The sequence below is a fragment of the Limanda limanda genome, chromosome 6, assembly GCF_963576545.1.
Source record: "Limanda limanda chromosome 6, fLimLim1.1, whole genome shotgun sequence".
In the NCBI taxonomy this organism is placed as follows: domain Eukaryota; kingdom Metazoa; phylum Chordata; class Actinopteri; order Pleuronectiformes; family Pleuronectidae; genus Limanda; species Limanda limanda.
The window spans coordinates 2,465,450-2,609,628 of record NC_083641.1 but is presented as its reverse complement, the minus strand read 5'-3'; the positions used below and the strand labels follow the sequence as shown (position 1 = coordinate 2,609,628).

At 43.7% G+C, this 144,179-nt stretch overlaps 1 protein-coding gene across 1 annotated transcript; it reads right to left on the bottom strand.

Annotated features, from left to right (window-relative positions):
• Positions 1–71,671: 71,671 nt before the first annotated feature.
• On the bottom strand, positions 71,672–131,521 carry epha4l (eph receptor A4, like). The gene is made up of 18 exons (XM_061073383.1): positions 131,393–131,521; positions 129,816–129,883; positions 126,801–127,464; positions 103,013–103,168; positions 96,746–97,081; positions 90,225–90,349; positions 89,952–90,111; positions 88,477–88,588; positions 86,273–86,331; positions 85,725–85,838; positions 84,926–85,111; positions 81,147–81,208; positions 79,949–80,158; positions 79,622–79,771; positions 78,988–79,184; positions 76,740–76,898; positions 74,786–75,996; positions 71,672–73,118 (listed from the first exon to the last, which is right to left on the bottom strand). The coding sequence occupies exons 1-17, from the start codon at positions 131,487–131,489 to the stop codon at positions 75,882–75,884; spliced, it is 2,970 nt and encodes a 989-aa protein (XP_060929366.1). The 5' UTR covers positions 131,490–131,521; the 3' UTR covers positions 71,672–73,118; positions 74,786–75,881.
• Positions 131,522–144,179: the final 12,658 nt, after the last annotated feature.

Genomic DNA, 144,179 nt, shown 5'->3' with positions numbered 1-144,179 from the left:
TGCATGTCTCTGGCGTAAAAACGAGAGGTAAATGAAGGCATTTAATTTTACATATGATGTTTTTGTCGGCTTGTGCTTATATCAACAGATGTAACACACCTTAGCTCAAAAATCATTTCTCATTTCGCATTCATGCTAGAGCAGAGCCAGGGGTCACGACAACAATATACGACCCCTAACACCTATACAACCACAAACAACTGAACTCCTTGGCAACTGAAGAAACTTCATCAGTTGATGAAGGCTACGAAAGCTTTGTAAAAGTTAGTGGACATCTAGACTCGATCAGCTATTTCCAAGGTTGTCCTGGTTAGCTCTGTCCAAAGCTAGAGGATATTTGCTGTTTGCTTATTTTTTGGAGGTAACGATCATGGTCAAATGTAACTGTCTTTTCCATACAGTGGAAACTGAATGTTAGACGCACGTTATTATCCTGTTGAGACACCATAATATATCCAAGGAGGATTTGATTGAGCTGAAATATGTACTCTTCTGATATTTTGGTCTTGTCAGTTGCTGCCGTTACCTCTTGTCGAAAACAGTTTTGTCCTAAGCGTCATTGAATCCTGGGAAAGGGTTGACCTCTGAAGGATCCACCCGTTGGAACCTTCGCTGCTCAGGGATCGAAGGATGCACTTCACGGTGGTGATTACATGCGACTACATGAAAAACGTACTGACAGAAGTGCGCATATTGAGACAGAGTTACTCATTCTGGTGTTCCGAGATGTAGTGATGTAATGACTGCCCCCTGAGGCCAGACAGTGGCCAACACCCACTGAAACTCAACTTTGCGAGAATTGCATTCATATGATCATGAAGATGTTCGAATGTGAATGTGCAGTTCTCATCTGCTTTTACCCTGCATGCATCTTTACATCTCTCAAATTGAATACACCCCTGTTGTCACATATGAGATTTAGCTCTTAAACATGGTTGTTGTGTATATCACTACTCTTCACCACCCAGTCCTGTTCTGGTTTAGCTTGGACGTGACGAGAGGTAACTCAAAACAGCTTTATCTTTGGCGTGGCAGGGACAGAGTCTGTGAAATGTGGCCGTGGTTTTGGACCCACAGGAAGGCTGAATAGATGAGAACCAAAACCAGACGAGCTTTGGAGAGAAACTGAGGGGAAAATGAGGAGGGTAGTGGATTCGGCTCTGTGAGGGGCAGCGCATTTTGAAAAACATCAGCTCTGTTTTGCTTTTGCTGCATTAAGTCCCCGCTGTTTTGGCACAGCACACACAGACTCACACAGACACACATGCTGCAACTTACTCTCGCTGTTGTCTCCGCACTGCGTATGGTTTGCATTGGTTCTGCTGCTGGCTTTTGTAAACAGCGCTAAATGGTTGTGCATGTCTGAGTCCTGCAAGTTCTCAGACTTCTGAATGAAAGACTACCTCTATGTCCCTCTCACTCTCTTTATCCCTCTCCCTCTGTGTCTCTCTGCCGCCCTTTGACCTGCTTTACCATATGGGCTGTCACAAGCGTGTGCTCTTGTCACGTGTGTTTAGGTAACTCTGTGACATGTGATCCCTGCAGGCTAAGGGTTATACACATTTAATGTCATCCACTACTGTTGACTGTAACTTGGTTGAGGACACAGTGTGTGTGTGTGTGTGTCCAATAAGTTTTTACTTCCTCCAGGTCTGGCTAGTGGCTTAGGCGACATAGGTTGGTGCAGAATGTTGAGGGAGTGAATTCTATTAATCGGGATTACATTATCAACTAAAACAGCTATTTAATTACTGAAATAAACTAAATAAAACAAGGGGCTTGTTTGTGAGCCCCACTGCTATGGGGAAGAAACTGTTCAGGTGGTGCGAGGTTTTAGTCTTGATTGCCCGGAATCTTTTGCTGGATGGGAGTCTCTGGAATAGGTGGTGATGGGAAGGATCAGCAATGATCTTGCGTGCTCTCTTGCTGGTCCTGGAGTGGAACAGGTCTAGGAGAGCCAGCAGGTCGCAACCGATGACCTTCTAAATATTGGCCCATTCTCCTCCAAAGAACAGGAGAGCTGGGCTTCTTACTGAAGTTGTACCTGTTGTGGAAACGCTGGCGAAGCCAACGCTGTGTTGTGTGTTTCCACAAGACCACCCAAAGGTGCACACAGTGCTGGGAATTACATTGTCTTCTCCAGAAGCTGCGTCTGGATGTCTGCAGTTTTTCCATCATCACCTTAGGCTGTTGACCAGTGGCCTCAAGCGCAAATATTCAACTTGAATAAGTGAAGTGAATTTTGGGTATAATGAGCTAAATTCGGAAAAAGTACATATATCAGTGAATTGTATCTGATGTTTTCTGTATTAATATGGCAGCTGAATTAATGTGTATGTTGCATTTTACATCTGTAGCTATATACTTTTGGGTCATTTAATAAACGGCTGTACATCATATTCTATAAGATCACATGTTTGTAATGTCGCTGACCTGTGAGAACCACATACAGTATGTCTTCAAAGTCAACTGTCCTCTTTTCAGCTTTGTGACAAAGTATTTTCCATTTGATCCAACAGCGGTTGTAAATAGTTTATTTAGCTTAAGACGTCGGAAAATTCTCTCTACCCATAAAGAACCACTTAATGCTTGAGTTTATCATAAATATCATCAAATCCTAATCCCGCCTAGGGAAACAAAATGGCTAGAGCCTGCTGCCTCGCTCATTTCCTGTTTCATGTCCCTGCTCTGAATCCATAACTTTTTGGAATTCTGTAACAGAAGCAGAAGGTTTTCTCTACAAAATCTCAGACTGAGACATGGATAATAATAATGCCAACTGAAAACATTGTTAGAGAAACAGTGTGTATGCTTATAGGAATGTAGTCTTTGTACTTCATCATAGTGTAGTCAAGAACATATAAAAATGAACTTTCAGTTTGACCAAAACCAAAACACAGAGAGAGTAGTCACCTGAAAATGTGTTGTAGCTCTTTGAGCAGATTATAGTGGCCCGTGGGAAAGAAGAATTCTTCACCTCATGATGTAGGTCTAATGTCATCATTTAGTGTCAGTGCCAGAATGAATGTATTGAAGCAAATAGTTAGGGTGCAGAGGTTTAGATGCTAAATGGCTAAATAGCACATTTACAATTCAGAAGACTGGAGTTTGTCACAGATCTAAGATATTCAGGGGTTTTTAAAATCGTAAGCATTTGGTGATTTACTTAGTGAGAATGCAAAAATAGGTTGTAGTCTATTTGTCTAAAAAAAACAAATAAACGATAAGTGTTGTTTTGCACTGGCTGCCATGATGTAATTAAAGGTTGACTGTAGCTGTGGCTCATTGCTTTACAAACTAACTGAAATACAAGTATTAAGAGATCAGTATCACACACAAAGCCAGCATTTTAAAAAGGGGTAATTCCAGGTGCTACAAATTCACCAAATCTCTCTGCTTACTTCTGGTTGGACTCAGTGATGTTGTAATAAATGTCTTTGTTGGTATATGCAGGGTTTTCAAACCCACTAAAAAAGGTAACTGACTCCTTTTCTGTTGCCAGTAGAGGAGGTTGTCTTTGGTGAGTCATGTTCAACATCACAAATGTACTGGAAATGCATTGAAGACCTCTTTGTTTTACCAGTGGTGCATCTTGCATGCTACCAATAAATTATATATGTGTGATATAATCACAATAAGTACATAGGCGTTCATTGCTATTGACACGCTGATGCCCACAAGTCCAATGTGCATCATACAATTGTGCAGGAAAAGAAGCAGCGCCAGCGTCTAGACTACCAAAATAAAGAAGAAGAAATCACATGTTTCCCCGGGTGAGATGGTTCCATTACTAGCGAAAAACCAGTATCCACTGCAGTGGTTTATGACTGAGTTATGCTGTTACTAACTGGTGCAGGCATAACGCTGAAGACCAACGACAAATTAAGTATCTGCACCATGACAATGAACAATATGGATGTGAGAAAAACAATTTAATGTCTTGTAAATAAGAGACAGAGATTATTGAAATTGTATGTTTGTGTCTTAAACAAACACTAAGCACTTCCAGACTGACCTTTAATACTCAGTGTGTGGTACAAGTTGGGCGGGGTGTCGGCTAGGGAACTTAAGATGGGGTCATTTTTTGGATCCTTTGTTTTTTTGGAATCCCTGTAATTTAGCAATTTCCTTTATTTGTTTTGATTAATGTGTCTGTCACCCATGTTTTCGTCATTGGGACAGTAAAGACAGATGTGAATGGAAGATGGTTGTGCGGGAGACAAATCAAACACAAACACACACATTCACACAGAAAAAGGGAAAACATCTCCAAAACACTGATAATCTGTTCCAAGTAAATTGACACTGCTGGTCCTGATGCTGATTATTCAGTGACCTGAACTGAAATGAATCGAATTAAAGTGAAGTTTTAAAAGGTACACAGACTCACAGATACACAAACATACACATCTTGTCCACATTAAGACAGTAACCCTAGCCACATCTTCCTCTCTTCCTCTGAGGTCAGCAGAGAGAAAGTGTGTGGTTTGTGTGTGTGTGCGTGTGTCTGTGGTGATGTGTCCCCCTTGGTGTCTCCTTTCTCCTGGAGATTATGTTTCAGCCATCACTGAGGCTTGCTAATTAATGTCACAGCCTGCTAGCCATGTCAGCGCCAATTTACTACACACACACACACACACAGACACACACACCTTTTTTGTACCTACGCACTCACGGACACACACTTCCTCTCCTCACCTGTCACAATTAATGTCATACATTTGCTTCTGACATTGGGGTTTTTCTGTTTTCCCTCTCCGACGTCACTCTATCCGCACAGTTTGCTTCCACTCCTCCAACTTCTCACTATCTTTCTTCCTGCAGTCTCTCCACCCCTGTCCTTTTTCACCTCGCTGTCGCTGCCAATTTTCCACCTCTTTCTTTCTTTCTTTCCCCCCTTCTCCCTTTGCACCTTCATCTCCCTTAACACATATTTCCTTATATGTTGCTGGTAATAAAGCACTGTGTTCCTGTTCTCTTCGACAGCACATCTGCTTTCTTACATTTGAGATCATCCATTAATTTGTCAAGATATGAAAGCTCGATACAGTAGTGTAAATTAAAATGCATGCAGTAGTATACGAATGTCCATAAAAACAAACTATATATTTTTTTAAATGGATTATGTTGAAAAAAATCTAGAAATAATTTTAAATGAATGCACAAGGAGATTCCGAGGGTTTATCATATCTGTTGAAAAAAAGAAACAATTCTAAAAACCTAAAATCTTGTGTTAAAGTATGTTACTTGCCTAAATGTGAACCGTTGGATATTATTATTTCAGCTAATTAAATATCTCTAAACACGACTTTGAAATGTTAAACATTCATATTCATATGTGAGATTTAATTGAAATATCAGGTGGTGTTTTATTGATATAATTACTTTGATAAACATCTTCTTTTGTATTAAAGGAATAATATTAGGCATATTATATTCATTAAAAGTTCATCAAAAATATGATTGGAAATTCATTCATTAATAAAATCAACTTCACAACATTTGCATAATGTGACACGACTTGACTTGGATGAAAACTAGTTAGCTCACACAGTCCTCTATAATGGCCCCCCCGCCCCCACCCCTGGATGCCCTCTGTGCAGTTTTCCAGTCCAGTCGTGTTTCCATGTGACCTCGTGTTTAACCACATCACTCCCTCCTGCGGGCGATCAATAAGTACTCATTTGTCCAGCCAGTCAGAAAAACTCACTCAAACTCAGGTTATGTGTAGGCTGTGTCTCTGTGTGGTCATGTCATGGTGTGTTTGTGTGCGTGAGCGTGTGTGCGTGTATGTGCGTGAATGTTTGCCTCCTATCATTAACCCTAATGATTGACAATGTCCTCCCATTTCCACCTTCCTCCGTCCTCCTCTTCCTTCCCTTATTGACCCTTCTGTCAGAGGCCTGTCACAGCGACTTCCTCATGTCATCAATAGCAGGACTTTATCTCGATGGACAGTCACCCCCCCTCTCATGTACCTTATGTCTTATCTGGGATACTGTATCTGTCAGGGGGGGTAAATTGACAGTGTGTCTGTCTGAGTGAATTCTTGTATTTCTCTCTTTAAAAGGGCAACACGTCCTCAGAGGGGGAGAAAGGTGAGGACAGAACACTTTGCTGCTCACTCTTCCAGCTCAGATTTCAGGCAGTTCAGGGTTTTGGTTTCAGAGAATAGTTTTCCCAACAAACACACACATAATCACAGATGAAAACACTGCTTCAATTTCTATGCTAACACGTAACATATTATCACATTGAAGTGACAGAGCCGAAAACCCCTCTGACAACAGCAAATGAGGAAGAGGACGTTAACAAGGAGCAACACAGTCCTTGTTGGGAGGAGGCTCCGGTGGATGGACACCGAAACATCAGACACCAACACAGTTTGTTTCCAAGTGCAAACTGTTTTTTTCTTTCAAATTTAACGTTATCTACTTAGGATTGTCGCAGTGAAGACAAAGGTCCTTCAAACCTTAAGAATCTTACAATGTGTTTTCTTACAAACTCATAATTCTAACCAATGTATTTCCCTAAACCTAACTGTACAATAATATTTTCATTTTGTGTAGTTTATACAACTCGTTACATGTAAGCATAGAAACTGAAGCAGTGTTTTCAGCTGTGATTATGTGTGTGTTTGTTGGGAAAACTATTCTCTGAAACCTCAGGATTTCAGGTCTTGTCAGACTTCAGAAGGTCTTTGATTTTACTACTAGTTATATAATGACCATTTGTAACATGATTTATCATTTTGTCTATTTTTCCTCTTTATATTTCATGTATCCAACACAACTAAAAACCAAATCCACACCATTGTATTGTTTTAAACATCAGGCGTCATTGATCATCATGCCTCCTGATATGGATCTTCCACAGGTTCTGATGTGTTTTCAGTTAGCGGTTTGTTTGAAATAAATACTGCTAGTTTCAGCTAAAACCAGACCAAGAGAATCTGCAGAAACCTACAGACACTCAGGTTTCTCCTCTGAGTTTCTGATTATGAAACCTGAGGAAAATATCAGAGATTAAAAGGCCTCTTGGTGTCGGCCATATGTTGACAACTTGTGACACGCAGTGCACAACGGCACATCAAAAACAAGAGGCTACAGGGCGAAATGCAGTGAGTTCCTCACATGCACAATATTCCCCAAAGTGTAAATGTGTGTGCCTGATGTTGACAGTGTATGATTTTGGGGTTCTTTCCGACAGCAGTTCTAAATCTCGGTGTTTGACACGAGCTCTGAGACTTTATACCTCCCTTTCCTCCCCTCCTCCCCTCGTGTCTCTTTTATCTGGGGCTTGGATTCTTACTTCACTGAAAAGAGAACAAGAAAAGGGACCATGGTGGAGAAAAGAGAGGAAGAAAAAAGAGAGAAGAATGTATGAAAGGTGAAGAGGTAGTGCGAGGAAAAGGGAGAGCGAAGAAGAGACGGAGGGAGGGAAAGTGAGAAGTGGAGAAAGGGGAGAGTGACAGATGGGCCCAAAGAAGAGAGGGCTGCTGGGTTCAGCACTGCGGCAGAGCCGAGCATATGACAGCTTTACAGTGGGCTCTGTGTGTGTCTGTGTGCGTGTGTGCGTGTGTGTGTCCTGGCTCTCCTTTACAAGTGAGTTTGCATGTGTCGGGCTGCGCTTGTGCATAACTGTTTGCGTCCTGGCTCAACCTCCAGAGTGTATATTGGTGTGTGTGTCTGTGTGTGTGTGTGCGTACACTCATGCACATGCCCATGTCCGTGTCTTGGCATGGTGCCAGTGTTTACCTAGGGCACTTTGTGTGTGTTGAACGTAGCCAGAGGGACGGTTCCCCCACCTGTTATTCTCCCATTCTTCTGTCTTTCCCCACCACTTCCTGTCATCCATCTCTATATTGACTCAACCAGTGATAAATCAGAGCGGCTGCTTGTGAGCGGGTCTCATGTTTGTTTTAGTCACGGCACATGTTGGCTTAGCGCTCAGCGAGGATTTCTCTCACATCTTAAATGCATTGAAATCTGTTTACACGTGTTGCTGCTCTCATTTACCCATCACAGCTTGTTTTGTTTTTTTCCACCTCTCTCAGGATGTGAAGGGTTCCAGAAATAGGCCATGCTTTGACAAACATTACACTTTAAGATGCAGTGCGTGCCGATATGGCTGACATCCTTGCCGCTATGTTTCTTCTTTATGCCTCTTGCTCTTTTTTGCATCATATGAAACCTCCCCTGTTCTGCCGCTCCCTTGCTCCCAGCAGGTAGTCGTTCCAGCTCCCTCTCATCCTCCTCCTCCTGCCAGTCGTAATTTCTGCACTTCCTGTTTCTCTGCCGTTGGCTGTGATGTCTGCAGCCGAGGTGAGAGGTCACGAGGACCAGGTGTGCTGGAGCTGGCGTCGACTGGTCCCGGCTGCGTCTCTACCTTTGTTTCTCCGGCTGTTAATCTGGCACGGTGCGAGCACATTTTGTTCTATTGTTCTCCACATGAGTTAGTCGTTTTGTTAAAGTGCTTTTTCTGGCTGCCACAGTTTTAGGAAATGAAGAAGGTTGTGTTGGCTGTTTTGCGGTGTTTTGTGGCTCATTGTTGGCACTTAGAGCTATGAAGCAAAGATGTAATTTGTTTAGATCAGTTTCAAGCCATTCATGAGCACAGCTTTCAGGTTATGAAATATCTCGGTTGTTGTTAGTTTTTCTCCATATTAACTAATGTTAATGGATGGATAACTTCCATTCTCTTCATTTCCTTTTAGAAATTCTAAGTTATTAAAGGTTCAGTAGTTTGTCTGTATTCCCGCAGGTCTGCAAGTATAAATCTTGTTAAGTCATCAATAATAATGTGGAATAGGAAACTATCAGGCCTGGAGTTTCAAATGATAAATAAGTTTGTTTCTACATCTGTCTTTCCATGTGCCGCGTGCGTGTGTGTGTTGGAGGAGGGGAGGGGATCCCGAGGGTCTGGGTCTTTGGCAGCACATCAAATTCAATAAACCCAAATTAGTCTTTGTAAAATGTCAGCATGTGTTGGACACATATCCATGAGTCAAAAGTCACTCAAATTGCATTTACTTAAATTGAATCCACTAATTTCCCTTTTGTGAAATACTGAAATCATCAGCCCTTATTTATTAATTAAATGACTTGATTTATTTCCCATGTCTACTTTCTTCTCAGTTAATTTTCAATAGTCAACATATGTTTTTCTAATAACTCTGTGTCAAACATTATGAAGTGTAAAACAATCAGTTTTTATGGTAATCTGCCATTTGTAGGTCTTTATATTTCAGGATGTGCCTGTTTTAGAACAACTGGTATATGTCAGAATCGCAGTGACGCAGCAAATTTTACGACCGTACGTTGAGATGTAACATCCCATCCTTTGTGCACGTATCTCCACCCTTAGCTACAGTCTACAAAACTCTGTTTGTACCTGAACCTCTCCACATAAAACATGTGTAACAGAGCTATGGGCTCGATGGTTTATAATGTTGTAAGGTCAGCCAGCGAGGGGAGACAGAGGCCAGGGGGGGAACTCATGTGACAGGGTTCACCTAAATATGAAAGAAGGGAGATCATGACTGTCACACACCACTGATCATGAGTCAGGGGTGACCATTACTTTAGAAAGCATGCAGCACACAGTAGGAGTCTGCCTGTGTGCAGGACACACACATTCACAAACGCACACACCCTTCGCTTGCAACCTTGTTTCCACAGAAATATCCTGAACATGCCGAATCAATCCATTGCTGATTTGGCTATGAAATAGGACCAGAGGGTTTAGGGCCTCTGCCTTCTCTTTAAACTGCTGAGGTGGATCACAGGTGAATATGATGAGAGGCCAAGCACCAGGGTCCAGTAAAAGCCAGCTAGGGATTTAACAGGGGCTGTGGGAACGTTGGGGAAATGTTGGATCAGTGACAAAAGAAAAAGTTGATTTAACGTAGCATGTGAGCCGGGGAATGTGTTGTGGATGTATGGAAGGTTTTACAGGGTTTAGGGTCAGGGACTGGGGTGGAGGACGATCGGGGAGGAGACAGAAACAAAAACAGAACCAGAGACGCATGAACCCGAACACAAAGATGAGGGAAATCAAAAGAAAGTAACCGACAGAGACTGTGAAACATTTGCAACTGGGAAGACAGCGTGTGCTAAAATGTGGCCTGTGACACACCATTTGTCACGAGTCACAAATCACAGAGGGGGGGAGCAACGGCGAAGACCACAACGTGATCTCTTTTCTCCTCCACTCATTCCGGGCTGTCATTCCTGCTTCTCTATCCTGTGTGTTTAGTATGTTCTGTGTGTCAGCAGATGTGCAGGACATTATATCCCCAGAGATCACATGAGTGTGGTGTGTTTGTGCTGTCGCAGATGTGGAAGCTTTTATTTCCCATGATAAATATGTTGTGGCATGTTTGCCTCATGTGTGTGTATTTCTGTACCTAGGACGGTGTCCCAGAGCACGTGCTGAACAGTATGTAAATGCCAGGCCATGCTGAGCCTGAGGGCAAACAGGCCACATAGGGGAGAGGAGAGTTTAGAAATGGCTTTTCCGCACGCTATTTCAGAACACACTCCCCTCCGCTGCTTCTGTCTAGGCTGACTCTCTAGGTACACACACCCACACACACTGACACACACACACACACACAAGGCATTTACTCTGCTCCCACTCCCCCTTCACACATGATGTGACAGGCATTTGACATTTTCATGTGACACATTTTCAATTGGGCCCTATAGACCATCTTTTAAAGAGTTAACCCCAGTGGATCCAAACTGATTTTTTTTGTGATTTATTATAACAATTAAGTCACCTACTTAACACAGTTAAAGGGGTCAACACTGGTGCTATTATATATTTTTCTTATTTTACACACCGATTGATCTTGCTAACAAATAGTGTGTGTGTGTGTGCAGCTAAAGCCTGTTAATATATTATTATTGTCATTGTTGTCGCACACAGTCACACAATTATATTAGGGTCGGTTCTGGTTGACTACATTTTGGACCAGGTGCAATTATTAGAGTCTATGTGGATGAAGTATAGCTAGAGTTTAACCCCCTGCACATCAGGGCTCTCTTTTTTAATCCTTAATATTTGTATACATTGAGTTTGTGAAGACTTGCAGATGAAAATAGTCTCCATTAATTTTTAGTTTGTCCTATAATTTGAGTGTAACATTTGCTAAACGTTACAGTATTCAAATGTTTTTAACCTCCTCAGTCCCAACAGTCCCCTTATAAAAACACATTTTAAATCACTCAATACAGATTCTATTTTGAATCTGAACCGAATGGCACACATTCATTAATATCAGCCCCCTAAACATGACTGATTTCAATCATCAATACCCATTAACTCTTCTCTGAGAAATCAACAACTATGTTGAAGAAAAACCTCTCATGTTGAAGAAAGTGAATAAGTTCCTTGATTCCTTGTTTTTGCAAGAAACTATGGCAATAGATTTAAACAAAAAAGTAAACTATTTATTGTCTTTGAGAGTTGCTGAACCATAACATCCCATTCCTCTCTCTGTATCAGCATCACTCTGTAATTCTACAATCTTCAACACCTCTGTTCCACTTAACCTGTCTCAATTAATCCAGGAAGTCCCACTGAGATAAAGGATCTGCTCCATCTCGCCAACCAATTGTCACTCTCCTGATGAATCCACTCTCCTGGTTGGCTAGATTGCAATCAGTGGGGGTTGATTGAAAGGCAAGGACACAAAAGGACGAAGACAAAATCACTTAGGCAGCCTATTAGGCCTGGAATGGGCTGCCCATCTGCAACAATACAGTAGGCACTGATAATCGGCTGCTGATAAGGGAGAGGAGAAAAAGTTTTCAGGCCTCAGGGGTGCTGTCGAGGGATGTGTGTGTGTGTGTGTGTGTGTGTGTGTGTGTGTGTGTGTGTGTGTGTGTGTGTGTGTGTGTGTGTGTGTGTGTGTGTGTGTGTGTGTGTGTGTGTGTGTGTGTGTGTACAGGAGTGTGGTGCTATGCCGCTGATAGCAGGCATCTGTTTGGAAACAAATGAAGGCCATAAAATCTTGAATCTCTGCAACAGAGCACTTCGATATTTCACTTGGAAGACCATCTATCTGAACTGCTGTGCTCCACTTTGAAGTTCAAGAACTACTTTTTTTTATATATTTTAATTGCTTGAATTCAATGAACTTGATCAAATGCAGTTAAAGGAGACCTATTATGCCCATTTTACCACAAGTTGATATGGTTCCTTGGGGTCTTAATGAAATGTCTGTAACATTTTTTGGTCAAAATACCACAAGGATCATTTAAAACAGCAGCCTTTTTACCCTGTCTAAAACAGCCCTCTTCAGATTGACCTGTTTTGAGTCCCCCCGCCCCCCCCTCTCCTCGCCCCGCCCCCCTCTCACCACCCCGCCCCCCCTGTCAATCACACACACACACACATCCACTTTCACGTCTTAAATCTCTCCTTAGCATATTTAAGGTTGTTAAAATAATTTTAAGTCACTGTCCTACACATATATTTCTGTATTTGTTTGTTGTGTTTCTTCATTGAAGCTACAATTTTAAAACTACAACACCTTCTGATAAGGATGTACATTTATTTAAATACATGCATTAGATATGTGTGTATACAGTATTTAATTGTATGTGTATATTTATTCATACAGGGCATATATACACAGACACACGCACACACACAGATAGACACAGACACACACGCACACACACAGACACACACACACACAGGCAAAGGGATGTGGGGGCTAGCTTTGGAAGCTAACACTGCTGCAACTTTTGCGGCAAAATGCACTTAAAACCCCGGGTATGAGTCTATTATAAAGCGAGCGACGGAGGCGGCAACGAGCTGCTGTTGACCGGCACCGGTTCGTGCAGCTCGGGCTGCGTGGAGCAAATCTGTAAGAGCCACAAAACTTATAAGGCTCAGCTCTCCCCCCCTCCTCCTCCTCCGCTTCGCCACCCGGGCGCTGAGCGAGCCCCCGGCACCGGTACAATGCAACCGGAGACCGGGGGGGGGTCCTTGAACACGTTCCGGTGCTAGTTTCTAACAAAGACAGACACACACAGAAGCTACGAGTCGGGTTAGCCTCCGAGTGCATTGTTTTCTATGTAAACGTGCTGCATGCTCGGGACGCCACACACACACACACACACACACAAGCTAGACTCCGAGAGCATTGCTCCTCCACTCCGGACCCTGGGATCTCTCCCCCTACCTCCCAGTGCGATGCTTCCCGGGTGGGGGGCCACATGCAATACTGCTGTAAATACGTTCACAAGCAACCATTCCAGAAAGTGCTGGAGCTCTAAACACAAACTAGCAGCTAGCTACCGTTAGCTCCCTGCTGATACACGTAAAGCATCTAAGTGGCCACAGCGGCAGAGACACGGTCCCCAACACCGGGACGTCCCCGGACTAGCGTTAGCTCCCGACAAACAGCTGTTTCTATTTATTCATGCTGCTTCTACCGGGGCAAAACACACACACAGAAGCCAGCGTTAGCTGCTGCTGCTACCCGTGGCTCCGCGTTCACGGAGCCGGGGCTCCGCGATCGCGGAAGAGGCAGCCTGCTCCGCGATCACGGAGCATCAGCCGGAGCCCGAGTTGAGGAGGGAGCTGTGGCAGGTAACTCACCCCAACCGCAGGCTCTGTTTCCTCCGCCTCTCACCCAGCTCCCTGGCTGGTTAGCTCTGTCTTCTGAAGCTGGAGTCACATGATCAGCTTTGTGAGGATTTGTGCAGCCCAGCCCTGAGCATCTCAGTGGTCGAATTCGTTTCATGCTGCTAGTTTGCTTATCCAAGTGTTTCTAAGGCTCGCAAGAATGCAATGGCAGCTGGCCGAACACCATGGAATAAAGTGGGTGGTTCTTAAATCTGTGGTGGTTCCATCTATTGGTGGGATAGATCTATGGGGGAGTGGGTTTTGGGCGTTAGTGACGTACATCACACCAATAATCCCATTGGACGCACTCTCGCACATAGCTTCTGACATAGAGGAAACACAACAAATCGCGGGGGTTGTTTTTTTCCAGAGTTTTTGGGACGGTAGACATGCCAGATACCCAAAATAACGTGTAGAAGCACTACAAAAGTGGCATTTTCATAATAGGTGCCCTTTAAGAAAATTGGTTGCTTATTTTGTCTTAGTCCAATTTAGCTCCTGAAATTAACTATTTAAAAGTGAAACAAAAACAAAAAAAGATATTTGGCATGAACACCCTTCGCCTTTAGAGCATCACCACTTCTCCTGTGTACCCTTCAGAACATAGAGGCAGTGTCAGTTAGGTTTTATCCATCTTGGAGACCTCACCACAGCTCCTCTGAGGATTGATTCTGTCTCACGTCCTCTGTTTCTTCATGTAAACACAGAGTGACTCATGAGGTTGAGATTAGGACTCAACCATCTGTTGTGTGACTCCTTATTCCTCATCTCACTGAAGATGGGTCTTTATGACTGGTTGTATGGTTGGGAATGATGTCAAACTGCTGAATGAATCTGGTACAAGGAAATGCCTCCTTTATTGAAGTGTGTGAACAATGAACGGAGGTGTTTCATTGGTACCAAATAGAATCTCAGTACGGAATGCGCCTTAAATCTTTGCACAGTTCTGGCAACAACATTTTTGAAATACCCAGTTTCAAATAGTCCCAACCTCTGCTAAAATAAACCTGATCTTACACTATCTACTGGACTTTTCTCTTCTGAATATTGTCCACCTCAGCCGGTGAATGTTGTTCACTGAAATTATATTAATAATTACTCCTGCAGTTTCGGACCAGGGCATACTGAGTCCAATTAAATTATTTCAATATGTCAGATTCCTATTCAAACAACATTTGGCTAAGTAAGTAATTGTTTCAATTGAAAGTCCAATAAAGATTCAGGAGTGACACTAAATTTACACGAGACGATTTCACGATTAGATAAAGAGTTACCTTATGGCCAGCTCAGCTTTCTCTTTTCCATAAATCTTCAGTTTGTGTGTGTGTGTGTGTCTGTGTGTGTGTGTGTGTGTGTGCCCTAACTCTCCCCAACTCTAATTGCAGTCTTGGCCCTGGCTTCATAATCACTCTGGCACTTGGATTACCATAATACACTTCCCACCACCAGATTCTCATACAGTACAATACAGTTTAGCCAAAATCTCAGTGGGTTTAAAGCTCGGAAGGTCTAAGTAGAAACCCTATAGAGGATTATGGTGCAGCCCAGAGGTCCCTATATTTCAGAATAGAGGCCAGGAATATACTGCACCACTAACACCCATCTAATCCCACTCTGTACCAGTATACTGTATGTGAGCACATCACAGGTGCTGGTTTGTGAGACTGTGTGTGTGTTTGTGTGTGTGTGTGTGTGTGTGTGTATGTGTGTGTGTGAGAGGAAGAGGACAGATTCAGTGGCTTGAAAATCTCTTGGTTTGTGTACGCATCAACAGTCAGGTGGGGGTCAACTGGGTCTGTTAACAGATGGATTGACGCAAGGATCAAAGGGTCAATCTGTGTGTGTGTGTGTGGTGTGTGTGTGTGTGCGTGTGTGCGTGTGCGCGTGTGCGCGTGTGTGTGTGTGTGTGTGTGTCGGTGTGTGTGTGTGAATTGAGGAGGGGGATGTCCTTGGCCATTAACAAATGTTTTGCATCTGACTTCTGGGTGAATTCCCAATTCCAGCAAGTTTTGAAGCACTGCACCATACTATATTCAGTTTCATGAAGTTGATTCAATTTTAAACGCCCCACATACAAGTTTATCTAATTTCAACACAATTTACATCACAGTTGATGTAACAGGGTGACAGTCGGAGGTGAGGATGCATCTTTTTCATTACCAAAGATACAGCAGTGCATGCGTGGCGTTCACCGACATTGATTTGTGGATATGCCTTTTGTGAGAGGTTAAATCCACCGCCTTCTAATGATGCTTTCATGTAGCCTGTCTCTTCATCTCCGTCCCTGTCTCGGCCTCCACTCCTCTGTGCTTTAATAAAGAGATGGAGCAATATGCATCAGACATCAAACAACATCAAAGCCCACATGCTGTTTACCTGCGATGCTCCATCTCCTTCATGTCCTCACTCACCTTTTTAGTGTTTTTTGCACACGCATTACCCGTCTGCAGACGCTGTTTGATGTGGAACAACGACAAACAGCGTGTCTGTGAGCATCTAGAGACTAAAGCATTGTCCCTGTCTCATGGACAACTCAACTCACGAGTCACCATTACAAGTGGCTTTTCAAAACTTGCATTGCACCTTCATAACTATAACCTATATGACTCTTGTCTAGCTGATCCACCTTGTCCTGTTCTTAAGGATGACTTCATATTTTACCATAACTGTTATTAGAGACAGAGGCTTTTAGCAAAGGTTTTTATCGTGGGGTCAGTCAATACCTAATAATGTCTGATGCTGTTTGATCTTACCTTAAACTGGTCAGCTGGCTCCAAGTGTGTGTGTGTGTGTGTGTTTCTGTTGGGGGGGGGGGCAGGTGGGCTTTTGAATTCATGATTTATCTCTGTACACACTGCCAGTTTTATTTCTGGAAATTCAGAATTTTAACGTAGTGCACAGCGATATACTTATTATATTATACTCAAATCGTGTGCCTCAGCAAGAATTAAATATTGCCCCCGACACTACCCTTTTGAAATACTTATATTTTAAGTTACACAAAAGTCTGGTTGTATAGTCCTACTTGTCAAGGTATGTTACATTTACATTCATATCTATCCAAGTGATGTTGTGTTTGTTTTATTGTGTACTCTGAGCGTCTCGCCTCTCGGAGGTGGAATAATGTTCTTCCCACTTCACTACAGCCCTGAATCTCACATCGTTACAGTTAGTTTTTCGCCTTGTGTTTCATGACGTCAGGAGACAAACAAGAAAAACATCAAGCTCTTCTTCCTTTTCTGTATTAGCATAAACAACTGCTTATTTAGAAAAGTTGTTTCCATCTCCCATTGAGTGGATCAACTCTTTTTTGCAAAGTTTTGGTGGATTTTACTATATCGTCAACTTTTTCTGATGCGATAGCTGCAAAAAAATATGAATGCATGTACATAAAAACATTGATGAACATAAAGCTACAGTTTCACCAAAAACTCCACAGACTGAACTGGTGAATTTCAAGCTTTCATGTTCGATACCTTGACAGTTGGAGCCATTTTTATGTTCTATGTGGAGACTACCTTTGTGCAACATAATCATTAGGTTCCTTTCTTTGTCTTGTTGTTATATAATCATTATATTTTATATTGGACTATTAATGACTGAATGTGGCTGGCACTTGATGCTTTACAAAGCTACTCACCATAGACAGCGGACATGACAGCTGTTTAATCAGAACTGCGAGTTAAGCGAAGCATAACAGAACCATTGTGGTATGAATATAGATTGTAGTCATAGAGAGCATAATGTTTTTACATTACCTCAGTTTTCTGGCATTCAGGAACTTTCCCCCAGGAACTAGGAACCTTTTCGTGAACTCTGTGCTTCTGTGTTTGCTGCTCGAGGGGCAGCAGGTGAGTGGAAAGTAAAGGAACCTTTGGGATGGGGCTTGCAGCAGTGAACATACCTGATTGGTTGAGTACTTCTGTCTTTTATTTTTGCTGCTCAATCTCTGCAATAGCCTGTTCAATCTATTTCTATTGCTCTTTTCTTTTCCAGCATTGACTCAATAATCACTTCTGCAAATCCCATCTCCTCTACTGCTGTTATAAGGTTGCCCAATTCATATAGCAACATTTTTGCTGAGTAGTTTTTTTGCATTAACGCCACCTGTTGCACTGGAGTGGAACAGCTTGTGGTAGCCATTCGTTTTTCATACATCAGCAGCCTTATTTGCTGAGTTTTTCTTTGGACCACGGTGGGAACGCAGACAAACAACGATCTGCAGGAAACTTTTACTTCCTTGAAAAAAGTTTCTGGGACTTAAACTTCCAGGTACTTCTGCACAGAATGCTGCTTAAGTGAGGACAGGGGTTAGTCCGAGGTCACTGAGTTAATAGAAATGTACGGACGTGGATGTCTCGGGCCTACTGCTGACTGAGTTTTGATGTGCGTGTGTGGGATCAAAGAGTGTCAAGGGAGTTCTCAGGAGTTTGGCATTGACAAAAGCGTGTGTGTGCATGTGAGACTGTGATGAAGTATGGTGTCCTGTCCTCCTCCAAGGGCCTGTAACTCAGGGTTTTCATCAATCACTCCCTCTCCGTCCTCCCTTCGCTGTCCTCGCACTCCTTTAATAATTCTCTCTCACCCTGCTCCTACCATATTCCTCAATCAAACTCGCTGTCTGTTTTGTGTGTGTGTGTGTGTGTGTGTATGAGTTGTCTCTCTCCTCCAGTTTGCCCTCCAACACTGGCATCATTATAAACTTTGCCATGTTTCCGTTTGCCCTCCCTTGTCCCAATCAGACCTTTATCTCCTCCTGTGTATTTTCTTTTCTCTCTCTTTGTCTTCCCTCCCGTCTCTCCCATCACATTCCTCCTCCTCACCCTGTGCTTAAGCACCAGGTGAGTCGCACTGTGGCTTTAGAGGGAGTACAGTGGACTGTCAAAGTGCCCCCCCCCCCCCCCCCCACCTCCATAGTAGTGATTTATGAGTGCTTTTACAGCAGGTATGTTAGCCTAACAGCCACCTATCAAGAAGAAAACCCCTCCTCCCAGCAGCCTGTCTCCTTAAGGACTTTTTACAGAACCCGACTGTCCACTCCAATGACTTCTCTTAAAGAAAAGTCCAAACAACAGCTTGTAATACACCCCCCACACGTGTATACCTCCACCTTGTACCAAATATCTTTCAAATTCATTTATGTGACTGGTTCAGGTCACTTGGGCTTTTCTCATGTTGTCCTGTTTGAAACCTTTTGGTCACGCATGTTTTTAAAGTTCTTATTTTTGTTCACTAGGGAGCTGGCTTTGCCATCTTATGCACATATGCTGGGTGATGTATGAGTAATAGCTAGAAACAGGCGCCTGTTTTCTTATGTACAGAGGAGAGGATGGCCGCCTGTTCTTTGTTATGTCTCTGCAAAGCTGAGGCAGTCAAACATAAATCCTGACGTCGGCGTGCACAGATGCCATTTTGTGTTTGTTTTTCTTTGCCTTTCTACCTCAGTTTGAACCATGCACAAACACAATTCCTGCCCACTACACTTAGCAAAACACAAATTAGTTTCCTCCGAACCCCAAGCGTGAGTTAACTACTGACCATTAGCAAGAAAAGTTGTCCTGCTGGGTTCCCCTGCTCGACGGGAACAAAACGGCAGCAGGCGAGATTGGAAGAACTTCAGTGTAACGTTAGAAGCGACATCAGGGTTAGAACCGCTTTTAATCTGCAACCATGAGTGAAGTAGAATAAGGAAAAGATGAGTCGTTTTGAAGGATGTTGTTCAGAGCCAAATAGATGTAAGGATAAGGAGCTATCCTCCAGAGGGGGGCTCGCTTGCTTTGACGCATCGCAGGCTCTTGAAGCACCAACAAACATGTGCTTCATCGTGTATTTGGGTGTATGTTGATATAAGTCCAGCAACATGTACAGACTCCCAAACAGGTGGAGTGAGATGGAGCTGGCCCTTCTCATTTTAAATGCAAAGAATGAATATAAACTTTCAAAACTGGCCAATTTGCTAGTTGCAAGTGCAAACGTATGTTATGTCTGGGTGCACATGTGCGTTCCAAGGATGAATTCTTCCCATGTTTTTTTAGACATACATTGCAAGCCTTCATGTATTCATTTCCACATGCTGCCCATATTGGTTTCTGATAACTGTTTATATCCATTGAGTTGTAGCTGGTGTCCCATTTCAGTGCAAACTGGCAGAGCAAAAGAGCAAGGGTAACAGAAGATGTCACATCTGTTCGTAAACTATTATGTTTGCCTGTGTCCAACATATTTCTAATGTTGTACGAGCCTTTGAAACTGAGCTAATCTACTTGGCGTTCTTCCATCGTTGAAAAAAGGAAAGAAAATAATAAAAAGCACCAAAACAAAGGCCTGAGTGCTCTAACTTTCTTCGCTGTTTCTCCATGCTCATAAAAATACATCTGGGTCCAAAAGTAACAAAGTGCCTGCACTGGATTTTGGATCAGTTTTATTTTCAATTAATCAGATCACAGTTTTGAAGACAGAAAATAGTGAAAAATCTCACCTTTTCTAGTCCAAGCCCAACGGTCTACAATACAGAAATAGAATTCACAAAGATGTGACTAAAAAGACACATTTATATTGTTATGGGTCATTACACCGACAAAGAATCAGCTCAAATCATTACAGCTTTTCAGTCAATAGTCTTTATATATATAAATATATATAATTCCCCACTCATCCCATGTGGGTGGTGTTGTGTTTCCTCCTTCATGCACAGGGGCCTTAGTTATAAAACAGTGTGTAGGATTCATACTAAAAGTGTATGTGCGCAGAAAAGATAAAAAATGTTTACGCAAAATGATTTCCGATTTATAAAACCTAAACACGCAAACCAGAAGACAATATTCATCGATAAAAGAAAAAAATACACTGAGTGGTAATGTGTTGCTGCTGCAGTTAATGCAGTGAGTGAGAGTAAGTAGGGCAGAGACGACACTGACAGACATAAATAAGTGGTCAGATTTAAAGGTGAAGGGCAAATAACAACTGTTTCTTATCTTCAGAATGAGAGAGGACTTGTTTTATCACCTGAACATATTTTGATCAAAAACTGCTGGATTATTAAATTCAGAGACAACGGCAATAACCCGAATCTATGAAATTTAACAGAATAATAGAATAATAGAATAATTTCTTAAAAGAGGCGTAACACAGAAAGGTAAATATTATACAGTGTTAATCATATCAAACACATACCTGTCTGCGTAATAACCCAGAGTGGCACTTTAAACAAAACTCTTAAAACTCATCATCATCATGAGACAGGAAATCTTCATGGTCACTAAACATTAATTTCCCCCTCATCCTTATATCGGAGTCCTCCTCTGTCAGTGTCAGTGCATCCATCACGCAGCATTACGCACGAGTGTCACCGCAGCCTCTATGTTAACAGCATCGAACCGATTAATACACACATAAGTGGGATCCTCCAACCTGGTACTTCATTTGGAAAACGTAGTTTAAAGATGAATACAGTTTTCGTTTTTTAAGTGCTCTCCAGTGTGCTCAACAACACAGAAATGTTCACTGCAGCTACACACACACACATACACACACACAAACACTAGACTACAGTCGTACTCATGATATTGGCACAGTATATAATTAAAAACTATTAATCACTCAGGCCGGAACAGGAATTTTTATGCCATTGTACCGTAGTTTTCTTGAAGTTGTTTTATATCTTTTACAATTGAAAGTGCTTATGGAACAGTTATGTTGCGCAAGCACAAATAACGCTGTTGGTTTTATTGTTTATAAATAAATAAATAAATAAATAATCTGGCTTCAAGTGTGTCTGCATCGCCATTTTTCCTTCTCTTTGTCAGTAAGGATGGGTTAACATGCGTACCTTCTCTCGTCGTTTTTTTTAAAAATCTCAACGTTAGCGTGAAAAGTGGCGCACACACAAAATGTGGTTCGAAAGATGCTTAAAGGTCCAGTGTGTAAGATTTAGGTAAAAAGGATCTTTTGGCAACAATTTTAAATATAATGATTCTAGTGTGTTTTCTTTAGCCTGGAATGGGCCCTTTATATTTAAATATTTTATATTTACCTTGGAACGGGTCCTGCCTACGGAGGCCTAAATGTTTTTTAAAGTAGGACAAACATCTTTTGAGTTTTTACTACAAATGAAGGCTACCACAGGTTCTGTCTAATGTTTGGAAGAGCAGGTTGAGGTGAGGGGTGTTCAGCTGCAACATGCAACTTCACCACTAAATTCTAAACACTGAGCCTTTAAACCACAGTTATAAATGAGGCAAAAAGGAAAATAGAGTTCCGCTGCAGACACTTTAAACACAAAGTCACAACCCTAAATGAGGTCAAGACAAAGAAAGGAAAAAAGGAGAGTAACTATTGTGTCAGACAAGTCAATAGAGGAAATGGGACAAATTGACCTGCATCATGCATGAGCAGACCGCAGTGTGTGAGCATCTGTGACCCCACATGTGTGGTCAGTAACTGAGTGGCGTGTATCATAGTTGGAATCTTTCTCTCCCACTTCACAGGGTCACCCGAGATGCTCTTGTCCCCGCCCCCTCGCCCGGAGGCATCAGGTGCACGGGGTCATTCATTACCTGCCAGTCACCGCATCAATAGCTGCCAATCACTCCGCTCCGCACCTTCCTCTCCGCTCTCTGCCTTTTAACAGGCCCCCTTTTGTTTCAGCCTTTTGTCTTCTCTGATTACTGTTGTTTTTCAATTTCATGGCTATTTCTCCCCCGTAATCAATTTGCACAACATGCCCATTACTTATTATTGTTTGCCTCAGTTGCAATTGTCTCTGAATTCAATAACCATTTTTGTTCTTTTCGGGCTGGTAATTGAGGCAGCGGAGTGTGTGAGTGTGTTTCTCTCAGAGTCCCGTCAATTCTGTCGGTCTCTCTCTCATTCCCTCTTTGCAGTGTGTGTGTGCGAGTGTGTGTGTGTGTGTGTGTGTGTGTGTGTGTGTGTGTGTGTGTGTGTGTGTGTGTGTGTGTGTGTGTGTGTGTGTGTGTGTGTGTGTGTGTGTGTGTGTGTGTGTGTGTGTGTGTGCGTGTGTGTGTTCTGTGTGGCCAGAGCGATGAAACTGTGCACAGTCTGATCATGGTAGCCAACAGAACACCACATTAATTACGATTGGTAAATACATGACAAACAGCATTTACACACACACACACGTAGAAATATGCAGTACAATCACACACCGATGGAAACACACACAAGGACACACTGTCTCTACCTCCCTCTCCGGCATTTTAATTAAAGGGCAGAACTCCCAAATGTCGAGGAAAAGGACACACACACACACACACACACACACACAGGCAGCCCACAGTATTTACCGTGCGATGAATTACATTTTCATGCTGAAAACACAACACTAATAAATCACACTTTTCAGTTTTAATGCAGGATCCGGTGACAAAATATGACAAAGTTTTATGCAGGGTTTTCATTTCCTAATGGTCTGGGCCTCACCTCTCTCATTCCTTCCTTTTTTTCTCCCTTGTCATGTTCCATCACTGTCCTCATCTATCCTGGGCTGCTTTCCTTGCCTGCACCTCCTGAATTCCCTGCCAATATTACTTGTTCTACCTCTTTCTTTCTTTCTTTCTTCCTTTCTTTCTTTCTGCACCCCCACACTTCTCTTTCTCCCCTCGTTGGGAATAGGAGGTAATTTCGAGCGATGTAGGTTAATGACAGCGGAGACTGGAGTCGGCCGCAGTGGCCTGGTGTCTGGGAGCATGCTTGAAATCCAGACTAGGACATCTGACATCGTCTTCCTCCAGCTGTATGCACTGATGAGCTGTGAGCAACTCCAACCTCTCATTATGCTGTTTTAAGTCAGACGAACCTGGAACACATCCCTCTGAGTGCCGGAGTTTCGTAGCGACTCGGAAAATGCCATGGCTAATGAAGTGGGATGACGGCTGTGTGAGTTCACATACCTCCTCACAACAAAACAGGGCACAACATGCCGTCCAGCTTAAAATATATGCATTCTTTTTCTATAGGTGAATCCTACCATAACATTCTCACCAGTGCTGGTCTAGACAGCCCGGTCCATCTGTCAGTACAGTATACAAACAGGCATTAATCAGACAGCTCTTGACCATAACGGACCCTCTCTCATCCAGCCAAAATACCCTTCAGTTCTCACACAGTTGTTTGTCAATGTCCAGTCCGCTCTGCAGCGACGACACAAAACCCTCCTTTGTCTAATTGTCTCTTTAAGACGCCCCGGCGATTAAGAACCTCTCTGGTGGCGGCGGAGGAGGCAGTGGCTAAAGCATCTCCCGCTGAGCTGTGACAGGCCAGTGTTTACCAAAACTCCCCCCAGCCCCAAATCCTTGCTTTCTTTCCCTGTGATTCTCCCACACAAAGGGAGGCTGCTCGGAGCGAGGGGGAAGCCCTCAGGCAAACAGAGGCCCAGGCAGGAGGACAGTGCGCCATTGATGGCCAGCATACTGACAGAGATGCTGAAAGACACCTCCAATGGACAAGAAGAAAAAAAGAGGGGGAGAAAGGAAGTTGGGGCAAAAAAGATCAGCTGCCTGGGCATCCATTCACTGGAACCTGAGGCAGAGTCCCTGCAGTTACTATTCTGATGCCCCACAACTTCTGAACACATTTCCTTACAAACATATCTGAAGATGGGTGAGGCCACACAGGGCTGTGTTTGTATCGACTTGCTACTATTGTACATTGGTAACACAGGTACTGGCTCGACGTTCCCAACGTTCGAACAGGAAGTTAACAGTAGAGGTAGAACCAGTGTGTTATTTTTGCTGAACGCAGCCTTATCAGGACAGAGAGCAGCCATGTGTTAAAAAAGCACAAAGGCTGCATTGGCTGAGTTGTTTTTTTTTGTGATCAAATTTTTATTGGGATTTGAAGGACAACAATCATCATCATTCAACAGCACATAAATAAAGTAATTACCGTATACAAACATAAGCATACCCATGTACTCACACACACAGATACACAGATACACGCCGGATAATAATAAAATGAAAACATAAAAATAAAATAAAAGGATATAACTGAAGATAAATATATAGCAAAAATTAAGTAAAATACATAAAATGTCATAAATGCAAAAGGAAAAAAGTGCCATTGAAGTGTAACCTAGTTAGATCTATGAAATGGTTAGATGCCGTCCACAATTTGCAGTAAACAGTAAAACATAAACAGGGAACATAAACCAAAGAAAACAGGACCAGAGGGGAGTTTTTTTTTAAAAATGCATCAGTGAGATGATATCTACAACACAATAAAGGGAACAGATCGTAAGGCCAATACACTTCTCAATACAATGAGACAGGATTTTAGTGTCGGGCTCAGGTTAAAAACTGCAAAATTCAACTTCCCACATGAGATAATTGTCAACATGTTTGATAAATCAATATAAATGAAACACTAATGCACATGCGAAGGGACACTAGGACTGTAAATGTTAGAACGTCTGTCTACATGAGCACTTTGGCTCAGTTTTAATCCTTGTCCATGCCCACACAGGTGAAAATGTTTATCACATTACGACTCATGTACACAAGGCATGCACACACATACATGCATTCACAGGAATTGTTTGGATTGCTGTCTCCGAAAGACCAAATCAGCAGACGGTTGTGTCAACATCATCGTTTCCTTGTTCTCCGTTTCTTTCCGTTCAGACTCAAATGCAGTGCCGCAGTTTTCAAACTAAAATGGGGCCAGCAGCGTTTCCAATCTTCTCCATTTTAGTAGCTCTTACACTATAGAGTAGACGTATCCGTAGCAGAGTTGATGCATTTTCAAAGAAAATGTTACTACTCTGGATGATGCCTGATGTAAACAATAGACAATAACTTTACAAAGTAATCTAGCATGAACGCAAGGATCTTGTAATTTATCGGCCACCATAGCAGCATTCTGGGTGATCTAACAAGAGCGTTGCAGCAAACATTATAGCCAAGTTTTTTTTAACTAAAATGACCCTGTGTTTGTCTGTCAGAGCCTTCTTCAGCAGCAGGTGACACTGATATAAATACATGAGCTTGAGGTCAGACACTGATATGGGTGGATAGTTAAGAGACGTCGCTCCCAAAGCTGCTGCCTAAGTTTTCTACTCTTAACATGTGGAGCAAAGACTCATGACAACTCGCTTCCTCGTTCCATGTTTACCCAATCAGATGTGCTCATGTTCACGTCTCAGAGAAGGAGATCTGCAGGTTTTCTTCCATATAGCAAACTTAAACAGTACTGACCCGAAACATGTGCAACACATGTACTGAGGAATTTAAGGCCACAGTCAGTCAAGTTCAATTGTGTGATAATATTGAATGCCTGATTTTATACCATCGGGTTTGTAACCAGTATTCTCCTTTGCTTTGCATTGTAATGCATAACTGTAGCGAGTCCCACACCAGTGTAAGTCCATTCTGATCAGCGTGGACTGAAGGCAGAGGCGTAATCTATAGTGAATATCTGACCACAGTCTCCTCCACTGTGATAGCGTTCACAGGGTGCATATCAGATAACTCACTGGTTTCACCGGAGGCAAATGTGAGGCTTATTATCTGTTCAGCAATTAGCAGGCAATCTGCTCATTATCAAGCCAATTATGCTTCACTAATAGCATGCTTAATCAATCCCATTTTATCAATTATTACTGTTTAAGGAGGTGAGTGCCAGATAATGACGGAGTTATCAGAAGGAGTTGGAGAGATAAGAACAAAGTTGTTTAGACTGTGAGTATAGTGTGTGTCCTGCGACAGGATGCCTGAGTGTATGTGGGGTGCATTGAAGCGCTTGGCTGTGTGCTAATGATACTTGAATACTGAATTTGTGTCTGTGTGTGTGTGTGTGTGTGCGCCTGCATGCCCGTGTGAAGTTGAGTGTGCAGAGATGAATGGGCGCCTGTGAAGCGGCAGGAGTGTGTGAGGTGGTGTGTGTTGTGCTTGTGGCGGCAGCAGCTGCTCTGAGTGCAACATTGTCCTCTGGAGATAAGAGGACGGGGGCCGCGGTCACAACTGTAAGACTTATCAAAAGGGACCACGCACCATTACACAGCTATTCTGACAGCCTAAAACCCACCATTACACACACTCACACAGAGACTCACACACACACACCTAGACTCACACACAACGCATGTGGATGCATGCTTGAGTAGATCTCCTTGGGCCTACACAAAGACAAATTCTACACGCATACACAGCACATATGGCTGCATAGATGAACAGAAATGCTCACAAACAGACACATCTACATAAACGTACACACACAAAAAGTTTCACAAAACACACAATTGGTATTTGCAGCCAAACTGTTCTCCGTTCTCCCCTCCTCCCCCCCCCCCCACACACACACAGAGTTTCCTCACCATTGCCCCTGTGGATGCCCATGGGCTTGAAGGGGTCACAGAGGACGGTGTATCGTTTTCAGAGGGGACCCACTGGCCCGTGCAGCTCATGCAACACAGGGCAGGTGTGTGTGTGAGTGTGTGTGTGTGTGACATTCTGAGGGGGGCGTGGTGGGGTTGGGGGGGCATTAATTACCTGTGTGCTTCTCCTGCTGTGGGAGGCACAAAGGTCGCCCCCGCCGAGGGGCTAATTATTAGGAAAAGGGCTTTTTAATTTACTGCTGTCTGCTACCATTCCAGAGAGGAAGAGAACCATGTCATTCAGTGCTACTGCATGTGCATGAAAATGTGTGTGTGGGTGTATGTATGTGTGTGTGTGTGTGTGTGTGTGTGTGTGTGTGTGTTTGTGTGTGTGTGTGTGTGTGTGTGTCTGTGTGTCAGCACTAAAATGACACACACAGCCTGCACAGGTGGGCCTCGATCTGACCCGTGACCTCTGAGGACACACACAGTTTATCTGGAGCCGTATTGTTTCCCGTGTTGCCCACAGCTGTCAATCACCTGAGGAGCATTAGAGGTGGTTTGAATAACAGAAGCTGCTGTCAGGTCCGATGATGTAATATTAGAGAGGAAGACAAACAATGACCTTGTTTCACATTGTGTGTCTTTTCAACATTAGACTTATTAGTGTTCGGCAGTATTACTTTTTTTTTCAATAGCAATTTATAATAACCTGATTATTATTTTCTTTAAATCAGATAAAATAATGTACAGCTACTAACTGCAGTAACACTATATACTTATACTTGTTGTTCGTTGTTAGCTGCCTTGTTTTTGAGCTGGATTTTTTGTGGACTGGGGTGTGTGAGCCCTTGGACTTTAAACTGTAAAGTAATTACTCTTTTAAGTAGTCTATTACTACATGAGTAATGTTTTCAATTTGTATCTTTTGAATCTAGCCAAACACTATTTTAGACATGAACATACATTATTTATATAAATATAACATCACTTGAGGTATATGAGTTCCCACAGATCTCTCTGGAGCCATACGAAGCTCAGCCTATGGCCTAAATCTTTTTACACACATGCAGGAGTCTCCATGAGTCACAGTTGATATTATTACTTTTATTTCTGAGTTTTGTTGAATGTTCAGGAAGCCATGAATAACAAGTAAGAATTTGGTTTGGTTTTCCTTTCTGGGGTTTCATAGACCAGATGCACCTTGAGCTACAATGAATGTGTCTGAAGCTCTTTACTGATCTGAAACTGCCATGTTTGTGCGTAATTCAAAATATCTAAAAATAACACCACAATGATATGAACAAACCAATTAACATGTTTGAATGCACTAAGAATGCACTTATTCATATTTAATGAAATTGAAAATGAAATATGATCAAAATGTGCAGGTTTAAATAAAAAGGTGTATTGTTTTATATGGGCATACAAACCAAAACAACTGAAGAGCGAGGAATGCTGGTCACCATTAGCAACAGAGTGTAAAATAATGATTAAAAGATAGAAACAGAAATAACCAATGTTAAGTTAAACCCTCAAACAGATAGTGGTATTTTGCTCCTACATACATTTTTTTCCCTTAACCACTTGTAGAAGTTACTTCTTCTTCAAATGATCATTGTTTTTCGTTTCTTTTGCTTATTAGAATTAAAATAATCCTTCCTTCCATGGAAGAAAATAAATCTGATCATAATGATGACAGAGGATGAGGAATCGAGCTTAGTCATTCAGCCAGATAGTCGAAGTCACAACTCATTCTTTATTCATTAAACTAATGGAAATACAGATTATTGAATGATCGAGAAAGTGCTGATATTACCGCAACGTGAAACTAAGTCCATTATCATCCAACCTTATGCTGTGCTGTGACACACACACACACACACTTGTGTCTGTGAACCCGCCCCGTCCCTCCCCAGGTTTTCGCCGGTCTTTTAACACGCACCACCACAGCTGCACCTGCACAGCATGGTGTCGGGCTCTCTGTGTATTTTTCAATCAACGCTGGCTCTGTGAGCTTCTCCTCTATTTGAGATATTCTGTCAGGTCGCTCCCACCCAGCTCTGCCTTCCTGCAGTCTGTCAGATCCTGCTCCGTCTGTCTCGCTGCTCAATCTGCAAATGAGTGAACTCAACCACTCACCCGCACTCCGAGCCTTCAATGCACCCCTGGCCCGAAAGCCAGCAGGGGGTCCCAGTTTCCTGACACACAATGATCTCTCAATTTGAGGGGAAGTAATCCATTTAGCTTGTGCACGCGGCTTCCATTTTGGTGCCTTTATCACAATATGCACCGCCCCCCCCCCCGCCGCCTGTCTGCCGTTGTCGCAGTGTCTCTTGATTTTGCATCCGAGGGTTTAAGAGGCGTCATGGCTGAACTGATCGGTGCACGGCTGGTTTAGTCTTTTCAGTCAAGATTGAGAATAAATCTGGTAAATTTCTGGCTTGGGATTTTTGTAATGTGCATAATCTCCTATATCATGCTCAAATGAAGGATTTCTGCAGCAGGACAGAACCCATTTTTACATTTTATCATATATTACTTATACAGTCTACCTCTTATTATAAATTTATTACAAATATCCTCTTTTTAAACAGCCACAAAGTGATCCAATCTGCAAAACATGACATGTCCTTCTGATGCTTCATCCACACTGATATCTTTTCATGTTTATTTTCACATTATTTAAAAATAACAGCAATCTCATTCCAAGCCTTTTGCTCCAAATCAGAGATTTTGATATTTCTGGACAAACACATCCCATGATTCATGTATACTGGGTGTATAATTTTCAAATAAAGAATTCAACTGCACATCAGCTTTGAGCAGAAACAACAAGTTCAACAACACTGATTACCCATGTTGCATTCACCACTGATAGTCGTCTGCTGTCTTCTGGAAATAGTTGGAGTTATACAAGCTTCAGGAAACGACTGACGGCCATTCAGTGAGTTATCATGGTTGCCTGCGTCATTGTTTCCAGAAGGTTCTGTTTCCGTCCTTCCATGTTTTTACAGTAAAACACGAACAGCATTGTCTCAAAAGGTTATTTTAGGGACTTAGGAAACTGCTGCTTTTGATCTCTAACAAATGCAATGACACAGAGATCACACTTACCGCCAGCTCATAAAACGTCTTTCATTTTTTCCAAAGTGACTGGTGACTGCAGTGTTTTCCTGGGATCAAATAATCTCCTGGTGCACAGCAAGTGATGACTTTTGTTTGGACAAAAACAGAGAAACTGACAGATATGTAAGGCCAGTGGTATTACACCACGTCAGAACCAAAGATGAATGTATGAAAGAAAATGTGACCTAATCAAACAATATTCATATTTTCACTTAGAACATGAAAGCAAATTTACACATCCAAACCGTGCCAAGTATAATCAAATTAGTCATCATCATCATCATCACCTATACTACAAATCAACAATTGTAGTACAGATGACATTTGCCAGTCACTACATAATTTTTGACTTAGGATTCAGTATATAGAGTATGTTCACTATGCATACAGCTTATATCCATGGTGGAACATGATTGAATACCAGGTTGTACTTTTTATAAGTAAGTATTTCAGGGAGTACTTCTGTGCTGGGAGTAGTAGAAGAAATGTTTTTTTAATGTCAGGGAAGAGAGCAACAGAAAAATCTTCTCAGAAATGAGAGCGACTGGTCGGCCCCGGCCTCTGCAGCGAAACTAACCAGCTCAAGGTGTCAAGCTAAGAGGTCACGACTCATACACGCATACAAAAAGACATACACACACACAATCCGAACATGGGACTCTGTTGCCATGGGAACAACCTGCCAAATCCTGGGAGTGAGACGTATTTAAATGGAAATCTATCTGCTCTACCCTCTTGGCACAAATCCAGATTCATTACAAACACCCCAGTTAGTCGCCTCACCCCCTTCTCTCTTGTCCCGGTGCATTTGACCATGGCTGGTCGCACTGCAAAGACTCCACAGCCCAGAGGTTTTTAAGCAGATTATCGAACCCGCGGTGAAAACAGTGGGTCGGTGTGTGTGTGTGAAAACCAATAAACACAGAGACAAAAAGCCAACAAAGACATTTAGGGAAAGTGAGCAAGAATGGGAGGAGGCTTGGAGATGATTTAATTCAAATTGGCATGTGCCTGCTTTAATATGGATTTACAAAAAGATATTGAGATGTTTGGATGCAGCAGCTGAGAGTGGCCGCTGGTTCAAGGGGAAAAAAGTTGAAGATTGAGCTGTGATACGTGGCATGGCCAAATTGCCATTGAAGTTTTTCCTCTCCGTTTTCTTCTATATAAGCCAGAAAGTGATGACATGTTCAATCCGGGCCAAAGCCACCTGGTAAGCATACCATCATTAGTATAAGGAAAATAACTGATAGAATAAGAGGCAAATGGAGCGGCATTGCTGTTCCTGTCCACCACTGGGGACGGCTTGGTGAGTGAAGAAACAAAGTTTAACGTTGTACTTGGTACATTTCTTCCTCACTGGTAGGCAAACAGCTGTTTATGCTAATGTTGGCTCTGTAGCAAAACCTCCTTTAAAGTGATTTCAAACTAAGTTATGGAAAGCAAAATCAACAGTCTTCGTTCTGTGCAGAAATTAATGCTAAAGTTCACCCGAAGGTAACATGAAGCTTTAGCTATTGGAATAAGCATATCTTTCTATGTTAGTGCCAAATTCTTGCTTTGTGTTACTGGCACTCCACTGCAGCTCAATAAACAAACAATATCTGTGGAAGCACTGAGAGTGTAACTTTGTAAGACACTTACTGGATTCACCTCAGCTGCACTAAGGACTTGTAACACTAAATGAGGACTGTGGATTTTAATTCCTCTATCACTTGTATTGAAATCCCTTTCTTTTTGCAGCTGGTATGAACAGTAGGAACCCTTGTAGCTACCAATACACCTTTTAGTGCACATTGTTCTGAGTCAGTATTATTTTAAGGTAGACCTGAAAACATGTGCATCCTTTCATTATCTATACCACTTGTACTTTGAGGGTCGAGCAGGAGCTGGTGCCAATCCCAGCTGATATTTGCCAAGAGGCGGGTACACCCTGAACAGGTCGGCATCTAATAACTACACCAACATACAGGGACAAACAACAATTCACTCTCACAATCACACCTACAGTCAATTTAGAGTCTCTTATCAATCTAACCCCAATCCACAAGTCTTCAGACAGTAGGGGGGAGCTGGAGTACTGGAGAAAACCCACACAGACACAGGGAAAACTGCAAAATCTACAAGGAGAGACCCAAACTGGTGACAACACCACACCATGCAAAACCAAAACATGTGCACTTCTTTAATAACAGAAAAATCTGCTCAACAAGTTGAAGAGTGGCCTCACTCCTCCTCAACCTGCTCTCTCAAGGAAGCCTGGACACTACAGAGATGATACAACAGCGTTAATGGGTTTGACCTGAGAAACATCACGTTGGTTGAGGAATCTGCTACTTTTGCCCCCAAAATTCACATGTTGAGATCAAAAGACATTGTAGTCACTTAAACCATGATACTTACTAACACCAGTCCAGAGAACAAACCAACAGTGTTCCCAACAAAACTCAGAGAGGTGTGTTTCTGCTATGTTGTCACAGTTTGGTGTGTGTATTCATCATGATACAGGAAGTTACTGCATGCTCTTTAACATGCTCAGATGTAGCAGTGTTAGCCTTGGGTAGACACTGACAGCTCGGCCCATTAACGCTAGCATTGGCTAAGTTCCTCAGGGGGTTTGAAATGTGGAGGATGATTCTTCTTCTTCTGCAGGGTCTGCCGCCCGCAGCCTTGCTCTTTAGTGTTTACCTATATATTTTACTCTGACAGAAGCAACAAATGAATCACCAAGTGCTCTCATGGTGCAAATGTGCTCGATGTGACTAATGATAGTTCTGAGGTTAATTTGTACACCTCCAAATTGCCTCGCCTTTATAATGAGGGTGTGTGTGTGTGCTTGCTTGCTTGTGTGTGTTGTCACGACCCGGCTCATGGTCGGACAAATAAAAGGAACTGCGCAGGTAAAAGTAACAAAAGGATAATTTATTTCCCTAACACAAGGGAACAAAATGACGGCAAAGCAAACCAAGAGAACACAATAGAAAACGAGGGGCTGCGGCGGAGCGGCACACCGCTCTCCCTCCGGAGCCAGGCGATGTCAGGAAGAGACTGAGGCAGGAGGAAGGACCAGCTTAACACAGGTTTGGGAATTGGCCACGCCCACCAGCTCATCACCTACAGGTTGACAAAGCAGAGGCCACCATACACGCATACACAGGCAGGAGGCCGTCACACCCCCCTCCCTGAAAAACGGGGCCCAACCCCGAACTCGACAATGGCTCCCTCATTATTAAACCAAAACCAATTTTTTTTTTTTTTTTTTACTTTGCACATATATAGGCTACACATTCTACCTACCATAAAGTTTATTTTCTTCACAAATATATACATTTTACTTACTTTGAAGTTTTACTTTTTTTTTTTTTTTTTTACACGTATAGAGTTTACGATGTTTAAGGCACACACATCCGAGGACAGGAACACCAGCTGCTGTTGAGAACCACACAGCTCACTACGCGCATCTTCCACACCCCCACCTCAGCAACCTGGTACCAGTGGGAAGCAATTTAAGAGGGAAGGATGACAGAAGAGGGAACAGGAGCGCAACAGGACAACATCATAACAGCAATAAAGTCTTAGCTCAAACCTCAATCCTGAGGAACGCGAGACAGTGCGTCGGCTACGACGTTTTCAGCACCCTTTATGTGTCTAATATCAAGCCAATGTGACTGTAGAAATAACGACCAACGTATCAGACGCTGGTTAGGACATTGCAGCGAGTTCAAAAACAAAAGTGGGTTGTGGTCAGTGTACACCACTACGGGTACCGCTCCAGAGCCCAAGTAAACTTCAAAGTTTCTCAGAGCCCAAACTAAGGCCAGTGCCTCCTTTTCAATCGTTGAATAGTTCAATTGATATGAGTTAAAATTCTTGGAAAAGAAACAAACTGGTTTTTCCAAACCCAACTCATCGGCTTGCAACAAAACGCCACCTACTCCGATGTGACTAGCGTCGACTTGAAGCGCAAAAGGTCGGTCAAACCTCGGAGCGGCCAGGACCGGTGCTTCACACAGCAGAGACTTTATCCTCTCAAACGCCTGCTGACAGAGAGGAGACCACACAAATGGGACACGCATTTTAAGTAGATCAGTTAATGGTGCAACGACTTCTGAGAAATTACGGCAAAACCCCCTGTAATACCCCACCAAACCCAGGAACCTCATCAGTTCCTTCTTAGTAGTGGGCGGAGGATAGAACTGGACAGCTCTTATTTTCTCTGCAACGGGACGGACTTTACCCTGACCCACAACCCGGCCCAGGTACGTCACCGTGGCCCGTGCAAATTCGCACTTGGCGAGGTTGATGGTCAGGCGCGCCTCAGCCAAGCGCAGGAACAACGCACGGACACGCTCCACATGAGACGGCCACGAGTCTGAAACCACCACCACGTCGTCCAAATACACAGTGCACCCCTCTAAGTCCCCCAAGACTCTGGTCATGAGCCTCTGGAACGTGGCAGGAGCGTTTCTTAAACCAAAAGGCATAACATTATACGAGAAGAGACCATTTGGTGTAATAAATGCAGACAGGTCACGTGCACGCTCGGACAGCGGAACCTGCCAATATCCTTTCAACAGGTCAAATTTACTCACAAATGCGGCGTGGCCCACTTGGTCAACGCAATCCTCCATACGAGGCAGCGGGAAAGAATCTGGTTTCGTTACAGCATTTAGCTTGCGAAAATCAGTGCAGAACCTGAATGTTTTGTCTGGCTTCGGCACTATAATGCAGGGAGATGCCCAACTGGAAAAGGAGGGAACAGCAATACAATTATCCAACATATACTTCACTTCCGCATCAAGGGACACACGTTTTTCAGGACTAACGCGGTAAAACCTTTGGCGAATTGGGAGTGCATCACCTACATCTATATCATGTTCAATTACATTTGTTTGAGTAGGAGTGTCACCAAACAGAGATGGGAAGGAACTTATCACTTCAACTAGGTCGGCTTGTTGTGACTCAGACAGATGGCCCAACAGAAGATGTAATTTGTTCAAGGACTCAGAGTTTTTTAAACGACCTTGCTGCACCCCAGCATCAGCGTCGGGCAGACCATCCTCCACCCCGGCAGGCACCGACTGTGGAGGGTAAACCACAGACACTCTACTCACAGAACACACAGGCCGCACAGGCACAGAGGAGGCGGAGACAGCTTCACCTGGAGGGACACGTTCATAGTAAGGTTTCAATAAGTTGACATGACACATCTGGACACTCCGTCTACGATCAGGCGTAGCAATGATGTAGTTATGTTCAGACGTTTTTTTCTTTATTTCATAAGGACCTCCATACTTCGCCTGAAATGGAGAAGTAATGATGGGAAGTAACGCCAAGACCCGGTCCCCCTCACTGAACACACGCTTCTCAGCCCTCCGGTCATACAGTGTCTTCATCTTACTCTGTGCAGTACCCAAGTTTTTCTTTGCCAATACCCCTGCAGCATACAACCTATGACGGAACCCATTTACATAATCAAGTACGTTTTCTGGTGGAGCAGCATCCTTCCATTGCTCGCACAAAAGATCCAGAGGGCCGCGCACAGTGTGCCCAAACACCAAATCGTTGGGACTGAACCCTGTGCTCTCTTGGGACACCTCCCTCGCCGCTAACAGTAACCAGGGCAACCCCTCCTCCCAGTCTCCGTCCAGTTTCACACAATATGTACGTAACAACGACTTCAGAGACTGGTGAAAACGCTCCAGGGCCCCCTGACTCTGAGCGTGATATGCCGATGCTTTATTGTGTTTAACCCCCAACTGTTTCAAAACTTGTGAAAACAGGTGAGAGGTGAAGTTTGATCCGCGGTCAGTTTGAATCACCTTCGGGATACCGAATATAGCAATGAACTGTGTCAGGGCGCGCACCACAGAACGCGCTGTGATAGTGCGTAAAGGATACGCTGCCGGATAACGGGTGGTTTGACACATGACCGTAAGCAAATAAACAGCACCCGACTTGGAACGTGGCAACGGACCCACACAGTCTATAATAAGGTGTTCAAATGGCTGACCCACAGCCGGAATCGGAAACAGAGGAGCTGGTTTAATCACCTGATTTGGCTTCCCCGCAAGTTGACAGGTATGACAGGTTTTCACATACTCAGACACATCCCTCTTTAATTTAGGCCAAAAAAAATGTTTCAGCACTCGGTTGTATGTTTTTCTCACCCCCGAGTGACCCGAGTCATCATGGGCCCGGCGAAGCACCGTCTCCCGGAGCTTCGAAGGCAGGACAATCTGGAGGACGGGATCCCCTACAAAATCATCCCCGTGAGGCACCCATTTTCTCATGAGCAATCCCTTCAACAGAAAGTAACAGTGAGAGTCGTTCTTTACCTCCGACGCAGGCAACACCATGTCAAACAGTCCCTTCAGGGACGCGTCGGCTCGCTGTTCACTCTCCAACTCTTCCTGCGTAACTGAAAGGGAAACATCAGACAGGGAGAAACACCACCCATCTACTGCCTCACCATCACCCACGCCACACTCAGGCGGCTCTGGTGGAGAATGTTGGGACATAGACCGCGTCACCGCACACGCTGTGAACACTTCGGGGAAACTTATTTCATCCTCATCAGGCTGCTTCCTCACCAGGGGAACTGAGGAAACCACTGGAGACGGGGCCACATCACCCCACACACGCTCACCTGCAGCACCGTTACCCAGGATCAGAGTGACCCCCTCAACAGGCAGCGCCGGCCTCACACCCACAGCTATCTCGCCCTGGAAGAGATCAGAGTGTAATGTGATTTTGTGCAGAGGGACTTGCAAAACATTAATTTCCATACCTACAACAGGCACCCAACAACCTGTGTGAGTCTCAGCGGAAAAGGGCAGCACAGAAGCCTGAATGAAGGAATCAAAGGCCGCTGTGTCGCGCAGTATTTTAACTGGCACCTTCAACCTGCCCCCCACCAGAGAAACATGGCCACCAGAAATGAACGGCAGAAAAGACTCCAACCCCACAGACACGGATTCACCCCGAGCTGGCACACCCACCTCACTCACCGCTGGTGCGCGAGGCAACGAGACAGCGCAGCAAGCACCTTTTGGCTGCGCCATGGGACCCCCCTGGGGAACCCTGGGTTTAAGTGCGTAACAATCAGCTCTGAAATGACCTCTTTTATGACAATAACTGCAGGTTTTCTCAAAACCCCTCGAGTTACGTTCCCTGGCGTCGGATTTACCTGAACGACCAACATAACTCCCCAGAGCTGCCTCAGCACGCTCTGCAAACGGTCCACCACGGCTGCCACTATGCGCGCGCCACTCACCAAAAGAGCGTTTATGCGTCAACACATAGTCATCTGCCACTGAAGCAGCTTCAGACACACGTCTTACCTTGAGATCGTTAATGTGTTGTGCAATGTTTTCAGGTATGGAATTTTTGAACTGCTCCAACACAATTAACTCGGACAAATCCTCAAACGTCTCCACTTTTAACGCGGCACACCAACGCGCAAAATGACCCGTCAGGTCACGAGCAAACTCGAGGTGCGTCTGCTTCTCCACTCTCTTCCATGAACGAAAGCGCTGACGATAAGCCTCCGGCACGAGCTCGTACACTTTCAATACGGCAGACTTTACACACTCATAATCTTGGCCATCAGCCACCGACAGAGCAGAATACGCCTCCTGCGCACGGCCAGTCAGTGCGCACTGGAGCATCACCGTGCGGGCTGACTCAGGCCACTTCCGTGACTCAGCCACACGTTCAAACAAAGAAAAAAACGACTCTGGATGCCGCTCATTAAACTTCGGAAGTAACCGCAGATTGCCAAGCACATCAAAACACTCACCTCCGCCCCCGGGACGAACGGAGGAACTCTCCTGCGCTCCCGAGGCGGCTCCACCCGAAAATCCAGCCCTCAGCAACTCCAGCCGAGACTGCTCTACCGACAGCTTCGCTTGCTCCGTCTGGTAGCGGAGTTTTTCCACTGCAATCTGCTTCTCTATTTCAACTGACTTCAACGTCTTAGCATGCTCCAACTGCAACAACAGTAACTCTTTCTGCTGCTCAAACGTGAGGTCACTCGCGCTCGCAGCCAGCGGAGCCAAACTCTCCACCCTGGCCTGGGGAGGACGCGCAGCACCCGACAATATACCCAACTCGCATAATGCAGCAAACAAAACATTCTGAATTGTCGCGTCTTTCACTCTTCTATCTGGGATATCGATACGATAATGCTCCGCTATTTTAAACAATTGTTCCCGCGTGCACTTATCCAGCAACTCCTCCGACGGAGCCTGAACAAAAAACGCCACATCCGCCATACTCTACACACAGTAATACAAAACTCCAGGACACTTACTTTTGCTGCTACTTACCAGGTAACTCCCAAACAAGGAGCTACGAAAAAACACAAGCCGAGACACCCCAACCCCTAACTACCTACCACAATATTTACTAAACCTCACGTAGTCTTCGTCGGCTTGCCGAGCTCGAAGTGACACCAACCGCAGGAAATTACATCTGACCGAGACTGGCCAGCTGCAACAACCCAAAGCCAGCGCACTCCCTCCTCAGGGTTACCGACCAAAACAAAAAAGGCAAAATAATAAAGTGGCGAGATCTGCTCACCCGGCGGCTAACTGATCAGGATGCCCGGACAAAACAATTATCTTCAAGCAGCAACAAAAGCCAAGTGACCCAGAGAAACAACACAACCATGGTCCAAAATCTACTTACGCAGTTCACAGCTAAACCGTGGCGTACAAACCACACACACAAGCCCTCGCGACTTCCGGGTTCCCACGCCACTCAATAGTAACGCCGCCAAAACGGTTCCATTCACAAACTCCCGTGAGTTCATTCACAACTCTGGCTTACTAGCGCACACGGACAACGAGACGAGCCCCCACATTTGTCACGACCCGGCTCATGGTCGGACAAATAAAAGGAACTGCGCAGGTAAAAGTAACAAAAGGATAATTTATTTCCCTAACACAAGGGACCAAAATGACGGCAAAGCAAACCAAGAGAACACAATAGAAAACGAGGGGCTGCGGCGGAGCGGCACACCGCTCTCCCTCCGGAGCCAGGCGATGTCAGGAAGAGACTGAGGCAGGAGGAAGGACCAGCTTAACACAGGTTTGGGAATTGGCCACGCCCACCAGCTCATCACCTGCAGGTTGACAAAGCAGAGGCCACCATACACGCATACACAGGCAGGAGGCCGTCACAGTGTATACATGGTACGTGTGAACTCCCCTGGGCAAAGACAGTGCGGATCCTGGAGAGGTATTAATGATTCACTTAGCTACTAGTTACTGCTGCTTTAGCCCATATAAATAGATACTCTTACCCCGTTTAACATTTTGATACGCACTTACAGGAAAACACATTAGCCCCCATACCCCTGTAGCTTATTGGCTATAAAGAACTAAACATGAGGCATATTTTAGCTTAATGACTCATCAGAGTAAATGGCCATATGTAAATTTCACTTGTAGGTTACATTACATTACATATTATTAATGTCAGTTTTTTTTTTGAAGGGGTTATTAGACATCATATTCTTAACCAAGGTGCAGTCAGAAGAGATGTGTCTTTAGTCTGCAGCGGGTGTTGTGTAGAATTTCTGCTGTCCTGATGTCAATGGAGAGCAGAGCAGCAAGCCGATTGGCAGATGCAGAGCAGAGTGTCACTCCCAGGCTCTTGCGGTCTGGACGGGGGCTACCACAGCGTTGTTGATGGTGATAGTAAGGTCAGGGGTGGGAGAGCCTTTCCCTGAAGGCAAAAGTAGTCATTTAATATATTTTACAACAAACATTACAAAGAATGTAAGTAAAAATCTGTTAATGACAGAGGAAGAAAATAGTGAAGATATGCAATTAATAACATTAAAAGACTGGTTCATTAGCTCTTCAGTTATATTTGTGAGAGCTACAGGATGAAGTCATTAAATATCTGTGTCATTTAGATATAATGAACTTTCATTGTGAGCTTAACAGGTTCTTGGGCCTTGTGGCAGTTATCACAATCTCATCACGCTGAAGTGAAGTTGTGAAGTTGGAGGCTTCAGCAGAAATGTTGCTAATTCAATTTAAATAACGTCATACTTTGCCGAACTAAATTGTGGTTCCGTGGTCACGTGGCTCGTGCTCCCTGCAGTTGAAGTTAAGCAGAGCTTAACTTTTCATGTGGCATTGGAGGCTCCAGTCAATCAAATCTTGTTTAAACAAATACTCAAGTGCAGGCACTCGCCAATCACAACACATTAATGCAACTGCAGGTGCTGCACCAAGCGTTGGGCATGCCCAATGTCAAGCATTGATGCAACACATACGTGTTAGTACTGTGTTATTTACTGTTGAACAGGACTTACTGTTTCCTTTTGGTCTTGTTGTTAGGCATCTAAACATTAACCGATATAGCAGCACTCTTTTCATGTTACTCACTGGAGTATATCTCCCAAAGTACTAATTCTTTCAAAACTGAATTCCTATGTACTGTTTTTATATGTATATGTATGAATTTATGTATTTTTGTGCATGAATGGGTATTGAAAACCGCAGAATTAGATCATGAACCATCTCTCCTTGAAAGCAACCACAGTGGGTAGTCGTAGAGGACGAGCAGTAGATTTATAGCAGCTACCCGGCACCCTGTGTGACACACCGCTGAGCTCATTATGTAGGCAAACCCACATTAATTACGCAAAAATCTACATACCAGTTAAAGGAAACTTTAACTTGCATGACCTCATTATACATCACGTTTCCAGGAGTGCTCGACTGGATGCAGTCAGCTGAATGACATTATATGTGCTGTCTGTGTCAGTGTAAAAATCATCATTATGTCATTTGATCTTGAATGCCACAGTGGGATGGTGTTGAAAGTCTGTGGGCGCTTTATTGCAGGCCACTGACATAGTGCCACATACTGTCTGAAAAAGTCATGCTGAGTGCATCTGTGTGTCCTGGCAGCAACAGAGAGACAAGTAAACCTCTAAGACACTTATTTTCTTAGAAAAAGATGCAGCACTGGAGAAATTATTCTTTATGAATGATTTGATTTTCCCCATGAACAATTCCGAACCAGATTGCTGAAAGTAACCAGAAAGAAATGAAGTGGTCTTGCGGTTGTCTCAGAAACATTTCCCACAGCTTTGTTGTCTTTCCAGACGTTTTCCCCCCAAAATGATTTTCCCCATTATAATGCACCCGTGGGTTCTGCAGTGGATTCGGTGCATAAGATGTTCTCATGTGTCCCGTGCCAAACGCTTGCTCTCCGCTGAGCATGTTAACGACCACCCCAGATGGGCTGCATCACTTCCTCTGAGAGCAGCCTGCGAGCGCTCAAAGTCAGAGAGAGAGAGGTGGAGACAGACAGAAAAAGAGAGAGAGACCAGAGCTTGCCAGGACTGTTTTCCATTTTTCAACACAAAGCTGCAGGTTCTAGTGAGCTCATAGAAGCCCAACACTACAACCGGCAGTAAAAACACTTTTTAAATTGATGTCAGAAGATGTAGGTTTCCAGAAAACAATAATAGCAACAGACACCTACAAGACAGTTGTAACAATTTTAAAATTACACTTACATACTGTTCATGTCCTTGGTAATGAAATGGCTCTTTGAAGGAAGTCTGATCTATTTTCTCAGCTCAGAGGAACAGCTCATAATTCTATTTTTTCGAGTTACTAGGTCTAAGTGTGAAATAATCCCTAAGATAATGTTACCTTTCTGCATGTGTGCACTAGGTTTCAAAGCACTAAATGCATTGCTCGACCTAATGTCAATGACCTGCACTGTAATAATTACACAGAGTGATGTTGTATCGACAACATCAATGAGATGAGAGAAGTCCTCTTCTCTCTCTTGCCTTTCTCAGCCACGGAAATCTTATGTTCTTACTGTTCAGGTGAAAGGGAGAGGATCTTTTACCCTTTCACAAGAAAACAAGAGGATAAAGTAGCTTGGTCCGAACCGACACGATTGCCTCCCCCCCAACACACACATACACGCACACACAAAACACTGCGTCACCGATTCATGTTCGTTGGTGTTAGTATGGACGTGGATTACAAGAGATACAGAGCCAAAATGCTAGCAGAGATTGTTTTACTTAAAAAATTCAGTTTTCACATTAATCACTTTTAGAAATATGGCGTGTTCAAACGTCCTGGTGGTCTGTGAATTTGAATTAGCAATAAGCAGTGTTGCTATTTTGTGGCTCTTTGTATTTGAGTTTTACCCCCACCTTCAGTATGAAGTCAAAAAGACTATCTCCTCCTCCACTGACCAGCTCTCCAAGGCTGGGTTCATGTGGGACAGGGCCCCTGCTCTCTGTCAGCTGTGAACTGAGCTGTAATAAAGTAGAATTATTGTTTAACTGTCATTTTGACAAGAGAACTACAACGTCAAAAAGTTTGCTGGGAAAGTATCCAAACACAGGTGCACACACACACAAACACACACACACGCACACACGCAGAACCCTAGACAATAAAAGTGAACAGTGCAGAACATTAGCTCTCTCTAAACTGCTCATCACCTCCACCTCCAGCTCCAACTCCAGAATCCTCCACTGTTCCCACCTCAGAGGCCCAGAGGGAAACACCCTACACAGGTCATTCTTACCCAGGAAACTCCCGGGCCTGAGTCTCTCCAAGCCTGTGGTGCCTCCAACCTGTACTTTTTTTTCTGATTTCCAAGCCAGCATGAAGTTGACTAAATGTCAAGGGGGAGGAGGGCCAACCTCCAACTCCCTGCTCCTCTCTCCTGTCCTAGAAAGTTTCTGGATGGATATCAGACCCCCATTCTACTCCCTCTTCTTCATCCTCCCTTTCTCTACCTCCCACATTTTAACTCATATTTGGGAAATCCCTGCATCTCTCACTCAGAGCCTTTACAGTCTCTCTGTGGAACAGGCTCTCCCCTGTTAGCGCTGTGGTTGGTGTGTTTGTGGTGCATTTTGTTGAAATCACTGTGTGCAAGATGGAGAATAGATTGGATCCGTTTGACGTTTGAATGTGTTTATATTTGTGTGTTCTTTTTCCTGATGGCTTTCCAGAAGGTCGGAAGGAGATGTGGTTTCATGTTTAGTTTGGATCCCCTCTGACAGTGATTTGCTCGGCCTCTGCTTTGTCTCACAGTGGTGTAACATAATGGGATGTGAGCCACAAGGTCAGTTTGTTAGTGTGTTTCTTTTGACATTATGCATGTTCCTTTTTGAGTTTTTGTGCTTTTTTTTTTACTCCTATACTTTTATGCATTTTTGTACATGCTTACTTTCTAAAATTTGCCTCCTTAAACACACACACACACACACACACACGTGTGTTTGTTTTTGTGTTAGTGCACTCGTGTTTGTGTATGGTTGGCTGAGGTTGTTGAGAAACCCAGTGTTTGGCAGGGGAGCCATTGTGGCCACTGCTCTGTTTACACAAGTTTCTGGCTTGGTCTTTGCGTACAGCATGCAGTTCTACTCTGTCCTTCCAAACAGCAGCATGCACACACAAACATGCACGTAAACACACACCCCACCCGTCTGTTGCTTACATTTTCCACATCATTCCCTGCTGTAAGTATCTCCCGTAAAACCTGCGTCAAACGCCAGTCAGATAAGGGGGAAGAATTTAGGATTAATCAATCTCATCCAAAAACACTCATGCTCCACCCAGCTGCAGGCCTGAGTCAGCAAATGAGTCACTTCGTTGTCTGTTTGGTTCCACACAAGCTTCCCTGACAGACTAAAAAGCAGGAAAACAATTTAACATCTGCTGCATAATAAATATCTGCATGGTACTTCACTGATTAGGTCAAGTTTGACTTTCTTTGGAATCAGTGTGACTCTACAGAGTAACTTTGAATCAGCGGCGAAGGTGTAGGTTGTGTTTCAGGTGTGTGAGTGAGTAGGTTTGGTAATAAAAATAAAATTGTGAATTGTCTCTTTTCTGATTAAAAGCTTTATATAAATCTAATAAATAAAACATTAGCCTACTATTTAACTGGTTATTATGCTTTCAACAAAAATAGTGTCTGTAGTGTAATGGCATGTAAATGGCACTAATCTTTCTTTGTAACCTTAATGTGGAGAAAAAAAATTTATTAGATTTTTTGAGTTTTGGATTGGTTTGAGATCTTTTGATATGGTATAATAAAAAAATGTACCCAAACACTCTTAACCCCCTATTCCTGTTTTTGGAGGTATTTTGATAACATATAGTGATTTATTTCTTTATGTAATAATTTAGAATTACCATCTGTTTATCTATCTATCAAATATGCATAGTGATGTATTTTCAAGCTGATTTAGTGTCTGTCGATTTGGGAAGGTTGTCAAAAGCCACAACATGTTCCACGAATCAGCAGTCACTCGGGCTCCGTGAAGCTCGCGGAACAAATCCCAATGTGCACAATAACAAGTGAAATCAACCCAGATGTTGTTCATTGTTCGCGTAACAAGAAGACAGTGTTACAGATTTGTTAGTGAGTATGTCAATCTTCAACAAGATTGATCATGAGATGATGGATCTTAAACTGTAATATTGCATGTGTCTGACACTTGAGGTTTTCTTCCTGACAACGTTTCCCTCTCTCTAACCTCCATGAAAACAATGTGAAACTACTTAAATTGGATTTTTCCTTCTTTGCCAAAACACAGATTGCTGTTTGTGTCTTTCCCTCGACTAATATTTACATTCTGTAAAAGTGCCAGTAAACACCTGGCCCTGGTTGTTGTGTTTCCCCAACAAGCCGTCACTGAGATGTTTTACTAACTAAGCCGCCTGTCACCAGCTTTCACAGGATTCACACGACAAACCTTATTTCTAATCACATGACACCAAACACATCACTGTTCTCTCCAACAGCTGATTTAGTTAATGTGATTTGGATGCATCTTAAGTCTATTTACATGTGGAGTCCAAAAAAAACAAAGTAAACTGCCTTTCCATTCTTTGGCAGCACATTCCACAGCGCTAAGAGGAACATGTTAAACATCGTTCTGGCAGCTGAGCGCTGAAATTTGGCAAGTACTGGCTATTTAGAAAATGCATTATCTGACGTATCTTTGCTTCTCATTGACCCAAGTCTTTGTGTGTTGTGCCAACACAAAGAGTGGACTTTTCACAATGCTTGGACTTATTTGAGGTTTCTAAATCTCTGTTGAGAATTCACCTCCTGACAAATATGTTATAATACAGAGCATGAAGGGTGGAATGAACTGTTAGAGAAGGTATAAAGGATCCTTCAAATGAAGATACAATACAGTTCATTTTTTATTAAAGATTTAAACATTAGTACATAAGTCTCTGTTGTTTCCAAATAAAGCTAGGGTTGGTTATTGTTTAGACGTTCTCTGATACCGGTGCTAAGTTGATACTTTTAAAACAGCCACACCTTGACAGTTTAGCTTTAGACATTTTGTTGTCGCGTCAACTCAAGTTTTTGGTAACCACTAGCTAACTGTAGTCTAATGTTGCGTGCAGCCAGAGCCATGTAAGTGTGTGGCCACATGAGGTAGGGGTAATGTTAACTATTCACATGCTGCGATGGTTATGTTGCCCATAAGCAGGGCAATGTTTTCAGTTCAGAGCTAAGGCACCGAAATGAGGCACTGAAATCTGGGATGTGATTCGTTGCAGTAGATACCAACTGTGTAGGAACATGTCTCTGATTAGCACCGGTTTTCAGAACACAGCCCAAACACTAGCTACTCTCAGACATGCACTGAACTCTAAATGCTCTCATTAACTTATCTGGAGCGGCTGTGTGCGAGTCAGTTGCTCAGAACCTTTTCCAGAGGTCCAGCCCCCTAGGAAAAGTAGGAGAGAGGATATACAGGATATTGTCCAGATCCTGTGGACGTGTTGGTGTTTGTAACACGCAACAAATGTAAAACTGAAGTAATGTCCTGCCTCCTGCGTCCTGCCCCCCCACCTAAATGCTCTGAGATTACCCTGTTGCTGTGAACAAGTCTGGCTCAGACAATCTTCTGCTGGGTTCTTTATATCTGAAAGACCAACTCCGGAGAATGTCCAGAACCGATTTTCGAGACATTATCCTGACTTGATATCTCTTTTTGTTTTGTGGTTGATAAGTAAAAACTCTTGATTCTTTATAAAATTACTTTTTGACTACAAAATATGTAAAAATATCACAAAGAAGAGTAAAGATGACGCATGAATACGATCTCTTAATTCACTCTGGGCAAGAGTAAGCTGTCGCTGAAAGTTGAGTCTTTTGCAGTTTAGTGCTGATGTATTGTGCCAATGCAGTTTCAACCAGGCTGCAGGAGTCTATAATTCAAATCTGTAGCAACACACACACACACACACACACACACACACACACACACACACACACACACACACACACACACACACACACACACACACACACACACACACACACTGCCGTAAGCACCCACTGTGCTCTTAATGGATACAGGACAAATTATGTGATAATTCAGTTTCATAAATATTCTAAGACCATCATTGGCAGGAGCATTTTATTATAATCAACATAGCCAGTTGAGGATTACATCAAAGCAGGGGTTGGACTAATGCAACAGAGACGTAACAGCTACAATAGAGAAATACCAACTCCACTGTTTGTCAGTCATTGTCAATTATGACACACTTGATTTATATTTAGTCTTAGGATATAACTGTAGATTGTTTCTGTCACATTGGAGAATGACCTTGGAGGAACATTTGTCGCATGTTGCTCCTCATGTCTCTGCTCACATTTCCTGTCATCAATCAAGGCATGAAAGAATATTTGAAAATAGATAACAACACTGGCAGAAACTCACTGTTACTTAAATACGACATAGTGTTAATCAAGAAGCTAAAGTGAAAATGATGATTGGTGTCTATAAAAACTTTATAATTTTTTATAGACAATTTAAAAAAAAAAATTTTATAAAAAAGAAAGAATGAAAGAGATGAAACATTTTTTGACCAAAATATACTTGGCTAGAAGTTGCATTGCTCTGCATTAGTTGATGGAATGGGACCATTGTTAATGTTGTTTATGTTTTGTTAACTCCTGGGATTTTCAAGATGAAGGGAAGGGAATCGATAGATAGATTGTTGAAATGCTTTGTCCAATTAACATAAACTCCTTATTCTCGCTGGGTTTGTCAGCTCCAACAATAAAAAGCAAAAGATAGAAGAAGAATAAAAGTAGACGTACCCTGTAAAGCTTCGTAATTTTTTTTGCTTGCTTTTCAAGGCGGGGGAGAAGCTCTCTTCGACTAATAAAGAGTAAGTTCAATTAGGAAGACCGTCCCATTCATTCACTATCCTCTCACTCTACCTGCCTCCTCTAATCAGCTGACTGATGGTTGTTTACTTTATTCCAATCAGATTTTGCAACGATCTCAATTAGCCAATCATGTCTTTGCTGTCACACTTTAAATCCGTTTTATGTCACTGTCGCTGTCAGCAGTCGTTTCAGTGATTGGCTGTGACCCTCCCCTCCCCCTCAGTCAACTCCAGTCTCTACATCCAGTGCCCAGGTTGAACCAAGCTCATCTCATCAGATCCTCGACATTCTCTTGGTCCCATCAACCACCACCAGAGACTCGACAATAAGAGTTTCTTATACTATGAAGCCACGCCCCCTTTTCAACCTTGAAAAATAGACTCTCATTCATATCAAATCATGTTCATCTCTTATTGTGCACGGCAACACATTCTGTTGGTTTTTCAGGTGAAGTCGCTCCTGATTGAACAGGTCTCGTTTTGATTCCTTCCTTGAGTGACCTGATTGGTAGCAGCAGCCATCTGCCAGTAAACACAACGGCTTCAAGTGTTTACTGGCTGATGGCTGCTGCTACCTCGCTGGTCTAAAACAGTCACACATGATTACATTATTCCGCCCACATGTGGATTGACAATGCGTTTGCAATTACACTTACTGTTTGTTCAATGTGGTCACAACATGTCCCTGAACGCCTCCAGAGGTGGTTCTGCCCATCGGATAACTATCCGTCTTTAATGTTGGTTGGGTGCATTAACATCTGTACTTGCATGTGATCAAGTACTATCCAGTTCTAGTCCGATCACCAACAATGGTATTGTTATTTCCAGGTGTAAATAGGGTTCGCTGTGAAGAAGGGTTATCAACTTAATACTCCTTCAGACATTCAGTCGGAACTGCAATCTGACCCAGTTGGACCAAGTAACATTTCTGTAAAGCACAAGTCTGAAGTGTGAGGCTTCAGAACATGAGGAGAGGGGGTCTTATTCAACCTCACTGTAATACATTTATTGTCTGAAACGATACAAAAATAAAATAAAAATAAGGTTTATTACATTGTGAAACATTGTGGAAGAGACAGTTTAACATTGTTGGGGAGACTGTATATTAAAAAATAATTTCACTCTGAGACTTGAACAACCACAGTCTGACCAACAGTCTCACCCTGTATTCATTCATGCCAACTGCGTCTTTGATTAAATTAATATCCAGCTAAACACTTTGCATTCAACATGAGAGCAGATAGCAATTAAACAAAACCCCCTCATTAATGTCCTGTCGTTCAGTGCTCGTGCAGTTGGGCAGTAAAATTCTCTCTCTAATAAAGTTAAACTATGAAGTGGATGCAAATGTATTAGATTCACTGTGAGGGTATGAGGCCCAGCGTCCCTTGAGCTCATGCTGCTCATTAATTAAAGCTTTAATGGCAACACACGTTTTAAAATCCATCAGTGATGTAGCCGGAGTGAGAGGAGAGAACAGTCCCCTTCCTCTCCGGTATATCAATTGTCAATCAGCACTCTCTCTACCTCCAGTGTGAGGACACATGTCTGTCTGTAAATCTCATGTCATCTGAATGAAGCCGTAGGGAACATTCATGTAAAAAAACGACCTGTCTGAATAAAAACATTCATCACTTATTTTGACCATGCCTGAGAAGGGCCTCAGACACGAAGCTTCAGAGCTATTTACTAACTACTAACTTAGCCCTGACCCCACTGGTTTATATATTCTGCAAAATAAATGTTCTCTTCACAAACACACAAACTGCGTTTTAGAGGAGATTTTAACAAAAGGCTTCAAAAGTGAAGATTCTCAAAAACTGAGCGTTTGGGAAAAAAACACATCACAGAGTACTTTGCATGTGTCCAGTATTGCTCTGTGTAATGAGAATGCCCCAGAAACAACAACAACGGCGGCTATGTACTGATTTCTCTATTGGTTAGCACCGCCAGGTCTAATTACAAGTTAGCAGCTAAATTTAGCTGCACCACATTACCTGCGTTCACAGGCGTCTACCTCACCCAATATCATATAGACCACACTGTTCTTCTTTGGTATTTGACAGATTGTTGATTTTGACAGAGATCGTTTGTAAAATTAAAGTTATTTGGACTCAGATATTAGAAAAAACGAGAAAATAGAAAAAAAAAATAATAATTATATTTTTATTTATGTTGCCATTACTTTTAAATGATGTATTAATTTATCTGCTGTCTTTGGTTTTACTTTTTGTTTAATTTGTAAATTGATTGTAAATTAACTAATTGGCTTTGTTTCTTTTGTGTTTTGTATTCTTGTTTTATTTGTCCTGTCTGTGAAGCACTTTGTAACGTCTGTATTGAAAGGTGCCATATATATATATATATATATATATATATATATTCTTATTACAATATTAAGAAAATAAAGGTATGTCATTAAAATTCTGATTATTTATTCCATTGATACAAGTGATCAGACGATTACTTATGTCCTCATGCATGATGTTGATCATGGGGATCAGTGGGACTGAAACGGGCTCTTCTCCAGCCTCCAACCTGCTCCGACCCACATTTGGGTTCACGCAGGAGCTTCTGCTGCAGCTGAACTGGCGTCCGCCCGACTTATAAAATGGAAATAAGCAGAACTTATGAAAACGAGTCAGCTCCCTTCATGAAGCCCCCTGTGTGTTCCGTGGCGTTCCCCCGGCCTCGGCGTCCTCCTCCAACACCACGGTCCCCGGCTGTGCCGCAGCCGACACACCTGTTAGTAATTGCCTATGATTACAGGGACTAATGTCTTGCACCTGTACCGCCCGGCGACACTCGGTCATCCGGCCAATCAGGAGCGAAAAGTGGTAAAAGTCGGCCTATGAGGGATGGCGGCTTGTAAAAGTCGATTAGACATGAAAGAGGAGCTGGGATTGATGGCGGCCCTTCGGGGAGGCTTTCCCTGAGAGGCTCTCAGAGCAGAGCAGCTTGGATTTATTCCAGCGGTGGAAAAGATCCGCGAGATGGGACAGATAAGTGTTGGGTCAGATGGATGTGGCTGAAAACGTGATACTCGCCTCCTCTCATGTTACATGTCAGAAAGTTCATGTTTATTTCTCTCTTTGTCAGCAAATAACTTTCAGACCCAGACTCTGGTTCTGTGTCCGTCCTCCCTCTGCGTGTGGTGCGTGTGCGGCATGGAGGATTAACATGTTTGAAACAATGACAGCTTGGTGACAAGACTCCTCTAACTTCCTCTGTGATCAGTTTGATGTGAAATACAGACACTCTATCATCACTCTTTAAGGGACTTTCATCCACTTAGACCCCCCCCCCCCCACACACACACACACACACATTCCCACTCCCTCTCTCTCAGATAAAGGCGAAATGTTCTGACCGTGAAGACTTCTCGCTCATTCCCTCCTCCTCCTCCGTGCTCTTCTTTCCTCTCCTTCCCTGGTCCTCCCCCACTCCCTATCTCCCCCTCAGGACAGGTTCAGGGTGAGGGCAGCTCAGAGTGGGAGAGGATGGAGAGATGGAGGAAGTGAAGGTATGGAAGGAGGTGCTGCAGCAGCAGCAGCTGTCCACTAATGAGGTGCCTGGCTCCCACTATAAACCACTACCGACAGAAACTGCCGGAGGACGGCCGAGCTGTGTGTGTGTGTGTGTGAGATTATGTGTGTTTGCATCAGTGTTTCTATGTGTGTGTTTGTGTGGGTTTGTGGACGTGAACATGTGGATCAACGGAGAGCGAGAGAGGAGATAAAATAGAAACTCGTGCAGTAGAAGTATGGTCGAGTAAAGGGAACTCACATGTTGTCACCTGAGCACTCGCCCGATTTATCATCGGCTGCTGCTGCTTCTTCCCAGAGCTGTCCTTCATCATGGAAATGGATTAATACGGCAGATTAAGCTGAACTAGAAGACACAGGACACTGTGGCCTGAGCTCTCAGAACATTGTGGCAGAGATGGTGAGAAATCAAGATACCAAGGATCTGAAACCTGGATGATATAACCACCATGAATACAGAGAGCTGGATGGACAGATTTATAATTCATGTCCCGATCAAAACCAGGGTTGAAACCAGGACCCTTGTGCAAACTCAATTAATTATTAACCAGAATCGAATCTTTCTCTAAATCTAACCAGGTTGTTCTCGGTGTCGAAACCTTTCCCAACATCAACCAGTGATGTCAGATGGTTTCATTTTCCATCACATCGAGCACCAGTCCGGTTCAGCAGAATTGGGTCTAAACAACAGGCTTGCTCTGGGTTTTAGATTCACACCTGTTCCCTGCTGCTCTGGATAATCCACACAACACCCTGCTTCTTTCACTCCACTGTAACACACTGAAACAATCCCCTTCATCCACATTGTTCTGGGCTACAACCAGATTCTTCAGAGGCAGAGACTAAAAGAACACATCTGTATGTCCACATCACATTAATGGAAAGTGACAATATGTTTTGTGGTTTTTCACTCGTGATTTATTTGAAAATCCCCTTCAATTTTTTTCCACACTGCTTTTCCCCCCCTCTGCCTCTTTACTTCTGTTTGTGCTTCGCGAGTGTCAGTGATGGCTTTACCATGCAAACTCCTGCTGAGCAGCACGTTTAATGAACACGGAACTTCTGCCCGGCCCTTTGCCCTCTACGTGAGTTATGAATAACGCACAAGTGAAATAATATGTATGTGCACAATAATAAACTTTGACTGCATGTCTGGGTTTATTGTTCTGCTGCTGACCCTGAAACCTGAATGTGTGATAAGACGTAATGAATTTCTCTGGCCTGACATAAAACATAGAAGTTGACTCAGTGTTTACGCTGCAGTGGAATTCCAGATACACGCAGCAGCTCTCTCCTCCAGGCCGCGCCGCTGCTCGTATCGGATGACCGCCACCTCACACCCACACACACCCCCAAAAAAATCCATGACATTTTATTCATAATCTTTCGAATGTTGTTAAACCAAGGACACCCTGTCTGGATGTGTGTGTACTCTCATATTTGTTTTTACACTTTACACTCAGTTTTTTGTCTGTTTGCCTGGAAATATTTCACTCAACCTTTATCTGTATCGCCCTGTCTCTGTCTGTTTGCTATTGTCTCTAAATCAACCCTCATGTGAGCCGACCTTCACAACTAACTGTCTGTACTTTTTCCCCCTGGTGCCAGGATTGATAACTGGATTATCGGCTCAATAATAAGTACACAATGGCCTTCTTTGATAAGAGGAGCGCGGTCGGAGCGGGAGGCTGAGAGGGGGGGGCAGCGGCTCGTAGAAGCCGCTGTGGATTACTAAATAAAAGAGCCATAAAACACAGCCCTTTGGCTCTAGCAGAGGAAAGCTTATGCTAACACACAGAGGTAATGATTTTAATATCTGCGTTTAGAGCGAGAGACCACACGCTGTAAATTTCAATGTATACCTAACGCTGTGAGATACGGCCCTCCACTGCTCTGCGACTCCCTTCTCTCCGCCTGCCTTCCTCTGGCTTCCGTCACCTCCCTTCAGGGTCTTTTCCTTCACTTACAGAGGGAGAAATATGCAGAATCCGCTCCTGTATTCCTCCCTATTGACTCAGAAGCAGATTGTTTTTTAATTCATATTTTTTTCAGCTCTTTTTGAGCAAAATAAGGAATAACAGTACAGCCAAGAAATTCTGATTTTTTTCTTCTTCAAAGGCCAGTTGTGTAAAGACTTTAAATCAAAGGTTGTGCTCCTGTATTACTGTCTCCAACAAGACTACTCTGCTTGTATTCTGATTGAGATCAGGCCTGGGAAAAAACGAATCTATTTATTTCTTGAACACACAAGAAGAACAAATCCTATCATAATCTTTGAAATTATGGGTCCACTTTGGAAGCCGCTAAGTCATCTGGCACGTCACTTCAAAGATACCTCGTGTAGTCGAAACGTTCTGTTCCAAGCCGTATTCTATTAGCCTACAATTTTGCCAGAAGATGATAAGGAGTGAAAAAGTGGAGCGGTGCCTCTGCTCTCTGCCCTCCATCTTCTGTCCCTGCATCTGTTCACTGTTAGGGAGATAATGATTTCACTACCTCCTCCTCCGCTCAACACTGAAATCCTGAGCCAATGTTGTTCCTATCCCACAGTCTGGGAGGGTGTGTGTGTGTGTGTGTGTGTGTGTGTGTGTGTGTGTGTGTGTGTGTGTGTGTGTGTGTGTGTGTGTGTGTGTGTGTGTGTGTGTGTGTGTGTGTGTGTGTGTGCGCGCGTGCGTGCGCGCGTGCGTGCGCGCGTGCGTGCGCGCGTGCGTGCGCGCGTGCGTGCGTGCGTGTGTGTGCATGACGGATCCCCGACCCATAGGTGTCACATCAGGCCTTTAAGCCCTGTGACCATCTCACCGCTCGCAGATCGAGAGGAGGGATTAAAGAGGATTCTCCAGGCTGAGTGTGTGTGTGTGTGTGTGTGTGTGTGTGTTCTATACAAATAAATAGAACAAAAGAACACATTCGCATTAAAATATCAATTATCACTTAGCTCAGAAAAATGATTACTTTTCAGTCCCTGGAGATTTTGGCTGGAGTTTGATTTCTAAATACTGTAACACAATCACATTAATAAATCAAATCCAACTTTCACATAAATCCTTCATTGTGTTTATTATTTTATACCTTATCTTGCTTTATTTTATTTTGTGTCATGGCTTATGTTGCCTTGTCATTTTCTTATTTTATTTCTCCAATGTTGTAATGTTATTTCATTTGGAACAAAAAATAAATAAGTAGAATAAACAGTTTCAAACGGAGACCATATTACCTTTAGGACAGATTTTGTAATAATTTTTGCACCATGGCTGCAACAAGAATTCTTGCCGGGTTTGTTCTCTTTAACCTTGTTTTGGCTCAGCACTAATTTTGATGATTCCAAAAACTCTTTATTAAACTGGTGGAAATGTCAACATTTAATCACTTTCTCTTGGTTACGTTTGGAAATATGCAATGTTGTCGTCTACACAATTAGAAGATATACGTTTTCAACTATATAAATTACAAAAAGCATTTAATTTCTCAATCTGCTCCCAACAGCATATTACAATGTGTCAACCTAAAATTCTCTCTTTTTTCATTTGTTCGTTTGTGTGTCTGTTAGTGTACAAGGTAATGCAGTTTGCAGTGGGGATTAGCATGAAACTTGTTAAAGATATGTGATACGGGTCAGAAAAGAAACCACTGAATATTTTTCATTGCGAGACAGGGCATATTTCAACATTTGCCTGATTTCTGTGAGAATAATTCATGGATATTGATGATGTTTATAAGTGTGTATAATTTGAGGCAGATCCGAATAAAAATCCACATATACTAAATCGAAATCTGTTTTCATGAGGGGACTGTTGGGCCTTTGCGGAGGTAGGAGCTCTACTGAGTGATTTTCTAGTTTTTAATTTGTACTCTTTCATTTAAAGATGTAACTCCTCAGATGCTGAGTTACTACATCATCCCAGTTGTTTGCATTTCAGCTGAGAATCCACTTGACTTATTTGATCATTTTAAAACACTGACCCTTAAGGGAGAGAAAGTAAAGAGGCAAAAAGAGAAAAGTTTAGAGAAAGCTGGTTTCTCAAGGCATTCCAGGCATATCTGTCGTCTCCATCCACCCTGCTTCTCTTTGCTGCCTGCAAATGGTATGTTCTCAATATAGAGAGGTATTCATTCCCTTCCCCTCGGCCTTCGTATTCTTTTATTGACCTTAATGATCAAAAGATGCTTCTGAGCTCTGTGACCTCTTCTAACCCACTTTAACACAACCTCGTCTTCTCTCTATTGAAATACCTTTGATATTTTCTGCATCCATGGCACAGAGTCAGGCCTTGGAGTTTGAAGGCCAAAGACAAGCATTGTACACTCAGATTTGTTTTGACTGGCTGTAGCTTGAGCTAATTGCCCTTCAAACCGCACATTAAGACCTTCCCACCCTCACATGGCATTTATTGATTTAAACTCCTTACCTTGTCTTGCTGCTCGCACGCCAAAGCTCCTTTCTGTCTCAATTTCACTCGCACACACCAATAACTTTCTTGGCCTAGAAATTAGTTTGCCCCTCAGTGGATAGAGGCTCCCTTGTGTAGTGGCTGGCTTTTCATCTGACTGTAGCAGATACCCTTGGCCCAGTTCATCCGCAGCTCATCTCATGCCCACCAATATGGCTGCCATGGAGGCTGTTTTACATGGGTACATCATTCACTCAGACGAAGGGGAAAAGGCCAGTGTCTGAATCTCATTGATCATCCTGTAGTGTTGTATTCAATGAAAAGTTTTACCGTGGTTTATTCTTCATGTATTTGTTAGCTGCTTATTCTGCGTTTGTTGGTGCAGTGCATCAGTTTCGAAGAGTTGAAGAAAGAAGAAGAGGGAGGGATTGTTTCTGTGTCTGACCATGCATTTCTATGTGAGCTCCTCCATGTGTCTAACTGCTCCCTGTGGTGCCTTCTGCGGTTTGCACCTCCGCTGACGGATGTCCCGTCCTTCCTGTCTGCTGCTGTAGATTTATGTGCCCGACCGCGCTGCTCTCATGGCCGACACTGCTTACCCCAGCCGCTCCCTGACCCTCCCTGAGGCTGCTCCGGGCTCATCAACACAGACTGCCCGACCTGACCCGACCATTCCGGGCTCTGGTTCACCCTGACCAGCCTGGCTGGGCCCTCCTCAGTCAGACCTGACCCTCCTCCACCTGGCCTGGCCCAGCACAGCACTGCATGTCTGCCTCCCAGCTGCCCTGAACCTTGGGGCCAGCAGATATACGAGCCCTAACTACTCTTTCATTAGGCTGATGTTATTATGAAAAAGCCCTTTCTTTTACCTTGTTTTCTTTCTCGTGCTTTCTCTCTCCTCCTCCTCCTCCTCCTACACCTCGTCTGTCTTCCTAATACTTTTACGTTCAAGGGCAGAGCAGTCGTTTGGTGCTCTACGGTGAAGAAGAGCTGAAGTGACGTTTGTTCTATGTTGTGTGCATGTTTGTGTGAAATGCACTTTGGGGGGGGGGTTGTTGTTGAGCGTGAGCAGATAGATGGCAGGACAGGGATGGCCGTTGTGAGGTGACGACCTTGGTAGCATGGAGATTTAGTGAAGTGTATAAGGGCGATGTGCTCTTTTTGACAAATGGAGCGGTGTGTATTACAAGTCATTAGACAGCAGCCGTTCCAGCAGTGCAGAGGCACACAGTGTGTATATTGTGTTGGAGGTAGAGCCCTTGGTTTTTACTTTGCTCTTTTCCGAGCACCCTCCCTTCACTTTCAGTAACTCCATCTGCTGCGTAGCTCAAATGTTTGATTTAGAGTCGTATGCCTGTTTTGTTATTCGCTTGATTTATTCTTCGGCGTAATTGGATGTAACGACGGTTTAATGAAAACTTGCACGTGCAACAGCGGACGCTGCAGATACACACTCTTGTGCGTTTGTCCAACTCATCCCCCTGCTCAGCTCCCCCGTCTAAATTCTCAGCACATGTGAGGCGGACGCTCCCCCCTGACATCCCCGACATGCTGCGGCTGTATGTCATTTTTATTTTTCATCTGTCCCAAACAAAGCCCATAACTCAGCCACCCTATCCACTCCTGATCGTAAAGGTGAGGTGGAAGGAATCAAAGGCGAGCGGCTGTTTTACTGCTGCGAGCGGGATGTAAATCCTCTAGGTCGTCAAAGCACTGGCGGCTGGGCTGAAAAAGGCCTCCACGACTCTGGGGAGGGTGCAACGTCAAATAAAAGACTTCTCTAGGAGTCATCGAGGGCCCCCCCTCTTCCTGCCACAGGTCCGTCTTTGGTAAAGGGCAGCTCACACTCAAATAAGGTGCACAAACACTGAATGGCACTGTACCCAAGCTAGTGTGGACAGAGCTAGAGCATTATATCATCGTCATCTTTGCTTCAAGTGCATCTTGTTCTCTTCCTCCTCATCCCTGCATTTCTGCACTTCCTCTGCCAACTAGCCGTGTTGGGTGACCATAAGTGCTGAGAGTGTGCTGTGCTGACGAGCGGAGCGACTGTATTTATGGCTCTTTCATAGGTCCTGCATGAATTATACATGAAGTCTCGTTGTGGTGCGCAGAGGAGCGCTGGATGTAAATCGATAGGTGTTCACTTGGACTGACACAAATGATATCTCCCCTAAGCAGCTCCCTCATCTTTCTCTCTCTCTGTCTCTATCTGTCTCTATCTCCATCTTGCTGTGTCCCGCTGTCATTTCACACCTCGTCCCTGGATAATAATGTTTACCAATGCAACATCACTCGCTCTTACAAAAACACATGTGAGCAAAACACAGGATTAGGGTAGCTTTGATGAATGCATTCATGTGTCGCTCTGAATGCAGGAAAAATATGAATAAGGCAATTCTGTTCATTGCCTGAAAGGAGAGGAAGAGAACAAGCTTTGACTGGAGCTCTTTCTCTTTCTATGAACGTGTTCTGTTTGGGGAGAGACTGATGTAATGGCATGTAACAAACATACTCAGGATCTCTAATCTCAGGATTACACAGAAGGATTTATGTTGTAAAATAGATGAAAATTACTGTTAAACACACTTTATCATTTCAAGAAATAATTGTCTCTCATTCTTTTTTTTTTTCCTGATAAAGGTCTTCAGCTCTTTCTCGGACATAGAAGATGCGTCACATATTTTCTCTGATTATTTTTACACTTGCTTCAAAAATTCAAAAAGGGGTTTCTTTTTAATTTGCAAAATAAGAAAACACTGTGGTGTCACTGGGTGTCAGCCCAAACCCACTCACTCCCACTGAAGATGAGACCCGTAAGAAACAGGTCACAACTCAGCTGTGCTTCGGTACATAGTGTTTTCAGCAGCAGGACGATGAATGGGGGACTGATCCTAAATAATCTACAGTTGTTGTGTATCGTAGTGAAAGAACACAGATGCAGTAATAATGAAAATAATTGGGGCGATACTATACACATTTAATATTGTTATTATGCGGTTTCATAATCAAATCATTTGAATGTCCTTTTACCATATGATGACGAATGATTGGTTATACAAATTAGATGAAGATTAAACATAATTCTAGCAAAGATGATGCAATACTACACTATTATGCCACAGTGACATCATGCTGATGTCACTCCTACAATATTAAATTGATTGTGACCTCTATCAGCTCATGTTCCCAAAGTGAATGCTTGTTGTTCAGATCAGTGTTTTTAGCCTTTCATGGCATTTGTAAACAATGACAGAAATAGATTATTACCAGTCTTATCTTTAAGGTTGTGTATAACTTTGATATGGTTATAGAATGTTTCTAACAGTTCTTATACATACCAAGGTTCAAATTAAAAGAAGGGTTATGTTGAGGTTACACGCAGCAGTCTGAATGAGGGGTATGGGCATGCAGAGACCGTGAGTGTTAAAGGTCCTTCATTAAAACCATAATTGATTGATTAAAATCCCATTAAAGGAATTATTAAATAAGGTAAGAAAAAATTCAGCTCATACAAGTGGGGCAGTAGAAGTTTTAGATCTTAAAAATTCTCCCGACCTCCAAGGCCTTTTTCCCTGCTGTAAAATTAAAAAAGATGAGGCATGTTAATATGGAAATTTAGAGATATTGAGAGATGTATATTTAGGATGAGTGTTATTCAAATCGATTAAGCCCATCTGGCATTGGAGAGGTGGGGGTTGGTGCCTGGACAACTGCTCATACAAAATATTTCATTTCATAGTCCTCAGCAACACACCGACCAAGTTTGAAGTCAATCATGTGAGTGCCTGCAGACAAACAGACAGACTGACAGAGAGACAGAGAGAGATTTCTAGATTTACTCGTGGGATGCACTAGTTCAGTTGCTGAATAATAATATGGGAATGTTCTCTGGTCGGGATTTAAATGGATATTGTTGGATTTCTACATTGTGTTTGCAGCAAAGACTCATAATACCACTGAAATTACAGACACATTTCTCTACATATTCTTTACATTATGAAGGCAGCAGGAAATGTTCACTTAGCAAGTCTACTGTGTATTTCACAGGATCATCAGTGAGTTTCATTCTGAAAGTTAATCCTGCTCATTTCTCTCCTCAATGTGTTTTCCTCCTGGAGCGTTCTCAGGTCACTCTTTCTCCCTTGGAGCTCAGTCATTGGAAACTTCTTTTCCACTCTGCTACCATTAGCCTCCTGTCTCAGTTTTTTTTGAGACTGAAAAGAACGTTTACAAGTATCATTTGTTTCCAGCACACAAAACAACTCCGTGAGGGTTTGCTGACACACCTGTTTTGGAGGTCAGAAAGGTTGTGACCTTCGTGTGAACGGGGCAGAGAAAGTGTGTATCTGTGAGTTTAGTGCCTCAAACCAAAGCTTTTTCCATGGCAGCCTGTGTTTAGTTCGATTTTCTCAGTGAGTCACATTATATTTTTATGTTTTATTTTTCGTTTTGTGCCGGTGGTTTGGCTTCTTTATTTTGCTTACTTTTGTTTAAGGCGGCCTTTTTACGCCTTTGCTTTTGTATTTCTGTTCTGTTATACACACACGGACACACACACACAACCACACACACACACACACACACACACACACACACACACACACACATTTACTTTCTAAAGGCTTTCAGCTTTCTCACACTGGCAAGTTGTCCTAATCCACCTGGCTTTGGCTCTCGACTTCCCAAATGCCGACATGAGAGCTGGTCATAACTCATCACACACACACACACATACACGTATTCAGAGTCACACAGCAGCCGTTGCTCCAGAGGCTCTTTTCTTCGAAGAGCCATCGGCGCCGCATTACATTAAAGGTCACTTACTGAGTTTCCATTTTAGCTTTGCTTTCCGCAGGTAGCCTGCTGTGAGCCAAATAAATTGGAGGATTGTCTGTCCCGCCGCCTGTTTGATTTCCTTGGATAGCTGCGAGTGTTTGGCTTGGAGGTAACACCGTCGCCTTCCGTCCTATTATAAGTTACTTTTTAACACCTGGCAGAGGGAACTTGACGTTATCAACGGCAGCTTCACTCATAAGTGTGACAGTGTTGATGAGTATGTGAGGAGTGAAATATGATCATGCTAATGTGGTCTTTTCCGTGTGTTTCTGGATTACGCTGTTATTTTAATACTCTCCAATGAGACACTATTCGGTTTAACACTAATGGATACTATGAATATCATGAACGTTTTGTAAACAGTTGGATTTTACGATAATTCAAACCTCTGTTGACTAATCCCAACTGAGGGTCTTACATGCCAGCTGTTTTCACAGATTTCAACCAAATCACAGGAGTCATTTCATTTAGATGGAACTATTGTGATCCAAGCTCAGTAGTTGTTGTGATTAATTTGTAGGACTTCTAATAACGTGATCTTATGGTTTCATGTAATCACCTTTTCAGCTATTCACATTTTATTTAAGTCCAAAGTAAAGGTTAGGGATAAAAACACAAAGTATGAAAAAAACAACTTGTTTCTTGTTTATTGATCTCGTACAATGAATATTGAACAAAGAAGCCGAGAGACAGAAACAGAGACAGCTTGCCTTCAAACTAAAAGTTTTGGGTTGTGAGGTGTGTTGGCTGAAGAGTCAATTTAAAGAGAGACATTGGCAATTTACTCACAGTGGCTCACAACCCCAAACTTTCACTTTGAATGCGAGATGTCTCTGTTTCCGTTTCTAGATGTCCTTGTTTCACTTTCATTGTAAAGGATGAATAAAGGAACAAGTTGCCTCTGTGTTGCACTGAATTGCATTGTATGTCTTCATTTATTGAGACAAACATTAACAGTTGAACAGCATCGGATATCGGAAAATAACATCACATCTGTCAACAATCACTTGCATGTGTCCAAAAAAGAAAACTGAAATTAAGCATTACCCCTCTAAAGTGACATTTTAATGGAGAACATGAGCAGCTGCAGATGAAATACACTTCGTGCATGTTCAGAACTTGGAATATAAAAATGAAGTTTGTTGATTGACAGGAAAGTAATCAACTACAGTTTGAATTGTTAAAGTCCTTAATGAAGGAAAACTTCCCAGCATGGGTGGCTCTAGCTTCTTCAACAGAAGGATTGGATGGTTCCAGATGTTTGTAAGAGAGGAAATTGTGATTATGCATTTTACAGACTTTCACTTGAGAGACAGTTTCAGTGAGAAAAACAGAACATCCTATTCATAATATAAGAACAAACATTATTAGTTGACAGTTTCATTGTATAAATCCAGTCGTCTTATTCTGCAGGGCTGTGCAGCCCCCAAACTGAATCTGCTGAGAGAAAAGCCAGGGGTCTATTTTTAAGTGAACTGAATTCCACCCAGCGAGTACACTTTCTTCTTCCATTTCTCCCTCTACTCTCTGTTGTCCCCAGTGGACACGTTAATCTCCTCGGTTTCAGGGACTGAGTTACCCCTGCAGACACTTTATTTAAACTAGAGGAAGAGAGAGAATAAGCAGAGGCTGGAGAGAGGAGAGGCTCATGGGGGTAAAAAAGAATACATTTAAGCATACAAGTCATCACACCGATGAATCAATGGGTATTTATGGAACTTGTTTACACATGAGCTTGTCACAATATGAACAACATGCTTGTTTTGGTGGCGTGTGTCCAACTTGGATCCTGAATGTGTTTCCACAGCTTGAGGGTTATGGACTGTTCTTGATCCACGGAGGAAACACGTACCGAAGAGCCGTATAGTTACAAGGTTTTCGCCTGACAACAGAAATATACAATCAGATCAGCTTTCTTCATTCTGTAGTGGATGCATTCATATATCTAGTTATTGCTGTGTTGCAATTACCCACTTACAAAATAAACTCGCTACTTTATCCAGGTAAATCTTTTCTGTCGCTTACTTAGTCAGCATAGAAAAGATGTTGAGTGTAAAAGCCATGTGTGGACATACAATGAGATTCAGGATATTTCCCTGATGACTATCGATTGTTGATGTTATTTCCGTAGCGGAATTTATGCGTCCTGCCTCCTGCATGCTGCGTCACCCCCCCCCCCCCCCCCCCCCCGCCTGAACGCTCTCTTCCTTTGCATGTTTCTCTGAGTGCGTCTGACCTGGAGTGCTGCATTAGAATAAGGGAAAGGCCCAGTGCTGACCTCTCTCCCTCAAGGGTTTCACTGAAATCCAAACCTTGTCTTCACATTTCATCACAGATCCGCAGCTGACTCTCTTGTGCTTTTAGTAATGACAAACTCCCATGTTGTATCCAATATCCATTGACGAGGATGGGTTTTCAGTTTGCACCGCCGCAGTACATTAAGAAAGGTTTCTTGAACCCAGTTCAACTACCAATTAATGAGAGTCAGGGCTTTGGTTTCCATGGTGATAGTTCCCTAGATAGGTCCATTGACCTGCAGTAATAATGGCAAAGATACAGCAATAATAGTTATTAATAGGTACATAGCCTCAGGAATAACAAGGACTGAATACAAAGCTGAGCTGGAAATAAAGGTTGCCCTCATCATAACTTAATTTGAAATCTTCAGGGAATGATATCGTTCCTTGTTTCGGATTTTAATGTTACTCAGGATTCTTTAGTTTGTATTATTTCCAGGTAAAACTCGTTTTCTTCAGAAAGTCTTTGTCTTGTAACCAACCCTACGTTTGCTATTGACCCATTATAGCTGCTTAATGGACTAAACAACTAGTGTCATGGGTTCAGAAAGTGCTAGCAGGCTAACTGGTGAACCAAAGCACGACGCTCTTCATTCAATTAACCTGTGCCGTAACCTTATTATGACCGAGCCTTGTCTCCATCAGTGCCTGCTGTGTGGTCTCATTGAACTTAAGTCAACTAGTCAAATTTGTAGGTACTCGCACGTATTCCCTCACCACAGAGCTCGTGTAATGTATATGTGCTTTTGGGACGTGAGGGCAAACATGAAACTGAGAAAGCAACGCTGTGCTAAGGTTAACACAAACACACGTTGCAAGGAATACACAACCACACACACACACACACACACAAAATGTTCACCTGACCTACTCAAAAAGCTTGCTATGCTAAACTTTTATACCCGCAAGCAAATTTTCTCACAAACATACACAAACACACTTTACCTCATTGCCGCACACTATTTTTACTGGGTCTCCTGGGCTGATTATACATGCACACACACACACACACACACGCGCTGCAGCAGACATGGACAGTCAGCCTTAGTTGTTTTTGGACTCAGGAGTCTAGTTAGCAAAGGCCAGTATCAATCATTTAGCCGTTGGAGAGCAGCTGAGTCGATGGGGTCGTGTATGGGTGAAGAAACTGGCCCGGCCCCAGAATCCCTAACTCCAAGGGGGTTGGAGGAGCTGGGACGGTGGGGGGGCCGGACTTCAGAGTTTGAATGATGCCTCAAATAGGATGTAAGGAGGCAAGCTGAGCGAGGCTAAATGAAAGAACTGACAAATAAATACGCAGGCAAATACCAGCCGGCTATCCGTCCTGCTTATTACACAGCTTTATTGACTAGTCTATTTCCAGTGTCCAAAGAGAACACGCTGAGCTTTGTTATTTCTGAAAAACACATTCCTGCTTCACAGCGGACTATATCACACTGTGTGATCTCTGGGCCAGTAGCTTTTTTTGCTGATTTCTAATTAGCTGGAAAGGAGAAGAACATGAAGCACAGGAAATGCCATTTTATTAAGTCATTAATTTTCCAAACTTTCCTATGCTAATTTATAATTATTTTGGTGGTGATAAGGAGCTGGAGTCAATCCCAGCATTAATCAGGCACCAGGAATGGAAACACCCTTGATAGGTCAAACCGTACCTCTGGGCTATTCAGCGTCTGTAGATAATCTGGCCCGCATGTTTTTTTGGATTGGGAAACCCAGGGAGAATCCAAACTACAGCAAAATGGAGACGTTCCCACACGCCGGAGTCAGAGTTCTATTTAAAGATCGGCTTTATTGGTAATGATTCAACCAAGACATCTCCATCTGACAAAATGTTTAATGCCAAGCTGTTCCTTAAACTCAGCATCATTTCATATGAGGCCAAGAGACAAATCTATATATGGAATCAGATTGGCATGTGGAAAATCTGAGTGTAAGCTTCATACATACAAAAATACAAAATAAAATGCTATGATTCAGTTATAAAACCTGCTGTTTTTTTCTGTAGGTTTTAAAGGGTACTGCAGGGCAACAGCTTCCCTGACTTGTATGCCCTGTACAGACCTATGCTGATATTTTGTAAAACAAACTTTTTCCTTTGCGTTTTGACCTCCCTTCGAGCACTCACCCTGTTTGCTTTGTGATGAGCACACGCCCAAAAAACAACAATGTGTGTGAAGATTTTTTTTTTAATGGAGTGGGGATGACCACAGTATGGTAGCCAAAGCATTAGTTCTCAGTAGTAGAGTTGGTCCTAGGTTCAAGTATGCTGGATCCTACATTCTGTGTTTTTTATTAACTAAATGCTGCTACATAATGTTTAGATGTGACTCCATGGAAACAGTTATCAGGCTGCTGAGGCTAAGCTCATACAGGATCATTATGACGTATTCACAGACAAGGAAGAGGGTTTTACGATGCAGAGGGAGCCAGAGCACAGATTCCTGTAGTGTTATCTCTTCAACCATTTTATTATGACCCTGGCATCAGTCATAAGAATTTATCTTCAGTTCTGTTATTCTTGTGATGTTTTTATGATAATTGTAGTTAACATCTGATGAAATTTAAAGTTACTAAGTGTCTCAGGGAAGAAATGCTTATCACTGGTTTGTTATATTATTAAATTGCATTATGACAGTTTTATGTCACATTTCTAATGTCAGTGTTGGGACAGGGAACTGCTCAACTGGACCTACAGATTTATTTATATTCATTTATTAGCTATTACATAAAAAATGTATTTGTTGGTATTATTCCCAGTATTGTCCGCTGTTAAACATTTATATATACAAGGGTTTGTATACATAGTACCATGTATTATTATTTAGATATTCAATGTACAGTTATCGTCTATGCATCATATTTGGTTGTGGTTATGCTGTGATTTTATTATTATTTCATTTAATTTATTTATTTATGTGTCCCTTCATCTATGTACCATGCTTTATTGGATCATTTTTTTCTTCTTCGGGTTATTTGTGTTTTGTTTTTTTCTTGTCCTGTGTATATAAATATTTTAGAAAGCCTGTATTGTGTGTTTTGTTTTATGATACAATAAAACCAAAACCAAACCAGTTGAAATATCAGTGTTAGTATTGGCATTACAGTGGCTGTGGTTATAATACATTTTTAATGTGCAATACAAAACCGTTTTATCTTTTAACACTCAAACGCACATATCCCTTGTTAACAAAGACCTGCCAGTTTTGAAAGAAAGGTGAGCTCATACTGTATTTCTCTCTGCACGATCTTATCACAACATATTGTACCACAGTCGCCCGGCCTGGCCGCTATTAGCATTCCATCCTCCAACCTGCTGAAAACTGAGGATTAAGACTGCGTGGAGTGTGTGTGACTGTTCGTATATATGTGTCCACATGTTTAGCTTTGTGTGGACGTCTGTGCTGGCTTGCATGTGTTGTAGTGCACATGTGAGCGGTGATAGGAATCTTATTGCTGTCAGCGGTCCAAAGGCCAAAGCTGCTCTGAACAGAGAAAATCCCTGAGTCTGACTCTCTCAGCAGTGTTACAAAGCTCGCTGTCTCCCTTAATCTGCACTCCTTTTCCTCACCGAGGGGCTCAAAGTAGCAGATGATGGATGGCTGTGGTGTCACGAGGTGCCTTTTCTTTCTTTCTTTCTTTCTTTCTTTCTTTCTTTCTTTCTTTCTTTCTTTCTTTCTTTCTTTTTTCTTTTTTCTTTTTCTTTCTTTTCTTTCTTTCCCTTATATAACTTTTTTCTCCCAACTTTTTGAGTAAAATTCTATTTTAAAAAAGCAGGCAGATGCAAAGACTTTAAATTGAATCACCGTCCCCCAACTTCTACTTTCATCTGCCGATTCTCTTTTCTTTTCTCTTTTTCAATTTTCGCCCCCTGCCTTTTTATATATATACATCGCTGTCCATCTATCTCAGTCTATCAGGCACTTATCAAGTGGATTTTGAACACGCTTTCACTTTGATAACCAGGTTTCTGCTTGAGCTGATAGTCTCCTGGACTTTCATCAGCAAAGGGGTAGGAGGAAGGAGGGGCGAGCATCGGCTTGATTAACCAGCATCTTGCCGGCAGATACAGACGCCCAGAAGTGCACATCGCCCACTTGCGTGTGAACTTTCCCTCCGTAGCCTTCCATCCTCCTTCTCCGACTCCAGACAGGAGTCCCAGTCAAGTGACCTGGTGGCTGGAGAAAGTGGTTTGCTCTAGATATTAGCATGTATGTGTTTGTGTATTTGTGGATATTTTGTGATATATTGATGGGTCAAGTAGGGGACCTGCCTTCGCCTTCGGCTGGGAACAGGCAACCCTGGCGGAGCCCTTTGGCCCGGAGGTGAGATTAGTCTAGTGGTGCTGATAAAGCTCCTCGTTCTCCCAACAGACCAACAATCACTGAGGATTATGCTCCTAGAGAGAGATGGTTTCCCACACAAAGCAGGTGGAGAGAGATGCAAGGCCACTCACTTAAAGGCTCTTCTTTTGTTGGTTTAGCGTCTGTAGCCTTGAATGAAAACAAACCAGTTCAGTTTTGCTGCAGTCGACACTGTCAAACAATGGATTTTGTTTTCCTAGAGAAGCAGCTGCAGGAGCCTCTGACTGGTTTGCGTGATCAACAGGCTCATAGTTTGGCTTTGCCACAAATGTGTCTTTTAGATTTGTCCTCCTAACCTTCAGACAGATGTTCATAGCCATGACGTATTTGAAAACAGTCTTGTTTTATGAGGTGCTGAATAGTGAATTCATAAACAGAGGAAACCTCTTGGACTCTTCATCCAGATCTCCCTCGCAATCCCTTTATCATTCACTCCCGTCCTGCAGCAATAAACTCCCTGTTTGGACTCCCAGCCATTACAGAGCAAGACTAATTCCGAGTCTTCGAACAGTAGACTTCATAGAGTGAGCAGCACATCAGCAGATCAGCAGCAGCTCCCATGCTGCATGTGTGTCTACACAGGAGCAACAGTATTGAGCTGTTGGTCACCCTCATTTTAGAAGAGCTCAAAATTCAATTACGCTACATAATACATGAAAGTAGACGAAGTAGAAGTGTAAAAGAACATATCAAGCCACAATAATGGGCATGTAAAGGAAGTAACAGTCATCATGTCCCTGTGTAGACAGACAGCTGTATTTGGGAGATCATTGTCATTACAGACCAGTAGGATTCATCTCTTGGCTCTTTGGATATCTTTATACAACTTCAAAGCGATCATATCAAAAGCTGTAAGAAGATTCTCAAAGAACCAAAGATGTCAACCTCATAGTCGTGATTGAGGTGAAGACGCAGGGTCATCAAAGTCTGGAATAAAAAGATGACTTTCCCAAGAGATGAAGGGCAGCTTCAAGCATGTTTCATCTATTTCAGCTGAAACAGGTCCTTTCACCCACTCTTTTGAATATCCATAGATACATTATGTCTACAAACGTATCATCTCAAATTCCCAATGAAATTTAATAGACCATGTTAGAACACTGGACACGGATTGTGAAGTTCATTGTGCTTTTCATTGTGTGTGTAAATTCTAAACAGTAGGACAATATGTTCAGCCTCATGCACAGTCTGGGGTTTCCCTCACCTGACGCTGAAAGTGTGAAGCGCATGGTGGTCTCTCTCGCTCTCTCTCTCTCTCTCTCTCTCTCTCTCTCTCTCTCTCTCTCTCTCTCTCTCTCTCTCTGCCTTCTAAATATCATATCAAAATGCTAGTTAAAAAATATACAGTATCTTAAGAAATATATAATTTTGTATAATATATTTATATTTATACTGTATATTAGTGTTTATGACATAGGTTATTTTGTAATTATGATTGTGTAGGGATATTTTTGGGCTGGATCGACTACAGCCTTCATACCTGAGTGAGTGACTGAGTTAGTGTGGTTATGCCATTAAGTAAGTTAACAACACAAGTAACTGTTTCTCTTGCAACAATGTCAGTAGCTGTAGATACTTTACCAATACTGAAGGCCTAATGGCGTTTCAGACAGAAATCAACAGGATTGTTCGGAGTGTTTCCATGTTGAGCAGACGATGATTCTGAAAGTGCACTCTATGCATTTGAGTTGAAATCTGAAAATATACCATTACTGATGCAAACCTGCTTGGATCCTCGCTTCCTTGTGCTTTTTTATGAGGGGTAAGGCCCCACATTAGCTCTAGAAAGGCCCCCCCATGTGCTTAAGGCTGGCTCTGCTTCTCCTGTAAGTGCTTTTTCATGTTAGCCTGCGACAGAGGCTGCTGGCTCTGGGGTTTGCTGAACCAAAGCAACATTTGACGGTTACACAGACGGCGTTTTACTACTGAGAAATTTCAAACACGGCTAAATTAAGACACAGTCTGTCGTGCTGCCACAATTTGCTCCTGTTTTGTTCACACATAGATGTTTTCAGGCCCTCCATGGGTATTGCTGCGTATGCATTGCCCATGAAAAGTCCTCAGAAGTAATACCTGGCAGACCCAGACACAAGGTCAACTCCATGCCTCTGGAAGCCTCTCGATCAATATGCTCAGACGTTTGAAAGGCCCTACCCAACTTTTTTCCCACTGAAGCTTTCAGCCCTTGTTTTTTTTATCCCCAAGACTTTCTTTTCCCTCTTCTCATGTTTCCTGGTTCGTCACAACAGCACCCGCTTTTCCTCTTAAATCCCCTTTCACGACAACAAAAATACCAACCAGTCACCTGAATAGTTAAGAAAACTCTTGACTCAAAATTGGTTGAAGCAGCTGTGGATTAACGTTGAAGCGTTTGGATTATAGATTATGCTATTGTGTGGACCTAAGGACATACTTAAGAATAGCAACACAAAGCGCAGAGTAATCATAATGTCAGTGTGAAGGATGACCCATTGTGATTGGCTTAGAGGACAGGCCAGGAAGGGGTTTTATCTTTTTGAATCAGGAAATTGAATTATGAAACAAAGTGACCTGATGAAAAGAACTGCAGTGACAGTATGGAGCTGCGGGGGTTAAGCCAGTTTGAAGGGCTGGCACTTCACCTAAAGGTTTCTTAATTAGATTTGTTGACAAAAGTGTGTGTGTGTGTGTGTCTATAAAAGAGGATCTAAAGTGGTGTGATTATTATCTCTTGACTCTGTCTTCATTTTATCCCTCTTGTTTGGCAATAAAAGTAAGAGGTCTCACTGAATTGAGACTTGATTGGGTCGTCACAGCTGAGACAAGCTTCAAGTTATTTGAGGCTATTTTTTATATTTCTATGAATAATGTAACTCTATTGCCCGAGAAGAGGATCAATACTGAATGATTCTGGATTATATTTAGTGCCAGTGTTTTTCTGCTTTATGCTTAATAGCTGCCCCCGACAACTATGGAATGATTAATGTTGCAAAAATATTGTGGTTATGGCAAATGATATAGGGTTGAGTTGTGGTTAATAATGATGCCCCGATGAAGTTTATTTTGGCCTTTAGCCCAATCAGAGTTATTAAAAGTGAGGTATCTGGTGATAACAAGTCCAGTATTGTATGCTTTGTAAGATCCAATGCAGTGACATTGCTCTGTCCAGCCACAGGCTTCTTTTCCATTTGAGAGTGCAGTGCCCGTTCTACACCTGGCTGTGTGGAAGGGGATTTTGGTTGGGCTGTGGTGATGCTGGTTGCAGCTTTCTCTCTGAAACTGTAAAAATGCAGTAATTGAGACTGGCTGCAGGACTCAGACTAATAAACCCTGAAGCCACCGCTGCTGTTCACCTGTTTATTCAAAGTTCAGTGAAGCTACACTCGGTACGAAAGAACCCCAAACACCTGTAGTTACCATGACAGAGATATCACAGGTTTGTAATACCTGGAGGACTATTTTCTTGAGCCGTCTCCCTGAGTGACTGAGGTAAAGAGATATTCTTTGCTGACAGAGGGGTCACTCCACTCACTCTGGTTAGACCAGTCTAGCAGACAGGCGCAGTTTCCTTTCCATGCGACCTGCTCTCACAGTCTGGGATTTTTCTGCCCTCTTTTTTTAGCTTTTAGTCGCGGCTGTATCCAGCACTTTTCTTTGTCTTGCTTCCCCGTTTCTTTGAACAACACACTCTCTACTTCTCTTCTCTAGTCATTCATGAAGTGTGGCTCTAAGGGTGGCAAGGGTGGCCCTTGAGGATAGATTATGATCCTAACCTTTCCTATCTTATTTTTTAAACTGTCAGTGAAATTAAACCGTAACATTGACATGATGAATTGGCAAAAAGTTTTGTACAGATATTAAGTGTTCCCGGACAAGTTTTGTCTGGTAAACTACTGGCTCCATGGTTAGAATAGTATATGTATATACATGCAGGCTTTTACAGCTACTATTATTCTTCCAATTTTTATTCAAGTTTAAGACCAAGTTGTACAAAAAAACATCAGTTTGGGGCAAATCACAGCCTCACTAATCTTCTTCCGTCTTCCTCTCCAGGCCAGCCAACAATCTCCGAAGGAGTCACACTTTCCCTCTGAGGCTGATAAACATCTCCCACTGCAAACTTCAGAGCTTTTAATGTATGCATGCCTTGTGCTGGTGATTTCTCAGGACATGTGTAAAATGGCAATTGGCTCAACGTTCGCCTGAGCCCCGTTTATTACTGTCCTTTCTTCTCCTCTGTCTCTACCGGGCCCTTATCAAAGACTCAGGACAATCAGCGGTTTATCGCTGCTGGAAATGAGTGCAGGAAGCAGATGTTGTTCTGATTAAACACACACATGAATCCACACATACACATGCACTGTGCCAAGTGAGCAACGCTCGCTGCTGCCTCAAGGCCTGAGAGGAGCTCAGGGCCAAGTCGTGAAATCCAGAGTCATGATATCTGCTTAACATGTGGTGCAGAGGGAACAAATTGCCAACCGTTTGCCCTTTTTTATTATGTGTGTGTGTGTGTGTTTGTGTGTGTGTGTGTGTGTGCATGTTTTGTGCGTGAGTGTGTGTGTGTTGTTGAAGTTACAGGGAGTGACAGTAGAAATAAGAAGGCAGAAACAAGGCCAAGAAACTGCATGATGTTCTGCCCTGGCCTCCTTTTTCTGTTATGTAACACCTCTATTATGTGCAATCATACAATGGAGTAATCAATGAATAATGGTGAGGTAATCAGCTCTTCTCTATAGACATAATAACTGCAATAACCGATGATGACCTTTGTATCCGATAATGGAGGGTGTGTGAGTGTATGAGAGAGAGAGGGAGAGTGTACCTGTGTGTGTGTGTGTGTGTGTGTGTGTGAAAGAGAGCACGTGCATGTGTGAGAGAGAGAACGTGCGTGTGTGTGTGAATGACAAGAAGGCACAGTGTAATATGGTTTCTACTTTAATAAGAATGCACTTTGGCACCCCTTTTATTTTCTTCACTTTAGGCTATTATTTTACAAACTAGATATAAAAGGACATAAATAAATGACATAAGTTACATGTACCTAGAGCTCCTTGACAAAAACAAAATAAAACAAATAAAAACAAAGCCAAAAAATGATGATCATGTCAAAATAAAAGTACAAAAAACGATCAAGAGAATGTTAGATCTACATGGCTGAATCATATGGCATCGGAAAGCGTACAATGACAAACAATAACTCTGGCATTTGTTAATTTTCTCATTTGTTTTTTCAAATCTTCCAACATTTAAGTAGAGGAACAAAGTATTTTACAGTACATTCTGGTTTCCTTCTCCTTCCCAACATGTCTTGCATATTTCCAAACAGGTCCTTTTACGATAGATAAAACCCAAAAGAAAAAAAAACATGTTGCCAAAACAGGAAAGAGCAGTCGAGCTGTATTAAGAACGGAGGTGTTTTCTGAATTATTTGAAGTGTCACTTACGAGTTCAAACACATTCACATAAGTTTACTTTGAAGAGATAAAGGGAAAAAAATGAATATAGTCCGTTGAGTTAAATCTGTAGCGATATGACGTGTGGAAAATTAAAAAATAACCAACAGTTTTCCCTTCTTTAACACTTCTTTCATTACATCTCTGATCCATTGTTGTGTACAGGTGCGACATTTTAAACTGCTCCCACTTCAACAGAGAGCTGGCTCCTAGGTGTCCGCCTTGACTTATTTCGGAGTCCAAACTCCCGTGTACGTTTGTTGTGTGTCTGCTTGTGAGCTGCTGTTAATGTCAAAAGCAGGAATTGGTTGCATTCCAGAAGCTGTTTAATAAAACGCTGTCGAGTAGAGTTTTGCACATCTGAAAACAACTCTGTTATCTCTTCCTTCTCCACAGTGGCATGAAAACACACAGTTACTGATACTTCAAAGACGTTCTCAATCATTAACACACTCACACACACACACACACTCATACAGTCATCCATGCACCCACGCCATCACATCCGCACACTCAAATCAAGCACTTGTTACTTTACATGCAAACAGAACTAAGCAATAAAAAAACTAACAAAATTTCACAAAATAAAATGAGACCTTCAAAATAAAAGCACATTATCCGCTGGAGCAGGGCTTCTCTATTATATTACATTCTTCGTATTGTCTCTTTATGCTGTTAAATCATTCATAGTAGTTCCAGTACATCGCTGGATGGCCACAAGCAGACGGGGGCCAGCTTGTCAAGTTGACGTGTTGTGAGGGTGGACGTCCCAGACGCTCGGGGATGGATTTGTCATCTCTGTGTCGGAGAATGCTCCGAGGAGAGGACGAGGGGGGTTAGCAGGAGGAGGAAGACAAAGAGGAAGAGGAGACAGAATTCTGGTTGTGGCGAGCGAGGCCGGGATCCTGTTTATGATGGACGGCAGCAGCTGGGGAGAAAGAAAGCAGCAGAGAGAAAAAGAGAGGCTGCATCAGTCATGGTGGTTTTGAATATAAACAATTTAAGCTTGGCATCCATTCCTGACCAACAATATTCTACTCTCCAGCTCTAACTCGATTGAACATTCGACTCATCCGCTAAACAAAATTGAGTGCCAAAGCCAGAGCGTCCAGAGAGTGTGAGCGGCCGCCCAGGGCTAAAATATGGATTTTGATGTATTAACTCATGTGCACCACATGCTGTTTTGTGTACATAATATATGAAACATGCCCTTGACTTACTGGCACACATCAAGAGCACGACAATGCACATTTAATCAGCTTGTGTATTAGATGATTTCTCCATGTATAGATTTATCAGTAAGTGACTTACTTTGTTCTAAGGCCAACTGAAATAAATCCTTCAACATTGCTCAAGCAGAAACAATGATGATTTATATCTCAAAAACTAATAATATTTATCATATATATTCTTTCTTGTTTTCTATCCAAAGACCCCTTCCCATTCAAGAAGGATTTGTATTATATTATATTATATTATATTCTTTTTCATTCCATTCTATTGGAAAATAACATGTATTATACTTCTCAGTTTTTAATATTTAATCTATATAATGACATAAAATTCAACCGAAACGATTTCCCAATTAATCAATTAGTAATTTCTCAGAAACTAATTTCATGACAATATTATCTATTTAAAAAAATGTTTTAACCAAAATGTCAAAAATTTGCGTCTTACATGAGAGGATTTGACGTTATGCATGATTACATATCTAAATTCAATTTATAATTACCTTGGGCTCTGGGAAATAAAAAAACATTTTTTAGACCAAATTATAATTTGAGAAAATAGTAAATAAGGCAGATTAATCTGAATTATTGTTAACTGCTCCAGAGTCAACTGACTCCAAAATGACCATGAAATTAAATTTTAAAGGCTCTAAACGACTGAACATTACAAACTTCACAAAAATGATTTATTGCAGAGCTGCTGAGTTAGTTGTATAGGTGTAGCTGATAAAATGACAGTACAGTGTAAAGAGAAACTCAAATAAACTAATGTATCTACAAAGAAACTTCAATCAAATAGGCTTAAGTGATTATGTAACTGTCAGTCTTGAACTTGCAAAGTAAGCTAAATCCGTGTTTAATTACCTTGTGGGCATGTGTTGGGTTAAAACCAGAGAGGGAACAATCTATTATGTAATATACTCAAATTTATCAAAACCCTCCAGTTACCATGGCAACATATTGGTGCTTTCACACCCAAACACCCCTTGTGTCCTCCCTGGAAAGTGTTGCCCAGCTCTGGTGGGCTGCGTTTGTCTGACTGGGAGTCGGCAGCTGATTCATTATTTTCATTAAGATACTAAGAGCAGCAGCATTGCAGACTGATCACAGACCAGTGACCATTGATCTGCTCTGGCTGTGTGCGCTGGCCCGATCTGCTTGTTAATTAACACAGTTTCTGGAGGGGCCAGTGATTGGGGGGCACAGGGTCTAATGATACTTATAGTCTCTTTGCGGCGAGACATACATATACGAAGCATGCTGCACTTATTACGGGAGCAACACTCCAATAACTTCGTTTGTTATGTTTTAATAAGCCTTCTTTGTGCATGAAGCTAAAAAGAACAACATCATTGATCCTCACCTTGATGATGGATTGATTAAAGGTGGGTCCATTTTCTTGGCTGATGATTCTGATTGCCTCTGCATCCAGATTGCCTCTGTTGTATCCTTTTGTCCGTGTAAGTCCTTCCAATAAATTCCTTCACTCTCGCATTCCAGTTCACAACGCCAATTCAAGTGGTCCAGACGGCTGTCTATCAAAAGTGGCGAGGAAGCGATGGGTCCCGGTGGCGCTGGGCCTGCACTTTGATCCAGATGCGGCGATGAATCGAAGAATCCAAATTGTATGTTTATGTGAGGTGTGGGAGAGCATTTTTGGGAAGACAGGGGAGCGGGATGGCTCCTCTGGAAGATCAAACACATTCTCAGCAGCGTCCTGAGGGCAACAAAACACGGCGTTCTGGGAAAAAAACAAGGCCAGAACAGAGCAAAAAAGCAACAAGAAGCCCTCGCTGCCAAGCCATCTCCCCTCGGAATCCAACCCTCAACCTCTCAGAGATGTTCTGTTTATATCTGACGGGTTAGGATCCTCCATTTTGTCTGTGAGATACCAAGCAGATCCAGCTGAGAGAGAGAACAATGGTGGCTGGGGCAGCCGGCAAGTCCCACAGAATCTATTCATGTACAATAAACACAGTCACAGGAAAATCAAAAAAATCTGCTCTGCGGATTATTCCAGAAAGAAAGTTCCAGAAACAACACTCTGCCCGAGACGAGGGAGAGGGGTATGGTTCCCCCCTCTTCCTTTCTTTCCAGACCATTAAAGGCACTCCAGATTGGCCTCTCGGAAGCACTTTTCCAGCCATCCCTTCATCTATCCATAAACGCTGCGGACAGAAGTGCCCTGTTTTCCCCAAAATTTTTTAAAAAAGGGCATGGTAAAAGTCTGATTTAAAAAAAAAAAAAGTGCCATTTTCACCACTTTTTTTCGTCTTCATCAATGTCTTCTTTTCTTTTAGATCCAATTTAAAGTGCATGGATGAGGTAAACTATTTCTTCATAGTTTATTTGTCTCTTTTTTTTAATATTTCATCTTTTTTGTTATTTATTTTTTTATTTTTTTCATAAGAAACGAAGTCGCTTTGCTTCCTTTTCCCTTTTTTCTTAGCGTGAATCTGTCAGACAGGAACCATTCTGCCTTGCAACTGTTGCATTTGGGACAGCATTCCCTGGACGCTGGTCAAGATCTTGTTCTGGTGAGCTGCCGAGGAGATACCTATGCGAGCCATGTCCCTAAAAAAAGAAAAGGAAGAGAGGATTTTTAGGAGCGCGGACAACAATAACAAACACATGAAGGCCTGATACACATAATGAATTTTACAGCCTTCCACAGGAAACAGGCCTGACACTTAAACTGCTGTATAAGGAGTTTTAGTTGCCAACGCAGCAATTCTGATCGTAATCATAATATGTGAAAAAAAAAAATATAAAAGACATGTGACAGCGACTTAGAAACATTTAACACATGTATATAGTGAGGAAAGTATCAGACCACTTCACCATTCAAGTAACTGAGAAAGGGATTTGATTTATTGTAAGTGTGCACTGTATTTTTCAATATATTTCATAAATTATTTTTTTAAGACTGAATTTCTTGTTTTGTAATAAGTTCTTTAAAAAGTTGTAGTCATAAATCATGTGCTACCACAAATAATTTGAAATATTGTGAAATGTGTTTTTCAAGTGATGAAACACCTTTTTCTTCCTTTACCAGTGTATATTCATACCATGAATAATGAATTAAGTTAACTTTCGGGATATTCTTTTTAAAAAATTGGGAATTATCTGGGGTCATTTTCTCAAAGTGAGACCTGCTATATCTGCAAGGTCGAAATACATTTTTATAAAATTCAATTCACTTGATATAAAAACATTTTCTGTCACGTTTTGGAAGCTTGCACCTTCGTCTTTTCCCTTCTTTCCCGTTTTCTTCTATTTATTTTTTCACTCTCTCGTTTCCTCCCCTTCCCACTCACTCTTGTGTCATGTGGACCACAGCCTCTGGAGTGGTGTAGCCGGCAGCAGTGAAGTTGTCGATGTATCGCTCCATGCCGATGGCCTGCAGCCAGTCCTCCACTGTTCCCACGGCCGAGAACGCCTCTGGGCTCCCGGGCTCCAATAGGGTGGTTTTGGGCCTGTTGTGAGTGGAGGAGAGAAAGGGATAAGGGAATCATTGACGATTACTTTCATTGAAGTCTGATGGTTGTCATCTCAACTCTCAGTTTGGTTCTGTGTCTAGAGTCGGTGTTTGAAGCTGCAAAATCTAAGATGTGTGGAAGTGTCTGTGCAAACAGACCATAAAAGTTACATTCTGTTTCAGTGCATTTGACTTGAAAGGTAATGATCTGCTTTCTCACACAATCTGGAAATCCACTGATTCATGACAACTACAGAAGCGGCAGCATTATGGGAATTAGTTTCCTCCCATGACACATACACATGCGTTACGGAGAGGAGCCCACAAGCTGTAAAATGCACCATGCTACATTTCTCTCTTTCTTATCCCTCCCCGATGGGATCAGATTCAGCTCTGTTTTGTGTCGCTGTTTTGTGAGTCCTGCCAGAGACGAAGCCAAGTCAAACAGTTCCTCCTGGGTGTGACCCGCACAGTTAGTTAAACCATATTTTACAGAAACCACAACCTGGTCTCACTTTAGTATAGTTTTTACCACTTGGTTGAGTTCCTCCTCATATTCAGATATTCATCAGCACATTCACCTCCCCTGAAACCATGAAACCTTTACACGGGGAGTGAGTTTGAGTCGGTGGCGGCCTCGTCCTGCTCTGGTGACTCTCTAACACACTATCTCTCTCTTTAGCATGCTCTCTTGTTTTAAGTAAAGGATGTTGACTTGCACTGTGAGAACAGGGTGTCAGACTCTTGAGAAGTCATCTCTACTCAGTAGGTGAAAAGGCTTGTGCACAGCAAGACCTCTTCAAACACACTCACACATTCTCCTTCCCTCTTTTAACATAAAAACAGCATTTACGGGATTCGGTTCCTGTAATTACACTATAAGGGCTCCCCCCCCCCTCTCTCACTGAGTCCCATTAGGTGAGTGTGTGAGCGTGCGTGTGTGCATCCACATTTGCGCGCTCACACACTTGTTAAACTCAAACAGACTCCCGCTGGCCAGCGTCGAGTCTGTAAACATACGTAGGTCATTCTTAACACGTTTAGCCACTCGAGAGTAATGATGGTGGAGCTGTTGGGTCATGTTTGTTTTTTTACTCTGCGTTATGTCGTAACTCTCCCCCGCTGTTAGAGCAGCTACATTCCTCAGTGTACAGCACCATTAAAGCCAGTTTGCAGAGAAATCCATTATAGGAGGCTGTTTGTGCTGAAAAGAGGCACACGTCGCTGGTAGATAATGTTTAATGGTGAATGTAAATACCAGCGAGAGAACAGGCAAGTGTGTGTGTGTGTGTGTGTGTGTGTGTGTGTGTGTGTGTGTGTGTGTGTGTGTGTGTGTGTGTGTGTGTGTGTGTGTGTGTGTGGTGTTCATTTAATATTTTTTCAGTTATCAGGCTGCATATATTGAGTGGGAACTTGTGAATTTATCAGATGAGTCAATGTGTGTTTATGCAAATTGCAACTTGCACAACACACTGACATTGATTCAATTAACAACATCTTTGTTGGTTGTCAGGTTGAAAAACCAAGACTTTTAAATAATTTCTAGACAGCTGTTCCATCTGTTGATGGAAGCAACAGTGCTACAAAGCTTCTTTTAGTTACAGTTTTGTCTTACTATTAGTTTAGTTAAATACATGAAATAAAGTTATACAATAGTTTTTTAGTAGTAGTAATTAATACCTTAAATATATATTGCAAATTAATTAGTGAAATGACAGATTTTATGAAAAATGTATCAAACTTACAAACTTTGTCTATTGTTTAAGAAATATGTACTGAAGTAACCTTTTATTTAATATCTTGTATGTACCAGCCTGACGAGCTAAAACAGAATGTAGTCATTCACTAGAAAGAGATGTCTTGAATGTATAGCAAAATAAATTGCTTTTGAGTAGTAGAAAATAGTTTATTTCCGGCTAATCTCCTGGAAATTCTTTTGAGATCCCTCATATTTATCATTGCTTGAGGGTAGCTCAACCCCTAAGCTGAGAACCACCGGGATAGACAGAACTTTTTTTAATCTGTGATTCTACAACCTAGCATAACATCTGTTGTGTGTCTGTTCGTGTGTGCAGATGCCCCCTCACCTGACTGCGGTCTCTCCCCCGGTCCTCTTCAGACTGTTTGGGTTACGGATCAGCTTGTCCAGCATGTTGACGATCTGTCCAAACTTTGGCCGGTCGGCCCTCTCTCTCTGCCAACAGTCCAACATGAGCTGGTGGAGTGCCACAGGGCAGTCCATGGGTGGGGGCAGCCGATAGCCCTCATCAATAGCCTTGATGACCTGAACAGTAGAGTAGTGCTGTCAGTCACTTTCTTTCAGAGTTTGTCTGGTGAGTATCAAAGTGTAATAAAACACTACAGGCAGATTGATCCCAGCTATGTTGTTTTTCCCTTTAATTTTACACCTTGTTCTTATTTTTAATCACCTTACTTTGGCCTCCAACGCAAGACATTTGGTTGTGCATAAATTAAATTCTTCATCATCATTAGTGGCATTAGACTCGTGCATTCAAAGTGTAATGAGGAAATAGAATATACTGCTGGTATTTTATCACCCCTGGAGATAAATTGATTATCTAACCAAGTTAAAATGATGAAGTATCTTAAAAATGTTTGACAGTATCTGGGAATTATTGTCTGAGCTCTAATATCACACACTAATTCAAGCTGTATAACGTTCATGATGGTCCGCATGTGATAACAATTCTCCAGACTTACGTCTTGGTTACTCATGTCCCAGTATGGTCGCTCGCCGTATGACATCACCTCCCACATGACGATGCCGTAGCTCCACACGTCGCTGGCCGAGGTGAACTTCCTGTACGCGATGGCCTCTGGGGCCGTCCAACGGATGGGGATCTTCCCTCCCTGTAATTGAAAGATGGGCTGATTAATGGAATCTGACAAAGTCGACAAGTAAGGTGACACACGCAGACACTCCACTGACATGTGCTTGCTTGTACACACGCACACACACACACACACACACACACACACACACACACACACACACACACACACACACACACACACACACACACTCACCCTTGTGGTGTATGCAGCCTCGGGGTCGTCCTCCAGCACTCGGGACATGCCGAAGTCGGACACCTTGCACACCAGGTTGCTGTTGACCAGGATGTTGCGAGCCGCGAGGTCACGGTGAACGTAGCTCATGTCTGACAGGTACTTCATGCCCGACGCGATGCCACGCAGGATACCGACCAGCTGAATGACTGTGAAGCGCCCGTCATTCTTCTGCAGAAAGGAAGACAGAGTTTAATCCTGGAGTCCTGCATCTTAAACCTTTTGAATTGTGTTTAACATTCAACTGCAGTAACTTCACCGATTTATTGGTTTTACTGATAAGTTGTAAATTAATGTTGAGATTAAAAACGATTTTTTTTATCTTTTGGTTTAAATGACCAGGAAATGCTGTATATTAGATTTAACAAAAAATATTAATTTGTTATTATTTGACATTTTTGGTATGTAAGAACTTAAGAAACACACCATAACACGCTTTAAGCAGTTCCAAAAATCTAAAGTCGGTGAGAAGAGTTTATTACAATGCCTTACAAATTGCATTAGCTATTTATACAAATTATGAGGATAATCATTAAATATTATTTTAACCATGTTCTTTTTATAAGCCCATTTGAGCTTTTAGAAGCAGTACATAAACACCAGAACAACATGAATGTTTTAAACCTGGATTGTATTTTTTAAAGAAACATTTAATTTACTGTTATGAAGCTCATGATAAATGTTTGCATGAGCTAATTAGCACATATATAACAACTATATTATACTAACCAATCCAATTTTTAACTGCTTTCACAAGTGTTGAATGCATCATAAAAAGGGTTATAGTTATAGAGACATTTAAACATTTTAAAATGTTCTTAAAGCACGGCTGTGTGACTGATAACAAGATAGCACAACTATTCTCTTCCTTTTTCCTTCATTGTTTTCTTGTTTGTTAAGTATGTAATTAAGCATGTATACTGAATCAAGTATCTAAGCATCTACTATAAGTGTAAGTTTATTCCTGGAAATGAAACCTCTGCCAACCTCCTTGTCAGAAAAACAGTAAGTCGATCAAGATTAGGGCGAATGTTTGCGAACAAACGCTTGTAATTTCGGTGGATGACATTTCAGCGATAAGAGGGGATCAGGCGGCTACAGTCGTATCACACACTCACACACATGCACACATGTGCACAGACAGAAACGCATGACTGACCCTCAGGAATGCATCCAGCGATCCGTTTTCCATGTACTCTGTGATTATCATCACTGGCTTACCTAGAGAGAGAGGGAGAGGGAAAGAGTGAGAGAATGAAAGGCAGATGATTATGGAGGTAAACGATGCACATCACAGCCCGACACAGCAGGGGGGGTCTCGAGGGAACATGAGCAATGGTGTGTGTGTGTGTGTGTCTGTGTGTGTGTGTGTGTGTGTGTGTGTGTGTGTGTGTGTGTGTGTGTGTGCGTGTGTGTGTGTGTGTGTGTGTGTGTGTGTGTGCACGATTGTGTGTTAGGTCATCCATCTCTGTCCCGTAGTGATTTAATTAGCTCAGAGTTACCCCTTTTCTTTACCCTGCACATGCAAAGGCATCTCCACCGAGACAAATTATAAGTACACACACACACAGACACACACATACGCACGACATCTTGAGTTTATGCAAATATGAACTGATGTTGGACACATTATCCAAAGTCCCATCAGAGGCACCCACCCAGAATCCCTCTGACTCGCTGTTTATGTCAGTCACTGTCCCTTTGCCCTCTTTATCCTCTGCCAACTTTGGACGCATCTGTCACTCTCCTGCTAGTTCCTCTTTACTGCTCTCTTTTTCCCTCCCTCGCTCCTCTACTCTCTCCCTCTTTTTCTCTCTAATCCCCGCACCTCCTCTCTGGCCTTTTTCACCCCGTCCCTCTGTCTTCCCCTCTCTCTCTCTCTTGGGGGACCGTCTGTGTCTTTATCTGAGCCGGGGCAAGCGGCGGGGAGGATGGACATTCCCTGGTGGGTCTCTGTCTGTCTTTGTCTCTCAGGATGAGGATGAGGAGGGGATAGCGGGCAGGAGGAGAAGAGGAGATAGAAAATAGAGAAAGGGAAAGGAAAGGGCGGGTGATTGTTTTTGTCCCAAAATGGCAGCAAGCTGGTGCCTAACCAGCCGTGGCAACAGCACATGCTGAAAAGTGCCGCCACCGATTCCTCCCAGGACTGCGCTGCTCTTGGCGTTCCATTTTAAGTGGCACAGTTAAGGTGGACTTAAAAGCTTATTGTGCTGATGAGAAGTGCTGACTTAAGCCTGATGCCTTGAGGGAAAGTTGTGCAAAATCTCTTGTGTCCCCCAGCAAAACGCCTAAAGCGGCAGAGAGCCAGCCGGGCGGTTGGCAGCTGAGGTCTTCAAGGTGAAGTTCCTCCACTCCGCAGCAGGCCTCTCCCCGAGCCAAGAGGCCGTCAGTCACCGCATTACCCACCATATGATTGGCACTCCATTAATTATGGGGCGCCCCAGTAATGCCCCAAAAGGATGTAGAGTTAAAGTTGGGGGAGAGAGGGGACTCTCTTTGTCGGCCATCTTTGTTCCCTTTGTTGCGCGCCTCTGCCCCAGGGCTGCGGGTGATTGACAGCTCCCCAATCAAGTCTGAGGAGCGTCTGACCTGCGACCTTAAACTCTCGCCTTCCCAGCCCTGTCCTCTTCCTCCAATGCCATTTGCATGCTAATTTCTTGTTTACTGAATACACCCTGCCGCCTTTGGCAATGAACTCTGGGAAAGGGCCCCACCAGTGGGACGATTATCACCTGCCAACAAAACAGGGGAAGGGGAGAAACGCAACAGGGGGACAATATTTGAGGGAACATTGGGCAAACGCTCGCTTTAGTCCTTGACGTTTGCAGCTAACAAAGATCTGGTTTTTAAAAGCAGATTTTTTCTAAATTAGCACGCTCTTACTTTATGTAAATCAGATGTTTAACATATTACGTCTTCTTTTTAGCTCCAATGGCAGTTAGGTTTTAATTACGCACCAGCATGACTGACAGATTAAGTATATACAGACTTCAAGATGGTGGACTACAGCCAGCAATCCTCAGTGAGAGATTTTTGCACATTTATGTATTTTAGTGCCTATTTGGAGTTCCTCCATAATTAATAAGGCTTAATTGGCTCTGTTGGACATGCCAGCAAACTGAGGCCAGATTGAGAATTCCCTTTAACTTGATTGTAATAGAGAGGGGTATGCAATTCAAATAATGGACTTTTAATAGATTCCACTGACAAACTCAAGTGGGAAGGACTAATTTGCCCAAAACCTTGTGTCAAGCTCTCGAAAGTAAGAGTGGAGGGAGGTGGAGCGGATGCCCTTAATGCTTTGGCTCACCATCCTTTCATGTCGGCTCCCATCATCGCTGCGTAGCTAGTCTGCTTCTCCTTCATCTCCCTCCCTCTGCCTCGCTTTGCCTCTTTCTTTTTCCAGTGTCCGGTCCAGCAGTTCTACCACCCTCCGCTTTCTCTCTCTGTCGTTCAAGCTGGTGTTCTCTGTCTCTCCTCTAATCCATCAGTGCCTAACCGCCTCCCTGTCTCTTTCTCACCATGTCTCTATTTGCACCTTCGCTGGCTGCCGCCTGTGTCCAATTTCTTTTCCTTCCTCCTGTCCATCTGTCGGCCTTTTCTCTGTCTTTCTCACTCTGTCTCTGCGAGGTCTGAGAGGTCATTCCTCACAGTGAGAGGTGTGATAGGTGATAAGCAATTCTGCCTCTGCTGCTGTTCACTTTCAGTTCCAGCTGGGCTTAGTGTGTGCAGTGTGTGTACAATCGTATGTGTGTGTGTGTGTGTGTGTGTGTGTGTGTGTGTGTGTGCCTGTGTGTGTACAGCGCCTACAAGAGAAGAGTCAGAGAGACAGTGGTATCTACCCCAGATAGGGCCAGGCTGTTGTGTCACGACACATTAAAGCACGTCATCCATCTAACCTGAGCCGAAGCTGGCCATCAGCTATGGTGATACTCACGCACACACGTGAATACAATTACAGACACACAGACGCCAACATGTGCCTACAAGACTTTTCGCAGATGCACATGCACACACGTGTACATCTCTAGCCTAACAAAAAGCAACGGGGGAAGGTGTAAAAGGTTGGGGAAAAACAGAGAGACAGGGAGGAGAGAGTTCCAAGGGTAGAGGGGGAGATTTGGCCAGTGTTTTGTGGCCATGCAGCAGCAGATAGAGGAGGGATAGGGTATCACTCCCTAACCCCAAACACATTTAGGGCTGACACCATGATTAATGAGCCTGGTGCTGCACTACAGGGCCTGGTCCTGGACCCATTAAACCCCCTCCCAACTGCCCAACTGCCTCTTAATTCCACCTACCCACCAATGCTGGACCCCTTCCATCTGGACAAAGCCCACCTGGGGATACCCGGGACGGGACATAGAAACAAGTACACAAGTGCACAAATCCAAGAATACATGTGTGAATACAGGTATCCTTGAACAAGTGCAACAAGGCTACATCCATACTACTATGTTTTAGTTTAAAAATTGCCTTTTCAAACTCTGGGCATGCGCATGGCAGTCTGCACAAGAATTGTCACATATTGCTTATATTATACCTATAATAAGCAGTTTTATCATTTTAAAATGCAGAGTTAAACTGCACAACAGCTGATACCAAAGAGTCACTTTATTTACTTATTCATCTCCATTTCTGCCCGTCCAGACTAAAATGCTGCCCTGGAGTTTTCAATCTTAAACAGGGCCACCAGCGTCTCTAAACTCAGCTTTAGCAACTCTAAAACTCCTGGGTGGTGTGGACAGCAGGCATATCCGTAGCAGAGGCAATTTGTTTTGTAAATGAAAAGGTAGAAGTATGGATGTAGCCCAAAAGCTGCCATGTAGCTATAAATACAGTAGCTAGGCAAGAAATAAAACAGACCAAACCAAACCATGTATTTTCCCTCATTTCTGAATGTTTGGAAAAGGGAAACAAAAGTCGAGCTTGACATACATTTGGTGACCACACCCTCCAGGTGGATGATGTTGGGGTGGTCGAACTGGCCCATGATGCTGGCCTCAGACAGGAAGTCCCTCCTCTGCTTGTCGGTGTAGCCGGCCTTCAGCGTCTTGATGGCCACGCAGATCTCTCTCTTGCCTGGCATCTTCAGGCGGCCGCTGCAGACCTCGCCAAACTCCCCTGAAAACACAACACACAAGCTCTCTGTTAGTACAGTGCACAGGCTATAAATCACATCAAGAAGGGCGTAGGTGAGGGTTTGTGTGCGCGTGTGTGTGTGTGCATGTGTGCACTGGTTAGAAAGGGTCCACTTTAAACATTGATCAGGGTCTCTAATCCCTCTCTCCCCCTCCCCTCCTCACCTACTGATGCAGAGAGAGGGGAAATTGATATTGATTCTTTCTCTTTATTATTTTGTCATTGGGTGACTTTTCTCTGGCCACAGGAATAGCACAGACAACATATTTAGCCCCCCCTGATTTTTTTTTTATATCGCTGACCTGTCTAGAGACCAAATGTTGCTGTCTGGGGAAATGCTGTTTTTTGCTTTCAGAGGGTGACACATGAGAGCACACACAGCCACACACAAACGTATCTCTGTCACAGAAATGCTTTTAGCGGAAGATTTGCATGAAACCAATAACAAATATTATTTTATTTCCTTAGGTGGATGCTTTTATCCAAAGTATAATACTCTGGGCCTTACTGCAAAAAACACACATTCATAATGATTGATACAAAGTGGTGGAATCAACTAAAGTCGCTGGATTCGAAACTAACTGTAGCTCCTCACCGATGCCGATGACTTTCTCGATCTTGATGCAGGAGGCATCAATCTCCTTGGCAAACTCACGGACGGCCTGGTTCGGGTCCTCGTAGGTAAAGGGATCGACATATATCCTCACTCCTGAGGAGAGAAGGGGGTGAAAAATGAAGGTTAATTCATTCCGGCAACTAAACCCCATCTGTTCTTTATTTCATCATGCTACAGGCTACACTGCCTTCCTCTGTGGAGCCTCCCCCTCTTCCCCCTCCCCTCCTGCTTTCTTCTCTCCAAACCTCACTTCACACTGACTTTGCTGCTTTTCATGTCACTGTGGCTGACTTCAATAAAGATGGGGCTCATTAACTTGAATTTTTTGTGGGATGCAAATAACAACACTGATGACTTGATAATGAGGTGTTTGGAGAATGTTGGGATGCCAGTACATTCACTTTAAAATAGTTTGTTTTTCCCCCCTGTTTTATGGGCTTCATTTGTGGTTTAAAGTGCACGCACATAAACGCACCTGACAGCGCTAATGTTTGTCAATTATACAGAGTGTGTTAACGTGGAGTTACCTTGATGTAAGTGCTTTTCTTCATCCGAGTCCTGCTTGGCTTTGCTGTACTTACTCCTTCTGGGGGCAAAAACAACAGGACGGTCAGTTGAGGGGAATGAGTCAGAACAAAAAGTACAGCAACTACATCTTCATATGAAAACAAAAAATGTATTAATTACAACAATGACGGAACACAAGTGCCATTTCAGTAATCTCTAATTAAAACTAATACCGAGTCTCCTAAACCCACTTACACATCAAACAAATCCTGTGAAGAGCCAACACAATCAGTGATTACTGATGAAGCACTGATAATCTTGTTTGATATAATTATCAGCCCCAGAGAGCTCATTACAAAGACAGAAAGTGAAACTGTAATGAGATTTTTCAACCACAAAAAAAGTGTTTATATTTGCTCATTGTGCTCAGCTGTGTAGGTATAATATTTGAAGAAATCGTTTTGGGAGAAAACACTGTGTTGAAAGGTTTTACGTGAGAGGATAGTTTATAAAGACAGGAGACCGGCATGGGACCTGATAGCCTGGTTCTGATCTAAAATGTACTATTTAAATGTTGTATCTTGCTCTTACTCGTGTGAATTTAAGCATTTTAAGTGTATTTCCCAGGATGTCAGGTTACTCATTTATGTTAAATGTGTACTTGCTGTATAATGACTTATCACCAAGTTCTCATAATACCTAAAATTGTTTTTTTAGAACATTAAATACCTCAAAACGCTTTAAATAAAAAAACATGCAGAACAGATTCAAAAAATATTCTGAATAATGAGTAATGACATAATACTTAAGTTACTTTGCTGCACATACTTGTGTACTTTTACTTGAGTAAATATATAAAAGAAAGCATTGTATTTGTTTTTTATTTGTCTTGACTATTTCTACTTTAAATCAAATATGAATTCAATCAGCAGTGTTTGGTTTCAGAAGGGCACAGAAAAAACAGCAAAACCGTGGAGTCAAGAAGCTGGCGGGTATAAAAGCTAGAAATAAATCCAGAGAAGATGCACTCAAATCCCTCTCAATCCCTCAGGCAGCCGGACACCTGTGCTTATATTGATGTGTCGGGTCAGCGGTGGAAATGACCAGATGTGCGAGACATTGTCCTCCTCTATGCTTGTGTAATGATGGTAAACGAGGACGTGATTACAGTCCCTCCCCACAATCACAGGATGGCTGCAGCCGCACAATGACAGTGGCCGTCACATGCATATAAAAAAGGCAGAGGCAGCCACCTGCTTGGCTGGGGGAGAGAGGCAATCACATGGAAACGAGAGGACACACACACAGGCACACACTCACAAGCAGCAGCCCCATTCACTTCCCATCATCCTCAGCAGCAATACACACATGCAAACAGTGATTTGGTTTCCATATGAAGAGGCACACTCGCACGCATAAAGGGATCAACGGATGCTCATAAAAGGAGCACGCACACACAGACACACTCAGGAATCAACACACAAGCCTTTTACACTCCCCTCCCCCCCAGTGCCACCACACACATGAAACAACACTTTTAAGGATGCGTGCACACATACACCCTAAGCACACAAACACACACGCGCACAAAGGGGGTGTGTGGGTAACACCCAGAGGTGAGACAGCCCCATCTGCATGTAATCCCATTTCTGTGGCGGTGCTTTGTCCCGCTCGCTGGTTAACACCCTGAGATTGGGTCACTTGCAAATCCACCTGATGCCTCTCTGCTGCTCTCTCTGTATTCTATCTCCCACTTTTCATTGCCTGCTTATCTCATGTCCACCCTCCCCCTTTCTCTTTCTCTTTTTTTTCCCCGTCGCTCATTCTCTTCTCAGCAGCGGGCAAGGCGCAGCGGGAGAAAATAACTAGCGGCCCAGATTACAGCCACTAGCTGAGAGATAGAGGCAGAAGGATGGTGTGATGAGAGGAGCGGGGATTGATGCAGAGGACAAGGAGCGAGGGGTCACTGATTGCATCTCTTCAGCTGTCAGAGCTGTCAATCACGTCTCCGGTGTGGCGAGTCATCACTCGCCCGACGTGAGCGAGTTGGACTAGCTGTCTGACTGAGTGTGTGTTGGTGTGTGACTGTGTTTTTGAGTGACGTCCATCTCCTGACAGCTACCTCTCCCGTCGCTAAGCAAGACATCCTTCACCTGCAGCGGGCGAAAGTGGGAGAGACAGAAAGCAGAAGGGACAGAGGGAGAGAAGGAGGGATGAAGCTCACCTTCGGCTGATGACGAAAGCACTGATGAGGATGATGAGGAGGACCACGCTGCCCACCACTGACACCAGCAACACTGTGGAGTTGGCTCCATCGCCTATAATGGGTGCTGGGACTGAGGAAAGGGATGGTGGGGAAATAACAGAGAGGAGGAGAGAGTGGGAAAGACAAGGGAAAGAGTTGTGACAAAGTTAATATCATTGTGCTTCATCGTGCCACAAACAATCCTCTTTTTCTATTCCTCAATTTTACAATTCCCCCATTGTAAATTCTATAGTGTTGCCGGGTTCCTTGAGAAACAATGACGGCCCTTCAGGATGTGAGCTTGACCGTGTCATTATCATGCACCATTGTCTGTATTTACATTACAGTGCGGACACCTGAGTTTACAGTGCATCTGTGTGGCCCTCTACAACAATATCAGTAGAGTCAACACTATGTGGAATAACATTCAATTAGGTAAATCAGAGATGTCAATAAAAAGTAATCCTATGTTTTCTTAAAAGCAAATATTCTGGAGGCAGAGCCAGGGGAGTATTGGCCCCAAGCTGAAATCTGAACACTTTTGAAGTGCCCCTGTCCTGTCAGTAGATTTATTTATGTTTTACTTGTCACTTAACAATACTAATTTTAAAATGTGTTAATTTAATTTAATTTAATTTATATAATTTAAGTAGACAATGTGCTTGAACAAGGGACGATTTTCAAAATGTATGTGAGCAAACAATAACAAGGAATGACTTCAATGTACTGACTCAGAATATGTACATGGATGTTTGGCATAAATTTGGCTTCACTGTGTTAATTGTGGCCCCTGATTTAGAAAAATCTGATGTGCCACTGTAAGATTCATATAAATACATAAAAAACTAGATGTTAAAAATTGTTATTTCACTCTAAAATATGTTCAGTATCAGCTTATCCCAAGGTTGTGTTTTCTATAGCTGCTCAATTCAATCAAACAGAATCCTTTGGAAATTTAAATTTATAAGAAAGTTCTGTGAGTTTTGGCAATTATGAAATTGTGATCAGAGTCTACACACGTAGATGCTGTTAATGTTGTTATCTTAGGCATTTTATCGAGTTTCAGAGTCTGGTGGAAACATTTAAAGCGTTTGGCTTTGAAACCCTCACATTGAAGGCCACTGATGGGAAGCAAAAAGTAGTTTTCAACAGCTTCCAACTAAAATGTCAGAAGAGGTATCACTCTTCAAAAACCCATAAATTAGCGCATCCACTGAGACTCAAGCTATAAGTTGCCAGTCAGGTGCTTGAGCACAATATCATTTATCTTTTATAGGTGACAGCAGCATTGATTAAGGAGTCTACAATGAAAGAGACAGACTCGCAAAAGATGCTATCATTGCAGGGTTTAGCAGAAATGGGCGTGAGAGAGCTGGCTCTGAGCCGCTCTCTGGCTCCGCACTGTGCTGATGTCATTAAGTTAAGTAGAGCAGAGACGACGTGGCTGAACTCACCGGAGTTGGTCATGAACTCAAAGGGCCCGCTGAAATCCCCGTAGCCTGCTGCGGTGCGAGCTCGCACATGGAACACGTAGGAAGTGAGGGGGGTGAGGCCCTGGATGTCAGCGTTCCTGGATGATGTTTTTATGATTCGGTAGCTTCTCTCATTCTGGTCCTGAGGAAGACAGATGATGGTGAGACACTAAAACAATCAAGGGTGTATTTTTTTCGCAGTGTGTTGAAATGCATTTCCTCAGCAGAGACTACCACTCCCCTGGGACCCCTAACCTTCTCATAGTACTTGACTTCATATTCCAAGATGACCCCATTGGCTCTGTCGGGTGGATGCCAGGACAGTGAGATGGTGTGTCTTGTGATATCCTTGCCCTGGATGGACGTCACTGGAGATGGAGCTGGTGAGATGATCAAAGAAAGAAGAGAAAAAGAAGAGAAGAACAGTTTTAGTCTGCTGCTAACTCCACGTCCTCCTTGTTTTCTTTCAACCTTTTGGAGACACTGAGTCTGTTTTTTGTTGCTCTCCTGTATCCCCCACTCTTTGCTCCTGCTGAGAAACTCAGACAGTGGTGCAGGCCACAAGGCAATCACTTCCATTCGTATTTACACTTGGCTTCCATTCAAAAGCTGAGGCCTCCCAGAGCTGTGTAAGGCCACACAGCTGAAGTATGTAAAGCAATACTGATGTTCTTAAGTACCCATATTTCTGAACTGATCGTTGGTGTCCACAAAACGGATCCAATTTCCTCTTGGCTGATGCTAGCATCTCGACAAGCTTGCAAAATAATGTCCAAGTTCATTTTCTGCAGATTCTCAGGTCACCCTGAGAAACCTCACAGTCCACCTCAAAACGCTCGGAATGAGCTCACTGCCCTTGCTTTTTTTTCCCTTTCAACAGAGCAAATCAATTGGTTTTCATTAAAGCTCCAGTGGGCGATCTTATCTCAAGCCCTTTCTGCTGCAGCTGATAATGAGGCCATATTTCAAGCAGTGGTGCTATCTGCATTCAGACGCTTTTAACACGTGAAGGTTAAAGCACAGATAATGGCTTACACTCGTCCCCTCCCTCCAGTGTGTCACCGCTGCACAAATCAAGCCTCTATCTTCAGGGATTGTGACAACACCAAAATTGGATCATACACACTCAATGCAACAAAGAGAAATCCATAGACGTAGGGGAGATAGTGTTGTAAACAGAGAAACACTCATGTACAGATTGAGTTTTGGACCGTCGGGAAGATAAATGGGGACAGGTAGAATTATACACCATCAACAAAAGGGAACATAATTGAACACACAACCCAGGTTCAAGAGGACAGGACACAAACACACTGTGTACATCTCCAGCATTTGAGTGATTCTACCATCCGTGATGTTCCAGTGGAGGTTTAGATGACCCAGTCACTTTCCTACAAGTCCACAACTCAAAAACCAAACAGACAAAGCACCACACACATACAAACACATGAAAAAATTCCATTGATGCCCATGTAGCATTTCATTGTGGCATCTGCTCTTACAAGTTCACAAGGAGTGAATCTTTGACCTCTGACACTCACTGATATTGTAACCTCACCCGCTTCAGACCATCTGCCTTTTAAAAAATTACAGTGGGATGATTAATGAGGGGTTCGCAGTCCACCGATTATGATTGGATTATCTATGACATTATATACATTCTCATCACTTTGACCAGGGGCTCCAGGGAGCCTAGCCTTCAAGCTAGCTCTAACAAAATCCTGCTTTTAGCTGCGGATTGAGTTCAAACGGGTCTGGAACTCAAGCACCAGCCATGGATAGAGTTTCAGAGGGGGTGAAGAGAGAAGGAGGGGCGGAGGGGTTGTGACTGGGTGGGGTGAGATGGAGATAGAGGGATGGGAGTGCAGACTCTTGGTAAATAGATTAACCCGAGGTTGTGTCATCCTGTTGGCCTAATGTGTTGCGTCTCTCCGTTAAACAATTAGATGGCGGCCATTTGTATCACTCCGATCAATCTTACCCAGCAGCCAGAGCCAATTTGAAGGCTCTCCTGGGGCTGACCGAGAGCGCTCCGGCTCAGAAAGAAAACCCCTGAGGGGGTCACAGGCCTTCGTTCCCCCAAGGTAATCCACACATTAATCTTTCCTCCCAAAGATGACAGATATGGCGTTTTAATCGCATTCCCCTTCTCTTGTTGCGTTTCTATTTCCCCCCCGTCTAATGTGAGGATAAAGATGAGTGATTTTCTGAGTAGTCCTGTCTGTGGTTCACTATGTGAGAAGGCAGCCAGACACAAAACAAGTAATCCGTCAAGGACAAGTTTTATGGATTGTCACAGACAAACTAGTCCGTGCCTAAAAACCTAACTGATAAACGTGCAAATTTAAAATAATGTCAAACTGTGGGAAAAACTGATACAAGAATAAATGTTTATTCCAAAGAGAGAAAAGTTTCACCTAAGGGCTTGATTTAGGCAGACCATGGTCTGTAGATGAATTTAAAAATTTTGAGCATATCTGTTATTTCTTTCCTTCTCCTGAACGTGTGGGCTTAAAAACTGGTGGAATAACGAGTTTTAAGCGCAATGAATATTCAAATCTCATTTCAGAATTTTGCACTCCAAAAAAATCTCTTCACAGCCTCTTGCACAAACACACATGCAATACACACCGACACACACACCCAGCAACACAGGGACCTCATTACACAGACAGAAAGATAGAAATTCACATAGACAAAAACTCACCAAGTGCCATTATCTCACAAAGACAGCAAACACTGCAGTCACACTACCTATGCATACATTACAATGAGTAAATCCTGGCAGAGGGACATGAGGTTCAGAGTTTGGTTTGATTTGATTTGGAAAATCACCCTCCCAAGAGAATAGTGGAGGCTGTGAGGCAATTTTTTGGGTGTTTATTTGTTTCTGCAGGGAACACGTTGAGTGAGCAAGTTTGTCTTTGTGAACGTTTGTGCACAAATTATTTGTGCTGCGAGGAGCGGCTGTGGTCGGCAAGAGAAGTTGTGCAGAATATGCAGTCGATTACAATCTGACATTAAAAGAGACAGGGGCCGTGGTGCACATGTGGTTGCCAGATTGGAACCTGGTTGCCAGATTGGAGTAACTCAATTTTGATGCCGCCAAGGAAAAATAGTAAAGAGGGAGCCGTATTTCAGTGTGTCGAGAAAATGGCTCCTGCGTACAAGATGCTCCCCCCCTTCACCAACAAAGCCTGCTTCCATCTCCCCGAACACATTTCCACATGCATGTCTATCCGGTTCGCCAGAGACATGGAAACTCACGCACATGTGTGCTGACAGACGCGGCCACACACACACTCTATCATGCACTAATTCACTTTTAGTCACCTAAGCCTGCCAAGTATTTTGTATGGAGACATAAACACCTTTCACTCTGCCTCTCTCATTCCCTCTTTCTCACACACACACACACACACACACACACACACACACACACACACACACACACACACACACACACACACACACACACACACACACACACACACACACACACACACACACACACACACACACACACACACACACACACACACACACACACACACACACGGTACTTGATCCCATAAAAGGGGAAAAACATCCATTTACAACCAGGGGTCAGTTCAAAGCTTGGCCATCCCGCCTCTCTCCCCTCCCTACATGCAGTCCGGGTGAAGGGGTTAGACCCCAGCTGATTTACGACAGTTCATGGCAAGATGTGGAGTCTGACCTCTTTGTACACACACACAAATATATGCCTATATCACACGTGCATACACATGCAAGCAACAAAACTCAAGTTTTGATTTTTTGGTCACCTGGCATTTATTTGCTTCACCTAAATCCTTTCTCCTCTCACGCAAAGCTCCACAAACGATACTCCCTTCCAACCTGCCAACTTCACTTCTTCCTCTGTAGCTGAAATTTGAACTTTTATGGAGAGGCAGTGGCGGGGGCGTCTTTCCAGGGCATTTAAAAATCCTAATAAATCTATCATAATAAATGTGTAATCCACAGTGTCTGGATGAGGGGAGGCGATACAGAGAGAGGGACAGCCGCAGATGACTGGCTGGATTACCAGTGGGTGCAACCAGATCCTCCAAAGCCCCTACCGAGCATTAGCAGTAAGAAATCCAATCAGTCTGGAGTTATTCTCTTTAACACACACATTCACCGACACACATTCACAAATAAGAAGACACACACACACTCACGCTCATAGACCACATTGTTTAAGGGGTAAAATGTATCCATGAGTGCACAAACACATATGTGCTACACACATTTTCTCACTTGCAGCTAAGGATGTAGTAAGTTCTGCAGATGTGCATACACTCTAATGCACTCTCTATTACTCCATCTGCAAGCTTCACGTGACTAATCCTGGGGACATGTTGTGAAACATGCAACAGTGACGAGCCAAAAGGCAACATCATCTATATCTTACAACCTGAAGTCAGCAGATCAGCCTCGAGCAACCTCCAGGGCACATCAGTGTGTGTGAGTGTGTGTGTGTGTGTGTGTGTGTGTGTGTGTGTGTGTGTGTGTGTAGGTGTGTACGTGTCACTATGTTTTTCATGGATCCATGTGTGAGAGTATGCACCTGCATCAGTGTGACCTTTTTCACAAACTGTTGAAGGCAGGAATGAGTACTTTTACTCTTTTTATATCATAATGATATTAATTAACATATGCCGGCTTGTTTTGGTTTAATTAAACAAGCAATGACAGCACAACATGGAGTCGTCTTCACGGCAAAATAGCAGCATCTCTGTATAAAAGGAGATACTGACATGCTATTCCGAGCCCTCTGCCTGGACTCAAGGGTGTGCTCCATTACAGCTCTCGCACATGTCTGTCTGGCACGACTCGCCGCTCTCCCACAGGCAGCACATCCATTCATCTCTATCTTGCTGACCCCAGCTGATAAATCAAGCCAATGGGTCCTTACATTGCCAGTCCAAGCCCTATTCAAGATATTCGCTTTTCCCAGGGTTGGAAATTAGTGATGAAAAAAAGCGACACAAAGGAGCACTTAGCTTACCACCCAAGAGCGGAGCAATAAAGAAGACCAAGGTAATGATCGGCTATAAGCTGAGGAGAGAAGGGAGGGATGAAGAGAAAGGGCCAGGGTCATAAAATCCATTTGCACAACAACCAGTTACAAAATGGCTAAATGACAAAACAACAGGAGGCTTTGAACGCAACCCCGGGCTCGATGGCTCCTCTCCAGCTCCGGAGGAGAGGCTGTATTCATGGGCGTATTCTACTAGAATAATTACACGCACATACACACAAACGCACACGATGCAGCAGCATTTGTAATGAAGCCGCCACAGATCAATACAACTCATCTAATTCATTAGCTCGAGAGCTAAATATAGTGCGTTGCCCCTATCTTCAGTCTAAGCTTCTCATGCCTAATTATGCAAAACTCAAGTGAAATATTGCAGAAAATCATCACTGTTACCACCGAAGTTAGCATGGTTGCTAGCCCGCTAGCCTAGCCTGCTAGCGCCGTTTTGAAAGTTCGTTCTAACCGTCTGTGACCGTGCACACATGTCGTCAGTGCTCGAACGAGCCACCGTCAGCCAGTCAAGTTACAGGTCCGGAAATGACGTCGAACAGAAATGACGTCGTAAGGAAATGACGACATACGGAAATGATGTCGTTCGCGGACCAATCACAGCCAAGAGCTGTCCGCGGGCTCTCCGACACAACACGGAGAAGTTAGAAAAATCAGAGGTGTACGAAGAGCTGTCCGAAGCGCTCGGAGAGGGCGTTTCACGACGGATAGGGCGGTCTTATCTATCCGTTTTACAAAATACGCTCAAGCATAAATTGGCCTTCACGAACCTGTGCTCTGCATCAAACATCAGCCTGCACACCCAACTACAAAGCTTCTCCAGCATCCACACTGTCTCTCACATGCATGGGTGAGTCAAGAAACTAACTTGGATTGGAAGCAAACCACGGGAGACGTCCTAAATTTAGCCGACTAAGTGATAGAATCTGAGGATGTGTCCGGATATATGAAAATAATTGATGAGGTCCGGGCGAAGAAGGCCATGAAGCAGAGGCGAGTTCATTCTTTTTCTTAGTCAGGAGACTGCAGAATGCATTAACACACAGAAAACACACAGAAACATCTATTTTCTGTGGCCGTGGTATAAAGGGGCTGTTGTATTGAGTGTCTCCTATTTCCTTAAAACATCCTCTGCTCTATTAAGAGAACTCTTGTCCTGGAATGATGATGAACCAAATCTATATATCTTGTATGAAAACATATAATTTGCAATCATCTCTTTGGGATCCAAATGACATAATTGATAGGGATGAGAAATATGTTGCTGATATTAATATATTAATATATCAGGCCGATCAGTACTGCCAAAGTCACATCACCATACACTTATTTATTATTGGGAATCAATCAATGGAGGGCCTTTAAGTGCCACTTTGACAGTGATTCCTATTAATTATCTAGACTGTGGCGGCCCAACAATATTCAAATTTGGTCTGCCACAGTTTCATAATGAAATTTTTTTTTTCCCCTTCTCACAATGACGTGCACCCATGTTACCGCAATGAATTTAATTATTTCTTTGGGAAAACTGTATATTTCTAAATACTAATATAAAGTGACACTAAAATAGGGAAAATGATCAATTATTTGACAAGTTGTCACATGATCTGTTTGGGAGAAACACTTAAACACATCTCCTTCTTCCTGTTTACAACAGTTTTTTTTTCCTGTATCAACTTATATTCTTGTCTTGTTGTCTTACCAGCCTGGTTGGTGGTGACGGTCACTGACACAGCCTGCTCTGGCCCTGGGCTCTGAGGCGAGACTCCGTTCACCGCCCACACCTCAAAGGTGTAGTTGGTGTGGGCCTGCAGCTCGTTGATGGACACCCTGGATCCCTTCAGGCTCAGCTGCTGGGGGCTGAAGTGGATGCCATTACCGCAGGGCTGACAGCGCCGGCCATCAGGCCCACAGCGCTTGCACACCACATTGTATGTCAAGTCCTGGCGCCCTCCTGTGCTCCGGGGCGGGCTCCACTCCAGGTTTACAGAGGTCTCGTTCACATTGGAGATGAGGTGGACAGGCGCAGACGGAGGACCTAGAGGAAAGAGTTGATTTATTACCAGGAGCAGTAAATGCCAAGATGATACGCAGGTACAGAGTAACATTATTATTTATCGAGGTTATTATAAAAACTGGAGAGTGTAACATTTATTCCGTGATAACTGTTGCTGGCCAGAATATTAATAATAAACTTCTGGTGAAGTCTCTTTCCATACATATATATAACAAATATAATTGACTGGGTTGTCCCTTGGTTGAGACCAGAGGCTTCTCAAATTGCCTTTTAATGTCCTGTCCGTTTCAGGGAGGGAGGGTCCGATTTCACTTCAGTTGATCCAGCACGTTAACTGAAATCCAATAGGCCAGCAGCTTTCTTTCCCATTCATATGTGGAATCAGCTGGAGGTGGCAGAGAGCCTGAGCCCGCTGCTAACAGCAGGGCCTTTATGGCACCCACTCAATAACTTTAGACAAAGTTTGCTTTGGACCCTGTTATTAGGATTCTGCTTTGATGTAAAACCTACGCTGCAGATCAATGTGGGAGCCGCTCAGCAGACATGTGACGCAAACTCCCCTGCTCATCAATCCCACTTTACATGTCAGCTTTATTGTAATTAATGTGTTTTTTTGCAATGCTTTCAAACATAAGCAGCGATAATTGACTTAACTCTACCTCCCTCTCTCCCTCTCTCTCTCTCTCTCTCTCTTCTCTCCATGTCTCTCTCTCTCTCTCGCTCACTGACTAATGAAGCGCATGCGAGCGGGCTGGGGGGGATCGATGCAGGGTGAAATATGAAAGCTAGTCAGTCCACACACGATTCATTTCACAACGGAAATTAATTATCAGTGTTATTTTTGGAGGAGCAGAGAGGCAATGAGTGATTTCACAGAGACACAGGGAGCAGCGGAGGGGACAGGGTGTAGCAGTGCGTGCACACGGTCAGCCGAGGAGGGGTAAGTGCACTTTTATGCACGAGCATGGCCGCATTAATGGCGATGTGGAAGTATAGCTTTACCTGAGTCGCATGCATCTTTATGAGACTGGAATGGACGGATGGATAATGGCAGGTCAGGAGCTTTGTCTCTAACTGAAAATGACCTAAAGGCTCACTAACAGCACAACAACACAGGCCCGGTATGAAAGGATGCAGAGCACCCTGGGTTAAAACGGTGTTAATATTTGCATCACTCAGATTTCCCTTCCAACTGCAGCCTTCAATGAAAACCTATTAATAAATTCTCATTAAATCCCTCTTCCTGCTTTTCCCCCCTCCTCGCCCACTTTTACTCCCTCTCTCTTCCACCTCATTCTCTCCCTCCACATCTCAGATGGTGGGAACACGATACAGATGGGATTTCTAAAATAAGGTGCAGACACTCACTCATCATTATAATAGTGTCTTTGTCAGTGTGCTAGGTTCAACCAGCCTCAACTACCTTTTAATACTTAACCGTGTGCCGTTCTCAAAAGCTCTAATTTGGCTGTTCCCTGGACTATAAGTGAGGTATAAACCAGTCCTCTCATCTAACTCTTGAGAAAACAATAACACATTTTCCTAAAGATGTAGCCTCATTTAATGTCAATTAAAAAGAGTGATATCTTTAATCATGAGTGTGTGTCTGTGTGTGGGTGGTAGGTGTGTAGGCCTATAATCACCTCACAAGATCATTTTGTTCGATTGTTGCTATGACAAGAGTTGCAACAGTGCTATATAACTTTATGACTGTATGAAGTCTTTACCACATTCCACCATGTCAGTGTGTTTCCCTACATTACACAGGGAGAGAGAGAGAGAGCGAGAGAGCGAGAGAGAGAGAGAGAGAGAGAGAGAGAGAGAGAGAGAGAGAGAGAGAGAGAGAGAGAGAGAGAGAGAGAGAGAGAGAAGCCACACCTTTGTATGTACCTGTCGCTCTCCCACAATGAACCAGTGGGAGCACGGGAGCGTGAGAGAGCCGTCGGTTGTGACTGACACCCCATAAATAATCCTGAGAGAGAGAGAGGCAGGGGAAGGCCGGCCCACAACGCTCAGATAACCTTCATACAACGTTAGCTCAAACGTGGCCTTGGACATTCAAAAACTCTGTATGGGTGGAATCCAGGGGGAGACTGTGGAAGTTTCTCAAGAAAAAAGTTCTCCTTTTCCCCTCCGCACCTTTTCCGTTCGTTTATGTCCGTGCAATTTGCTCAGAGCCTCATTTCTTTCTTTCCTGTCACGCCTTATTTAATTGGGTCTTTCTCAATTGACTTCACTAACATTCTCCATTTCTTCCCTCCCTCTCTTCCTCTCCACTGTTTCTCCTCCTTTCATCCCTCTCTCTTTCTGTCTCCGGTCTCTTTCCATCAGTCATTTTTAGCTGAGTGTTGCACAGGGCAGAGGTACTGAGCAGGCAAAATTGGCCTGAGCATCGACCCCGCCATTACCATCCGGCTGGGATTCATTCAGTTCCCCCCCTCGAGCCCTCCCCGCTCTGCGTTCATTCCTCCCTCCGTCCCTCCCTCTTCCTCCAACAAACCGCCACTAAGAAAACTGGGGAAAATCTGACAAACACATCAAGAGGCAAGAGAAACCCCAAAATGGAGAACACCCCCTCCCTATAACCTGAGTGCAGCTGAGCAACCGACTCCCATGGGTGTCTGTCCCTGGTCCTCATTACCGTCCTGTTACTGTAAGTTATTCATACTGCAGATTTTGCCCTAATAATTCTGTACTAAACTGTATGTTTATTGCATTTACCAGATGTCTCGTACCTGTTGAATTTTTGTAGAGTTATTTAAAGTTGAATGTGATGTAAATATCTGGCTTTAGTACACGATTACTATATGATCAAAGGTTAATTCTTATACAGTTGTTTATGGGTCTTTGGAGGTGTAACAAGCTTGAAGAAAATGAACTAACGCAAGGCCAAAAAGGGTTTTACAAAGAGGTATAAAAGTAACAACAACACAAGTAAGATAAACTAGGCAGTAAGAACAATGGAGGCGAGCCAGGAAACATAAAAACAAGATGGAAACATAAAAATAAACCATAAAAGGTTGTTACAGCGACGACAATCCACCAAAAATATATATTTTTAAAGTGATATAACTCCTCCACCCTGCCAGGATGTTAGGGCAGATTGATCCAAGGTGTGGGAGGGAAAGAACTGGTTGTCTCTTGTTTCTGATTTAGAATGCGATTTAGCCTTTGCCTCAAACATAGCGCACATTAATCAACGATCAAAAGAGCAATTGCTGCAATCCACCAAAAGTCAAAAATGCATGAAAGGTACAGACAGATAGAAAAGGACGTGGAATAACAGGGCCTGCACACAAATTGTCGCACAATGACAGAATAACGCAACATCTAGGTTTAATCATCTCCTTGCCTCACTATACCCCGAGCTACGAGAGGAAAAGCGTTTTCAATTACCTGCACACACAAACACGCACACACACATGTTCCCCAATTACCAAACACTGGCTCTTTCCAAGCCTCATATTGAGAAAGTCAGACTGGGAAATGACTGAAAGAGTTTTGTTTTTCTTCATCTGCTCTGTTCGTGACTCTGAGATGGTTTTGAGAGAAAGATAGACAGACTGAAAACAAAATGTGAATGAGGACGGATGTATGAGTGACAGCTGTAATTACAGAGCTCTAACAGGGGGGTGAGAATTTCAATTTTTTTTAAGCACAGGGAAGAAAAATAGCAAACGACAGGGTGAAAGTTCAGAGATCAAAAGATGACAAGCTGACGAGGTTCGGTGAGAGTCCGGCTTATGTTCACTTCCTCGCCGTGGAGTCAGGAGCGCATGCATTGGAAAAGGCAAAGAAGGCTCCTATAAAAACCAGCCCAGTAATGAGCTTTGACAGCTGTTGCTTGCAGCAGCGATGCTCAGATGCCTCAGTGACTAACAGGACAATGGGGATGAACTCCAATCCCTTCCATTAAATTAGTGGTTGTAACTCAATACATTAGTGATGTGACAAAACAGTCAGGGGATGAGAGGGGGACTTAGTGGTTGGTCTCATGTTTTTATTTTTAATTATCAGAGGATTTATCTAATTTAATTAAGACTTACTACCAAGGTGAAGCTTGCATTGAAGAATAAACATCATAAATAACTTGACATGATTTTTTTAAGCTATTTATCATCAGCACTTTTTTTCTTTCATTTCTGTAACAGGAAGTTAAACACTCAGGAGGAAAAGAAAGATTTAACACTTAAAATTGTTGAAGTAGTAAACAGCTTATAAAATATGTTTAATTTTCATTTTCTTTCACATTTTCTGTTAGAAATTATATGATGAGACTATTTAAGAAGACAAAGAAGTTCTGCATTTCTGACTTGCTCAAGACCAAGACATTATAGGTCTGCAAATAAAATATATTTCAATTATTGAATAGTCTGACAGTTATTTTCTTGATGAATCATGTAATGTTTGTCTATAAAACATTCCCATCACAGTTTTCTTGAGCCCAAGTTATTTCATCAAGTGTCTTTACTAACAGTCCAAAACTCAATACCATAATATATAAATAAAAAACGTAAATGCAGTTAATTCCTACATTGAGCATCTCATAAAACCTAAATAAATGTAATATAAAATTGCAGAAAGATAAAATGGGATGGTAATAAAATTGTAATTATGATTGTAAAGAAATGTGTTATTGTAACTGAATTGCATTATACTTAAAAAGGTGGATTTATAATTCACTAAATATTTGGGATCATTTTGATTAATCAAGTATTTGTATCAACTGAGTATTTCATTAATCAACTGATCATTGCTGGGTTTCAGTCAGAGACATTTTTGGATAAAAAAATGCTAATTTCCGTCACTGGTCCATTGACTAATAAGTAGATTCATTTAAAGCCGTTCTTGGGAATAAGATCCTTGGTTTGGTCTCATTTGGAAAAAATAACACGGTACTTAGTCCCTCAATGTCGCCAAAATTCAGTTATGGTTTTGCAGACTGCCAGAAAACTCAATTGTGACACTCACTCATACACTTCATCATGAAAATATTTCACTATAGAGCAGTGCTTATTATCCTGCGTTTGTACTGTACATACAGAAGGGGAGTAATTAGTGGCTGCTCACTTTTGTTTCTGCGTAGACAGTGAAGTGTTTGGGGGGGCGGTGGCAGCCGCTCGTCTCTTTCAGTAAAGTGTTTTGCTCTGTGATTAATCCACAGGAAGATCAGACAGGCTTAATGGGGAGCCAACTATGAGCTAAGCAACTTAACCAGATGTTTTAGTTGTTAAAAACGGAGTCACGACAGATACTCATACACAAACGTCTGTCATATGAATTTTTCCCGTGAAATCTGGGTCTGTGTGTCAGTTTTATTCTCTGTTTGCAAATCTTTCTATTGGAACTAACTCTCTGTTCTGTAATTCCGAGACAAACTGAGGTCTAAAAAAAAGGACAATGTGTAACTATGCAGCAAGATTGTGAACAGTGTTTGGTATCATTGTCATGGTGAGTCAGGACTTGAGGATAGGAAGAACCAGATTCACCAGAGGTTGACTCACACAGGCGGAACCTTTTTCTCTCTAACATCTTATTCACTCGCTGCATATGTCTCCTGCTTTCCATTTGCCCTTATTTTTCCACCTTTTTCTTCACCTCGCAGCGTCTCTGTATTTTGTCTCTATTTGTCTTCCTCCATTGTTTTGCAGTCTCGGCTGAATCTGGGATGCAGCGGTTTAATACCCTTATTAGTTCTCTGTCACCGTGACTCACTAAGTACCACCTGGAATTAAACACACCTATTAAACCCGCAGCAGCCTGCTTTGTGTGCGTGTGAGAGGATAATTCAGGTTGCACGAGAGAGAGATACATTCAGTGTGTGTGTGTGTATGTGTGTGAGAGAGAGGGGGGGTTAACCCAAGATAGATTAAGCTGTTTACAAATCACAGTAAACCATTGCTAACACAGCTGTATGTCATGTATTACAGTGCTGCATGTGGGTGTACTTACGGGTGCAGGGCATGGATGCCGGGTCTGTTTCTGAGCGAAAGTATGCCTTGTCACAGACACAGGAGGTGGATCCCTCCCTGACCGAGTAACTGTGGAGCGGACACTTGGAACAGGATCCATCGGTGGCCAGAGCACGGTAGTAACCGATCTTACAGGCTGAAAGAGAACAAGGACACAGAGGAAGGGAGGTGTGGTTAGATGAGACATCGACATATGCAACAGCCTTCAATTAGCTGGGTATTGCTCTGATCACACAGACAATGGTGATATTCAGCACATGTAACTTGCTCAAAGAGATAGCATTCTGCTTGTAGCTGCTTATTACAGCTGAGACAGATGGAATTCGGATAGGTATGTTACTGTCATAAACAAAAACATCACATACACACCAAATCTAAATCTGTGTTGTACATTGTTCATGGTTTATAACGTATATAGTTATAAAGTTCTCTCCATTGCTTGTAAACACAGCTCAGAAAACGTTTGTCAAGCCATTCTTTGACATGAACTCCAGATAATCCAAATCTCTGCAGTTCAGTGCATGTCTGAAAACAGCTTCCAAAGACTGCACTGTCTAAAAGACTACACTAAAATAGACTACACTAAAGAGTGTCACTCTGGTGCCTTACATGGACATCATGCAAAACACATGACAACAGGATCTGAATGTAAAAAACACCATCGCAAAAGCTTCAATTAGTGAGTATTTTTCAAAGTAATAAATATGCTTTAATGTCTTAGTGATCGTAATTCTAACCGGACATGAATTTGAAAGCTATCGACATCCATGAGAAAAATTACAAATTAAGTTGCTATAGACGATAACAGCTTACAGTTTAGGTAATAAGGGGATGTTGCCATAGCATTACACTTGACTTCAAAAAGTTATTTCACAATTGAGGAAAAAGAAAAGAACTCTGTCGTTTTGCCCATTTTCCTCCAATTAGCAAAGGGAAAACAATATGTTGCCCTGAGGCATCTCCTCCCTTTGTCTTCATTTTCCATCTTCCATGCTTTCACCCCTGTCTCCTCTCTCACAAACCTGTGTTCTATTATCAGAAATAACAGAACAAGAGTAAGGGCCGCTATTTCCCCTGACAAAAACAGAAGATCAAATAACTACCGCTTGTCTTCCTCACGGGTTCAACCTGTGCCCTTATTGGCCACAGTGAAACCAGAGCCGTTGGCATTTCGGACCATTTAACAAACAAATGCCACCACACTTGGCGCACCAGGAGGGCCGTCAATCTCACAAGACTGTTCTTACTCTGCCGGGCCATACACACACTCACACCTCAGATTGAAATGGCAACCTAAGTGAAACTTTTCCTACTTTTGGTGACAGTGTTCGCCTTCCTTTGAATGACAGTTTGATTGGAGGGCTCGTCTTTCGAGGAGTTTCTCTCTCGTCTATCCATTTCTATAATTGCTAGAGAGGCCTGGCGGGTTTATATTTCACCCCCTGAGCGCTGAACCAGAAGAGGAGGACAAAAGAACAATTCTCCAAGAGGTGCGGCACACACATTCACAACACCGATTGGTCAAAATAACCTGTCAATCCGTGAAGCTGCCGTATGCTTGGCCGTGGGCGGCAAATGGCAGGAGGCTGGAGGTTTGGTGGTTTAGCTTTTGGTAGCGTGGGCGGTGAGTGTGTGTGTGTGTGTGTGTGTGTGTGTGTCTGTCTGTCTTGTTATGATGTAAAAAGACCCATTGGAGACAGATGGGTAGATTCATACGTAGTATAAATCAGATAATTACACACTTAACGTCTGCAGGGGTAAAGCGATCCCAACTGACTGGCACACTCATACACACACATAGCGGTTGGCTGTCCTCACAAGCACATGCACAATCCTGATCTCAAAGTGCGTATTGAAATGCTGGATTTCAATGCCACAATCATAAATACATCGGGGATCCAATATACAAAAGAACCGTCACATAAACAAACTCCCACATGTGTTCACCACACTAGAAATCAAATCAGTGCTTATCCACATACAGCGCAGCGAGGAGGAAGTCCGTCTTCCAACAAAAACACACATTCCACCAACCATGCGACATGCTCACACGCACAAACAGCAGAGGAAATCCACAAAAATACTGGGAAATCCCTCTCACGAAGGCGTAATAAAGTCGGGCTCTTTGCCCTGCCGCCGCTCCTCTGGAGCAGCTGGATTATCGTAGCCCGGCGTTAACTGGGCCGGGCTAGCTGCTACCTGCTGAGCCATTCTTTGCCTGTTCCCACTCAGTCAATCAGGGCTAAATCCCTGCCGCTTCACTTGCTAATGCTAAGCTAAGGGCCTCTTTGATTGTAGCCTGCAGGGGTGCGTGAAGCCTCCGTTTTCCTTTTCTTCACAGTTGCAAAAGAAAAGAGGAGAGATTAGTCGGGAGGTGCTTTGTGTTATCTCTCTATCTTTAAAACAATCTTTCACTGCCCAATCTCATCACTGGAGACAGAAGGACACTAGGATTTGTGGGTATTGTTTAAGAGGCTGTGACCGTTCAGGTAACAAAACACAAAGTTGCTGTGAGGGTTTGTACATGTGCGCTGACCAGGAAAGTGTCCCGAGTTGAGAGTGGGGTCAAACAGCTGTTTGAGATGATGCCCCCATGATAAAAGCTGGAGGGAGAGTTAATTGAGTCCCATGCTTCACAGCCTTTGGGCCTGAGCAGCTTTAAAGAGACGCAGTCTAAGCGCAGGCTACCTCAAACTGTGCACGGTTGATGAGTTTTTTGCTTGTCAATTATTAAGCTGTCCCAGGCTGACCTCCGAATCCCCACCAGCTGCCCCATATTTTTTGTATAACTTCATATCCCTGTTTGTCATTGACAGGCTTTGGCATCTTCATCTGTGGTTTTTTGAATTTGCCTCTCAGAAATTGTATTTGAAAATGTGATGTCAACATATGAGGGCTTGTTTATTGCAGCGACTGCCCTGCAGATAGGAACAGTTGAGGGAAAAGTGAGGTCGATATACAAGTAAAGCTGTAGAATTTGCTTCCTATTAGCAGCATGAGTGTGTGAGTGTGTGAGAGAGAAGAGACCACAGTAGTGGGTGGTCCAAGAGGCCGTGGTTTCACCGAGGAATCTCCCTTAAGACGTTCTGGATTTATCACTGTCCGAGTCAGCCTGGCAAACCCACATGCATGCATACGCAAATACAGACACACACACACATGAACACACAAGTTTTTGTTTTTTATGGGATTTAAGCTCAGAAACCCACATCATATCCTCTCATTAGGCTCTCAAAAGTCTAACCCTATTTTTCCACACCATCTTTTTTAAACCGCCTCCTTTTTCACCCCATCACTCTCCAGCGCTCCGATATTATTTTTACTCAGTCTCCTTCGCCCTCTATCTCTGTCTCCCACTCTCCTAGGCTTTCTCTCGGCAGGCCTCCTTTCAGACAGAGAGGGGTTTGTCAGGTGCCAAATCCCTGAGCCGAGAGATCAAAGGCAAACAAAGAGACTGGTGACTTACTGTTCTATTCTGGAAGGCAAAAAAATGGAATCCCTCATAGACTGGGACATCACATTCTTCCCCCTTTTCTCCCCTGGCAGCTCTTTCACTTATTCAATACTCTTCTCTGGCTTTAGTCCTTTTTCCCTTTTGTCAGCCTTTCCCCCCGCCCCATCCCGGTTGTCTCTAAGCTAAAGCGTGCTTTGGAGGAAAGGGGGCAACAAGGGTGGAGGGAGAGGATTGGGGGAGTTAATAAGTAGTTTCGTCCATGTGGGGGGGGGGGTTGCTCACTGAATTGGATGCGCCGCGTGAAATCAGGAACTTCTGTTCAAGACAAAACCGTTGATGCAGCTTCTGCAAAAGAAAAATAGGAGTGCACCAAAGCTAATGATACAATGATAGCTACCCACACGCGAGCCAGCCATAACCCAGCTAAGTTTTCCTCTGAGTGGTAACAACCTACACACCCTGCTTTGAACAGCTATGGATGCTCCCCACAACGCCGGCAAATAAATCCACATCTACCCACTCACACATCCCCTGCAGCCCACCTTGAGTGACCCGCTTCAAAAGCCTGATAGCCGAGCTATTCTGCAGCCTACAAAACAAAGTATCCAATACACTGGGGATTGAAAGCATGAGAGCAAACTTGCGCTACAATAGCCATCCGAAAACCCTTGGAATATAACACCCAGCACACGGCACACAATAACTAGGCTGGCCCGGGCAGAACAATCACCTCTGTTGTAATCAAAAAAATAGAATTAACTTCAAACTATAGCATTTTCTTTCCTTTCATGGCCGTGCTTTATCTTCTTTGGGTGATGAAAACTCGGTCACTCTTTTTAGTCATAACAGACAGTGAGCGCTCTTCAGAAGAGCAGTCAGAGGCATCCTCACAAAGCCGCTCTTTCAAAAAAACGAAGCGATCATCTTTCAAGACCCGAGGGCAAGGAGAGTCTCTCCCTCTCCTGCACCTTGAGGAGCCAGCACTCTCTATTCAACTCGCCTCTTTGCCATATCCCTCTGCCTTTGTGTCTATTCTCTCTCTTTTTGCTCTTTTTTCCCCTTGGAAAGCAGTTTGTTGCTCAGGTAAGACCCCTCTTGGAAAGGATTGCCATTGTAATGGTGCTGTGTTTACCTCTGGCTACTGTCCCCAGCTGCTCAGATGCTCAATACGGTCCATCCCCATGCAGATATACATGACAGAGACATTTAGATAGTAAAAGACCCTACACATCAATACACCTGAGTCACTGGCACATTAACAGGGATAACTAGCTGCTGACCGTTAACATCTGTCACTGGAACAGCAGGAGAGTGGAGCAGGTTACCTCATTAATTCCGTCGCTGGGGGTTATTAATTACCTCCGGCCCTGACGGCGACGCGTAGCCACACGGCCAGCGGAGCCCATCAGCGTGATGGATGAGGGACACACGGCCACCGAAACTGATCACTATGATTGATGACATATACTCGACACACATCTTGACCTTGACCTGGCGAGGGGAAAAGGTCCCGTACTAGTGGTGCCATCCTTTAAAATGCAAAACCCAAAAAGGTTGGGTCGTGAAATCTGGGTTGACATCTCTACCAGTGTTAATGAGGACTAAGAACAAAAGCCAGCTAGGCAACAGTGTTAATAACACACAGGCTAACCTTGCTGACAATCACTGCTAATGGTGGCCAGCAGTGGGGCGTGCAAGAGTTGCCAGCAGACTGTCAGTCAAATGCCAGATGATTAATAACTGTATTTTCAACAGCACCAATCCATCACATGAGAGCCACCCAGGACGCTGCCCTAATTAAAATGTCTGTACCCATACCAGCCAAAGAGCCAGATGAGCAAAACATGTTGTGAACATGAACAGCGATGGTTAGTCAGTAACAATAAAACTGTCAAATACGGTTTGACAAATGATTCTTTCTTTATGCTTCTTTTTTGTCATTTTGGCGAAAAACTCCAGTCAAAAATTTGCAAATGTGCCATTTTCATCTTAGTTTGTCAATGGATTTCTTGTGTGTAAGTACATATATACTGCATATATATAGCATGAGAGGGTATAACTCCTTTCACAGTTTTTTGAGCCTAAGGATTTTATTAACAGGCCAAACAAACCATTTCCTCTTCCAATATGGAGACATTCTTTGTTACGAGTTCTGGTACTGGTGCCTCCTGTATTGTTGCTGTTGCATAGCTGAACAAATTGAAATATTGTTCTGAGGACTTCCTGCTAACCAAGGTCCCCACGTTCCTATCGACACGTAGGCCTCAACTTCCTCCATTATTCCTCTATAGCCTGGCCTTAAAAAGGAGAATTACCACAATGGCTCTATCGCAAACATCTGAAGTATTCCACCCAGCCACTTCAGAATGGTCAAAGGCCCCTCCTTTAAAAACCAAGACTCTGGGCACTGAAGGTGACTGTGAGGAAAAGAAACATAAAAAGAAAGCTAAGAAGAGAGTTTGTTCTAAGGGAAAAGGGCACAGAGGAGACGAACCTGGGACATAACTGACAGAGAGAGGAAAGAGAGATGGACAGAACAGGGAGAGATACAGAACTGATCCTTGTTTGTTGTGTGAAACACTGTTTAAATTGGCTACGTTGGGTGGCCACTCAGATTCCACTTTTGCACCCATGCCAGATCCACAGGGGTGGCACCTCCCGAAGCCGGGCCCAGCGCCAACTCACTCAGGACCTTTTGTGACCTAAGATCCACACAGCAGGTGGGTAATGGACGATAACTCAAGGAAAACAAAACAGAGATTTATGTACACAAACAGAGGCGTACAAACCTGTGCACACTTGCACCCTCTCAGGCATTCACACAAAGTCCTTCTAAGGCCCTCTGGACTACGCAGATGCAAACTGCAATAGCGTGATCGCATGCAAACTCACACACACATCGCCCGAGAAGGCTTTGTGTAGGTATGACGACAGGAGCACAGCAGGGAGGAGGAGAGGTAAACAAACTCAGTAAAAGTATTGTCTTGGTCCAATTTCCTCAAAGTCTCTAGGGGTTTGAGTCACGTGTGTGTGTGCACACAGGTATGTGTGTTAGCGGGCAGAGTATCTAATATGCTTTCCTGACATTGTTTACAATGAAAAGAGCCACATTGCAATTCAATTATGAAAAAAAGGCAGAGGGGTGCGGGGAGTATGCTAATGTTGTTGTGCGTAGGGACACTCACATGGGCGCACACCCCTGAACAACCGGGAAAACTGAGCAGCAGTGAGTCGAGGAGAATGGGGCAGGAAAAGGGAGGATGTGTGAGGAGAACACACACACCAAGAATAGGAGGAGAGGAAGAGGAAGCGATGGGGAGGCAGTCTCAGTTGGGCCTGATGCAATTCTGTAAACAAGTGTAAACCATGTGCCGTGCTGTCGCACAAATACAAAACAAAACGCTGCAGTCCGCCACAATGCAACAGTCACAAAGCTGACTTCTGTGAACTTATTTTTAGGTAATTGCACTTTTATAAATTGTTTCTAAAAATTGTGGGACATCTGGTATTGGTTTGCATTCCCACATGTCCCACAATGTGGGAAAAGTGACCGAACATTCGGTTCAGGAGGAAACAACTCGTCTGTTTGAAGTCAAACAACAACAGGTTCATTCATCTAAATGCTGATGAGACTCCAGAACAACATATAAATTATATATTAAAGTATTTTGGAATGAAACAGAATTATTAAAAATTTTAAATCTGTGGTTTGAGCTGAATTGAAGTCTGTAGCTCATAAATAAACATTTTTAAATGAAACATATCAAATCTCTGCATTATATTGTTAATATGATCTGCTCTCCTGTCTATTGAAAATCAGGAAGGGAAACCATACAAAAATTCTAATCAAGGTATAAAATGTATTTTGAGACTATAAAACAAAACAAAAGCGATAATATTTTATTAAGCTTATAAATATCAAATATATTGTTCGCATTTAACCAATGTTGTAAGTTGGGATAGATGACTAGATGATTTGAGTGGCACCCACCACATTTTTGTAAACAGTACAGGTACTGTCATTTAGTCTAAGAATATCAAGAAATAATGAAATATTCGATGGCATGAAATAGTTAATTTCACTGAATTAACAGCTTAAACTAGAATTGTTCAATTCACTCACAAAGTTAAAGATAAGGAAAAGCTACAGAGAGGATGTTAATGGAGACCATCAAAATTAAAAAACGGACAAACAATTCATCAATAAACTAAACTGCTTGTTAATGTGTTCTTTCAAAAATAATAATTTCAGCTCTGTTCAAGACCAACACCTCCAGTTCCTGCAACCATATTTAATGCACTTTATTGCCTGTGATTCTAATCTCATACCATTCCACTTAAATACAGCGGGACCAGGTTGAGACACTGAGTCTGTTTGAGCTGATTATCAGTTTTAATATTTCCATCACTGCTGATCTGCTTTCCACAGGTGAGTAAACTCGGGTATCTACAGTTGGACTGGAAAAATGGTGAGAGCCTGACCTCATTACCACAGAACCACATCACACACAACGAAAAAGCTAAAATAAACCTTAACATCATCTCATGTAGCCTGCGATCCAGATAAATACATAAAAACAAAATGACAAAACCAACCCTGTGAAGTTTGAAACATGTAGTGTTGAATCAGTGTGAACACTAATCTGTCAACGCTCAAGTGTGCAGAAACACACAAAACTTTAATTACCTATGGTCATCTGTGGTCTAAGGGGCGAATTTAACATGGCCCCTGTTCGTTTCTCAGAAGCGGTGAGACGGGTCGTGAGGGGGGGCTGGAGGGCGCCGACTTACGGCTGAAAATGAAGGTATTTTTAGGTTGTTTGTTTAGGTAATCTGCTCGTAGCTCCCAGACGACAGCCTGTCTGGGGCCTCAAAACACCTTCTATTGTGCGTGTGTGTGTGCGTGACGGTGTGTGCTCCTGAGAAAAACTGTGCATGGCATTGTGTCTCTGCATTTGTGCGCAAGTGTGTGTCTGTGTGCGGTGTGCGTGCGTGTGCTCTGGCATGGTACATAAAAACTTTCCTGGGTCACTAACTCTTCAACAGCTCATGTCAACCCAATGACGGTCGGCTGGTCTCCACTGTGGCTGTCACTGCTTTAACCTTTGACCTCTGCTGGTGTCATCCGGGCCTCACTATCTCCACACCACTTTCCCCTTCTCTGTCCCTCTTTCAAAACGGCAAAGAGGTCACTGTTGCTGTGGAAGTGATACCCCCACCGTTTTGAAACTGTGGCAGCCCCTTCTCGCATGGTATGGCTCTGCATAGTGTGTTTGTGTGTGTGTGTGTGTGTGTGTGTGTGTGAGTTCCAAAGTTAGCAGCTCCTACGTGTGTCCACAGACTTTGCTGCAGGGTTCATGCATCGCCCTTCCTAACCCCAGGCTAGTTGAACCTGGCCTTATGGAGAGGGGGGGTACATGGGGTGTGTAAAAGGACCCCGGGGTTAATGGCTGCTGCGTAGACTGGGTTACTCCGCTAATGTGTAACGTTGTAGCCTTTAGCTTTGATGTGAGGACAGACACACAGGCCTGGTGATGATGGGAAGAGGCAAACAAACGGAACGAGAGATTCAGCTGCACAGCGAGCTGGTGTGTGGGCACCGCTGGAAGAGAGCCAGACTTGTGTTTTCTATTTTTTTTGGCCTCCCCATCCTCTTTCACTCAGATTACGAACACCACTCTCCCCCTGCCGCCTCTGTTATCTCTCCTTATCTTTATGGTTTCTTTCGCCACTTGGCAGCTTTGTCGGCGACTTGAGCGGCTCTGCAGAGCTCCCAGAGATCTTTGCACACCAAACACACATGATCCATATCACATCTACTTACAGGTTTGCCATTTAAACAGTTTAAAATGGAGATTATGTTACACAATGTGATAACAGCAGGTTTTCAGAGGGACAGATTTTTCAACAGAGGAATAAGTTGTGACGGAGCAGTTCAAAATGAGGTGAACCTGCTCAATGAAAAAGATATTGACAGTTATATCCGCTGCAACTGCCGGAGGTCGTGACACAGCCACACTGGGCTTGTTCAAAGAGTGATCACTGTCTGTGCCCACAGCCCCCCCATTCACCTTTTACACCCCCTGCCGTTTATCAGGTATACAAGACAGGAGTCAGTTCATCTCTCTCTCCTTTACTCCGCACACACATCCTCTGTCACACACATCCACGACTCCATTTCATTTCAATCACTTCTTTTATCTGTATCCTATCTTCCTTTGTCTGTTTTTTCTCTCCTCCTCCTCCTCCTCCTCTTTCTTCTTCCCCTCACATTCCTCTGCTCCGCGCAGTGAACCTTCAAGGGAACGCGTTGTGTTTTTTTTCCCTTCCTCCTCTTCCAGCAGTATTTGACAGCTCACTGCGGATCAGGAAGGATCAAGGTTTCTAATCCCTAAGACGTGCCCTAGCATGGACACACCTCTGCCTTTGGCTGGAGATCAGCAGCTTTCAGATTCCCCCGGTGCTGCCAGACCTCCACATCCCCAAATTACATTCCAGGTCTCCTGCAGAGAGGTTGCACCTCGCAGGCAACCCCACCGTGTGTTTGATACACGTGTAGCTTGCTCATCTGTGCACATACACATGTCGTCACAGCAAGAGATCAGCCACCTGATCTCAAAGTCCTGCAACCAAGAATAGGAGCGTGAGGTGTCACATGCTTCCCAATGTACAAACTCATTTCAGAGTTGTCTTTAAAAGGGATATTTTTATATTCTGGGTATGGGCTTTCTTGCTGAGAAGATTGGTATCAATCCCATGTCTGTACAATACAAAGCCGCCACGATCAGGTAATTAGCTTAGTTTAGCATAAAAGCTTGGATATAGGGAGAATCACGAGAGGGGGTTTCACAGGAGTTTATGTGACAGACTATTTTTCAAATGAGGTCAGTGACGAGGATATAATAGAAACAGATATAATTTAGGTTTATGGTATGGTGGTTAAATCTGAATAATACACTACCCAGTAGTTAAAACTGTGCTGTACTTGCAAAATTCCTTTAAAATTAAAAAAGAAAGTAAAAGTGAACCAGTTTTAATCTGCTGCATATTTTTCCTGATTTCAGTAACTGAAGGTTCAGCCTTTCCGTCAGCAGCAGACATGAAATATCTCTGTGATCAAATCGATTTTACATAAGTGGACATTGGAAGTCAGAGTTCACCTCTCTCCTTATGAAATGATGTGCACAGGCTTGAACCTTCAACTCCCAACACATCAGCTGTATTCTGATGCAGTTGTTATTTTTTTTCAGGTCATAAATGATCCTGATGAGTTGGAAAACCTTGGAAACTCACCTGCACTTTACTTCTAGAAACCCAGGCTCACTAAATTAATCCTCCCACTCGCACCCATTGATGTTTCCATGTAATAACCTCCATGTATTCCTCTTCGACACAGTTTACATCAGGAGTGTGTGTGCGAAATTTCCTCCACCTCTGTGATTACAGAGGGATCTCAGCTCATTAAAATGGACACTGCGTCCAGTCACTGGGCCAATCAGATTACAGAGCAGCCCTTTATTGCGAGGCTTTTTGTCATAACCCCTAACTGATTGCAACAGAGCAGCCTATGATTCGGCCACTGAACGTTGCACCCTCTGAGAAAACAGATGAGGACAAAAGAGAAGAAAGGACCACCTACTATCAGCCCGGCAGGATGGAGGGAGCTTAGGATAGAAATGGGCACAGGAGAGACAGAGAGGGAGTGATAAAGCTCTTCCAAGGTGTTTGCAATCAACCTCCCATTGTCAGATAGTGAGGGAGAGTTGGCCGTCCATCTGCAGGGTTGCCGGGATGCTTTGTCTATGGGCTCAGATCGTGCAACGCGATTAGAGCATTAATGGAAGTTTATGATACAACATGCGATATGCCTGCCGCGACAGATCCACCGAATAAATAAGGGACAGATAGTGGTTCTGACGTGCAAACACTGCCCACACACACACACACACACACACACACACACACACACACACACACACACACACACACACATGTGCGTTCCTCGCGATCAGTAACACATTGCCCCAGATCAGAAGGATTTCCGTGCAATGGTGAACCGATGGATGAAGTGTAGAAAAAAGCCTGGTTGCCAGACTGGAACTAAATCTCTTTCCACTTCACTTCCCCCCATGTTTTTTGTCTGCTTTTCTCTCCCTCATCTTCGCTCCCTTCCTCCTCATCTCCATCTCCTGCGCCCGTCTTGGCGAGAGTGGTCTCTTCTCCCTCACTCAAAGCACAAAGAAGGTGGCAGAGGCCCTCGTCCTCTTTCATAACCTCTCTCGCTCTCTCCCTCTCTCTCTGAAACAGTCCACCCATGCCCACTTGATCGCTATCCACTTCTCTCCCCCTATCCGTCTTTCTCTGCCTAAACATCCGTCCATCTCTCTTTACAAATCCTGTCTCTTCTCTCTGTCTGTCAGCTGAGGGAGAAAGCAGGGGTTTTGAGAGGAAGAGAAAAATTTAAAGCGAGTGAAAGCAAAGGAGAGGGGCAAGCGGGAGAGTGTGCAGGAGAAAATGGAGGGAGAAGAAGGGAAACAGCCGGAGGAATGGGGGAACGGCAGGGACGGATAGAGGGAGAGGGAAGAGGGGGTGAAAGGACTGCAGGGTTGTGTTGGTAGAGAGCTGGGGTATTGATTCAGGGCCTTTTGACATGCTAATTTGCATGCTGACTGCTTTAATCGCTCCCTCTTCCCATCACGGGCTTCAAAGAGGAGAGGAGAGGTTTTTTTTGGTTTTTCAAAATCCATTTATTTTCTATTTCCAGGAACAAAAACACTTCTTACGTCAGCCACCAGCTGTACACCGCAACCAAACAAGGTTATTAAATACTACATATAGATTATTTTCGATATATACACACACATGTACATACCCACTCACACATCCATACAAACTGTCGTATCTCAAATTACAGGTTAAAAATCAGTTCCCCGTCATCCCCAAGGGTGCATAGAATCCCCCCAACAGCCCATATGCGGCTAAATGTCATCAAATTGTCCATCATTTTGTAGTAGGCGTGTTCTACTCTGAGTCTGGCTTTCAGAAATCCAACCAGCATTGGCGCCGGATGCACGCTACCAGAGTCCAGTGCTTGGTTCCTACGTGTCAGCCAAATGGCTAGCTTTGCAGAACCAGAGACAAAGTTTAACAGGTTGTGTACAGCTTTTTCCTTTGCAGAATATTTCGGACCATAAATGAACAAACCAAATGAAAATACCTCTCCCAGGCCCTGAAACCACCCTTTCAACACATTAAAGAGTGCTTCCAGCCGTGGACACTGAACAAATAAATGTTCCAGTGTTTCAGCTTGGGAGCAGAACGTACACCCCTCCCCCAGCTCCGGATCAAGATGCGCTCTGTATCTGTTTGTAGCTATCGCCCCGTGCACTACCCTCCACTGGAGGTCTGCTGTCCGTTTTTCAATGGGCAGTTTGTACAAGGCCCGCCAGCTGCCTTTCGGAGAAGCCTCTGGCTCCAATAGCCCAGTCCACCTCGACTCTCTCACATCTTCCAGAGAGTGCAAATTGCTAACCTTTACACAGGTCTGGTAGACAGACTTTTTTCCCACCGTCTGAAAGCTGTCTAGGTGAGGAGTTGGGAAGGACAACAACTGACCACGCCTCTCCTGCCACTCCCCTACAGCTGGGCTGATGAATAAGGAGGGGAAACTGTATTCCGAGTCATCACTCCACTGGTCACACAGAGCATTGTTCCTTGCAAAGACTCTCATGGTTTGCGGCAGGGCGGCACAGACCTCCTCCAACACTTTGTTTATCAGTCTGGTAGAGTTGATATTGCTGTTCTCTCTCAGGGTATCCACCGATGTTGCTGTCATCTTTATCAGATGGCCCAGTTTGGTGCATCCAGCTCGTCTGAGGTTGTCTCTGAGGCTGGCAGACTGCAGTGTTTCCGACCTCATGAAGTCATTGAAGAACAGCGGTTCCTCAAACAGCCACAAACCAGGTGTTTCATTGTTTTCTCTTCTGACATGAAAAGTCTGCCATGCATCTAACATTGATTTGTAAAACGGGGTCAGCCCGGTGAGATCCATGTCCTCCGTTCTTAATAGGAAGAGATGTTTGTCGTAGCCTAATCTTCCAGCTCTCCTCAGCAGCAGACGTGCCGCATCAACACACCTCGGGCCACAGTTGTAAAGTAGTCTTTGAGCTGCCCGAAGGCGAAAAGCGGCAATTTTGGACTTGATGTCCACCAGTCCCTGTCCTCCTTCCACCACCAGCAGATAGAGGACTGCTGCCCGAACCCAGTGTTTGCCAGACCAGAAGAAATCCAGTATGGCTCTTTGTAGTTCCTCAATTAGTCCTCTTGGTGGCGTCAGAGCCGTAAGCCTGTGCCAGAGAGTCGAGGCAACCAGACTGCCGGCAACCAAAGCTCTTCCCCTATAGGACAGCTGGGGTAGCAACCATTTCCACTAAGACAACCGAGCACACACCTTCTCCTACACTCCCTCCCAGTTTTTTGCTAGAAACACATCGCTACCCAAAAATACACCCAAAACTCTTAAGCCCTCCTTCCCCCACTCAAGACCACCAGGCAGACCTGGTATTGCTTGACCTCTCCACTGTCCCACCAACAAAGCCTCGCTCTTTTCCCAGTTCACCCGTGCAGAGGAAGCCTTACAATACAGTGAAATTGCTTCTTGTAAAGAAGATACATCTTGTTGATTAGAGACCAACACATTTACATCATCTGCATATGCAGAGACTATGAGGGAATACTCTGGATCTGGGAAACCAGGCAGCGAGAGGCCACTGATCTTACCCCTCAACCTGCAAAGCAAGGGCTCTATGGCCAGACTGTATAGCTGCCCAGAGATTGGACAGCCTTGTCTTATGCCCCGCTGTACATGGATTGGTCTGGTCAGCCCTGTCCCCATCTTTACCATGCATTGTGCAGCATTATATAATAGGCTGAGCCACGCAATAAACCCATCACCTAAACCAAAAGCTCTTAATGTGTCAAATAAATAAGAGTGATCTACCCTATCAAAAGCTTTCTCTTGATCCAACGAAACAATTCCACAGTCAAACTCATATTTTTTACATACATCCATAACATCTCTTATAAGAAAAATATTGTCCATGATTGTCCGATCTGGTATGCAGTACGTTTGGTCTCTGTGGACAATCATCTCCAAAATGTTTTTTAGTCTGTTGGCTAAGGCTTTTGAAAGCACCTTGTAGTCCGTGCACAGGAGAGCAACGGGCCTCCAGTTTTTAACTAAGGCCAAATCTCCTTTCTTTGGCAGCAGGGAAATTACTGCTCGCTGACAAGAGACAGGAAGTGAACCTGTTCTCATACATTCCAAAAAGACGCCATGTAGGTCCGGACCAATGATGCTCCAGAATCTCCTTAGCAGATCATTGGAGAGACCGTCAATTCCTGGCGCTCGTCCTGATGCCATCTGGTTCTCCGCTTCTGTCAGCTCCTGCAGAGTTAGCTCAGAGTCGAGGGCAGTTTTCTCCTCGTGGCTAAGCTGGGGTAGTCCCTGCAGCAGCTCCTCACGGGACTCCATGCAGCAACTTTCCGCACCAAACAGGTCGGTGTAAAAAGCTGACGCCTGGCTCCTCATCTCGCCTGGACAGGTGGTTATTCCGCCCCCTGGGAGTCTAATGCAGGTGAGCTGTCTTCTTTGTGCAACTGATCTTTCAAGATCGAAAAAGAAAGCAGTTGGTGCATCCATGTCTGTTAGATGAAGCAGCCGGGACCTCACGAGAGCTCCCTTAACCCTCTCTTGCAGGTATGAGCTCAATTTCAACTTTTTTTCCTTCAGTAGTGTTTGACCTGTGGTGGAATCTACAACTAAGCCCTCCTCTATGTTTATAATGCTAGCCTCTAGTTCTTGAATGACTGCTTTAGCTGTGGCAGTGGAGTAAGAGGTGTACTGTTGGCAAAACACGCAAATTTGTGCCTTGCCTATCTCCCACCAGAGCTTTAAAGAACTGAAATCTGTTTTTTTATTTTTCCACTGGCGCCAAAACAGCTCAAAAGCTTTACAGAACGCAGTTTTCTTGCAGCAGCTTGTTATTAAAACACCAGTAGGATTTAACCCTCTCCCCTGGTGAAATTACCAACTCTATGCTAACCAGATGATGGTCTGAAAAACCAACCAGGCTAATGATGCTGTCACTTAGTCTGGCTCGAAGGTTTTGGGATATGAGCAACATGTCTAGTCTGGCTGCCGTCACCCTGTTTTCTCTGACCCTCATCCATGTATATTGTCTGGCTGTTGGATGCTTTAACCTCCAGGTGTCAACCAGATCTTGCTGTTTAATGAGACTGTTAAGGGTCTGCGCTGACTGGGGGTGAGGTTCTTCACTGGTTCGGTCCATAGTAAAATCTAGAGTACAATTGAAATCACCTCCGACAATTAGCTGATCCTGCTGATAGTTTTTAAGTTCGTTTTCTAGTAATTTAAAAAAGCGTACTCTCTCTGCACCTTGATTAGGGGCATAGACGTTCACAAAAACCAACACTGTATTTTCTATTTCTGATTTTACTAATAACAACCGCCCCTTCACTAATTCTGTAACGGATAAGATGGTTGCATTTATTGTTTTGGTGAACATTACAGCTACTCCTGCAATGAAGTTTGAGCCATGGCTTAAGGCATGAGGACCCCTCCACCATAAACCCCAGTCTACTTCATCACTCGATGTTGTGTGTGTTTCCTGCAAAAATAACACATCAATGTGTTTTTGAGCCGAGATCTCTGCTATAACAGCTCTTTTTTTACTTTCTCTTCCCCCATTAATGTTAAGTGACCCTATTTTTAATTTCCTCATAGAAAAGTCAGAAAAGAAAATAAACAGGAAAAATACAGAAATCAGTGAAGAAGAAAACACCAAGTGATGCATGATTATTTTACAGTGCTCCTCGTCTGTCTCGTTGTTTTTCCTTTAGCCTGTTTCCTCAGGGTTGTCATGTGTTTTTTCAGACGGAAACGTTTCTTCTCGTCGAGCTGATCCAACCCAAACTGTCTTTTCAGAACAGCCACCGATCTAATAAATGTTTCTATGTCATCAAAATACTCTTCCACTTTGGCTACCCTCCCATAGGTTACGTCAAGAAAGTTGTTTATTTCTTCCAAAGTGTAGAGGGAGATATCTCTAGCTGGGGTCCCAAAAGATGCTACACTCTCTAGGTCTGACTCCTCCTCCATCTCTTCACCTGCGGCCTGACTGGCTGACAGACTCTGTCCCTCATCGTTGTTCACACAGTGCTCTGTGGCACCTGAGGGACCTGCCTCCTCAACCTGTGACATTTCTGCAGCTGCAGACTGGGAGGATTTCTCTAGGTCCTCAGATACACGTAATTTCTTGGACAGACTCTGCCCCTCTGACTTCTCTGCTTCAGGCTGTGAACCGTTCCCCCCACTCACTGCATCACCGCCACTTAAGGCTTTGCCGCGAGTGGGCTTTGACACTCCAGCGCGAGGAGCGTCCACCGCTGCGGCCGGGGCGGACACCTCCGCCGCGGCGCCGGGCGCTGTTTCCGGTTCGGCACCGGCCGCCGCCCCGGTCCCCGAGCCGCTCGGCTCAGTTTCCGGTTCGGTGCTCGGTGCCGCCGCGCCCCCCGAGCCGCAAAGGTGCAGCTGCTGGCTCGGCAGCGGCCTGCGGGCCGCTGCCACTGCCACCTGCCGCTTCACTGAACCGCTGGTGGTGCGGACACGAGGAGCGCTTGTGCCCCACATCCCCGCAATCAAAACACTTAAAGCTCCCGGAGCTGGCGTACACCATGTTGAACCCATCCCCGTGCTTCACTCTGAAGGAGACCTCCAGAGAGTTCGTGGTGGATGACAGGAACATAAACGCCTGCCGTCTCAGGGACTGTACATGTCTCAATTTGGGATCCTTGCAACCGAGATTTAACGTTCTGAACCCGCTAGAAAATTTACCGAATCTGCTGAGCTCGGATCTTAAGATCTCATTTGAAATAAAAGGCGGAACTCCGGATACCGTGATCCGAGTCGCGGGAACCGACAGCGGGTTCACCTGCACGAAGCCGTCCCTAATAAACACTCCGCTCGCAATCAGCTGGTGCACCTGGGGTTCCTCCTTGAGAAATACCACGACCGCTTTGCTCATTCTGGAGGCATAAACTACATTATCGTGTCCCACCTGTTCTCCAACAGCCAGCAGGACTTCCTCCACCTTAACGTTGTCCCCTGGCGGGACTATTCTGACTCCCTGCCGGAGTGACGGAGGTGGCGTCTCCGTGGACGCCATTCCTCCAGAGACCCCCGACAAACCCGCGGTCTGTCGTTGCCACTTGAAGACGATAATAAAGAAAAGGCTTACCTTATCATGCAGATATGAAATGAGAAACAAAAACCAAGGAAATCCCAGTAAACAGGCAAACCCAGTTCAAATCCTCCGCGCCACTCACGCTTCCACCACCACCACTCACTCGCACCGGCAACGGAAAGAGAGGAGAGGAGAGGAGAAGAAAGGAGAGGAGAGGAGAAGAGAACTTGTTGCTAATTCCAGCTGACAACCATGTAACGCTGCTCTGTAGGAACATCCATCTTAATGTAAACTGCTACTAGCAGACACTGATAAACTTATCTGCATCGTATAGTTCACCATCGCTGTCCAATGGAAAGGTACATCTCAAGCTTTTCTGAATTGGATTGAAATACGACTATTTCAACCTTTAGCTTATTAAAAGTTGAAATTTTTTTGATGTTTTTGTAGGACAGTTTCCATTTTCATAAGCAGTTTGCAACTGGCCAAAACGGAACATCAAATTTCAGATCTAATATTTGTCTTCTTTCTCTCCAAGATGTTCCTGGAGCTGTCTCGTCACTCTCAACATATTTTTCCAGCTGTGCATTGCACAGAAAAGTGTCCATCAACAACAAACTCAAACTAATTTAGTCAGCCTACTGGCATCTTTGAGTTGGAGTATTTTGTCATTTTTTCCATTATGGATAAACTAAAAAAATCTGCCTAATTTTTTGTAACTCTCACATTGAAAAGCTTAAGACAGCTTTATGTCTGCCTGTTCAGTTTGAGGTAATTCACAATCTAAATCAGCCAGTTCCAGGTATTTAAATGACACCTGTTGCTATTTACCTCCTCATGAACTTAGTGAAATTATGTAACTCCAACAGCTCCTCACTGTTATAAAATATATAATATATTAGTAAGATTAAGCATTTTGGTGAAGCCCCATGCTATGATGTGAACAGAGTCCAATATATTTACACAGAGTTTTCTAGCAGCCAGTTCTAAAACCTTTGCAGCTCAACATACTATTCATTTTCAAATCCAGCACTGAGGGCGTATTTTCCACCAAGCATTTGAGGCTGTAATAATTCTACTCATTTCAAATATAGCTTGACATGCTTCTGGCACTGTCTTGAAAACCAGTGTCAGTTTCTTGAAACCAGGCAACATAAAGCATGTCGCTCCAGTGAAAAAAAGGAACCTGATTTTCATAGGAAAAAACGAGCTTTAAAGCCCAAATAGGAACTAAATGACTTAAAGATGGATGCTCGTGGCAGCGTACCGGTACACAGTGGGGTGTAAAGCTGGCACTGGGGGAGCACTATGGCCGTCCGCCCGGGTCAAGCTCGATCACCGGTGGCTTCCTGCCCTAAATACGGCACCACAGACACAGAGGTGATGAGTGTCGAGAAATGAAAAGGGAACAAACACTGCGGCAGGACGACAGCCCGAGCAGGAAAAGCATTTCAGCACCTCCGCTAATGACCGGCTGAATTACCACCAGAAGCCCCCCGACGCACCCTCCCGCCTCCGTCCAGTCAGGGGAAGTGTTGAGAGGGCTTTTTTTTTACATCATTTGTGGAGCTAAAGAAGAACAGAATATTACAACAATGCTTTAAGAACATATTTCAGCGCCAAGGAGAGGGTATAATGAGGATTGCTCATGAGACATTTTGTCCTTTTTCTCTGTGTCTGTTGTTCTTTCCTTTCTCTCTGTTGGTAATAGATTCTTCGTCTCTATTCAGGAGCACAAAATGAGCCTCTCTGGTGGCAGCGAGAGTGATGAGTACATTCACCTCTATTCTGCTGCGCTCTGCCCAGCTTGGAGTGTGTGAGTGTGTGTCTTAACACATACTGAAGCTTGTGTGTGGTTGCATCTGCTGTACATATTTATTTGCCTGTGTACTTAACGTGTCCTTTCTTACATGTGTGTGTTTGGACTTGTGTGTTTCGCATGGCTGTACGTGGTTGAATGTACATGCACGTACTGGTGCCTCTCACTTAAGACATGCTTCTCTGCAGTTGTATCTGAGTGCACACTCGCACACTTGTGCATGTTCCCGTGTGTGTACACGCGTCAGCATGTGGGTTGTGTGAACGGCAGCGGGTGACTAGCTGAATCCCTCACAGCAGTGAAGGTAATCTCATTATTCAGCCCACTTCCTGCCGCTGCCACCAGAGACAGGCTGACAAACACTAACCACCTCATCGGCCGGAGTAGAGACGACGAGGGGGAGAAAAAGAGAAGTGATAAAAGAGAGGGACTGTGAAGGGGTGAAAACTGTTAACAGAAACTCAGCGACAAAAATGGAGAAGGATAAAAAGGAAAACGAGACATAGGACAAGAGAAGAAAGCTCATAGGGAGCAACAGGTAATTTGAAGAGACAGGGGGACCAAAAAAAACAACAAGCCACCAAGCCGACCGAGAAGAAGGGACACACAAATGGTTGATATGTGTGTATGCAGAAGAGAGGGAGGAGGTAAACGAGGAGGGAAGAGAGTGACTAAGTCTGTGTATTTAAAGCCAATGGGGACCGTCGGGCTAAATAGAATTACTTGGTGAATTTAGAATGATGCTCCCAAGTGCATATTTAACACTGTCACAAGAGAGAGAGAGAGAGAGAGAGAGAGAGAGAGAGAGAGAGAGAGAGAGAGAGAGAGAGAGAGAGAGAGAGTATTGGAGATCTAGATACACACACTCACACACACACCAACACAATGAGTAAAGCACAGGAGAGAAACTTCATCCCTAAAACCTCTTAATCTCATACCAATAAGAGTTTCCAGCTCTACAAGGAGAGAACGAGAGAGGAGTCAGGTGAGAAAATGTGGTCCTAAACCTTCAATTATGTGTTAAGATTGGTTAAGATGACTGCCACTCTGCAGTCTCATCCAACAATAATGATTTGAGGACAAAACATTTACACTCACCGTCCTTTTTAAATAGACACCGCACTGCTGTTACACACACTCCTCATTTGCATGTTTTCACTGCTTCAAACAAGCAAGTATAGCTTTACTTTGATGTTTGTTTTCAGGAAACTGCCTTTATTCCAGATTGCCGTTTCATTCTAGTTGACGGCAATCTGGAATAAAGGCATATTCCTGAAAACAAACATCATAGTAAAACTGCTTTCAGAGCACTCCATCTTTCTAAATGTAGTCTCACATTGGCAAAAAAAACTGCCGTCATCATTTTCCCATAATGGCATGCTTAGTTACCTCTCTCCTCAACCATCTAATCAACTACCCTCCAACAGAAGGAACCCCCTCACCAGATGAGCAGCGAGGGGACACCCTGACCCCACCCCACCCCCCCCACCCTTTCCCCGCTGCGCATGTGGGGGGGATGTGGTTAACAGGGAAAGGGATCCCAAATGCAAACAGACATAGTACCCTTGCCTCAGATCAGGGGGCCCCTTGGCCCTGAGAGCCCTGGTTGCCCCTCTTGCCGTGGTCCAGAGTGAACACCCTAACCACCCTTGGCCTACCTCTAGCACACAGACACACACACACACACACACACACACACACACACACACACACACACCAGCCACAGCTGTCAAAACTCTGACGTCTTAATCAATCCTGGATCCACGACCCTGTCAGACACAGCAGTAAGATGGATGCAGAAGGGGGTGACCCCTGACCTCTGCCAGGGGTGGAGAATACAACTCCTACGTGCCCCACCAGCCCCCCCCTTTTACCACCACCCCCAACCCACCAAACATCACCAGTCTCAGTCGGCTCGGCTGCTGCCCCAAACAATGATGGAGGAGAGCCCATTCATCCTGGGCTGGGAAACAGGGGCCAAGGTGCCCTTGTAACCCCACACGAACACAAGACAAGAACAGACACACAAGTATGTGAACGCACACTCACACACACACACACAAAACAGAGCTCATGTTCAAACCCTTATAAACAACAGATTTACACAACACTAAAGTGAGCATAGGATGAAATACTCTAATTCACTTCTTAAACTTTTTAATTAATCATAACCCCCAGTCCCTCCCTGCAAACCTGGCTCCTATCTAAACCCTTGGTGTACATGGTAACATGGCTCCCATTGAGCCTGTCTCACTGAGGGATATTAACCAGCTCATCACTGCACTTGTAGACTGACAGTGGCCACCACCTCTGAACCCTTGAGTTACTGGGGCTGACCCACACAAACGCGTTGGGCTGCCATGCAGCATCACATCCAGCGCATGTTACCCTATGTACAATTGAAAGCGAAATGTTTAACATTTTTAAACAGTGTAATTGGAGCTCAAAGTGAATGGAGTGCATGTACTGGCACTGCAAAGTTAAACAAAGCAAAGCAGATGCAGCGATATGTGAACTAAATGGATGTATTGGCTTGAGAAGCATTTCTGCCAGCTCCGAGGCTGGCAGGCACTACGAGACTGCATTAGTCATATAAAAGCAAGGGGTTCCAAATCCTTTATTGCCTTCTTTGCAGTGTAACAGCTATTTATCTTCGCTAGAATTAAAGGAGAGATAAGGAGTCTATTTCGATGTGGCAGGCAAATTAAAGTTGTGATATACAGTATGAGATCAGGGTTGAAATGAGAGGTTATTATAGTAAACAGCATGACAGATAGCCAATCCTGGGGAGATTTACCCAAAGTTTGTAACTAACTACCTTCTGGTCTCCTTCAATCACCCCTTCATTTCACTCTGCTTCTTTGAAGCTGCCCCCCCGAGGAAAAAAACCCGGCCTCAGCCATCTGAGCAAAGCGACAGCGAAGATGGACAACAAGAATTTATAATGCTTAAATAACACTCTTTTTCTTTCGAAACAAATACACATGCACACAAACCCATCTGTGACCACCACCACCACCACCCCCCCACCACCGCCACCACCCCCAAGCAGCCAGTAGTGCCCTTAAATCACCAGACCTGTTTGTCATGCAATTAGTCCTCCAAGATAAAGGCTCCCTTGTAAATAAGGAGAAGTGTAGTGGTCCATCCCCCTGTTAATCACCCGTGCCCAGCCTCTGACCCCTCTCTGCTGTGGCCCACTGCTTCTTTCTGGTGTAAAGGTGGCGGGTGAAGGTTGCTGTAAACCAATCGTGGCCAAATTAGCATTCACTCGTCTGGCAAGCTGACAACTGCGCCCTGGCTTGGCAAAATGCTGCATGGGATCCACAAAACAGCTGCTGGAGACTACTGGATGCAATCCACAATACAATGCTGCAGAGCATAAACTGATACGATGAGCTATGAAACCACCCAGTTTACTTAGTGGAGTCTAACAAAGTGCCAATGTTTATGACAGCCTGACCTAGAAACCTGTAAAAGCAGAAGTTTCGAAAGATCTATTGGCAGGTTTTGTAGACATTTCGAGGCTATGATCTGATCTCACCAACATACTGAGGGCTCTGTCGGAGACACTGCTCACTGACCTTAAAACCTCATCAAGCAGCCCTGTATAGGATCACAGCGAGCTGAGACTGGAATAATCGTCCACGAAGGGCCATTCCCCCCTACCAAATAACACCATTCCAACTCCATCTCACAGCTGTGTATTTTCACACTTGTCATACCTGCTTGGAATGATAAACTCTTTCTCTCCTATATAGCTGTCTATCTCATTTTCCCAGCTTCAGGCTCCACTGGGAATAAGAGAAAGAGCAGGTGGGGGTGAAAGACAAGGCAGTAGTGTGAACCGGTTGGAGCTCGACTATCCCCTCCCGGTGTCACCAATTCTCCTGGGATGCACCCCACTGCACAACACCTCCCAGTGGGCCCACTAATTACTCCATTTACAATCATCATTGCTCCTATCATCCAACCAGACACTGGCTGTAGAAAACGGGAGAGCGCAAAGGAAAATTATCCAACAGCGCAAGAGGTAGGTGAGTCGAGGGAGGGTGGAGAGGACAAAGAGAATGAAACAGTCATTAATAGGGAGATAGAGCAAGAGGAGGGGTAGGAGTGAGGTAGAATATAGTACAGAAAGGTGGTGTCAATGAGAGTGTTCTACAAAAAGCGAAGGGGGCCAAAACAGCCAGTCAGCCCCGGAAAATCAAGACAAATGTAATTTCCTTACCTAGGCATTCTGCATTGCGCTCCTCATATCCAGGGTTGCACAGGCAATTCCCAATGGGGACCAACCACTCTCCGTCAGCCCCACAGTACATCTTGGGGACCTCCTTCTCCTCTGAATTATCCACGCATGAGCCACGAACTTCCACAAGTGAGGAGGTATCGGCTCCAGTGATGGTATCAGGAAACTGGGCCAAGTTGCGCACTGCTAAAGGACATTTCTTGTAGAAGACCCTGACAGACACGAGAGCGATGCATGCTCCAACATCCTGGAAGGCCAAATAGAAGCCCTTGCGGGTCAAGGCGCCGACATCTCGTACCTCGGTGTTCAGTTTCATGATGCGATCACCAATGTCCACCTGAGTGAAACTCTCGTCTGCTGCAATGGTGTCGATCTTTCCAAACTGGTTCTCACGGATGTAGCGCTCTTTGTCATTGTTGGACTCATAGTAGTAAAGATTGAAGGTTTCCTTGCAGGTTCCCATGACCCCCGGGAGGCTGTTGCAGTCTCGGAGGGTGAACTTGATCTCAATGTAGACTCGTTGAGCACCACCACGGGGGATCCAGTCGGTGCGCAGCCAGTTGTTCTGGTTTGGCTCCATGACGTTACACACCTGGTACGTCCGAATGGGAATGTTCTTCTCGTCCATAATACTCACTTCCTCCCACTGGGGAAAGGCCAGAACATTAAAATGTTACAAGGACATAAACATCTTAAATCATACTTAAATTACAAATACCAAGACTGTGGAAGAAAGTGTTGTTAAACGAAAAGAACATCAGAAGAATATCAGAACTAAAGGCTCTCCTGATCAAAATGGACTGTGTAAGTATTAAACATGACTGAGAGCAAGTCTATACAAAGAATGAGAGATACTGTGCAAAACAACCTGCCGGAAAGATTAGTCAATATTTGGCTCTCGCCAGAGCGATAAATTGATGGCCAAACTTAATGCATACTTGATCAATGGCACCTAATAGACCTGTTAAACCCTGAAATAGAATCATAAAGATATTAATATTCATGGTCTTTCCCTTAGTGATAGAAAGGACATTTGTAATTAGTTATATGCATAGGAAATGCCTAAAGTTAAATAAACTAAATCCTGTACACCCACACCCGAACACACATACAGATGTGGATGGCTCAGGGTATCAGGAGTATATAAGAAAAGAGGGGGTTGTGTGAATGTAAAAACTAAAGGTCTCTCTGAACCAATGCTAATGATCTAATATGTGCCTGCTTTACATCTGCATACATGATGGGGGCTGCTGGGAGACAGCGCAAATGTTCACCGCTGTTATGAGTTAGAACTTGTAGGGAGCGAGAGGGAGACGCTGACGTGGGGCACATGAATTACGTTATCCAACGAGGCCTGTCTTAGTTTTGCCGAGAGCCATGTTTGTTTTACTTGTGATAAAGTTCCCCTCTCGACAGAGCACTGTGAAGCTGCATTAAGAGGCTCAAAGCGTTGTGTTCCCTCAAGTTTTTCACCGTGTGTTTTAAATAGAGTCTTTGAGTGAGCTGGGCTGTAAACGGAGCAGACAGGCCTTTGGCTGCTGTAGCCTCAACCATCTAGACACTGAACAAAAAAAAAATAATAATAACGAGACAGTGGAAGATATAGGTTATGCTGCCAGATTTGATTTGAGGCCTTATCGTAAACAATCTGGCTTAAAGCTTTATTTCCCCAGAGAAGGGTGGGATAATGCTAAACAAAGCTGCAGCTGTATGATTTGAGAAAATGTCTATCATTCCCGCTGCTCCATCTCACTCTGCTCTCCTCCTAGAGCCCCCCTTTTGTTGTGGAAATCAAGCAGTGCTGAGATAAGGCTGCACCTTCCCCTGATAGCAGGGAAGAGGAAGAATAAGGCCAATTGGTCGTAATGAGGGGGTGAATGTGGGCTTGACGGGGGCAGCCGGGACCCTGTCAATCACTTGTTTGTGATAAAATGGCCCAGGGAGGACCTGAGCTCAGCAGCAGCCAAATTGATTTAGGAAAGCTTTGTGTAGCAGAGACGGCAACATGTGCATGAGGTGAAATTCTGTTCCCCAGGATTCATATTAATTAGTTGACATTAATGTTGCTAATTAGTAGTGAATTTCAGAAAACGTTTGAGCCTGATCCCATGGTCATTTATAAATTTAGGATACTTTTGGGCCCTTTTTTAACCCTCAGATTTAGACCTGGTAAAAGGTATTGCATGGTCTTCACCTCTCTCTAACCAGCTAATGTCATCGGCACATCAGGTTCACTGCAGCCTAACTGCAGTCCCAATTCTTTTCCCACTAAGAGACACTGTGGATATCCCAATTAGACTGAGATCACACGTTGGGTCGACCCGATTCCACGTTGCTTTATAGCCTGACCCAGTCGTCCTGCGGCAAGAGATGGACCCCACTACACTTTCCCCCTTATTCATCCATTCCAGAGGACCCTCTGTCAGCTGCCAAGTTCCCCTCTCCCCTCCTCTCCCCCTCTCTACGACTCAATGGTGGAAAGGGATATAAAGTTTCTCCACAAAGACCGATTCAATCCACCGTCTATTCAGGAAACCTGACGCCCGCTGCAGTATCGGCCTCAGCATCTGACCATTACAGAGTGGTTAGAGAGAGGGGATCGAGGAGAAAAGGGGGAGAGACGGGTGCCTATAGACCTCGTGGCTCTCAAAGTGAATTCCGGGGACCCCATGGGGCCCTGGAGTGATCCAGGAGGTCTACAACAAAACAGCAAAGTCTGATTTATCCATACTTCAGTGTATGATACTGGAAATGTTGCCTGGACCTCACCCTGAGTCTAATATCCCTACAGTGCAGACAGCTGCACAATAAATCATGGTCAGAGTATTCCCGTAAAGGCCTTCCCGGGACAAACGTCTTATCAAAGGAGTTTCGGGAATGTAACTGGTGGTCCACTCAAGGGCTCCTGCCAATAAAGCATATTATCTCTCCATTTTTGCTCAATAGGGGATCATGCGTTCCTAACAAGGGGACACATCTTTGCAGTAGTCTACTCACCCCTCCTTCTGTCGGGTTGGCGACCCATCCCAGCTCCCCCTGTACCGATCTGGAATCCAATAACGTGACTGGAAAACAAGAATGGGAGAGGTGAGCGTCAGTCGCTCCACACAACATTTATAATCCACTATAGTCTCACAGGCTGAGAAAGGAAAATGTGTTGATATATATAATTGTTAAAATGATTCACCGGGTGTAAAAAATATGGTGAATGTCAGAACAGAGACAGAATGTACAACTGTAGCACAGTGTTTCTTACAAATTACTCAATTGTAAATGTTAAGCTGTGTGTACAGTAATCCTCTGCTGGGCTTTACATGTGTCGCTTCGATTGATTTTCGTTGTGAAAAAGATTTGTTCTACAAATGACGAATGCATTTCCCAAGTGTGTGTAAAATAATGATTTTTCAGTTCGCTCAGAGGCAGCTTTAAGCCTGTCTGATGTGATCGGAGTCAGATAGAGGAGCCGTGTGCGTAAACTTGAACAAGACCCATTTAAATTGCTCCTGACACAGACGGACAAGCTACCTATAAATGAAAATTGCAAAGCAATAATTCAATCATATAGAGACATGGATTGAGCACATCTATATTTATTTTTAGGGTTGTTTTGAGTTCTGATTCGTTACTGGACACCTCAGCATAATCACTAAATCCCCATTGATGTAATTCTCCTGTAAACAATAGACTGATCCATTTTTAATGTCAAACCCTTGCTTCATATTGAAATAACAGTCACAGTGTGATGCATTGTCGTGGACTTGTGTTCAACAGCTTTGCTTTGCCGAACAGGACAGACACAGAAGCGCAGATGATACTTCGTGCGTCAGACCGGTGTTTAGAATCAAATCAAATGTACACATTTTGTTATATTTGCGGTAAAATAAATAAATGTAATATAAAGGTCTATATGCTTTGTATTGGGTCAAACATTTTAAAACTGCGCTCCGGGACCGCGGGCAGGACGATCGAGTCCTGCGAGCTTCGGAGCGTCTTGTTTTGAGGTTACAACATGTTCAATTTAAACATGATTTTTTGATAAACTCTATGCACAACTGAAGATCATTTAACAACCACCATTATATGCTTAATTATGGATTGAATCTAGTGCGTCATGTGGCACAATTGAACTTATAGAATCGTTTTCCTTTAATCCCCAAAATAATTTTCCATCTAAACTGGACGTGACCACAGCAGCGACCACTGTTGTAAAACTGAGAATTATTCCTATCCCTCCTATAGGTCTGTTTGTGGTGATGCCACTTCTCTCCGGACACACATCGGCTTGACCTTCTCTCCTAACACAGATCGGGGCTACACGTATATCCCTGCTCCCAGCCCGTCCTCCCGGGCAGCTGGACCGACCCGAGCCCGAGACACCTCTCGTCCCAGTCCAGTTCACAGGACAGAGAAAAGACGCTGCGTAAAAGGTGCCCGCCGGTGCTTTCCATCGCGGCTCCGCGCAGCCACAGAGGACACACTGAGTGAGTGAGGCTCCGCGGCGCAGAGACACACACACACACGCGGGGCAAAGAGACAAGTCCGCGGCAGTTGTTGTTTTCTCCCCTTGTCCTTACCTTCATTCGGGGGATATATCCGAGCCGGCGAAACAAATGTAGATATCCCAAAAACAAGAAAGGTGGCCGTGAACAAAATCCCTGCCATGAGTGCCATTTGTGTCGCTGCTCCGTTTTTCCTCTCCTCTTTTTGTTTTGTTGCTCTTCTCCCAGCTCCTACTCTCTCTCTCTCACTCCCTCAATCTCTCTTTCTCTTTCCCTGTGGAATATGGGTTTGAAGCGGACAAGGGGAGAGAGAGACGCACCGAGCGCACCACAGCCAGGAGGCGGGTCTTCTGTTGGAGTCTGTGCACTCTGACGCGGAGCCCGTCAAACCATATAGGAAACGCAGTGGACAGAGGGGGGCAAATAATCATTAACAACCCCCCCCCCCCCACACACACACACACACACACACACAGCCACCATCCTGTACGCCTAACTCACTCTTTGGTCATCTAGCCAGAGAAAGGACGAGGATGAGCTTGTGTGGAGTGACACTTCTTTGGCTCGCAGGTCCAAAGGAGAAACTCACTCTGGGCCTGAGTCACCGATTGACATATTAATAATAAACAGCGGGTGAAAATGCCATGTGTTATAGTCAACAGTGACAAAGTATGGCTCAATGTGTGTCTGTGTGTGTCTATCTGTGCGCCTTTATTCCATATAGCCCAGAGCGCACTTAACAACGCCCGCTTACTAACTTTAAATGAGACACAGAACCTGCCCCTCAAGTACATATTAATATGCATCAAATGCAGTGCGTCAGTGCTCGTCCTCTGCGCTCCTCAGCAGTCACACTGTGCTGATCCTGCATGTAAGTCTGGCTCCAGTAGAGCGCAGCGCTGTCCAAGGTGAGCCGCATCAGACCAAGGTCGCCACCTAGCGGATATATTGACGCCTGTTCTGCCTCCAAAATTGGATCAGGGAACAAGCATGAGCATGACCTGCAGAACACTACAAGCTGTTGCACTTTGTGAAATTGACAATATCGTTTTTTTTAGCTTGTGCTGGACTAGACACTCTACGCTATTATTCTAATGTTATCAAGGCTTTACAGGTGTGAGATCTGCACCCTCACCCATGTGTAGGTGCAGTGTAGAGCAGATGTGGTGTGTTGGAGCTCCAGAGGTGAGCGGTGCACAGGAATAGATGTTCTTCTGGGCTTTTCTTTTCAACAAAGGTCCCATTGTTCATGTTTGAGAAAGGCCAGCTGTGTGCAGGTTTGGGGTTTTGCCCACAGGGTGTTCTCAGTCTTTGTATGTCCTCCCACACAGGTCTTCAACAGCTCCCATGAGATGTGCCCATCGCAGTGGCCGGCAGCACCCTTTGACTGATCTGCAGCGGAGATTGTCAGTGAGTGGGCAGGTTAGGGTGTTCTGCATCACCACACACTGCCGCCATTGACTACAGATAGGTTTCCACATCCATAAAACAGCACCTTCATAATATTGTGTCTGCCTTTGCTGCATTTTACAGATTACAAACAGGAATTCAACGGGAGAACATACATAGCGCTGAAGTGTCCTTGGGAAAGTCGCTGAATCCTTATCAGCTGTGGGACTTCTGATCCATCCTGAAGGTAGCAAAATCCCCCAAATCCAAGAAATGTCTGGATATCATGATGTGAAATCATACGACCTTCAAATGAATTTACATGCATTTTGAACTAAAGCAACTTTATTCAATTTCTGCACTTTTTTCACTCTGGTTTACTCTGGTTCACTATGGTTCACTCTGGTGTCTGAATGTATTTTTCTGTCATGTCATTACAGCATCATACATGCTCTGCATGCATGTGCCTCTGTGTTGATATATATCTGTTGCCTCTAGCATCAGCTTTTGGCAGTCTGGCAGTACCCATACCTTTTTGTAGCTGTCACACCAACCTCAGGCTTCCAAGACTTGGCTACAATATATATTTTTTTGCCCATACAAGGAAACATCTCAGAGTTTTCTCATTGGGGTGATCTCATTGGGAATAGACCTGCCTTTGTTTCAAATGCTTGAACACACATATTGTGGCTCTATTTTCCCCTCACAGATGCCACTCAAAGAAAGAGAGAGTACAGTGTGTTTATATATAACTGGTTGAAGAGGGAAGCGGTGGATTCCGGATCTTGGATTGCTGAAGGAAATCAATGAATGAGGTTGATTTGGAAGCGATGGAGAGGTGTGTTTATGAGTTTATGAGGGTCCTGGGACACAACACTGTGCCATTGTGGGGTTAAAGATGCAAAGCATCTCAACTGGCGTAATGAAGCAGACAAAGCATCTGGTGCTCCAATGAAATTGGCCAATTTACCCCCAAACATTGATTGTCCAAAACTACATCCCCAGATGAAAGGCACTTTTCCCCTGGCGACAAGCCTGGCAACCTTAAAAAGCCGGAGAGAGACCTGGAGGGATTCTTTTGATCGTCTTCGACCAATGTTGGCAAAGTATTCAGGGCTCAACAAAGACGGGACCGTGCGTGATGGTGGTCAAGATGAATCGCGAGTGGGCGTGTTGTGTTTCTGGCATCTTGATTTGTGTCACAGTGTTTTTGATTGATTACACTCCCATCATTTCTTTTATTTTCCTGTCAAACCAGCAGCCTTGTTTTTCTTGGTGGGTGCAGGGGGTTGGTGGGATGCCCCCCCCCCTTTTCCTCCCTCCACCAGCCCACTCCGCTTTCTCCAGATGGCATCTGCTGCCCACACATCTGCATTGTGTGCCAATCATGCATACCGATTCCAAACCCTTTGCACACACACACACACACACAAAGTCACTCAAATTAACTACCACAAACTTGTGTTGTCGACTGATTTGCTCACGTATGTGTTTGGCCATGATCTGCTTTGTTAAATCCTGAATATCACTTATGGTGTCAGTCTTAGAAATCGTAGATGAAATTATTGTCAAATTATTTTCCATTTTTTTAAGAAATAATTGATAGGGAAAAAGAACTATAATAATTAAATTGAACTTTCCCCCTCATGTTTCCCTGGAGGAGTCTTGTAACTTACAGTCTACACAGGGAGTAGGAATGTCATGTCATGTTGGGCTGCAGTGGGCAGAAGATAAGTTAAATACTTTCCCCATGACAGTCTCATAAGCTCATCCACCTTTATTAGCAGTCATACTCCCACTGGAGGACCAGTTCTCCTGCACACCGCCATAATGATACACTAGTTATTATTGCCAATGGTCATGTGAGTGGTCAGAATGTGATGGTATTTGTGTTTTTCTAATGCATATACGTACATGAGGTTGTTGACATGCAGAGTCAGAGTATTCAAAGAAGCTGTATTTGCATCCAGGCCCATTGTACCACATGTGGTGTCATAGAAACATTAGCATCTGCAAATTGTGCAGCCCCAAGAAGAGGTGACATCCTTGTAAACTGAGATTTTGTGACTTTATACATTATTTAGACGTATGTTACAGAAATATATGATCCATATGATTGGACTTTAAAATATATATATATTTGCAATGAGTTCAATCATGAAAATTATAGTGTTTTCCCCTAACTTGACTTAGCTTATTTGAAACCTTATTTTCTTAAGTTACTTTATAAATATGAAACACTCTTTGTATGTCCACAATTTCAGAAAGAATGCGATTTAACTTGATTCATAATAACCCCAAGCAAGTTAACCACACCTGCTATACACTTTACACATATTCTGTAAATGAGGGCTTAGACTTTTGACTTGTGTTTTCTCGCATGTGTTAGGACCCACAAGACAAAAGTCGTCAATTCAAAAGACAAATTATGGGCTACCAGTCGTCACAGCAACCTAGCTCAATCATCTACATCTCTTCAGGAAGTGCACCACACATTTATTGTCAACAAAGCAGAAACCTCCAACCCCCCACTCACATTGTATTTTTCTCCCACCTCCGTGACTACAGTTCGGACCATTGTTTCAACTAAAGCCCCTAAACTCCCTCCTGCTGGCCTGTGACCCTCCAGGCTATGAGCTCTGCCCACCGCCCTCGGATCCCAAGCCTCACGCAGTGTTCACCGGGCCGCAGTCAGGAAGACCGTCCCTGGAGGTCGGAGCGAGTGGGAGTCAGGGGAGAGTAGAGCAGAATGGGAAGAGGAGATCAAAAGAGCAGCAGGAGAGTCGCTCTGAACCAGAATGCCAGAGATGAGATAAAATCCACTGGACTGGAAATGTTGCTGACACAGCAACACATGCACACTGATATAAACACCATTGTGTTGTGTTATTCCAACATGCTGAGGTTTGACAGTCATCATCTTTATCTCCTGAGGCAATTTTCACTCACATACATCTCCCATTAAATCTCAAAGCTCAATATAAGTCCATGTATGATCGCATGAGTTTCTGATGATTTGAAACTTGTAAATCTCTCATCAGGACGACGGCAGCGTCCCCATTCGTTTAGTAATGTATGTCTTTCCACATCCTGTACTCTTTCCTTTTCAACGCATTCCAAACATCTATTTTCAGCATTTATTTTTACGTTCTCTCTCTCTCGCTCTCTCTCTCTCTCTCTCTCTCTCTCTCTCTCTCTCTCTCTCTCTCTCTCTCTATTTCACAGTTACCACACTCATAATGCCCCTCCACTGTTTATTCTTTATCTCATCACGACAGCCTTTGGAAATGTTTAGGAAACATGTCTGACTCGTATTATGTCTGTGTTTATCTTCCAAACCACTGCTCGACCACTTACTCTCCTTTTCTGTTTACATTTACATTTAAATGTAAGGCATTTTGCGGAGGCTGTCATCTGGAGCGATACAGTACAAACCTGTTCAATATTCATGATTAAGAAATCAGGACAACTGAAAGTAAACATTTCCTGGCATTTCCTGTTTCTTGTGTTTCCTATTGTCCTTAAGAGATACAAAACAATGTTCCAGTTTTTCTTTTGCAGTAATTCCAATCCAATGTGTTTGTGACTTCTTAATCCACTGATGCCGTTTTAATATTTCATACAGAAACAAAGGCAAGCTGATTATTGTTAAATGTTGCCAGCAGTTTCCTATAGCATGTGTTAGTACTAACGCTAAACTTCCTTGAGGTGGTTGAAGACTGTTGCCAGTTGACTTTTGAATGTTTACATCTGATTTGTTTTAAAACAAAAAGCTTGGAAAAGTGTTTTAAATATTCACTTCATGGCTACATACATGATACAATGCTAAAATAACGCGGCCAAATGCCTCACACTATGTTGTGATGTAACATGATCTAACGTCAGTGAGACTGACTGCAATCATCCCCACATCAAAGAGCAAGAACCATGTAACGCTACTTCAAATCATAGATCAAGATGGACAACGTGGCTCCACTTCCTCCAACTATCCTGAAAGGTAGCTAAAATATCCCAGATATGACTGCTGCCATCTTGTGTAGTTGGAGCCAGAGTCCTTTCAGTAGTTATCAAGCAATGAATCCACGGCAGCGAGGTTCTCCCAATACACGCGCTCTACCAAACTCCTACGCTAACTGTGAATGTCACAATGCTGAACACAGATAAATACTGTAATATATAACTTGTTAATGACATTCAATTCAATTCAATTTAATTCGTATAGCAACAACATACATTATCTCAAGGTACTTTACATGGTGAAGTCGAGACCTTTCAAAATTGTAGAGGAACCCAATAGTTCCCACAACAACACTTTGGCGAATGAGTAGAGGAAATACTCATGCTAACTTTTTTTGCTTATTTTAGAGCAGATAAAGATACTGTTTATCTTTTGTATATTTTTTTATGTAAGAAGACATCAACAACCCAAGTGGCATTCGAAAAAGCTCACAGTCCTGCTGTGCCTAGTAATGGATGACAAGCTATTGTTGGTGCGTTTCAGAATCACTCGAAAAATGTTCCTATTTACAGATGCAGAGGAACATAAAGACAGGCACAAAAAAATGTTAAAGGATCACCACCATTCAAACATGAAATAATTATTTCACGTTCTGTTTTTAAAAAATCTCTGCAGCTCGCTACAAGCCGTGTACCGTGCAGCATCATGCCCCACGCAATGTCGCTGGCTGTTATCTGACCTATTCGTGCCCCTGCCACCCGGCTCTTTACCCCCTGACAGCAGCGCGTCAGTCGATAAGCATCACGGCAGGTCCAGCAGTCGAGCCCAGCAGGCACAAGCTTTCTCTGTGGTGGAGGAAAAGCAACCAAGCGACGAGAGACCCTTTGTGCCATTTTTGAATTACCTTAGGGTATTCAAAGCGAGTCTTGTTGAGTCTACCCTGTTGTTTACCGCCCTCCTTTTTCCCGTCCAGAGTTGTTGTTCTGGGAAATGCCACTTGTTTGAGACCTAACAGCAGGAGGCCTGGCTCACACAGAGAGTCGCTCTAATGCCACACGGCCTTTCTCTGCTCAGTCTGATAGAAAGAAAGAGAAATGCACTTTTTGAGAAAGCGTATCTTCTTAGCCTGTGACTAAGTTGTATGTACAAGTTGCTGTGTCCTACTCAATGAAGCGTAAAGACAGTAAAGTTTAATCAACTTCCCATATTTCTCTTTGTCACCCCATGAAAACGAATCACACTGTTTTGTTGTAAAAGCATCATTTTTGGTTGTTGGAGGGGTGGGTAACGATCCAGAAAACTCTCATCTTGCTGCCAGAATTAAGCTGCTGTCGGTGTATGCATTTAGATGTCTGTGGCGGCACAGTCACTCAAGGCTTAAAGCATCAACACAAGCAACAAATCAGGCCCAACTCTAGGCAGCCTTAGAATTTGTATGTAAAAGATTACACGCAAAAGACATTTGGCAACCGCAGAAGGGAATAAGCACTCCAGGGGAGATGATTCAAGGTGTCTCTAACTTAATTTATGGTGCCGTGTCAGGCGTTCGGGAGCACCCCCTAATTATCATTCTGAGAGAAAGACAAGGAGGCGTGGAAGTGACAACAAGTGCATGTGTATGTGGAAAATATAGAGGGAACGTATGTCTCAATGAGGAACATCACCCTCTAGGCTCTGGTGTGTTAAGGCTCCAGTATGCTACTCCGAATCCGTTACGGACGGACGGAAGGACGGATCCGATGGACTCTTTTTCATTTATGCTTCTCCGAGTCTGGGGTGCCGAAAACAATTTACCGCCAGAACAGTAGGTGGCGCAACGGAAGACGAGCTTAGAGAAGCCTACCTCATGAGTTCTCAGAAGAAGTCCACGTTGTTTGTTTACCTCCTCCCGGCTTTCCTCACACACACTGTACGATGGCAACTAAATAAAATAAAGTGACACCCAGCGGATGAAAATGCTGATGGTATCGTTTCTTAGCGCAGTGGTTCCCTGGTCTAGTTTCCGGACTTCGTTGCTAATTCCACAGCTTGAAGCTACTAGGAGGCAGCTAGCTTCTCCTCCAGCTTCCACACACAGTCAGCAGGGACTCAAGATACTAACTACTTCCCAATGTTTGCTTCTTACCTGACGTATTTGAGAAACAGTGTCATGATAGCCGTGGAATTAATGTCGTGACAGCAGGTTTTTGCGCTGTTACCACCGCAGTTAGCATGGTGGCTAGCACGCTAGCGCCGTTATGACAGGGCGTTATAACCGTATGTGACTGTACACACATGCCGTCAGTGCTCTAACCAGCCACCGTCAGCCGGACAACTCCGCTGGCATAACACACTTGTCACATTAATCGTAGAATCGTAGTTGTGTTTGAGTTTATTGTGATATAGGGAATGAAACAGGAAGTTTAAGGTCCGGAAATGATGTCATTCCGAAATGCTGTCGTTAGCGGACCAATCACAGCCAAGGGCTGTCCCTAGGCTCTCCGAAATGCCCACGGATAATTAAGTTCTCCAGTCCGTGTCAGTCAAAACGGAGAAGCATATATCGGCCTTTAGTAGCTGTTTGTATGCATATACTCATGTACAGAACTCTGTCTGAGATATTGTTAAAATTGTGTACTTTACGACTCAGGGGATGATGCAGACACAAGCGTCACAGTAACACACAGACACTCTGCTGTAGGCTACCATCCAACTTGTGATTTGATGATGGAGAAGTGTCCCAACTGATGTCATCTCCTAACTGAGAGAGAACCAAGAGAAGGGACAGACGGCAGTGGGAGTTTATAAACACACAACTAGCATCTGGCCCTTCAGCTGTTACTCTCAGACAAACTGGTGCAAATGGAAGGTTCTGTGTGAAGAATTTAATATTATTACAGTAAACAAATACAACTGTGGTCAGTAAGCAGCCTTTTTATTTCTATCCAGTGTTCATACTGGTGTTAAAAATGTGGTTTTGCTAAACTAACACCACATTTTCCAGTGGCTTCCAGTCACGGATTGTTGCTAACCAAAAAAGCCTCAGCTGTGTTTGCAGTGGAAGAGCAGCCTCCTCTTCCTGTTCTCAACCATAAAACAATCAAGTTTTACCGCCAATAAGAGACCAGTGTCACAGCAAGTGACACGGAATGACACTCTAATGTTTATTTTGCTGTCTCACACTGTCGCCTGAGGACACCTGAGGAATAGAAAGTTGATGCAAGCCCATTCACAACCTGAGATGATCAGGTGGGAGGATGGTTAGACTAAATGTAATTTTAGCTTCAAATATAACCTCCGTTAAATGTCCGAAAAATTGGGTCTGGACATTTTCCAAAGTTTATCTTTCGTGTATGAAGGTCGCAGCAGGAAACCCTTCTTTACAGCACATCAACAACAGCATAGCCCTTTTTATCCAATAGCTCTTGAATCTTGTGGTCTCATCTGCATCCTGGGATGTTGGACCATCTTTTGTTTCTTTTCACTTTTGTGTCCGTTGTGATTTAGAAACATAATCAGCATGACCACTTGCTCGCTGTTATTTCTCCGTTCACCTGGTAAGATTCTGGACATTTTACAGGGAGTCTGGCAGGAACAAATAATGAAAACAAAATTCCCTGTGTCTTATTATGATTTTATATATATATATATATATATATGACAACTTAATTTCCCTTCGGGGATGAATAAAGTACTCTATCTATCTATCTATAACATTTACGGAAAGAGCCATAGCTGTGAATGATGCTAGCTGATTCTTTAGGGGCTTTGATTGGATGATGTGTGTTTAAGGTTATATTGTGGCGTGCACTTATGGGTGTGTCCTCTCACCCAGTGGGTTGATGGGTAATGTTAAGGCTGTAGCTATATATACTTCCCGTATGGGGAACATGTGTCTGTTCTTCCTCACTAGGAATAAACGACAGTAAACAGTACCTGCGTCTCTGCCTTTCCTTGTCCTGCCACATTGGTGACCCCGTTTTTTGGACATGTTCGAGGTAGAGGAGGATAGTGTCCCTTCCTCATCGGGGGAAGACGTATTTTCTTCCCCGGCGCCCGTGGACCGTGTCTCCACAACGACCATGGTGCCGCAGCTTCCGCGATCGACCAGCTCCGCGGAGCACGTTAAACTGCCGGAGTTTTGGCAGAACGACCCCGCGCCGTGGTTTCAGCACGTCGAGGCGCTCTTCCATCTGCGAGGAGTAACGGCAGAAGACTCCAGGTATTTTTTGGTGGTCGCGGCTTTGGACCAGCAATCCACCCGGCGCGTGATGCAGCTCCTGCGAGCCCCGCCGCTGCGCGGAAAATACGCCGCCCTCAAGCAGCTTCTCCTCCGGCGCTACAGCTTGTCAGCCGCGGAGAGAGCGGACAAGCTACTGTCGCTTCCCGGTTTGGGCGATGGTTTGGCGGTGGACCTGATGGACGAGATGCTGTCGTTGCTGGGCTCCGAGGATGAGGGTTTCCTGTTCCCGCACATCTTTCTGCGCCAGCTCCAGCTGCAGGTGCGCACAGCCCTCGCCAACTCTTCTTGCTTGGCGGCCGGCGACTCTCTGTGGATTGGCTGAGCAGGCGGACCGGATCCTGCTGACTTCAAGGAACGTCTCCGTGCAGAGTGTGGCCGTGGAGTCCTCGCAGTCGACGTTGGAGAACGAGGTTCCGGCATTGACGGCTGCAGTTTCCACCCGCAGACAGCGCGGCCAGCTGTGTTTCTTCCATCAGCGCTTCGGCAGCAAGGCGCGCCGCTGCGTTCCTCCGTGCGCGTTCGAGGCACCGGGAAACGGAAGAGCCGGCGCTCGGTAGCAGCCGTGGGCGCTGGCGATCAAGAGGAGCTGCTGTTCATTCATGACTCCATATCAGGTAATCAGTTCCTGGTGGACTCCGGCTCGATGCTCACCGGTTTCCCCTCCAGCCCCCGTATGACGGCCCGTTTAGAGTGTTAGAGGCGGGTTCTAAAAGTTTCATTCTGGACATGGGCGGGCGCAGGGAGCGTGTTTCGTTAGACAGACTTAAGCCAGCTCATCTGTTGGCCGGCGAAGAGGTGCTACCGACCCGGGTTCCCCGTCGTGGTCGCCCCCCTTCTAAGGCCCCTGTGTTGTTTTGTCCAGTTGTGCCTCCTGATCCTGTGCCTGTTGTAAATGATGTCCCTTCTGCTTGTTCCACCCCTGCGTTTGCGGACGGGGATCGGCGTAGCCGTTATGGTCGCCTCGTTAAACCCCCTGAGAGGTACTGACTTTTGTCCCATTTTTTTTTTTTTCCCTCTGGGTGTTCGGGGGGGGGCTGTGTGGCGTGCACTTATGGGTGTGTCCTCTCACCCAGTGGGTTGATGGGTAACGTTAAGGCTGTAGCTATATATACTTCCCGTATGGGGAACATGTGTCTGTTCTTCCTCACTAGGAATAAACGACAGTAAACAGTACCTGCGTCTCTGCCTTTCCTTGTCCTGCCACAATATCACAGTCACTGTCGCAAGAACAACAGTCTTTCAAAGAAATGATTTATTGTCTACATCTCCCCCTCTTTGTTACCTTAGCGTTATGCAAACAGTCTATGGATGTTGTGGAGCCCGGCAAAAGTGGCCCCTCAACACAGATCCAGAAAAACAGCTAAATAATGTCACACCGCGAACGGAGGAGCCAACGAAAAACAAAATCTCATTACCTGTGATGTAGACGGGTCAAATTGATCCATGTTATCCAATCCTCAGGTTGATGCTCCTGTCACTGTCTGAGTGTGACATAAACTTTGAATTGTGCTCAATCTTGCAGCGCTGGGAGCAGTACACACTCTGTGAGCCTGCATGGGGGCGAGCAGCTAGTTAGCTTTACAAGCATTATTAGCATAGCAGTGTAGCCAATCAAAAATAGGGTATAGCTGTGGTGTTTCTGGTTTAACAGCACTGAGGTGGGCAGGTGTCAAGCGTGCTCTGACAGAGCCTGTTATGGTTGATCACTCAATCTGTTTTAAAGCAATGCCAGCCTTTTACCTTAAAGCAAAAATAATCCCAAAGAGTTTCAAGCAGTACATTTACAGATGTAGATTGAGGATGGGTGAACAGTATCGGTAAATAACCTGAGCTAGAATCCCTATCAAGTGATTCTGGTGCATCTCTCATCCCAAGACAAACTGGATCTGTTTTTAGCCGATATGGTGAAATCTATACTTGTCTACAGTCATAGATGTCTTTGGAGAACTTGCATGGCTTTTCTAAAACCCCTGTAATTGGGGAAGGGAATAAATCATTTTGTAAACTGTATGAACTTGATTCGACTCATAAGCTCCAGATGAACCATGAACAAGTTGTCACAGGCAACAGGTCGTCCAACAACGTCTCAAGGTGAAAGTGAATACCCTGTGTGAAGTAAAAGAGAAGTTGATAGAGAAGTTCACACCCTGTTGACTGTGTTGTGATCCGATGGATTAACAGTTGCCTCTGTGCTCATGATTAACACATAAATATGCTGTTTTTCACTGTAAGGTGCTTTTTGTAGCTCCTCAGCATCATGTGAATACAATGTACTTACTGTTTGCTCTGTATGCATCATGTTATTCAGATGAAAGTAGCAACAACAGTGGATGAAACACAGTGTGAGTGCATAATACAACCCCTCAGCCAAGTTGAATTTTCTCTGGTGGTTTACTCCAAAGTGATTCAGACTCAGAGCGACTGCAAAGTATGTTCGACTGAACACCATTTACTTTCTCTTCTCACCAGTGAAAGCCACACAATCCCTGATGTCTGACAATCAGACACAATAAACGCACACGATGCAGGGGCCTAATCTTACATGCAGAGGTGAAGTATTTTGTTCAGACCAGATTCTCTCCCTCTCCTTCTCACCTCTCCTCCTGAGGGCGGGTTGTGTTTGCACCACGGGTGTTAATGGAGGAGGTGGGTGAGGCTGGGCCGAGCATGGTAATCACCTGGACCGGTTGCTATAGCGTCCCGCTGCTTCACAGTGACAGCAACAATGATTATTGAGTTGCACGGAGGAGGAGAGAGCTGTCGAGATGTCGAGCTGATGATTACAGACACGTAAGCACACACGAGCATTCACACAACACACAGTTTGACTTACCATACACTTTCATTAGCTGCATTAACATGGCTGTTCGTTCTCACACCAGCACATGACTTTAATCTTAACCTCACATTGTCTTCATACATATGGTCACACTGATGCTGGGTAAGAATAAACATGCAGCACACACACAGTCTGCGGTCATGAATACATGCAAAGTCATTTAAATCAACATATTCACAGAGAATCGTCCAGAGCAACTGACAGCTGCCCACATATTTGCTTCAAATAAGCATAGTCAAACACACACACACACTACACACACACACACACACACATACACTCTCTCTCTCTCTCTCTCTCTCTCTAGAATTGTCAAGACACTCATTGGCATTATATACTCCGTAGTCCCTTAACCTAACCTTAACCATCCCAACGTAATGCCTAACCCAAACCTAAACTTAAACTTAATTCCCTCAAACAGCCCTTTGAATTTTGGCCAAAATGCCCTCAAAAA

Bases quoted from the DNA above. Each gene is read 5' to 3' on its own strand.
- epha4l (XM_061073383.1), bottom strand. From the start codon at position 131,489: ATGGCACTCATGGCAGGGATTTTGTTCACGGCCACCTTTCTTGTTTTT. The intron at 86,332-88,476 runs GTGAGCTTCATC...TTTTGCCCCCAG, and splicing joins GCTTTCGTCATCAGCCGAAG to AAGGAGTAAGTACAGCAAAG. The intron at 80,159-81,146 runs GTCAGTCATGCG...TCCTTTCTGCAG, and splicing joins CGCTGGATGCATTCCTGAGG to AAGAATGACGGGCGCTTCAC.